The following is a 139,388-nucleotide window of genomic DNA, read 5'->3' as shown; positions in this document are numbered from 1 at the left end:
CTAAGGTAAACCGTACGGACGTTTGTTAGGGAGTTAGATTTCCAGGTAGCTCCGGGTGGACTTGGCAGCCCCAGGATGCAATCGAGAATTCGCCGTTACTAGGCTGGTGTTTTATCCTTGGGCTTATTGCCTCGTGGTTAGAATATGGCTGCTGTGGCTCCTGGGATCATGTACTCACATGATGAGATGCAAAGGTTGGGAAGAGGGCACAGGTCCCAGGTGATAAAAGAACTTGTTTTGTGACTTCTCTCCTTTCTTCAGGCAGGGGAAAATCTTTCCCAGAATCCCTGCAACAGCTGTCTGCTTGGTGCTCTTTGAACAAAGGTCACCCTAGCTGCAGGGGAGTGGGAAAATGAGAGTTTCAGTTTTTCTTTGTAGTAGTTGGGAGTAGAACACGGAGAAGAGGGTTCGAAAGGACTACTAGGGATCCAGCAAGTGGAGCAGCAGGGTTAGCTCCTGCGTGCCCGGCCAGCGTTCCCTCTCGGAGCGCCAATCGCAGCTGCTCCACTTGCGATCCAGTTTCCTGCTAATGTGCCTGGGAGACAGCAGAAAATGAGTCCAAGTCCTTGGGACCCTGCACCCACGCGGGAGTCCCTGATGGAGCTCCAGGTTCCTGGCTTCCGCCTGGACCTCCCACAACCATCGAGGCCATTTGGGGAGTGAACTAGAGGATGAAGGATCTCTTTCTTGTTCTGTCTCAACCTCTCACTCTGTCCCTCCAGCCTTTCAAATAAATATATGAAGTGCCTAATCATCAGAGTGTGCCATAGAATGCACACATGAGATAGAAATGCACAGGTAGCAAATTCATAAATCCAATTAGCAAGTAATTAGTTAACTAATTATTTAATAAAAAAGAAAGATTAGGATCATCTATTAATTTTCTGTTATTTGATTTGTTGTTATTTGATTTGATCAATCATTTGATTGTTTGATTTGATCAATTATTTTTTCCTTGTTTGATTGATTTGTTTTATGTTTGCTCAGAAAAAAAAATTCAAAAGATCTTTCTTTTTATTTTAAATACAAGCTCTGTTGAAGTCAGGAGATGCAGTTGAATGTAAATTTTGTGTATTCTTCATGGCTCAGTGTCACAACTTTCAGTAAAAACGCAGGTGAAGAGGTAGCAGATCACACTGATTAATGCTCTTCAAGCTGAGAAAGTGTTGTCCAAAGCAGCTGCTACGAAAGCTCTCAGAATTCAACAGTGTTTAACACAGAAGTTCCGCTTCTGGAAACTAGTCCCAAGGAAATAATCAGGCACACATTTCAGAGACAGCCATTGCCATGCTGATTACAAAAATTGGGAATAACCTAAGTGTCCTGTGAGAGGGGATTGGCTGGGTGAAGCAGCCATGCAGTGGAATAGACAACATAGCGTTGCATTCAATGGCATGAGGAAATGCAGTTTGTAAGGTGGTGTACAATGCAATCACATTTATGCTGAGGGAAAAACACTACAGGGAGACATTATACAATCATTACCTGTCTGGATAATAATAAGATTATGTAGGGTTTTGATTACTTGTTTAATTTTTAAATTTATTTGGAAGGCAGAAAGAAACAGACTTGGTACTATCTCACTCCCCAAATACCTGCAACAGCCGGGGCTGGGCCAGCCTGAAGCCAGGATCCAAGAATGCAATCCAGTCTCCCATACAGGTGGCAGGGACCCAAGTCCTTGAGCCATCGCCTGCTTCCTCCCAGGGTTTGCATTAGGAAGCTGGACGCAGGAGTGGAGCCAGGACTTGAACCAGGCTCTCTGATGTGTGATGCTTAACTGCTGCACCAAATGCCTGCCTCCAGTTTTCCTTTTGACTCACCTATGGTAACGTGTTTTATCTTGTGGGAAAAAGGAGAGGGGTGGGCATTGCGGCACAGTGGGTCCAGCTGCCACTTGGGACACCCGCATGGCGTATCACAGTGCTTGCTTTGAGTCCCGGTACTCTGAGCTCCCCATCCAGCTTCCTGCTAGTGCACCTGGGAGACAGTGCATCATGGACCAAGTACGTGGGTTCCTGCTCCACGTGTAGGAGACCCTGATGGAGTTCCTGACTCTTGGTTTCGGCCTGGCCCAGCCCTGGCTCTTGGGGGCATTTGGAGAGTGAACCAGCAGATGGAAGTTTCTCTCTCTCTCCCTTTCTCTCTCCCTCTCCCTCCCTCCCTCCCTCTCTCTCTCTGTTACTCTGCCTTTCAAATCAATCAATCAATGTTTAAACAAAGAAGGAGACTCACTCAGCCCCAGCAGCCCAACATGTGTTTGTGGAAATCAGATTTGGACTCAGGCTTCCCTTTCTCCCACCCAAGCCCCACCCACACTGCCTCCTCCCCGCCGCTGAGAATGTCCCTGGAGACTTCTGTGGACTTGGCCAAGGTGGTGTTTTGGCGGAAACTCTTGATGTTTCCACTGTCTGGCCGAGAGTCTTTAAATTATTCATCTGCGTCCCGAGCGGCCTGCCTGTTGGAGTTTCTTTACCTCTGCTTTGTTTTAGGAGCCAAGAATGAAAGCGTTTACAGTTTTATTTACTGTTTATTTTTATTTCAAAGTCAGCTCTCCCACCCATCGTTTACCTCCCAAATGCCTGTAACAGCAGAGGCTGGGCCAGCCCCAACCTGGGACTCAATCCAGGGCCCCCATGTGGAAGGCAGGGCCCCAGCCGCTTGAGCCGCCTGGCTGCTTCCCGCGGTGTGCATCAGCAAACAGCCAGGACAAAACCTAGGCACTCTGCTATGGGATGTAGGGTCCCGAGCTCGTCTCCACTGCTGCACCCAACACCCACGCGGAGGGTGGAGGGATTTAGAGGGCAGGCATCGGGCCTGGCCGTGTCCTTCCGATGCGCAGCCATTCTGCTGGGAGAAGTGGCACGGTGGCCCCCGGGCCCGGCTGACTTCCCACAAGAACCATTTCTTTGCAGAAAGAAGTGACCACCTGGCTTTCCAGGTCAAACAACAGCTCTTACCCAAGTGCCAGGTGGTGGCTTCGCCAGTGGACACTCACTCTCCCCAGCGACTGTGTGCCAGGTGCCCGGGGGCCGCAGCAGGCCACAGGGCAGGCGGCAAACCCCTCTCTCCAGGGAGGTGGGCGAGAGATGGACACACCAGTGAGCCAGCGATGAGGGAAGTTGATACGGGTAGTGGCAGGACAAAGGGGAACCCAGGCAGGGTACCCTGAGTGGCAGTGTGGTGGGGGCAGGGCGGTGGCGGGCCCTGAGAGGTGGTGCTATCTGAAATGAGATTGGACATCTGGATGTAAGCAAATCTGGGGAAGTGGGGTTTCACATGGAAAGGGGGCAGGGACAGACGTGGGAATGAACTGGGCTGTTTCTAGAAGAGGGAAGGCTGGGAGGTCTTTTCCTAGGATAAATTCCCAGGGTGGGGTGAGAGGACCAAGAGTTACAGGCAGATTGATGACTCTCTCTCTATATATATATATATCTCATATATATATATATCATATGTATAAACATATATATGTGTGTGTAGTTACCCGATTGCTTTCCCACGTGAACACTTGTCACATGGCCACTTGTTTCCAGTTGCTATTCCTGGGGAGAGGGATGCAGGGGTCAACGGGAGGGAAAAAGAGACTTTTCAAAAAAGATTAATTTATGTGTTTGAAAGGCGGAGTTATAGAGAGAGAGAAAGAAAGAGGGAGAGAGAGATCTTTCGTCTACAGGCTCACTCCCCAAATGGCAAACCATGACTGAGGCTGGGTGAGGCCAAAACCAAGAGCTCCATCATGGTCTCCCACATGGGTGCAGGGGCCCAAGCTCTTGGGCCATCCTCCACTGCTTTCCCAGGAGCATTAGCAGGGAGCTGGATGGGAAGTGGAGCAGCCGGGACTCGACCCAGTGCTTGAGTGGGATGTCCGTGCTGCAGGTGGTGGCTTAACTTGCTGTGCCACAACACCAGCCCTAAAAAGGGAATTTAAAGTTTCCATCTTCTGCATAATTTGAAGTGTTTTTTTTGTTTTTTACCAATAGCATATATCACTTTTATAGCTTAAAGAGACATAATGTTTGAGAACATCGGTAATAAGCAGAGTGGCTAACATAGTATTTTTATCCTAAATATTCTATCTATATTGTCATTATGTAAATTCTGTTGTGTATATGAAATATTTTCCAATAAATTCCGGGTTTATATAAAATACATTAATTCATACCCCAGCAGATAGGTATAAATGTGGCAATTTCATCCCATACTCAGAAGGATTGATGATTATTACTTCTTAACATTTTTTGCTTCTTTGTTCAAATTCATCACTGGTTTGCTCTGATGGGAGGTCAGTCCCTTTGGCCCCTGCGGGTCTAAGTTTCTATCACAGGGGAAGAAAGAGCCTTCCAGTCTTGGCAGTTCCCTGCAAGAGCTGTCCAGGGAATTGGAAAAGCAAATGACAGGGACTCAGCACACTTTTCATAGGCACGAGGAGAGAAGGAAATCCAGAGGCCTTTTCCTGTGGAGTGGAGCCCCGGCCCATAGCCCTCCAAGGCCGGCTGCTCCCGGGGACGCCCACTTTCCATCTCTCCATTCACTGGATTCTGTCTTCAATGCTCCTGGGCCTAAGGCTGCGTGATTTGAGACTCGAGGTGTTCACTATGCATTAGTCCCCCCAACACACACCATTTCCCGCAGAGGAGGGGCCTGTGAGGGCCTGAGGCTTCAGTGGCGGAATGTTAGGCCTGAGTGAAAGGTCAAGGAGGTTGTTCTGGGGGAAGAGCAAAGCCGGAGTCTAAAACCGCAGGGAGCTGGGTGTGTGGGGCAGGGCTTCCAATTTGCCTTGGAAGAGCCAGCGCCCGGGCTGGGGACCCCAGTTTGCAGTCCTATGCAGGTCAAGCCTGTTTCAGCTTCCTGAGCAGTAAAATGCTCGGTGCTGTCCACCTGCTTGTGCTGTGATGGGGACTTGGTGAACAAATGGACATGAAAAAGCTTTGAAATCAGTGAGGTTTTGCGGATGTGCCATGGCCCAGCGCTGCCACCCGACAGCTTCAAGTGTGCCCAGCAGGCCAGCGCCGAGGCTCACTAGGCTAATCCTCCACCTGCGGCGCCGGCACACCGGGTTCTAGTCCCGGTCGGGGCGCCGGATTCTGTCCCGGTTGCCCCTCTTCCAGGCCAGCTCTCTGCTGTGGCCAGGGAGTGCAGTGGAGGATGGCCCAGGTGCTTGGGCCCTGCACCCCATGGGAGACCAGGAGAAGCACCTGGCTCCTGGCTTCAGATCGGTGCAGTGCGCCAGCCGTAGCAGCCATTGTGGGAGTGAACCAACGGAAGGAAGACCTTTCTCTCTCTCTCTCTCTCTCACTGTCTAACTCTGCCTGTCAAAAAAAAAAAAAAAAAAAAAAAAAAAAAGTGCCTAACAGAGGCTGACAGGGATGCACTCCCATGATGCTTGCTGGCTGGCTGTGACTCCTGGGAAGGGACTCCTCCCACCGGCCCCAAGGATCCCTGTACCCAGTACGCTGGGTTCCCTTGTGGGGTGGGCGGGGCTGTGCGACTGGTGCTCTCCAATGAAGTTCACAGGCAGGCTGCGTGGAACACTCCTGCGTGGCTTCCCGCCACAGCAACTGTAGAAGGGGCCCCATGTTGTCATGGGGGTGGGGATCTAAAGATCCAAGCAGCCAGGGTCTCTGCGTCGGTGCTGGGACAGCACCGGGGGGAGCCCTGCGATTCTCGGTGCAGTTTGTTACTGTGGTGTGACCTAGCCAATGCTGCCTTCTACTCGCTCCGAGTCACGGTCCCTGCCCTGGGATGGTGATATCTGTTTTATGTGACTGTGGTGAGGATCTGTCGAGAGGATGTGTGTCAGGCTCTCAGCTTGACATTGGCTCATGGAAGGAGCTCTCTCAATGTTATTTTTTTTTTTTTTGAAGGTTTATTTGAAAGGCAAAGTGACAGAGAGGCAAAAAGAGAGAGAGGGGGAGAGTACTGATTTACTCCCCAAATGGCTATAATAGCCAGGGCTAGGCCAGGTCAAAGCCAGGAACCTGGAATTTCATCCGGGTCTTCCCTGTGGGTGGCAAGGAACATAAACAATTGGGCCATCTTCTGTACACTCCCAGTTCATTACCAGTGCAAGTCCTGGGGCAGTCATTTGGGGCTGTTGAGAGATATGGAGCTGGCAGTCTCCGACATCCACCTTGAATTTGCATTCTGCACCAACATCCTCCCACCCACACCCACTCACACCTGCACATCCATACCCAGCTGCACACACACCCCATCCAGCCGTGCACTCACACCTGCACACACACACACCCCATCCAGCCATGCACTCACACCTGCATATATACACCCCATCCAGCTGTGCACCACACCTGCACACACACACCCCATCCAGCTGTGCACCACACCTGCACACCCACACCCCATCCAGCTGTGCACCACACCTGCACACACACACCCCATCCAGCCATGCACTCACACCTGCACACACACCCCATCCAGCCTCAGGGGAGAGGATGGGATCAACAGGAAAGGCTTCCAGCCAGATCTTTGCCAGTTCAGGAGAAATGAAGGTCCATTTCCTTTTTCATTTTATAAAATGTGCAATCTTTTATAAATGATTTATTTATTTGAAAGAGTGACAGAGGGAGAGAGGGAGATCTTCCATGTGCTGCTTCAATCCGCAAATGGCCACGACACCCAGGACTGGGTTAGGCCAAAACCAAGAACCTGGAACTCCATCTGGGTCTCCCACGTGGGTGGCAGGGGCCCAAGCACAGGGGCCCACTGCATCTTTCCCAGGCACAGGGGAAGGGAGGGGAAGTGGAGCAGCCAGGACTGAACTAGAACTCCAGTACGGGATGCCAGCCTCACGAGAGGTGGCTGAACCCACTGTGCTCTGACGCTGTCTCCTGACCTTCGTTTTCAAAGCATAGGCCGGGCTGTGGAGGGACCTGGGCCCGACTGGCAAGGCACTGCCCCAGACAGCTCTGGAGCGCGAATCCCACGCCCCACACACCATCTCGTGAGAGACAGACGACTCCTTCCTTTAAAATGGCTGGCGCCTCCAGAAAAGATTGCTGGTGCCTTCTCTGTTCCAAAGTAAACACTGCCCTTGGCTTCTGTTCTCACGCCTGAACGCGGTTGGCAGGGGGGACCTGGGACCTGGACTTGAACGGAAGCAGCAGGCCTGCGGGGGGTGCTGGCCAGAGTGGTGGGACTGGTTTCATGACGAATGTTCCAGACCTACAAGCCCAGATAAGCAGTGTTCCCTTCAATACCGTCACTCCGAAGGCTGCGGGCTGACTTCAGGGTTCATACCAACAGCAAGGGCTCCGCGTCTGTGGAGCATTTGCCGGCTGGGAGGCTGGGCGCCACGGCTTTCAGGGTGGTACTCCACGGCCCTGGCCACAGACAGGGACACTGAGGTGCAGAGTCCCGTCCCCACTGCGCGAACCCGGGCATCTGAGTGGACAGCCCTCCCTGCGGGGTGAGTGCATGGTGTGACAGTTCCTCTCCACTTGGGTTGCCCGTATCCCATATTGGAGTGCCTGCTTCTGCTCCTAGCTACTCCACTTCCAGTCCGGCCTCCTGCTAATGTGCACCCTGCGAGGCAGCCGGCAATGGCTTGCTCAAGGACTTGGGTCCCTGCCGTCAGCGTGGGAGACCTGGGTCCTGGCTCTGGCCTTGGCCAGCCCTGGCTGTTGCAGGCACTGGGGGAATGAACCAGTAGATGGAAGATCATTCTGTCTGTCTGCCTCTTTCTTTCTCTTTGTTTTTCTGCTTTTCAAATAAATAAAAATAAATAAAATGCAGCTTACTATATTAAAAGGGGGTGGGTATTTAGACTGAGAGAGGCTGAGGAGCTGAAGTATCACAGAAGAAAGTACCCAAGCTGGTTTTGGGCCGTAGTCCACCTGGCCAAGTGCTCGGTGTAGGGTTGCTGGCTTAGTGTGCACCCCAGCTTCCTCGTGACATGCCCCCCGTCCCCGACTCAGCACGAGTCCCAACAGGGACGTGAGCTGTCTGAACAGTCTGCCCAGCTCTGATGAGGCTGCTCCTCACCCCAACAACGTGGGAACCTTTGGATAGGGTGCCCCAAGGGGTGTGCTCCCTGGAAAGCTGGATCAGAGACTGTTCAGGGACTCCTGGGCCCCGACTCTGCTTGGCACCACTGTGCGGCCCTGGGGATGTGGAATCCGGCCCAGAACAAGGAGAGGCCCATGCAGGTGAACACTCGCTCAACTTGCGCCTAGACTGTCAGAGGAGAAAGCTTCTGGGACCATGATGAAACCCTCCTGTAAAAGGCCGGTGGCATAAAAGGAAACTCAACTTTCTGATGAGATCCTAAATGCTATGGATAGATGCAGGCGTCCCCGCCATGTCTGCTTTGGGATTCTCAGAGCCAGAGGGGGGCTCCTCAGTGCAGAGCCCACCCTCTCCCCAGGTCTTGCTGTGTTCTCTCTTCCGGTCGCTCTGTACGTCACCTCTTCAGTTGACTTCTCAAGTGCAAAGATCCCTCGATACCTGGTCCTAGCTCTGCTCGTGGCCATGAGCCGATGTCAGAAGTTTGTGCAAGACTGCCAGGGTGTCTGGCCCAGCAGTTCGGATGCCATGAAGACGCCTGCATCCCGTATCAGAGTACCTGGGTTCAAATGCTGGCTCTGGGGGCCAGCGCTGTGGCGCAGTGGGTTAATGCCCTGGCCTGAAACGCCGGCATCCCATATGGGTGCGGTTTGAGTCCTGCTGCTCCACTTCCCATGCAGCTCTCTGCTTTGTCCTGGGAAAGCAGTAGAAGATGGCCCAAGTCCTTGGGCCCCAGCACCTGCATGGGAGACCTGGAAGAAGCTCCTGGCTCCTGGCTTCGGATTGGCACAGCTCCGACCTTTGCGGCCAATTGGGGAGTGAACCAGCAGATGGAAGACCTCTCTCTCTCTCTCTCTCTCTGCCTCTCCTCTCTCTGTGTAACTCTGTCTTTCAAATAAATAAATAAATCTTTTAAAAAAAAATGGTGGCTCTGGCTCCCAGTTTCAGCTTCCTGCTAATGCAGACCTGGGAGGCAGCAGGTGATGGCTCGGGTGGTTGGGTTCCTGCCACTCATGTGGGAGACCTGGATTGCATTCCTGGCTCCCAGCACTGTGGGCATTTGGGGAGTGAACCAGTAGGTGAGCATTCTCTCTCTTCATCCTTTCTCTCATCCTCTCTGTCTCTTTGCTGCACTTTTTTTTTTTTTTTAATAGTTAATGGAAGATGAAATTAAACGACAAGGGGCAGGTGTTTAGTGCAGCAGTCTGGTTGCTGCTTGGAGTGTCTGGGGCCAACTCCTACCATTGCTTTGGATCCAACTTCCTGCTCAGACCCCTGGCACCCTTATTAAAGACCCAGATTCAGTGCTGGGCTCCTGGCTTTGGCCTGGCTCAATCTGGATTTTGTAGTCATTTGGGAAGTAAACCAGTATTATGAAAGATATCTCCCCTGCACCGTGTCTCTGCCTTTCAAATAAAATTAAAGAAATAAACTATTTTTAAGAGGTAAGTTTACTTTGTTTCCAAAAAATATTTGATATCCATGGATAATTTTTTCATAGGGTGGATTTTCCGCCTGCTCGCAGGCCCTCTGTTTATCTGGTTGCCACGCCCCTTCCATTTCCCCCGACAGCTGCCCTGACCCCCTTCCCTCTGCTCGAGGTGCCCAGATGTTCAGTCAGGCATCATTCCAGATGTTTCCGGAGGAGCGCTTGCAGATGAGACTGACATGTCAGTCGGGCCCTGAGTCAAGTCAATGCCTGGGCAGTCTCATCTGACCGCATGAAGGCTGAGCCACCCCCAACCAAGACAGGCTTCTTCCTGCCCAGTGGCCTGAGATCTGGGCTTTGGTGCTTTCTCTGCTTTGGACCCCAGTGGAAACATCGTCTCCTTCTGAGTCTCAAGCCTGCCGGCCTGGGACTGGAGCAAACACCGTCAGCTCTCTTGCTTCTCAGGCCTTTGGACTTGACTGGGACTAAACTACTGGCTCCCCTGGGTCGCAGTGTGGACTCCTCCTGCAGGTCGTGGGACGGTTGGTTCCTCACGATGCGTCTCACACACACACACACACACACACACACCCTGCGTTGATTCTCCTTCCCTGGAGAACACCGACCAACACATCACGCTCCACAGACATTGCTAACACTCCCGATTTACGGATTCAAAGCAGCCACATACGAGCAGGGCAAAAGTTCATGGAAAACAGAATTGAAAGATAAGTTTATTTTGGTGTAAAAAGTTTTGAGATCCACACACATGAGAGGTCTTTAAAAGGGTCATTGAAAATGCATGTTATGACCGGCGCCGCGGCTCACTAGGCTAATCCTCCGCCTTGCGGCGCCGGCACACCGGGTTCTAGTCCTGGTTGGGGCGCCGGATTCTGTCCCTGTTGCCCCTCTTCCAGGCCAGCTCTCTGCTGTGGCCCGGGAAGGCAGTGGAGGATGGCCCAAGTGCTTGGGCCCTGCACCCCATGGGAGACCAGGAGAAGCACCTGGCTCCTGCCTTCGGAACAGCACGGTGTGCCGGCCGCAGCGCACCAGCTGTTCGGCCATTGGAGGGTGAACCAACGGCAAAAGGAAGACCTTTCTCTCTGTCTCTCTGTCTCTCACTGTCCACTCTGCCTGTCAAAAAAAAAAAAAAAAAAAAAAGAAAAAAAAAGAAAGAAAGAAAGAAAAGAAAATGTATGTTGTGACAACGACTATGCCAGGACATGGCTGGCCCCTGAACGTGTTCTACAAGGGCAGGCTTTGTGGTACAGCAGGTTAGGCCACTGCTTGAGATGTCCACATCCCATAGCACAGTGCTGGTTCAAGTCCCAGCTCCTCTGCTTCCAGTCCAGCTTCCTGATAATGTGCCTGGGAAGCAGCAGATGGTGGCTCAAGTACTTGAGCCCCTGCCACCCATGTAGGAGACCTGGATGGAGTTCCTAGCTCCTGGCTTCAGCTTGGCCCAGCCTCGGCTATTGCTGGCATTTGGACAGTGAACCAATGGGTGTAAGATTTCTCCCCTGCCCCCACCCTGGTCACTCTGCCTTTCAAATAAATACATCTTTTTTTAAAAAAAAGTTCTAGAACTTGTTCAAGGTCACTGCCAGTGTCACTGGTGGAGAAAGGATTTGAAGGCAGGTTTAATCACGTTACATTACACGGTCTTCTTGATGTAGGCAGGGAGGTAGCTGGTGAAGAGGAACTGAGGCTTGCCAGCCTCCAAGCATCCCCACCCTGTGCGCCACCCAAACCCACCTCCTTCTGTGCAAACCACAGCTGCCCAAGAACTGGTGCCAGCTAGAAATACCCAACATGGCTGCAGACTGGATGCCTGCATGACCAAAGGTCATTCTAATAAAATCACCATGGTCGGCAGACCCACTCCCATCATGCACCTGATGCCATGGCACTTCTGAGGTTTCCAGAATGGAGCACTGCAATGGGTAGTCCTCGAGCCCTGCCTCTAATCCCACCTCCACTGGGTATTCAATTAAGCCCCACCCTAGACTCCACCCCCCTAATATGAAAGACAGCTCCACAGATTGGAAAGGACAGCGCGCTCTCCCTCTCTCTCATACACACACACACACATACACACACATTCAGCTGCCTGCACTCCCTCCTGTGTGCTTTGTCTTTAAGTAGATCTTGCTCTCTGCTCACCTTAACTGTATCTCCTCCTTGAATTCTTTCTCACGTGGAGACAAGGACCAGGACCAAGCCCAGCCAGAGGCCACGTCCAGCCGTGACATCTTCTGAAAACCCCCATTATCGTTCCTCTTCTTGAGCAGGGGACCTTCTCTGAGACCCCAAACCTCAGGGAGCTCCTCTTAGGCTGAGGTCAGCCCTCGCTAGCCCTGAGCAGCCTGAGAAGACTGGAGAGCTTTCTGCTGGGCTCCAGGTCCTGGATTGAACTTGGCTCTCTTTATCTGGGTTTCAGTCCTGGCTTTGGCTCCTGAGTCCAACTTCCTGTTAATGCAGACCCTGGGAGGCAGTGACAATGGCTCAAGTAGTTGGTTCCTACCAGGACTGAGTCTCTGGCTCCTGGCAACAGTATTTAGGAAGTTAACCACCAGGGTCAAAGTGCATGAGATTCTCTCTGTCTCCCTCCCTCCCTCCTTTTCAAATAAATAAATACAAATGTTTAAAAAACCGCTCTTCTGTTCAGGTGCACGCTGCCCTGCCCTTGGTAGCAGCACCACCTGGATTTTGCCCACTCCAGTTCTGCTCTTGTCTCTCCTGCCCTTCCCCCCACGTCTTCACGCATTCCCCAGCTCACTGTGTCCAGGTGGAAAGCCGCATCGCCAGCCCCTTCCCCCATCTGCATTAGCTTCTGCCTCAGTCTAGGAGCTGTGATTTCCCCTGGTGCTTTCATAGGGAGCTGGAGTCGACAGGTGTTTCCGGATGAGTGAGACACAGTCACTGGCCTTCCCTCTTTCTGCAGCCACTTTCTCTTTTTACTATTTTATTTTATTTTTTTTTAAGATTTATTTTATTTATTTGAAAAACAGAGTTACAGAGAGAGGCAGAGCCAGAGAGAGAGGTCTTCCATCCACTGGTTCACTCCCCAGATGGCCGCAATGACTGAAGCTGTGCTGATCCAAAGTCAGGAGCCAGGAGCTTCTTCCGGGTCTCCCACACGGGTGCAGGGGCCCAAGCACTTGGGCCATCTTCTACTGCTTTCCCAGGCCAGAGCAGAGAGCTGGATCAGAAGAGGAGCAGCTGAGACTAGAACTGGCGCCCATATGGGATGCCGGTGCTGCAGGCCAGGGCTATTTAACCCGCTGAACCACAGCGCTGGCCCTTACTATTTTATTTCAACTTGAGAGACAAAGAGAAAAAGACAAAGAGAGACAGAGACACACAGAGAGAGTTCCCATCTGCCAATTCACTCCACAAATGTTTGCAACAGCCAGGGCTGGGCCAGGTCACAGCTGGGAGCCAGGAACTCAATCCAGGGCTTTCGTGTGACTGGCAGTGATCGGATTCCTAGAGCCATCATGGGCTGCTTCCTAGGGTCCGCATTAGCAGGGAGCTGGGGTCAAATCCCAGCACTCAGTGTGGGATGTGGGCGTGTTCACTGCTAGGGCAAACGCCCACTCCCAGGCACTTCCTTTTTGAAAATGTCCCAGAACGCACGTTCTTCCATTTTGTTGTCAAGCCGCAAGCAATTGTTTTGGAGAAAAAAAACTATCTCATCGCCCCAGCCCTTTGTACATTCCTCTCACTTTAGCTAATCTGCTCCTGCCTGCAGGTTTATTTCCAAAACAAGTCGGGAAAAGGTGTTTGACCTGCCTGCACATTTTGATCTGCTGTGGTTCCCAAAATGTTTTGGAAATTCCTGGGAGGGATGGGGGAGGGAGCTTTTTCTTGGCCAGAAACTGGGTAGTTCCACATGATAGCCGAAGCGGTCTGATTCTAGGTGGAGGGAAGAAGGAAGGAGAGGAAAAGAGCGAGAAAGCGAGCAAGAGCAAGCATCCAAAAGCCAGACTTCTGTGTCCATTAACTGTGATGATTTTGTAAGAACAGCGTGTATGAGGGAACTTCAAAAAGCTCAGGGAAAATGGAACTGAAAAACACAGTTATTTTTGTGCAAAAATATGTTTGAAACCTGCACATACCTAGGCTTCAGAAAGGTGATAAAAAATGCCTGATATGAAAGAAATTGCTCAGATTTCAAAGATCTTTTGTAACAAAATAGACTTGTCTTTTAATTCTGTTCCCAGGAACATTTTGAAGGCCTCTCATGTGTGTGGACAAAATGCTACAAATTGCACCTCCATTCAGCCGGAAATAGGGGCAAGCCACATGTCAATTACAAGATGGTATTTATCCAATTTTTTCCCATCCTTAATATTTGAAAACATTTGTGCACATCCACAGTTAACAATTCTTGCTTCTTCATTTTTAGAAAGATATATGATTTATTTTACTCATTTGAAAGGTAGGGTGACAGATGAGAGAGAGAGGGATCTTCCATCCACTGGTTCATTCCCCAGATGGCCACAACAGCTGGAGCTGGGCCAGGTTGAATCCAGGAGCTGAGTTCCATCCGGGTCTCCAACATGGATGGCAGTGGGGCAAGTACTCCAGCCATCTCCTGCTGCTTTCCTGGGCACGTTAGCAGGAAGCTAGATAGGAAGAGGAGCAGCTGGGACTGGAACAAGCGTTCACATGGGATGCCGGGGTCGCAGGTGGCAGCTTCACCTGCTGTACCCACGTTGCCGGCCCTCAAATTATTATTATTATTTTTTTTTGACAGGCAGAGTGGACAGTGAGAGAGAGAGACAGAAAGAAAGGTCTTCCTTTGCCGTTGGTTCACCCTCCAATGGCCGCCGCAGCCAGTGCACTGTGGCTGGCGCACCGCGTTGATCCGAAGGCAGGAGCCAGGTACTTCTCCTGGTCTCCCATGGGGTGCAGGGCCCAAGCACTTGGGCCATCCTCCACTTCACTCCCAAGCCACAGCAGAGAGCTGGCCTGGAAGAGGGGCAACGGGGACAGAATCCGGCACCCCAACCGGGACTAGAACCCGGTGTGCAGGCACCGCAAGGTGGAGGATTAGCCTAGTGAGCCACGGCGCCGGCTGCCGGCCCTCAATTTTTGCTTCTGAGCATAACGTGATGAAGGTCAGTGAAGGGACTTGCTTGGGATGAGAGGTCGTGAAGGGAAGTAGACCTTTGAACGTGAGGACAACCTCAGGGAAGCTCCCAGGTAGGAGCTGGGGACGTGGTCTGGGGCTGTGCCGAGACGGAGTCAGAGGGAGCATGGAGGAGGGGGTGTCAGGCGAGCCCTTGGGTAAGCTCCCAAGCCTGGAACCCACTGGGCAAAGGACCACACCATGTGAACCGTGATGCCGGCTCTTCTGTGTGTCTAATCACAGCCCAACCAAGGAGGCTGCAAAGGCCTGGCCCAGGGCTCCCATAGCCCAATGCCTTCAGTCAAGGCTGGAGGCAGACAGGACCTGCTGAAGCTGTGCCTGAGCCAAACACGTTCCAGCTGGCCCAGGCTGGGGAGGCCTGTGAGAAACCCCAGGTGGGGCTGTGTGGCAGGGGCCCAGGCACAAAGGGCAGCCAGAATTCAACTTGAACACAGGCAAGGCAGGGAACATGGGCCAAGAGCTCATCTCAGCAGCTCCGACGAGATACAGGACTAGGGTGGAGCAGGTGCTGGCCCAGCTCAGGGCAGAGGGTCACTCGGGTCACCAGAGCAGGCAGTGCACCAGCTGCACAAGGGTCCTGGCCTCGGGGTCCTGAACCGCGGGGCTCCATGGAGGTCTGGGCTGCCTTTTTCTGCAGGGAGTCATTGCAAATCTCACCTGGCACAACTGTAGCAATTCTGCATCCAGTGTGAGAGAGGGGGCCTTGGAGGCAGCCAGACCTGCCCAGGGTGGCCCCGTTTGGTGGAGGATGAGCCAGGACCAGAAGCTGGGGCTGGTAGCTTGCAGTTTGAGGATCTCCACCCTCATTGTCTGCAGAACCCCCCAACTCCCCACCCAAGGCAGGTGAGTGGCAGCCTCCCAGCCCCTAGCTGGACAGGGTGGGGGCTGGGAAGCCTGGGGACCACCCAGTCCTCAGGCACACATGCACAGCAGTCTTCCAACAAATGGTTTTGAAGCATTTGCTGCATGGCATGCACTGCCACACTGGGGCTGGGGTTTGGCGTCAGACCTTGGCCGCTGAATTGTTCCAGTCTGGAAAGTGAGCAGCGGTCATCCCTGAGCCCAACACATGCCGTGACTGCCTGTGCAAGGCGGGGCTGGGCCCTCAGCATGGTCTCCGGTTCTCGGGGAGCCTGACTCAGCAGCAACCCTTGGTGTGTGCGTGAACACAGCGGCTCAGGAGCAGAGAGGGGAGTGACTAATCCCACTCAGGGGTACCGACACTGCTCTCCACTTACCCAGCTGGATGGCTCCAGCAAGTTCCTCGCCCTCTCCAGAGGAGCCTGAGTGTCCGTCCTTGTGAAATGGGGTGATGTAAGGCCGGCGCCGCGGCTCACTAGGCTAATCCTCTGCCTAGCGGCGCCGGCACACCGGGTTCTAGTCCCGGTCGGGGCACCAGATTCTGTCCCGGTTGCCCCTCTTCCAGGCCAGCTCTCTGCTGTGGCCAGGGAGTGCAGTGGAGGATGGTCCAAGTGCTTGGGCCCTGCACCCCATAGGAGACCAGGAGAAGTATCTGGCTCCTGCCATCGGATCAGCACAGTGCGCCGGCCACAGTGGCCATTGGGGGTGAAGCAACGGCAAAGGAAGACCTTTCTCTCTGTCTCTCTCTCTCTCACTGACCACTCTGCCTGTCAAAAAAAAAAAAAAAAAAAAAAAAAAGAAAGAAAGAAATGGGGTGATGTAAGTAGCATGCAAATGCAGAGTTATGGATTTCAGGCCATCGAGGGTACTTAAAAACATTTGAGGAAAAATGGAATTCACAGATAAGTTTAATTTGGTGCAAAAAAAATGGAATCCATGCACCATTTTTTTCATAATACATATATTCCATGAACTTTTTGAAGACCTCGTGTAAATAGGAAGCACCTGACGCTCAGTAGGCACCAATAAAGTAAAGCCGACATTTTCAGGGTGAAGTCAAGGAAACCTTCATGGAAGAGACAATATTCTGGTGGGGTTTTGAGGGATCGGCAGAGCTTTAAAGGGAGAAGACAGAATGCACGGACAGGGCGCAGAGATGTGACAAGATGGCCCATTCAGGGGGTTCTGGATTCTGGAGCAGGGGTGTGTAGGAGAGGGGTGCAGAGATCAGCACCAGTTGTCATGGAGCTGGAACCCAGTGTCAGGGAATCTGGGGGCAGGGGTTTGGCCCGGTGGTTAAGATGCTGCTTGGGATGCTTGTATCCATCGCAGTGCCTGGGTTTGAGCCCCAGCTCTGCTTGCTTTTTTTTTTTTTTTTTTTTTTTTTTTTTTGACAGGCAGAGTGGACAGTGAGAGAGAGAGAGACAGAGAGAAAGGGCCTCCTTTGCCGTTGGTTCACCCTCCAATGGCCGCCGTGGCCGGTGCACTGCGGCCGGCGCACCGCGCTGATCCGATGGCAGGAGCCAGGTACTTCTCCTGGTCTCCCATGGGGTGCAGGGCCCAAGCACTTGGGCCATCCTCCACTTCACTCCCAGGCCACAGCAGAGAGCTGGCCTGGAAGAGGGGCAACCGGGACAGAATCCGGCGCCCTGACCGGGACTAGAACCCGGTGTGCTGGCGCCGCAAGCCGGAGGATTAGCCTAGTGAGCCGTGGTGCCGGCCTCAGCTCTGCTTTTGATTCCGGTTTCCTGCTAATGTGCACTCTGGGGCAGCAGATGATGGCTCAAGCACTTGGGTCTCTGCTACCCGCATGGAAGACTGGATTGAGTTCTTTTTTAAAAAAATTATTTATTTATTTGAAAGGCAGAGTTACAGAGAGGCAGTGGCAGAGAGAGAGAGAGCGAGAGAGAGAGAATCGTCCATTTGCTGGTTCACTCCCACAGATGGCTGCAATGGCCAGAGCTGCGCCGATCCAAAGCCAGGAGCCAGGAGCTTCTTCCAGGTCTCCCACGTGGGTGCAGGGGCCCAAGGACTTGGGCCATCTTCTACTACTTTCCCAGGCCACAGCAGAGAGCTGGATCAGAAGTGGAGCAGCTGGGACTAGAACCTGCGCCCATATGGGATGCCAGCACTGCAGGCAGCACTTTACCCACTATGCCACAGCACCGGCCCCCTGGACTGAGTTCTGAGCTCCTGGCTGTGGCCTGGCCCAGCCATAGCTGTTGCTGGCAGCTGGGGATTGAACCAGCAGGTGAAAGATCTCGCTCCTGCTCTCTACCTTTCAAATAAATACATTTAAAAAAAAAAAATCGGAACCTTTACACACTGGGAGCTTTAGGGGTTTCTGAGCTTAGGTAGGCCAGGAGCAAACTGCTGTTTGTAAGAGCCTTTGCTACCATTTTCTCAGTGATGGTTTCCTGTTTGTTTTCCCAAGAGCCCTGTTATAACAGCCATAACACAATAAACTCCTAAATATCTACCAGAACTCTGCTGATTACAAGTGACAGAAAAGCAAACTCAAATTAGCTTGTACTGATTTTAAAATATGTCCACATGGGCTGGGCGTTTTGGTGCAGCAGGTGAAGCTACCACTTGGGACACAAGCACCCCCATATCAGAGGGCCTGGGTTCAAGTCCCGCCTCTGCTTCCAACCCGACTTCCTGTTAGTGCACCTGGGAGGCAGCAGATGGTGGCCCAGGAACTTGAGTGCCTGCCACCTGCGTGGGAGACCTGGACGGAGTTCCTGGCTCCTGGTTTCAGCCTGGCTCTGACCCAGCTGTTGCAAGCATTTGGGGAATGAGCAAAGTAGATGGAAAATCTCTCTTTCTCTCTCTCTTTCTCTCTCTCTCTCCCCCCCTTCCCTTTGCTCCCTCCCTCTCCCTCTCTGCCTAGCATCCTGCCTTTTATATAAATAAACTCTTTTTTTTTTTTATTTGACAGGCAGAGTTAGACAGTGAGAGAGAGACAGAGAGAAAGGTCTTCCTTCCATTGGTTCACTCCCCTAATGGCTGCTATGGCCAGCACTGTGCCGATCCGAAGCCAGGAGTCAGGTGCTTCCTCCCTGTCTCCCATGCGAGTGCAGGGACCCAAGCACTGGGGCCATCCTCCACTGCCCTCCCGGGCCACAGCAGAGAACTGGACTGGGAGAGCAGCAACCAGGACAGAATCCAGCGTCCCGACCGGGACTAGAACCTGGGGTGCCAGCGCCACGGGTGGAGGATTAGCCAAGTGAGCCATGGCGCCGGTCAATAAATAAACTCTTAAAAAATATGACCACAAATTCCAGTGTAGAAGACTCAGTAGCTCACTTCCAAAGATCAGAATAAGTGTATGTGACACTGTGGTTTCAGGGGCTGGTTAGAATAGCCACTGAGTCTTCCTGGTCACTTTCTCTCCTGGATGGCTCATCTGGGGGAAGTTGACACCATGACATGGGGACACTCAGCCTATGGAGAGTCCATGTTGCAAGGAGCTGAGGCCTCCTGCTAAGAGCCACTGGGGCGGATTGTTGCGGCATCCCCTCCCACCCCGCCCCAGGCTGGTCAGGACTTCAGATTCTTTGCTAATATCTGGTCTGAAACCTGAGCCAGAGCTATTCAGCCTAGGCTGATCCCAATCCTTTTTCTACAGAAACTGAGAAAATATTTTTTTTAAAGATTTTTTAAAAATTTATTTAAAAGGAAGAATTGCAGAGAGAGAAAGGGAAAGAGAGAGAGAACGAGAAAGAGAGAGAGATCTTGCATGCACTGGTTCATTCCCCAAATGGCTATAATGACCAGAGCTGGGCCAGGCCGAAGCTGGGAGCTCCTGTGTCTCCCACAAGGGTGCGGGGGCCCAAGGACCAGGATCATCCTCCACTGCTTTCCCCAGGCACGTTATGAAGAAGCTGAATCGGAAGCAGAGCAACCAGGACTCAACCAGGGAGCTGCAAGCTGCTTGCAGCTCCCCAGAGGAAGCTCAAGGGAGACTCATCAGGACCTGGAACGGTTGCTGGGGAAACAAGGGTTGGGTTATTCTCAGGTTTGTGCGCCTCCTGTTCTGCCGGAGTCTCCCGGAGTCTCCCGGCTACTCCTGAAAAGCGCTCATGTCCTCATCCCATTTAGCTCTAAAACGTTACCTTCTCAGCAAGACCTACCCTGAGCACCTCATTTTAAAAACACACGCTATTGTAATATCACCCTCTATCCCATGAATAGCTATAATTATTAGGTATTAATAAAATTATTTTAATTATTTGAGGAGGTGGAAATGCCAGCTAGCCTGATTTGCTCATTATACATTGAATCAAATGATCGCAGTGTACCTGATAAAGATGTACAATGACAATTTTAATTAAAAATATTTTTGGGCCGGTGCTGTGGCGCAGTGGGTTAACGCCCTGGCCTGAAGTGCTGGCATCCCATATGGGCTCCGGTTCTAGTCCTGGCTGCTCCTATTCCGATCCAGCTCTCTGCTATGGCCTGGGGAGGCAATAGAAGGTGCCCCAAGTGCTTGGGCCCCTGCACCCGCATGGGAGACATGGAGGAAGCTCCTGGCTCCTGGCTTCAGCCATTGCAGCCATTTGGGAAGTGAACCATCAGATAGAAGACCTCTCTCTCTCTCTCTCTCTCTCTTTCTCTCTGCCTGTGCCTCTTCTGCTCTCTCTATGTTATTCTGTCAAATAAATATTTTTTTAATTAAAAATATTTTAAACATAATCTCCCTCTACTTTCTCCCATACATTCTATTCCACTTCCCTTCATTTTAAGAAAGATTTACTTATTTGAAAGGCAGAGTGGAGGGACAGAGAGAGAGAAAGAGAGAGATCTTCCACCTGCTACCTGCACTCTGAATGGGACGCAGGCGAAGTGGGGGCTTATCGTGCTGCGACACAACACCTGCCCCATCTTCCCTTTGCATTTTTTCCCTTTGAGCTTGAGTCTATCGTATTTTTTACTTACCTGTTTTAAATTCCATCTCTTTCGGCCGGCACCGCAGCTCAACAGGCTAATCCTCCACCTGCGGCGCCGGCACACTAGGTTCTAAGTCCAGGTCAGGGTGCCGGATTCTGTCCCGGTTGCTCCTCTTCCAGGCCAGCTCTCTGCTGTGGCCAGGGAGTGCAGTGGAGGATGGCCCAAGTGCTTGGGCCCTGCACCCCATGGGAGACCAGGAGAAGCACCTGGCTCCTGCCATCGGATCAGCGCGGTGCGCCGGCCTCAGCGCGCTGGCCACGGCGGCCATTGGAGGGTGAACCAACGGCAAAAGGAAGACCTTTCTCCCTGTCTCTCTCTCTCACTGTCCACTCTGCTTGTCCAAAAAAAAAAAAAAAATTCCATCTCTTTCATGGAAATACAAGCTCCACAGACCAGACACTTTTGTCCATGCTGGTCACTGCTACGTCCTTCATGCCTAGAACAGGGCTTGGCACATGCTGGGAGCTCAATAATAAATGGGTGGATGAATGACTGCACAGCCTTCCTGTGGAGTAGGTGGGAGGGAGATGATTTTCCCTGTGTTACAGACCAAGACATTGAAACCTTTTAAAAAAAAAATATGTACTTTATTTATTTGAAAGGCAGAGTTACACAGAGAGCGTGACACACACACACACACACACACACACACACAGATCTTCCATCTGCTGGTTCACTCCCCAAATGGTTACAAAAACCAGGGCTGTGCCACGCCAATGCCAGGAGTTTAGAACTCCATCCGGGTCTCCCACATGGGTGCAGGGGCCCAGGGACCATCTTCTGCTGCTTTCCCAGGCACATTAGCAGGGAGGTGAATCAGAAGTGGAGCAGCTGGGACTTGAACCAGCACACGTATGGGATGCCAGCATCACAGGCACGGGCTTAACCTGCTGTCTCACGGTGCCAGCCCCAAGGACATTGCAACTTGAGAGAAAGACCCTGTTGACACCAAGATTTAAAAAAAAAAACTTTTTAAAAATTTTAATTGTTAAATAAAACTTTAATTGTTGAGTGCTAATGAGAAAACAGCAGAGGGGAACTCAACGCATTACACTGTGTTCCCCCGAGTGCAGATTAAGTGGTGCCTTGGTGCAGTGGCTCAGAGAAAAGTGGTGGGAGCATTGAGTCATCGTGGGCACGTGACAGCTCCAGCATTGCAAACCCGGGGAGATCCACCTGCTGGATCACTCCCAGGATGAAATCATGCTGGGAGTAGCAATTTAGCTCTACCAAATAGCAACAGTCACTTTTCAATGAATGTGGCCCATTTGAATCTTACTGTTTTATAGTTTCTTTTAAGTAGAATTTGTAAGCTTGTTTCTAGTTTTATTGTTGATTGTAAACCTAAAACCTTATGAAGCTGGTGTCTAGTTTTAGGTTCCGATATGTTTAGGGACTGTTAGAACTCAATTGAAGTAATGCTGTAGGGATTCGCATCAATTATGAAGCACCTTGCTTAGTGTTCAAGGCTGAGAAACACTGTTTCAGAAGAGCCCAGGCCTCTTGTCATTTTGCCATTGGAGATCCGAATGAGAAGTCTGGGAAAGATTTGTTTTGAATGCTTATGTTTATGTTTGAAATGTGGAGGTGGGGGGAAAGAGAGCGATAGTGCTAGCCCAGGGCTGGGCCAGGCATAAGAATTAGGAGACTGATGGCCGTGTGGTGAGTCCAGCCCCTCTCCCTGGCCGCAAGCCCCCTGACTCCAGGGCCCCTCACCTTGTTGCCTCCCGATCAGGACATCTGCGCACCTGCTCACACCCGCTATCCCATTGTTTGGGAGGAAGGGCCCTGGGCAGGCTGAGCTCCTGTGGAGGACCAGGGAGGTCCAGCTGCTAAGAGGTCCCTTGCAATCCACTGTGCCTGGCCTGGAAACCCCTGCTACATGGGCTGGGGGGGGGGGGCGCATGGGGATTACTCAGCAGGAATTCCCCTCACTGTGGCTGGTGTTTGGGGTATCTGCTGGCAACTGGAGATGGGGGCATGGCAAGAGCTCCCAGCCTCCTTGGAGGATTCTGGCCGGGCAGTTTTTGAGTGTGATGATCTCTGCTCAGAGCTGACTCAGGGTGCTGCCCCCTGAGGGTCCTGCTTGGATTTCATTACCAGAATTGCGGTGCAGGAGTTGGGAGAGTATTTCAAACACTTCATGGGGAAAAAGAGAGTGAGTGGGCCTTAATTTGTTCATTTTTTTAAGATTTTATTTACTTGTTTGAAAGGCCAAGTGACAGAGAGAGAGAGCAAGAGTGAGTGCACACGAGAGATAGAGATAGAGATAGAGAGATAGAGAGAGAGAGAGAAAGAGAGAAAGAGAGAGTGCTTATCTGCTGGTTCACTCCCCAAATGGTCACAACAACTGGGGCTGAGGCAGGAGCCCGGAACTCTGTTGAGGTTTCCCACGTGGATGTCAGGGCCTCAAGCACCCGAGCCATTATCTGCTGCATCTCAGGTGCGTTAGCGGGGAGCTGGAACAGAAGCCGATCAGCCGGGACTTGAACTAGCACTCCAGTATGGAATGCAGGCGTCCCAAACAGTGGCTTAACCTGTTAAACCACAACACCTGCCTCCAAAGGTCATTTTATATGACATTTGTAGTGTACCTGAGTTTTGTTTTTTGAAAGGAGAAACACAGGGAGAGAGAGAGAGAGGAAAAGAGAGAGAGGGAGGGAGAGAGAGAGATGTCTCCCATCGGATGATTCACTTCCCACATGCTCACAACAGCTGCAGCTGGGCCAAGTTGAAACCAGGGCCTAGGAACTCAATCTGGGTATCTGAGGAGGGTGGCAGGGACCCAAGTCCTTGAGCCATCACCTGCTGCCTCCCAGGGTGCACAGTAGCAGGAAGCTGGAGTCGGGAGCAGAGCTGGGACCCAAACCGAGGCACTCTGGTAGGGGATATAGGCATCCCAAATGCTGGCTTAACTGCTGTGCCAAACGCTTGCCCCTTGCCTGTGTTTTGACTGTGACACATCACATGAGGTCACACGTGGAATTTTCCACTCGTGGCATCACGTCAGTGGTCACAAAGTTTCAGATTCCGGAGCATTTTGGATGTGAGTTTTGGGTTAGGGATGCTCAGCCTTACTCATGACTGTGCTCTTAGCTCTTAGGAAGCACCCGTAAAGGGCTCTGTCACATCAGGCTGGGAGCTTAGAGAAGAACTCAAGACACAAGGAAGGAACCCCCAGATCTCCGGGCTGCTTTTGGTCTCCAGATCCTTGCAGATCCTGCTTGTCTGTAGGGCAGAGAGGACCAGCGAGAGCTGAATTGGCCTGCTACATGCCGGTGCTGGGCTGGCACGGCCTCATGTGTCACCTCCCCTGTCAGCCCAGTTCATTTTCATCCTCTCCGTGCCGTATGTGGGATGGAGAGATTCTCAGGAAGGAAGCCATGGTTTGGGAGGCCCAGGGCTCTCGGGTCCTGCAGCACTCTGGGTGCTGGCACAGATGGGTGCTCCCAGAGCTCCCAGAGCTCCCAGGCAGAGTGACTCCTCCCTCTATCCAGGGAACGTGGGCCCTCTGCGCTAGAACAAAGCACCTGGTACTTTCGGAGCAGCTCAGTGCCGGCTGTGATGGGCAGAAGCCACTGCTTGGAGTCCTGGCCACCACCTAGGCTGGTCTTGCCTGCTGCTGCCGAGCTGGGAGAAAGGCCTGACGGGCAGCAGGATCTCCTGTGTCCTCTTCCTTGCCACTGTCCTCAGAAACTTCTTCAGTTGAGGTCATAGCCACTGGAGTGGATGACACCAGAACTCTGTCCACAAACTCTGCCTTTGTTGCTGCCCCCAGAGAAATACAAGGGATGGATGAAAAAAAGGACAACGAAGCCTGAGCCCCAGGAAGAATGGCATCAGTGTTGTGTTCCGGTGAGTGCTGTTTTGTTCTGCGAGCCCTCCCGCTGTACCCACTGTCCTTGTCTAACCCCTTTGTGCTTTGGCTGCACATAAAATCCCAGAGACTTAAAGATATTTGTAAATATTATTTGAGAGGGAGAATGGGTGGGGAGGGGAGAGAGAGAAAGAGAGACAGAGAGAGAGAGAGAGAAAAATGGGAGTTCCCATCTGCTGGTTCACTCTCCAAATGCCTGCAGTGGCTCCCCCTGAAGCCAGGAGCCAGGAACCTAATCCAGATCTCTCACATGGGTAACAGGGACCCAATCGCTTGAGCCGTTACCTGCTGCCTCCCAGGGTCTGCTCTGACAGGAAGCTGGAGTCTGGAGCTGGAGCTGTGACTTCAACCCAGGCACTCAGATGTGGGATACAGGCATCTTGACACCTTAATCACTAGATCAGATGCCCACCTCTACGCCACCTCCCATGGATTTTTTTTTTTTTGGAGTGGCTTTTAAAAAAACCTTTTTTTATTGGAAAATAATATAAAATACACAGTTTGCCAGCTTTCCATCAAAGCAAACCAAAACAAAACAGCCCACCTAGGACCAGTCTCCCTAGACAACTATTCACTGAATATTTGTTGATCACCTGTCTGTTCTAAGATGGACAGATCCACATCTGCTGGGTCCCCTCTGTATCTTTAGTCTTAGCACATGCTAGGCACAGAATAGTTGCTTAGTGAATCCTTCTTGAATAAATGAATGAATGAATGAATGAATAAATAAATAAATAGGGGGAATGAATAAAATGACATGTCATTGTCCCTTACCTTGAGTAGCTAATAAATTGAGAATTAATCACTATTAGAATCAATGGCATCATGAAATACATGAAATTTCTATACCTTAAATACATTTAAAAAATCAATTAATTCTAAAGAAGAATCAGTGGCATCAAGAATGAGTGTTATGGGGCCGGCATTGTGGTGCGGTGGGTTAAAACCCCAGCCAGACATGCTCAATCAGACTTACCCCTAATGGTAGAGTTAGAAACATGCCAGGGGATTCCAATTCAATCCCATCAAGGTGGCATGTACCAATGCCATCTCACCAGTCAAAGTGATCAGCTTCAGTTCGTAATTGATCATAATGATAGGATTAAGAGTCAAGGGGATCACATAAACAAGACAAGTGTCTGCTAATACTAACTGATGGAATTAAAAAGGAGAGAACGATCCAACATGGGAAGTGGGATACATAGCAGACTCATAGAATGGCAGATGTCCTAAACAGCACTCTGGCCTCAGATTCAGCCCTTAAGGCATTTGGATCCAGCTAAAAAGCCCATGAGAGTATTTTAGGCATGGAAAGCCAAGAAGACACTGTTGCAAAAAAAAAAAAAAAAAAAAAAAAAAAAGACTTAAATGAAAGATCTCTGTGAGATCCCAGCGGAAAGAACGGGCCATTAAAGAATGAGGTACCTTTCTCTGAAGGGAGGAGAGAACGTCCACTTTGACTATGGCCTTGTCTAAATAAGATCGGAGTTGGTGAACTCAAGAGGCTTCCATAGCCTTGGCAGCACATGACAAGAGCCTCGGGTGATTACTGATGTCATAAATAAGAGTGTCAATTGTTAAATCAACAATTGTTAAATTCACATAGTGTTGTACTATGTGAATTAACAGCATAACTAGTACTCAAACAGTACTTTATGCTTTGTGTTTCTGTGTGGGTGCATACTGTTGAAATCTTTACTTAGTATATACTAAATTGATCTTCTGTATATAAAGATAATTGAAAATGAATCTTGATGTGAATGGGATGGGAGAGGGAGTGGGAGATGGGATGGTTGCTGGTGGGAGGGAGGTTATGGGGGGAAAAAGCTGCTATAATCCAAAAGTTGTACTTTGGAAATTTATATTTATAAATAAAAGATAAAAAAAAAAAGCCGGTTTGAGTCCTGGCTTTTCCACTTCCGATCCAGCTCTCTGCTATGGTCTGGGAAAGCTGTGGAAGATAGTGCAAGTCCTTGGGCCCCTGCACCCACGTGGGAGACCCGGAAGAAGCTCCTGGCTCCTGGCTTTGGATCAGCTCAGCTCTGGCCATTGCGGGTCATTTGGGGAGTGAATCAACAGAATGGAAGACTCTCTCTTTGGCTCTACTTCTCTCTGTAACTCTTTCAAATGAATAAAATAATTCTTTAAAAAAAAAAAAAGAATGAGTGTTATTTATTTAGATGGTCGAGAAGCATGTGAACAGATTTAAGCCCATAAAAAGAGACCACTAGGGTTGGTGCTGTGGCATAGCAGGTAAAGTCACCGCCTGCAGTGCCAACATCCCATATGGGTGCAGTTTGAGACCTGGCCGCTCTACTTCTGATCCAGGTCTCTGCTGTGGCCTAGGAAAACAGTAGAAGATGGCCCAAGTCTTTGGGGGCCCTGCACCTGTGTGGGAGACCTGGAGGAGGCCCCTGGCTCCTGGCTTTGGATCGGCTCAGCTCCGGCCATTGCAGCCATCTAGAGAGTGAATCAGCAGATGGAAAACCTCTCTCTCTCTCTCTCTCTCTCTGCCTCTCTGTAACTCTGCCTTCCAAATAAATAAATATATCTTAAAAAAAAAAAGAGAGACCACTATTCATTCACCCAACATGATGGCTAATTTGCTTTGTTTTGTTTTCATTTGGCAATGCCAGGTAGTAGAAGGATGTGAAGCAATTGAATTCTCACATCCTGCTACTTGGAGAGAAAATTGTTACAGCCATTTGAAAAACTGTACTAAAGTAAAGCATATGCCTGTATTACGACCCAACACCATTCTTAGCTATATACCCATGAGAAATGGATACAATCGTTCATGAAGTACATGCTTAAAAATGTTCAGAAGCCCAAGTGCTTGGGTTCCTGCCCTCCCCCCATGGAAGACCCAGTTGGAATTCCTGACTCCTGGCTTCAGCCTGTCCAAGACCTGGCTGCTGCAGGTATCTGGGGAGTGAACCAGTAAGTTGAAGATATCTCTTTCTCTCTTTTCCTCCTCTTGCTCTCTGTCACTCTGCCTTTCAAATAAAAACAAATCTTTTATAAAAGGAGAAAGAGAGAACATGAATGAGAAATTGCATCCATAATACCTACAATCTTTCAACCAATTAGCTTTACCCAGTCAAAAGATATGCGCCAATGATTATCATCCTATCTATGTAATTTGATTTTCCTCCATAGACAAGAATTAGAAGTGGAGCAAAATATCAGAAGTAATTTTGCAATGTGTGTCTTTCTCTATAGCAAATTGAGAAGAGTAAAGACATTACTTAACAAAGAATAATATGTCATCAACTAGGTGTGATATATAATGTCTATGTATAATGTTTTTCTAAAGCTGAGTTGCCAACATTGAGTATATTCATGGAAAGTTGTATAATCTATAGTATTCATACATTTTAGGTCAGTTGTTATTGGTTTAATTATTGTTGGTTTGGGCATATATTTGCCATTGATGAACTGTCATTAAAAAATGTTCACAGTAGCTCCAAACTGGAAAGAGTACAAATGCCCACCAAAAGGAGACTGGATAAGTTACTTAGATATGCTCATATGATGAAATTCTGCATGGCAATAAATAAATAAACTGCCTCAAACACATTAAAGAGTGAAAAATCCAGAAACCAAAATATGTATATGGTTTATTTTTAAAGTTTTATTTATTTGTTTTTAATTGAAGCGGGATAGAGAAAGCGATATCTTCCATCCACTGGTTCACTCCTTAAATGCCCACAACACCTGGGATTGGGCCAGATGAAGCTGGGAGCCCAGAACTCCATCTGGGTCTTCTGCGTAGGTGGGTGGCAGGGACTCAAGTACTTGAGCCATCATCTGCTGCCTCACAGGGTGTGTGTGAGTAGGAAGTCAGATCAGAAGTAGAGGAGACAGGACTCAAACTCAGGCACTCCAATATATGATGCAGGGTGAGTGGCTGCTTGCCCACTGTGTGTGTTTCCATGAAGTTCAAAAACAAGCAGAAATAATTCTTGGCGGCAGAAGTCAGAAGGATGTGTATGTAGGTGGATTTGGAGAATAAATTGGAAGGGATATGAGAAAACCTGAGGTGCTTTGCGTTTTATGTCTTGACCTTGGTAGAAACTGCATGGGTATAGACACATGAAAGTTCACTGAGCTGCACCCTTAACAACAGTGCACTTTACTGATGCACTCCATGTTACGGCCCATTACAAAGTGGATGTCACCAACATGCATGCATATATCTTAGCAGCCTGTGTTGCAAGTATGCTCAGTATCACATGACCAGTGTGAGGGTCATCACCTGGGGTCCATCCCTCAGGGCCTCCTCCCTTAGTGTCAAGACCAAGGTCACCCATTGTTCCAACCTTCTGACCTCTTTCCACACAGCCTCACCTGGCATTGCTCCTCCTCCTCCTCTCTCAGAAGATGGGGGTCTCATTCTATTCATGGCCCATCCTGTAGCTGTGTCCTCCCTCCCCAAGAATTTCATATCATTTTCCACTTTCTTCTGCTTACATTTTCAGCTCTTTCGGACTCAGACGACAGACAACTCAAGGTACTCCTGTTTCAAAAGAATTCTTCCTTTGGCCCCAGGACTCCTGCCTCTGGCCACCCCCATTATTCCTCTTCCTGTAGATTTGCTGTCACTTATTCACCTCCTTGTGTCTTTTTTTTAAAGATTTATTTTATTTATTTGAAAGTTAGAGTTACACAGAGAGAAGAGAGGCAGAGAGAGAGAGAGAGAAAGAGAGAGAGGTCTTCCATCCGATGGTTCACTTCCCAATTGGCCAAAATGGCCTGGAGCTGTGCCGATCTGAAGCCAGGAGCCAGGAACTTCTTCTGGGTCTCCCACGCAGGTGCAGGGGCCCAAGGACTTGGGCCATCTTCTTCTTTCCCAGGCCATAGCAGAGAGCTGGATTGGAAGTAGAGCAGCTGGGACTAGAACTGGCGCCCATATGGGATTTGGCGCTTCAGGCCAGGGCATTAACCCACTGCGCCACAGCGCCGGCCACTCCTCCTTGTATTTTAAACTCATGATGTTGCCTGCATTGTGGCACCACAAGTTAAGTCTCTGCTGTGATGCTGACATCACCAGTTCAAAAGTCCCAGCTCGCTGATCCAGCTCCCTGCTGGTGCGCCTGGGAAAGCAGTGGAAGGTGACCCAATTGTTTGGGGCCCTGCAGCCACGTGGGAGACCCAGATGGAATCACACAGGCTTCTGGCTTTGGCTGTTGCAGGTTATTTGGGGAGTAAACCAGCAGATGGAAGATAACTCTTATCTCTCTCCCCCACCCCACCCGCTCCTGCCTTTCAAATAAATAACATTTCCAAAACATTAGATTCTGTGGTTGAGAATCACTAGTTAAAGGCGGGGGCCTGAGAGTCACATACACGTGTGACTCTGGACTGGCTGCTAGCTCCTGGAGCCCGAGTCTGATTATTCTGTAGGATGCGGACAGTTCTCGTCTCCTGGGTGGAGCCTACTCCAATTACACAGTAGAGGTGAAGTCCCACGGTGGGGCTCTCAGTAGACCCTGGCGCCTGCCAGGTGCATCTCATGAGTACCCCCTGCCCGTCCTTTCTTCCCCATTCCCGCTGGCTGATGGTCGCAGCTTTGCACTTGCTGTCCTAGCTTCCAGTCGCCCTTGCTCCCTTCAGGGTCACCTTCACACAGCACACAGCCTCTGTGATCTGGCTGCTGCCCGCCTCGTGGCCCCGTCTCCCCCCGGGCCTCCCGTCCAGCCACATGGAGACGCCAGTGTTCCTCTGCACCATGCAGTGTCTTGCCCTTGTGTGCTGGCTCATGTATTCCTTCTGCCTGGACGAACCTCCGAGCTCTTTATCTGGCTGACTTGCTGCCTTTAGGCTTATTCAAGTTTCACTTCCAAAAAGTTAAACCTGGAGCTTCCTTTCCCACGCAGCTCAGGGCTCCTCCTCTGGGTTCCTGCAGCACCTAGACCAGATCTTGCTCCCTGCTTCTGTCTCATTGCATAGTGGGTTTTGTTTTTAAAGATTTATTTTATTTATTTGAAAGCAGAGTTACAGAGAGAGGTAGAGCCATAGAGAGAGGGCTTCCATCCACTGGTTCACTCCCCAGATGCCGCAACGGCCAGAGCTGCACAGATACAAAGCCAGGAGCCAGGAGCTTCTTCTGGGTGTCCCACATGGGTGCAAGGGACCAAAGACTTGGGCCATCTTCTGCTGCTTTCTCAGGCCATAGCAGAGAGCTGGATTGGAAGTGGAGCAGCCGGGACTCAAACTGGCGCCCATATGGGATGTGGACACTGCAGGCGGCAGCTCTATCCACTGGCAGCAGCTTTACGGGCTACACCAGCCCCTGCATAGTGTTTTTGTGTCTGGGTTTGTCTCTCCTGAGCTGTGTGGGTGCAAGGATTGTAGCTTTTTCCTGTCTATATACGTAACATCTAGCACTTTGCCTGACACACAAGAAGGTGCTTAGCAAATATTTATTGAGGGACTGAATGGATGCGGTGCCATCATTGCCCTTTATGCTGGGTTTAGAGCCATAGTTTAGAAATGGTTATAAAATAGTCCATAAATCTGCTGTCTCTGGCTCGGAAGCAGCACTCTCTGCCAGGGAAAGGCACGGAGCTGACGGGTGACACTTGCATGAACGTGCGTGGCTGACTAACGATGCAGGGAGTGAAAACATCACCCCATCTGCTTACAGCAGCATCCGCCGGCTCTTCTGAGAACAGAGGCACCTGTAGCCTTCTGGGCATCCTCCTCAGGGCCCTTCCTGCGGGTGAACCTCTTTCCCTAATTCCTCCCCTCACTTGTGGATTGACATATTTGCGGGATTCCCTTAGGTACCTGTTTACTTTTGCCGCTGACTCACCATTCATCCTACAGATACAGTCGGGCCTGACTGAACCCACAGCAGACGCACCGTGTTGCGGAGCAAAGATGAGGGATATCTACCTACTCTTCTACTCGCTGCCATTATCCCCTGGACAGTACAGTCTAATAACTATTCCCGTTGCACTGGTATTCTACGTCATCTAGGGGTGACTTAAAGCACCCAGGAGGACTGTGGATGTGCAAACACTGTCATTTCAATAAGAGCCTTGCGCATCCTAGGATTTTCATATCCTCGGGGTCCTGGAACCAAGCCCCGCCCCCATCCCCCAGGACCCTGAGAGCCGCCTGCGGAAACCCAGCGCTCCTGCCGTGCGCAGCAGTGTGCATTAACCTCTGGGCAGCTGGCTCGCTGCTCTTCTTCGGACCTCGATGCCCGCCCTCCCCCCCCATCGCCCCCTCCCCGTGATGCTCCCTGCTTCCCCGGGTCTCTCACGGCCGCTGCCGCAGGGTTGAGACCTTCCGCTTCCTAAGTCCAAAGAAGGAAGTGCAAGCCAGGTACGAAGCAGAAGTTGGAGGTGCTGAGTCCATCTTGACCTCTTTCCTCCTCCAGTAACAATGAGGCTTTGTTGGTCAGGCGTTAGGTTACAGGACCGGCTTGCGGAGTCCGAGCCTGCTAAAGCATTCTCTCTGGGAGCTTAGCTCTCGCAGCCTCGGGTTCTCCATCCGCGAGGTGTGTGCTGGTGGGAGGGGGCGTGGACAAGGGAGATCCCTGCGGGCCCTCGCTCCCAGTTTTCAGGACGGTGCTGGGGTCTGCGGGAGGGCGAGGGAGGACGCTGGCCACACGCTGGTAGCCCCTCGCCAGGCCAGCCTGCGGGGCGTGCCCGGGGGGGATTCCGGGAAGCGGCGACCTGGGAAGAGGCCCGGGGCAGAGGAGCTGCAGCGAAGCCGCTCGCTGGCCTCTAAGAGCCGCTGGCCGGCGAGAAACCTGGTCCCGCAGGGCGGGGACCAGCCGGGGCGGGGCTGGGGGGGCCGGAATCAGGAAATTCCTTTCCGTGGCAGCCCCTCCCCGCCCCCCTTCTTAGGGGCCCGACCTGCCGGGACCCAGGTGCCCTGGGAAAGAGAAAGTGAAATGCTCGCGGTGGTGGTGGGGGGTGGTTCCCTCGCACCTCGGGGCCCCCGCCTCGCCTGGGCTCGGGGCTCACAGCACGCGTGGGAGCGCACGAACGCCGTTTCGCTCCAGCCTGGGGCCTCCCCGAGGGCGGCTCAGGGGGCTCCCCGCGGGCGGCTCAGGGGGCTCCCGAGCTCCGAGAGGCGTCCCCAGGCAGCGGTCCCGTTCAGCTTAAGCTGGTGTCACATGAGCCGCGGGGGAGTGGGAACCGGGGAGTGGGCGGGGCCTTGCGCGCCGAGAGGGGGCTGCCAGGTCCACCTATGTGCGCCGCGGCCCTGCTGACGGATGCCAGGAATTCCCAATGAGAGGCGATGGGGGGAAGTTTGGGCAACTCGGCCTGGCCAATGGGGAACCTCGGGAGGGCTCTGCCCCTGCCCCCGCCCCCGCCCTCCTCGGCTCCCGCAGCGCGAGTGTGTCCGCCTTGCTCAGTGTGCGTGGGGATTTGGTCCGAGCGCCCGCGCCCAGGCAGGCAGGCAGGCAGCCCGCGGGCTCCGGAGATCCAGCCGCCGCCGTCGCCGCCAGCAGCAGCACCCTCCGTGAGCAGCGCCGCGGGAGATCCGGGCGCAGGGGAGCCAGCCCAGCCCAGAGCCCGGCCAGACGTCCTCTCCACGCCGGGGCAGCCGCCGCCGCCTGGGTCCCCCGGGGAAGAAGGTGGAGGAAGAACTCCAGCCCCTAGCACGCGCGCACCATCACCATGGACCACTATGATTCCCAGCAGACCAACGACTACATGCAGCCGGAGGAAGACTGGGACCGGGACCTGCTATTGGACCCGGCCTGGGAGAAGCAGCAGAGAAAGGTGAGCAGCCGCCCCCACTCGCCGCAGCCCCCAGCCTAGCCGTGCTGCGCCCGCCGCGCTCCCGGCTCCCGGCTCCCGGCTCGGAGCGGGTTCCGGGCGCGCAGTGGCGGGGGCGGCGCGGCGGCGGCGGGCTTGGGTGTTGGGTTACAGGCGCGGGGCGGAAGGGGGAGCGCCCAAGCCCCAGAGCCCGCGAACGCCGAGCCCGAGCACGGGGAGCTGGCGTAGCCGGCGGGCAGGTCGCCGTGGGGCCCGCGATCCAGGCCGCCCCGCCGCAGTCGCCGCCACCATCCCTGCGTGGGCAGGGCGCGGGGGCGCAGCTCTGGAGCCTGGGGCCGGGACCCCGGCTCGAAGGCTGCTCGCTCGGGATCGATTTTCCATTCTCTCCCCCGCCCCCTGGCCGGCTCTCCATATGGCGTGCGGTGGCTGCGCGCTTCCTGGGCAGCGGTGGGTTCAGTACCTGCGGGGCCAGCCAGCTGCCTGGGACTCTGTGTCCCCAGCTCGCCGGCCAGAGGGGTTGGGGGTCACCTCGAGACCCGCCCGGAGGTGAATCCGCTGGAGAGCGGTCGTGGTGGAGACACCCGGGGGGCGGCCGCGGGCTCCGCTGAGGGCCCTGTGGGGGCGGGGTCAGGACTGCGAACGGTTTGGTTGCCTCACTCCGGAGGCTGGTGGTTGCGAGCCGCACATGGCTTGCGTCGGCGTCCTGCTCCCCCGGCCCCCGCTCTTTTCCCGGCTGGATTCGAGCGGAGGGGCTGCGGGGCGAGGGTCTGTCCCCGGGGGATGTTCGGGGTCTGTCAGTGGTTATCCGCGCTTAGCCGCGTGCGGGTTGCTCGCTCCTCCATGGGGCTGGCAAGGGGACCCCCGCAGAGTGTCCAGGGGCAGGAAGAGGTCGGAACCCACTCTTGTTGCGGGGGGCGGGGGGCGAGGAGCGGAGAGGGCGCCCCAACCCTGCTGCGGTTTCCTGTCCGCGCGGTGAGCCCTAGCCTCGGGCAGCCACGTACCCTGCACACCCCCCGCCCGCTGCCCGCTCCCATCCGGTCCTCCCCCCACTTCACGCCGCCGACCCGGGGATGGGGGGGCAGGATGGCGCGTCCCTTTGGATAGCGCGGTTAGGGCTGGGCTTGTGGGAGAACGCTCATGTCCAAAAATGGTAACATTCATTCCCTTTTTTAAACTTAAAAGGGGGGGAGTTTAGAGAGCCGACTGAAGTTTTTTTTTTTTTTTTTTTTCCGGCCAAAGGCATCCTGTATTAGCTCACTCAGGAATCCTAAACCCTGAAACGGCGCCCTTTTACTCCCTTCATCAGACAAGCAGAGGTAATTTAAAACACACCCACGGTGGGCTTCCTCACCGGAGACTACCTGCGGCCGCGGGGCCAGTCCTCTGCAGCAACAGCGCAGGGTCCCCTGGCCTTGAACTGCCTGATTCCTAAGGTGGCAGTTGCTTAAACACTCCCTCCCCGTCTTCCTGTGGCCCCTGCAGGAGAGCTGGGCTCTGGGGGTCTGGGCACAGCCTCCCAGCTAAGTCACCTTGTTTCCCGGGACTACTGAGTTGAAACTTGAATGTTGATATGAGATCCCTTTGGGGGACAAACCAGAGGGCTCCTCCCCCCCAAAAAAATCAAGGGTGACACTTTTTGCAATGATCTTCAATTGGATGGGAAAAGTGAGATGAGCATGGTGATGTCTTGGGGGTCTTCCATGGAAGGAGAAGAGAAAGAAAAGTCCCAGCTTAGGAATAGCCTGCCTGTGCCCGGAAGGGGCCTGAGTGACAGCTGCCCAGGAACCAGGCCCCCGTGAGCACTGTGCGGTTGAGTTCCCCTCCTGGACACAGTCTTGGGCTTGCACACAGGTGCACCCTGGAATGAATGAATGGGCATAATAAGTGTGGTTGGGGGTAAAATATAGATTTCCAGAACTCTGCCCACGTGGTCATAGATATGAGGGGCTCTGCACAGCCAGGTGGTCACAGACCACTTGGGGAACTGGGTTCTTTGGGGAGCAGACCCATGGAGCCGGCACCTGCTGGTGAGTGACAGTTCCAGTCGCTACTGCCCACAGCTCTGTGAGTCAGGCACACATGAGGATGCAGTAACCAGGGCCAGAGAGGGGAAGTAGCCTGCCCAGCGTCCTGTGCTGCTGAGCCATGGACATGTGCAGAGCAGGCAGCTTCCCCTCACTCAGCCCTGTTTGCTGAGGGAGGCAGGAAGGGCTGGCTGGGCCTGGCACCCAGAGCCAGAGGCTCTCCAGACCAGGCTGAGCTGGCACCTGCTCCGTGGGGTTGCTGGAGGCAGATCTGGCAGAAGGAGCCATGGGTCTGTTTGGAAAATCGGCTCCATGTTTTCTTCCCTACCATGGATTCCCTGTGTTACCTTTCGTGGGGCTCATTTTCCCTGTCCGTGGCATTTCTGCTTTGCCTGGTTCTCATCAGGGTGGTGATGTTATGTGCGGGGGCGGGGGGGGGGGTTGGTTAAGACTTAAAGAAACTTGTGGATTTCCATTCCCTCCTTCCTGACCGTGGGAGGCTGGGGTTAAGTGGGACCAGGGCTGACAAGTGTGAGAGGAGGAGACAGGGGGATACTGGGTGGAAGGAGAAAGAGCCTTTAATTTTTTTAAAAAATTTATATAGGAGGCAGAGACAGAAAGAGCTGCCATCCACTGGTTTGCTTCCTACCTGCCTAGAACAGTTTTGACTGGGCCAGGTGGTCATGGGGGAAGCCAGGGACTCAATTGGGTTGGCAGAAACCCAAACACTTGAGCCACCATTGCTACCTCCCCGGGTGCACGTAAGCAGGATCATAGAATTGGGAGTGGAGCGACTTAAACCTAGGCACTCTGACATGGGTTGTGGGCATCCCAACCTGGCTGTTAATCACTCAAACAGCTACTCCGAGACCCTGTTTTTTTTGCCCTGGCAAAAACCACAGTTATTTGTGAGACTTGGGGCAAGTCATTTCCCTCTCTTAAGCTTGTATTAGATCCTTCAACAAACACAAGGAGCGTCCTGTGCTGCCTGCCCTGGGGACTGCAGAAATGCTTGGGAAATGCACATTAAGAAAAAAGGAAGCATGGGTTTCCGATTTCTGTGTGAAAAAAAGAAGCCTATCTTTCTATTCCATTTTTCTGTGAACTCTTTGAAGTGCCCTTGTACTTGTGAGCTGCTGTGCTGTGCCGGGCAGGGTTCAGGGTGTTGATCTGAGGGCAGTGAACCAGGCAGGCCAGGCCTTGGAGCTTCCATTGTGTTTCCTGTCTGTAAAAGGACACATTCCTGCCGCTCCCACCCTTCAGGGCTCCTAGGGCATCTGATGAAATGACACAGGAGGAAGGGCCTCCTGGGGGAAGGCAGGGCTGATGCAGATGAAGGTAGAAGAAGTCTGAGCAGGCAGGAGGCACGCATGAGTCAGGGTGTTGTGGCAGGTGAGCTGGTCCTGCTTCCAGATGTGAGATGCAGTTATCTTAGGGACCGAGCCTGTGAAGGAGCTGTGCTCCACGCATTCTTCAGCCTTTGCTGTCTTTCTGATCTTCTGGACTGAGCCTCTGGGCCACCTCTGGCAGGGTCAGCGCTGCGCTTCCAGGATGACCATGGCTTCCAGTATGTCCCCTCCCCTGGGTCTTGCCCAGACTCCTGGGCATTTGTGTGTGCAGGTGTTGGGCAGGTTGGAGAGAGTGTTGACTTGGGGTAGGATCGTCGCTCTGTACCTTTAGCCTGTGACCTTGGGCAGGTTCCTCTAAGCCCTGATTCCTTGTTTGTAAGAAGGAACTGAGACCCACCTTGCAGGCTGGCGTGAGAATCTGCTGTTTCTTTTTTCTTTTTATTTATTTATTTATTTATGGAAGGCAGAGTTACAGAAGGAAAGGAAAGGAGAGAGAGAGAGAGAGAGAGAGAGAGAGAGAGAGGATTTTCCATCCACTGGTTCACTTCCCAGATGGCTGCAATGACCCGGGCTGGGCCAGGCGGAAGCCAGGAGCCATGAGCTTCTTCTGGGTCTCCCACGTGGGTGCAGGGACCCAAGCATTTGGGTGCTGCTTTCTCAGACCATTAGCAGGGAGCTGGATCCAAAGTAGAGCAGCCAGCACTTGAACCCATGGCCATATGGGATGCTGGCGCAGCAGGTACCTTTAACCCACTGTGCACAGAGCCAGCCCCTGCTGTTAACTTCTGTTCTCTGCTTCCCTTTCAGACCTGGGGATTCTGGTTGAATGTGTATTCCCACAGGTGCCAGCCCTCGGGCTTTTTACATGTAGGAGCTTCGTCAGTATTTGTTGGGTGGCTGAATGTTGAAACAGAGAGGCGGCCTCAGCACGTGACTAAGGGTGGCTGTGAATAAGGCCCAGATCCTACACTCACGTCAGGCCGGGTCACAGGAGGACAGGTTGCCCTGTGCACACTCGCTTCTGGACAGTGAGACCCTCACAGGGCTGGAGGACTACCAAGAAGCGGGGGTGGGGTGGGGGGAGGCATGGTCTGCCGGGGACAGGTTTACTTGGGGAGGTGCAGGGCGTCCAAAGCCAGGGCGGTGCCTGCTGGGAATTTAGCTGGGGGGCGGGGGGAGAGGTTACCAGGCTCTTGTCTCTACTCCCAGACGCCTCACTGGTCTGCACTCTTGCCTGTTTCACTCCATGCTAGTGCCATGGAGCAGTGGCCCAGCCTGTCCTGTTTGCGACTGAATTCCTGTTGTGCGTGGCTCCCATCCCCAGGGTGGGGGTGGGAATGAAATGATGAATCCCCATCCTGCCCTGTGCTGCCCCTGTGTCCTGGCTCCAGCCAGGACTTGCTCTGGGCACACTGGGGCCTGGATCTTGGCCCCTCCGCTGACTAACTGTGTGATCCTGGACAAGTCACTTGCCCTCTGTGGCTGGTGATAGCAGGGGGGACACGGGGATAACAATACTTCCTGCCCGATGTAGTTGTGTGGAGGTTTAGATGAAGTAATGTATGTCGGGTACTACATTATTAGCACCTAGTATACAGTGAGTGCTCAATAACTGTTTATTCTTTGGGGAATCGGCCTGCCTGTGACCTTATCACAGGCTTTGAGACAAGCTGCAGTGTATGAACCGTCTTCCAAGGAGCCACGGTTGGCTTGGGGTACACAGGAGACTTGTTTTCCTTCTGACTTCTGACCTCTGACCCTGAGCTCAACGCTGGTTCCTTCTAAGTCACTTTACCTCCGACTGCCGAGTTCCTTCTGCTGGGGAACGCTAGTGCCTGCCTTGCCTACCCCCTTCCCGCTGCCTGGGCATCTGGGATGAAGGCGTGTCAGCTGGATGTGTGCAGGGAAAATGACTGCACGGTATGAACGTGCTTGAAAAGCGATTTAGCCCCGCAGTGTCTGCAGACCCCATCATTAAACAGCTCAGGGCGTGTTGGGCCCTGCCCACCCCTCCCGGCAGCTTAGCCAGCCCTGCTGTACCCCAGGACCCGATGTAGCTCCTTCCTGTCCAAACCCTGCCCCACGTGGGTGAGCTGTGAACAGATGCCCCGCTGGCTGGGGAAGCCGTTGATACAACCTGAAGGAGAGATGGACCGGGGTGGGGTGGCAGTGGGGGAGCAGAGGCTGGGCTGCTGGGCCCAGAGGCCAGCGGGCCCTGGTCCGGGTAGGTAAGGGCTGCTTGTGGCTGCTGCCTGGACTGCCCTTGGGCAGGAGCGCATGGGTTTTTCGGTCTGAGTAGGAGCTCAGGCTGCATGCTGGCGATGGGTCTGTAGGACTGAGAGACTAGGAGGCTCCTGTGGGGTGCGTGCTAGCGGCCTTCTGAGAGCAACACGGGGACCCTGCTTCCTCACGGCTGACTTGTGGGGAGGTGCTGCCAGCTGTGTTGCCTCCCCTTCCATCTTCTCTAGGAAGGCCTGGGGCTGGGCGCCCGGCCAGTGGCCACAAACCATGACTCTGGCTTGAGGACTTGTCATATACAAGACCTGGTGCTCCTTGTGGGTCTGGAGCCAGGGCAGGCGGCTCGAGTCACTGAGCTGACCCAGTCAGTGGGCGTGCTATTGGGCATCTCTGGGGCAGAGCCTAGCCCCTTACTGGAGCGAGATTTGCCCTTGAGGAGCCTGGGGCTCTCTGTGGGGTCATGGAAAGCAATTTAGGTGGAAAGCGGAGACACAGGGTCGCCCCAGGCTGTGCCGGTGCTGGCCAGGGGTGTGGCTATGACAAACACGGGGGCCCCTGGAGGGCAGCGGCCACCCCTTGGCCTATGGTGGGGAGAAGGTGGACAGCTGTGTCCCAGGGGATTTGTGGGATTTGAAGCCAGTTCCGCTGGGATGCTCAGTTTTCCCTGACATTTAAGCTGTGTGTGCGCGTGTGTAATGGACAGCAGGACAGGGTAGGTGGCTGGAGGCCTGAGCAAAGCGACAGTGCGTCACACCCCTCCTGTGGTTCTCTCCCCTTCTGCTTTCCCTTTCTTCTGGGCCTTGTCGCCTGTCCAGGAGGATGGCCAGGCCGGGCTGGCTGTGCAGGTGGCTGGCGGGCTCTCAAGGCCCACACCTCTGCATGGGTGGTGTTGGGATATCTTCACCAGCTAACCCTGTTTGAGCTGTTGCCAGCGTGTAGCCCAAGACCTGGAGGGGTGGAGGGGCTCCTTGCTCACCAGCCCTGCTGATGTCCCCCTTGGGAGTGGTGAGTGGGCCGCATCTCTACGGGAGTGGCCCATCCTGGGACTCCCCAGCGGGCAGCGGTTTGGACAGTGCCAGTCTGTGGCTCCCCAGTGAGGTCATGGCTGAGGCCGCAGGCAGAGGAAACCCCCTGAGGCCTGGTTCCTCAGTTGTGGTCAGAAGGGTGAGCCTCCTTCAGACTCCTGCTCCAGCCCAGGCTTTCCCCTTCGTGTGCTAAGTCTGTTCCCCCAGGCCCGGCCCTGACGGAGCCTTGGAGGTGGCTGGGGCAGGAGACCCAGCCTGCCAAGGTCTCGGCCAGCCTGGAAACCCCCTGCCTTCTCTCCCTACACAACACAGTTTCCCACCTGTTCGCAGGCTGGGCATCCCAGCAGGTGGAGGAGCCCAGGGCCTGCTTGGATTTTGGTGGCCAGGGCACTGTGTGTCCTGTCTAGGGAGGCTCCCAGACCACATGTGGCAACATTCGTGACCCCAGCCTGCCCCTCTGCGTGCCCCCTTCAGTCACCCTGAAGTGGCAGCGCCGTTGGTTGTAGTGGGATGGGCAGATTCAGCCCCCTTCCAGACCAGTGAGTGAAAGCTGAGGGTGTCCCCAGCACCATGGGCAGGAGCATCTTCACAGACCAGAGATGGCAGTGGGGCTGAGTTTTTATAGAAGTTGAAAAAGGTTTCTCAGAATAATTATAGCGGCTCCCCTTTCCTGAGTGTGTGCTAAGTACCGGCGGCTGTCTATGCACGAACACAACTGACCCCAGGAGGTGGGTACCACCATTAACCCATTTTACAGATGGGAAAACTGGCTCCGAGTGGCTACAGAGGACTTCCAGGATCGCATGGCCAGCAAGTGGTGGTGCTGGGCTCCAAAGCTGGACTGTCTGGCTCCAGCATTTTCACTCCTCACCGCTTTGCTCTGCTGCTTAGGAAACAAATGCATGTGTGTGTAGGAACGTTTAACCAAAGACAAACGTATGCAAACAAAACCCCAGTGATGGAAGGGGTCTGGAATTCGGTAGTGGTGACGGTTGCACAACCTTGTGAGTGTATGCAAAGCCACTGGGTTGTGTACTTTAAAACCGGGGCCTTTGTGCTGCAAGAGTTACATTTTGTAAAAAGCTTAAGAAAATACTAAGTAACATAAAGAAGGAAATGGCAGTCGCCCGTCAGTCCATCTCGAGAGTGGCTGTCACTCCCAGCAGTCCTGATGGTGTCACACTGTGTGTGCATGTGTGTGTGCAATGCGTGTGCACATGCCCGTGCACGCACACACATATGTGTGTCTTGCTCATCTCTCCTGCTCACTGCTTGGGCCAGGGATCTCTTCCTGGGGAGTGAGCAGAGCCTAGAAGAGGAAAATGGTTCAGAAGAGTGGCTTTTGTGCAAGGCGTGATTCTGAGTGGCCCATTCCTTGGAAACTGCCTGGGCGTAGATGACAGAGCAGCCCAGCCCAGAGAGCAGCCTGGGGAGGGGGGGTCTTCCTCATTTCTCCAAGTCCCAGTCATCGGGGAGCGTCCCAGCAGCCCTGGCTGTGCAAACGCTGGTGGCTAGCATCGCTTCTCTCCATCTGCCAGCCCCAGGGCTCCTGGGGGAGGGCCCGAGGCGTGGGCAGGGTCCCCCGCCCCAGGAGGCAGCCGCAGGTTGCCTAGCAATGGTGGAATGGTGGGGGAAAGGTGACTTAGCCCACTCTCAAGCAGCCGAGATGCTGAGATGCAGAGGATACTGTTCCCCTGGAAACTGCCTGCTTGGTCCTTGACTACAGCCGTCTGCCTCTGGGACTGGGGTCCGTCCTCCGTGGAGAGGGAGCGGGGTCCTCTCTAGGCCTGTCCCCAACAGGGTCGGGGGTGGGGGACGTAGAGACAGCCCTGCGTGTGGACTGTGTGTTAGGTGTGTCCTGCCGGTGACTCCATTTGACATTCACAGCAGCCTCGTAAGGTCTGTGGGATGCTCATACTACAGACGAAGCCCTGGGCTTGGAGAGGGAGGGCAACACGCTCATGGCCGCACAGCGAGAAGGGACTGAGAATGAGGGTGCTGGTTCCTGGGACCCTGAAAGGGAGCCATCGCTCTTGGTTCCAAGCGTCTCACATGCGCAAGACACTGGGGCATGAATGTAAATGGTGTCCATGCCTGGGAAGGCCAGGGAGGACGGAGGGGAGATTGACAGGAGGCTTTTCTGTTTTATATCAGCCAAGCAACCAGCCAGGACTTACTCACAATGTCCTGGTTCTCCAAGTCAGTATGAAGACTAATCCTTCCTGCTGGTTGGAGGCCAAAGGACTTGTGGTGTTTTGTTTTTTTTTTTTTTAATTTTTGACAGGCAGAGTGGACAGTGAGAGAGAGACAGAGAGAAAGGTCTTCCTTGTTCCATTGGTTCACCCCCCAGTGGCTGCTGCAGCCGGCGTGCTGCGGCCTACACACCGTGCTGATCCGAAGCCAGGAGCCAGGTGCTTCTCCTGGTCTCCCATGTGGTGCAGGGCCCAAGCACTTGGGCCATCCTCCACTGCACTCCCGGGCCACAGCAGAGAGCTGGCCTGGAAGAGGGGCAACCGGGACAGAATCCGGCCCCCCGACCGGGACTAGAACCTGGGGTGCTGGCGCTGCAGGCAGAGGATTAGCCTATTGAGCCGTGGTGCCGCCCAAGGACTTGTTTTACCTTAGTCAGTCACGTGATGCTTCTTACGGATGGGAATTGAGGCTCAGAGAAGGTGAGTGACTTCCCTGAGACTGACCAGCTCATTAAACAGGGTCATGAATGAGCCCAGGCAAATGCCCTCAGAACCCTGCTGTTTACCTTCCAAAAGCTCACAGAATGTGTGTATTATGAAAAAATTATGCACAGATTTCAAAGTTGGGTTCCTGCCCCCCTCCATGGGAGTAGGCATTTATTTAGCATGTGGGTTAAGAAGCTGCTTGGTGGGGGGGGGGGGGGCGGAGGAGGCGCTGTGGTGTAGCAGGTAAAGCAGCTGTCTGCAGTGCCTGCATCCCATATGGGTACTGATTCGAGTCCCGGCTGTTCCACTTCAATCCAGCTCTCTGCTGTGGCCTGGGAAAGCAGTAGAAGATGGCCCAGGTGCTTGGGCCCCTGTACCCGTGTAGGAGACTCCAGGGAAGCTCCTGGCTTCAGATCAGTGCAGCTCCGGCTGTTGTGGCCAACTGGGAAGTGAACCAGCGGATGGAAGACCTCTCTCTCTCTCTCTCTCTCTCTCTCTGCCTCTCCTCTCTCTGTGTAACTCTGACTTTCAAATAGACAAATAAGTCTTAAAAAAAATAATAAAATAAAGAAGCTGCTTGGGACACCTGCGTCCCATACTGGAGTGCATGGGTTCGAATCCTGGCTCTGCTCTTGGGAATCCTGGGAGGCAGCAGGTAAAGGTCAAGTGGTTGGGTCCCTGGAAGACCAGAATTAATTCCTGGTTGTTGTGGGTATTTGGGGAGTGAGCAAGGGAAACATGTCTGTCTCTGTGCCTGTCCAATAAATAAATAATATTTACTCCCAAGTAAATTTATTGATGAACTTTTTGAAGTACTCGTGTCCATATACACTCTTGTTAAAGCAGTCTATGGTTTATTTGGGAGACAAGGCTTATATATAAATGAAATAAGAACACCCCCAGGCAGTGTGTAATCAAGTGCTCATGACATGATTCATGGTTTTTTACATTTATACATTCACATGTGGTTTTCTGCCCATTAATCATGATGAGCAAACTTGTGGGGTCTTATCCCCATTATGTAGATGGGGAAAGCTGGACTCAGAAAGATGGTTTGACTGTACTGGGCTCTGTCTGTTGCAAGCCGGAATGGGATGGTATGGGATTTGAATCTGGGTCTTTGCAGGGTCTGGAGGCTAAGAGGGTGGGCATTGGCCTTTCTGAAGAGGCTTTCCTTGGTTGAGAAGGTAGCGGGGATACTAGTTGTGTTCCTACCCATTGTTCAGTAGAAGTGGGGGTAACTGTGGGGAGTGGACACAGAGCTGCTGAGCCAGGAGGGCCCCGGGTCCCTGTTGGCTTCTCCTAGCACTGACTCCAGCTTTTGGGTCTTGAAGCTCTTTGGCTTTGAGATTCAGCAGCACCCCACTTCTCTGCTGTTTGGGTTCCTTCAGTAACACCTGCTCTGGCCTTCCCCTTGGCGTCACCGGGGAACCAAGCCGACTTTGAACCGGGTGGCCCAGGGCCAGCTTTGTTTTGATCGTTAAAAACCTGTGCAAGAGAAGCCCTTGGAGTTCCTTAAGCCTCGAGACTGTTCAGAGAGTTGGCGAGGGTCAGTCTGGGTGCAGGGCTGGGGCTTTCCGGCAACCTGCACCTGGCAGTGCCATTTCCTGGGCCCCAACTTTGAACGTTAGGGGGAGGGGTGGTGCCAAGAGTCTAAATCAAAGGCCCCAAGTGGCTGGGCCCAGGTAGGAAAGCAAGGGCGGGTGGGCGGGGGGGGGTGGGCATGGGGGCAGGGCGCCCCTCCGCTCCTCCTTCTCCCTGTGTCTTGGTGGTGGGTGCCGTGGAGCTGCCTGGAGCGTGGTCACAGCACTGTGATTTGAGGCCAGGCCGGGGCTTGTAGAGAAGCATTTTTATGGGCCTGGAGATTTATTTTTTTCAACGCCCTCTGCAGAGCTGATTATAACTGACGGGAGTGAGACAGAGCGGTGCCCGGCTCTATTTTCAAATCATCTGTAGGTGCAGTGACATGAGGGGAGGGAGCCTCGAGGTGGGTGGCCTCCTTCAGGCTGGGATGGAAGAGAGGCACCAAGGCGCGCACGCATGTGGGTGGGAAGGGGCTGTTAAAACCAAGCTCGCTCTTTCCGCCTCCCGATGGCCCATGGCGGGCTGTCCACGTGGTTCAGGGGAGGAGAGAGAAGGGGGAGTTCTCCCTTCTTCTACGTCAAGTGCAAACCAGGGTTAGGATCCTTGGCCCCTCCCAGTGTGCCGAGGGCCTGCCGTCTGCAGCCGGTCCGGTGTCTGTCCTGGTCTGCCTGTGCGTGGGGGTGTCTGTCGGTGTGTCTGGCTGCGTGTGTCTCTCCGGCTCCCAGAAGCCCCTCTGTTGTTTTTGGCCCCTGCCTTGACCTTGGCCAGGGAGCTGCTGCCTTTTGAACGCCTCAGACATCCTCCAGATAACACACGGGCGCGCGCCAGGGCAGTTCCCGATATTTCAGAAGGGCCTTTTTTTCCAGGAACCCAAAGTGCTTTTCCAGACTCAGCCCTGGGAGCTGGGCCGTGGAGGCGGCGGCCCGTGGAGCATGTTTTCCTGCAGGGGAGGAAGTGGGGCCAGGCCCCTGGTTTCCTGCCCCTTCCTCCTGGATGCTGGTGGCCAGCACAGTTTGGGTGTCTTTGCGAGCACGAAGTCCTGAGGCCTCTCTGTAGAAATTCAGGTATTTTCCCAACTGCGGCCCAAAGAAATCCTATCATTTTTTTTCCTCCCCTTCCCTTCTTTCTTAAAGGTTCACTGTCCCTTTGTTAATTTTTGTAAAGATTTATTTTTATTTATTTGAGAGAGTTAGAGAGAGAGGTAGAGACAGAGAGAGAGAGGTCTTCCATCCACTGGTTCACTCCCCAGGTGACTGCAATGACTGTAGCTGAGCTGATCCAAAGTTGGTGCAGGGGCCCAAGGGCTTGGGCCACCCTCCACTGCTTTCCCAGGTTCATTAGCAGAGAACGGGATCAGAAATGCAGCCGCCTGGACTCGAACCGGTGCCTGTATGGGAAGCGGGCGCTGCAGGCCAAGGTTTAACCTGCTGCACCACAGTGCTGCCCCCCACCCTCTGTTAATTTTTAGAAGCATTAAGGAATGGCACGTTGTGGCCTCAGTTTGGTGTGTCTGGCACCTTTGGGTGCTTGGCATGGACAGTGATGCCACACTGGCACCCAAGGGAAGGTGCTGCCCCTTTCCTCGGAAGCCACTGGGTAGAAGGCCCAGGTCAAAGGTCGGGCCCACCTTGCCAGCCTGGGGACCGAGCCTCATCACGCCCTCTCCTCGTCCCCTCCCCTGCCGAGGCAGCTCGGTGCTGAGCTTCACGTTCAGTGACTTATTGCATCCTTACAACCCCTGTAGCTGGGCAGGAGGCAAGGGACAGTTGAGGGTCTTTGGAGAGACCTGAAAGAGTCAGGTGCCTAAGCAAGTATCTTTGGATCGTCTGATCTTGAAGCCAGTGCACAAAGCCCAGGCTGCCTTCTGGTTTTTATTCTAAGGAAATCGTGCATTGCAGAGGTGAGGACTAGGTGTTCCCCTCCCCGGTTCTACTGCCTTCCCTACCTGGAGACCCCGAATTTGGTGTTCTCCATCCAGGGTGAGTGTTGATAGCGCTCCTGCCTCTGTAGCAGGCTGTGATTCTGTGCCTGTTTTAAAACCTCATATAGGGCCCAGTGCTGTGGTGCAAGGGGTTAAAGCCCTGGCCTGCAGCACCGGCATTCCATATGGGCACCGGTTCAAGTCCCGGCTGCTCCACTTCCGATCCAGCTCTCTGCTGTGGCCTGGGAAAGCAGTAGAAGATGGCCCAAGTGCTTGGGCCCCTGCACCCATGTGGGAGACCTGGAAGAAGCTCCTGGCTCCTGGCTTTGGATCAGCTCAGCTCTGACCGTTGTGGCCATCTGGGGAGTGAACCATCAGATGGAAGACCTCTCTCTCTGTCTCTACCTCTCTCTGTAACTCTGTCTTTCAAATAAATAAAATAAATCTTAAAAAAACCCAAAAACCTCATATAAACGGTGTCACAGCCAGTTCCTCTACTCCATCACTCTTCTCGCTCACACCCTCCTGAGCCCTGGCTTGTCCCCATGCACTTGGCGGGAGCGCTGATTGGTGGTCTCTGATTTCACGCAGAGACCACTGAGGCCTGGGGGGCCTGCCCGGGAGGACACAGCTCCTTACAGGTGGCAGGGGGGGCTAGAAGAGCCAGCTTCCTGCCTCTGCACCGGTTGCACCCGCTGCCCTGCGCCCCGCCCTGTCGGAGCTCAGAGACCCGCCGGCCTTTGATGAGCGAGGCAGAAGTTCGTTGCAGTGTTATTTTCTTTCTTCCCACGTGAGTTCTTGGCATGTGGCTCCTGTCGCCTGTGAGTGTCTGCCCCCTGGCCTGCTTTTCCTGGGGTTATGAGAGCCAGGTTCTTAGGGACACACCCTACCTTTTCCATTTTTTTTTTCTTCCGAGGGTAGCAGTTGTGCTTTTATTACCTTATTTGTTTATCTGAAAGAGGGAGACCAAGGGAGAGCTTTCGTTCACTGGTTCACTCCCCAAATGCCTGCCAACAGCGGGGGCTGGGCCAGCCTGAAACCAGGAACCTAGACCTCCATCTGACTCTCCCACAGGGGTGGCAGGGACCCAGGTCCTTGAGCCACCACCTGCTGCCTTCCAGGGTGCACATTAGCAGGAAGCTGGATGGCCGGCGCCGCGGCTCAATAGGCTAATCCTCCACCTAGCGGTGCCAGCAGACCGGGTTCTAGTCCCGGTTGGGGCGCCGGATTCTGTCCCGGTTGCCCCTCTTCCAGGCCAGCTCTCTGCTGTGGCCCGGGAGTGCAGTGGAGGATGGCCCAAGTGCTTGGGCCCTGCACCCCATGGGAGACCAGGAGAAGCACCTGGCTCCTGCCTTCGGAACAGCACGGTGCGCCGGCCGCAGCGCGCCAGCTGTGGCGGCCATTGGAGGGTGAACCAACGGCAAAAGGAAGACCTTTCTCTCTGTCTCTTTCTCTCACTATCCACTCTGCCTGTCAAAGAAAAAAAAAAAAAAAAGAAAAAAAAAAAAAGGCAGGAAGCTGGAGTTGGAAGCCTGGCCGGGACTCGAACCCTGGCACTCTGATATGGAATGCTGGCATCGTCAGCAGCTTCTTCACTGTGTGCTGAATGCCTGTCCCTCTTCCTACTTCTTGTGGAAGCAAATACGTAATGACAGAGCTGCTGGGGGCTGGGGGTGCTTCCTCTACGTGAATTTATATTTTCTGTCTCACAGTAGCATCTTGCAACACTCGGCAGCTAGTGTGGCATGCCGGACAGAAGCTGTGCTTTTTGGATGTGGGACTTGGGCTGCATGTTGAATTTTGGAAGAGGCCAGAGGCGGGGTGTGTGTGTGTGGGTGTGTGTGTGTGTGTGCTGTCGGGGTTTGGGGGAGCTCTTTCAGCCAGGCCCATTCCCAGGCCCTGAGGGCAGCAGGTGGGGTCATGGTCATGCTGCCCTTGTCGCTGCCTTGTCCTGCCGGGATGCCTCCTCTTGTCTTCTCCCCTGGCTCTCAGCCCTCAGTGAGTGCCTGGGCAGGATGATGGGCTGGTGAGAGCTGCAAAGGACAGATGTGCTGGCAGCTGGCTGGCAGCCCTCACTTCCCTCTCGCTGGGCACTGTTGCAAAACTCTTGGCTCCAAAGACATTTGGAGGCTCAGGGATGTCCCCGATCTGTGAATGACAAGAGGCTTCTTGGCTGATCCAAGGTGGGCTTGCGGGGTATTCTGGGGTCCCTAGGAAGTATGCCCCGAGCTGCGGCTCATCCTAGCTCCTTGCAGAGCAGGCAGGCAAGCTTGCGCATAGTAGGAGCTTCTTGGATAGCCGGGGAGGGGGATGGCACTGGAGGAGGGACAGGGGCATGGGCAGCCACAGTCCAGCAGGAGATGTCTGGCAGGCAGCCACTAAGGGGCTGCGTGGCAAGGCCCTGAGTCACTAGGGGATGCTCCAGCAATGGGGCTGCTTCCGGGGCCTGGAGCAGAGGCCTGGCTGGCTCCTGCTGGAGACAGGGGCAGTCAGGTGGCCTTGTCAGAATAGGGTATGGTCCGAGCCTGGGGTGGCCTCCGTCCTTGCCATGCCACTCTGCGCCACTCCGCGCCCCTCCCCTGGCGGGCTGGCGGCTGCGAGGTGCTGTGGAGCCAGCGTGGGCCTCCAGCCCTGCTGGGCAGGCCAGCTGTGAGTGTCCCTCCTTGGGCTGGCTGCCCGCCTCGCATTCCTGTCCCGAGGTGCTGGCCGCGCTGACTCCTCCCTCCATACTCTGTTCCTGCCCCCGAAGGTGGGGTTGTTACACTTGGCCTGGGGCTCCTGCTTCAGCAAGACTTAGAGAGCTTCTGGTTCTCTTGTGTGGGTTTGGGGACCTCAAAGGAACTAAAACTTGGGCCTGGGTTTTCCTTCTCCTTCCTGTCAAGGCCGGGGGGCCTCTCTCTCTTTAGGGCTGGGCGTCAGCAGCTTCGGGGAGCCAGCTCTCCAGCATGTGGGGTCCAGCAGGGCTGTGGTTCACCTGCCTCCTGCTCCCTTTCTGTTGGGACTTTGGGGGTGTCCTTTGGGACAGGGGATGGGTATGGAAAGACTGTCCTGTCTTAGTCCTTAGGACCAGAGACTTGTCTGGTTGGAGCAGGAAGGATGATGGAGTGTTACACACCAGGGTCTCGAGAGACGTGTGGTCTTGTCACAGAGCTGCCTGTGGCCACCAGGTGATGATGGACCAGTCTCACCTGTGCCTCCCCTGGAAGCCCAGTGGGGGCTGGGACCACTGGGAGACCACCACTAAGGTTGAGGCTGCCGCCTGGGGCTGCAGGCCCCCTGGAAGCTAACCATTCTGGGAACACTGGCTCTTATCTTCCCGAGGCTTTGTGTCCTCAGCTTTCAGGAATTTGCTGCTGCCTGCTAGGGCGGGCGTGGGTGGGGTTAGGTGAATGTACTTCCCTTTCAGGCAGACTCGGAGCCAGGGCTGTGTGCATCCCCGGGGCCCTGCCTCTGTGGGCTCTGGAAATGCCTCCCCAGGGTGTGGCCCTGAGCGGGAAGCCTGTGGCTGAGGAGGAGGGAGAGTGGAGCGGGTGGCCACCTCCTCTGCCTTCCAGCCCCTGCCCTCCAGGGAGGAGTAGGTCAGTGGCCTGGGCCGGTGCTTTGGGTTGGCTCTGCTGATCCGCAGACCTGGAGGGAGGGAGCTCAGAGAAACTCTGACCAGAGTTGGGGAGCGAGGCTGCCAGCCTGGACTCTGCCCCGGGACCTGCTCAGCGGGCAGCCTGGTCTTTCATCTGTTTTCTTCCAGGGCCCAGCCTCAGCCCCTTCTGCCCCTCGCCGTGGTTTGAAGATGTCAGATCAGCATGCCCAAAGCAGAAGGGAGCCACACCGTCCTAACTCTCGCCACTTAGATGAAGACGCTGGGGTCCATAGTGCTGGTCTGATTTGTTCCGGGAACTCACTCCTGTGGGGCCGGACTTGCTAAGGGTTGTTTATTCTGTCTGCTGACGTCACCCTTGCAGGAGGGCTGCAGAACCGCTGCTGGTGGGCGCACGTGGGTTGGCGTCTGCTCCACAGGCAGATGGAGCCGCTGGGGTTCTGGCTTCCGCGTAGGTGGTCAATCTCACGTGAATTCCACACTTGGAGACAGCTGTGCCCTGACAGGTTGGAGGTGGTGATGGACAGGTGGGCCCTCCTGGGATTGGCTCCTGAGCTGGCATTTTTTTTTTTTTTAAGATTTATTTATTTGAAAGGCAGAGTTAGAGAGAGAGAGAGATCTTCCATCTGCTGATTCACTCCCCAATGACTGGGACTAGGCCATGATGAAGCCAGGAGCCAGGAGCTTCTTCCAGGTCTCCCACGTTGGTGCAGGGACCCAAGCACTTTGGCCATCTTCCACTGCTTTCTCAGGTGCATTAGCAGGGAGCTGGATCGGAAGCAGAGCAGCTGGGAGTAGAACCAGTGCCCATATGAGATGCCAGTGTCGCAGGTAATGGGTTAACCCGCTGTGCCACAGTGCCGGCCCCCTGAGTCTGTCTTTGAGGGCGGCCATGAGGAAGGATCCTGAGGGTCCGTGGCAGCCCTCCAGTGGTGGTGGTGGTCCTAGTATGAACGCCTCACACTCACTTCCCCGTGACCAGCCCTGGGGTGCGTGCGTCCCTTGCGTGCTCTGCGTCAGTGAACAACCACAAGCCGCCTGTGAAGAGCAGGTGCTTTGACATTTCACAGAAGGAACTGATGTCTAGAGTAGGTCATTTGCCCCAGCTCACACAGCTCTTAGTGGGAAGCTGGGCTTTGACCCAGGCTGCCTGTTTGGAGCCTGCTTTCCTAAAGCCTGCTCCAGCCACTTCCTCTCTGCTGGGTCATCCCAGCTGGCTGGGGGAACCATCGGCTGGCCCCGGTTAGAGATGGAGCTGCTTCTGCACCCTCCCAGGGCCCTATATGCTTCTCTCCTGACTCCACGTTCCATTGCATTCCTGAGGAACCAGGAAGCGGCCCCTCTCTGGTCCTGGTCATGGAGGCTGAAGTCCCAGTGCTATGTTAGTTAGCAGAGGTGGGAGCATCTCAGGGCCAGGTGGAGGCGTTTAAAAAAAATGATTTAAGGGGCCAGCGCTGTGGCGTAACGGGTAAAACTGCCTGCAGTGCTGGCATCCCATAGTGGCGCCGGTTCGAGTCCTGGCTGCTCCACTTCCAATTCAGCTCTCTGCTATGGCCTGGGAAAGCAGTAGAAGATGGCCCAAGTCCTTGGGCCCCTGCACCCGCGTGGGAGGCCTGGAAGAAGCTCCTGGCCCCTGGCTTTGGATTGGCACAGCTCTGGCTGCTGTGGCCATCTGGGGAGTGAACCAGTGGATGGAAGACCTTTCTCTCTGCCTCTGCTTCTCTTACTGTGTAACTCTGACTTTCAAAAAAAAAAAAATCTTTAAAAAAATGATTTAAATACATTTTTCTTTATTAAATGTATTTATTGGATAGGGAGAGAGAGAGAGAGAGGCAGAGATCTTCCATCTTCTGGTTCACTTCCCAAATGCCTGCATTAGCCAGGGCTGGGCCAGGCCAAGGCCAGGATCCCAAAACTCAGTCTGAGTCTCTCATGTGGGTGGCAGAAACCCAAGTACTTGAGCCGTCACCTGTTGCCTTCCAGGGTGCACAGTATCAGGAAGCTGGAATCAGGAGCAGAACCAGGACTCAAACTCTGATTAGGGAACCCAGGTACCCCAAGTGATGTCTTAATTGTTGTGCCAAATGCCTGTCCCTTAAAGTTTTATTGATTTATTTGAGAGACGGAGAGTCAGGGGGCTGCAGCTGGGAGCTGGGAATGCCATCCAGGTCTCCCAGATAGGTGACTGGAGCCCAGATACTTGAACTGTAGTTCAAGTTCACTGCTGCCTCCCATGGTCTGCATTAGCAGGAAGCTGGACTCAGGAACGGAGCTGGGACTTGAACTCAGGTGCTCCGGTGTGGGATGCTGGAGTCTGAACTGCTAGACCAAACTCCCAGCCCAGCTCGGGGCTTTTGGCCACCCTGCGTCTTTCTCTTCGCCCTTCTCCCGTCTGCCCTGGTCTGTTGTTCTCTTGTCCCCCATTGACATCCCAGGCACTGGTCACCCCCAAGGATGGCCTTGGGAATGAGACTCTGCCGGGCCTTGCCTCTGGGCCTCCCTGGGATCCTGGGGTTCTGGCCCTGCCTTTGTTGGCTGCTGCTAGTAGGGCACCTTCCCGGTCATGTCAAGGTCAGGTTCAAGGTTGACTGTGGCAGTGCCCCAGGCTTGCATTGCCTTCTTTCCCGCTATTTGTCACACGTCTTGTGTTATCCCCACAGCGAGGCAGGATTACTGACTGGTGGGAGAAATGAAGTAGCTCGCTGAGGCTCATGTATGGCAGACTGGGAGCCACACGCTGCTCTGTGGGACTAGTGTGTCACCCACCTGATGCCTGGAGTGAGCACAAGGCCCCAGACAACCACAACACGCCAGCCTGGCTACAGCCTCCAGAGCCTGGGAGGGCTGGGGCTGTCTCCCCAGGGAAGGGGCGCTGCTGGCCTCCGTGGACAGAGGAAACCTGGGCCACCTCCTGCTGTAGTGACAGTAATGACACTGGGAGCGTCCCAGTGTTTGCTGTTCTGATGCCATGTGCCACCGTCCCCAGCTCGTTATGGGTGAGCCCTGGGACGAGTGCCTTCATGAGGTAGCCCGTATGATCCCCACGGCAACACCGGGAAGTGGGCGCCAGCACCCCCCACTTCACAGATGGGCCCTCGAGGCCCAGAGAGGTTAAGCAACCTGCCCAAGGTCCTGCAGCCAGTCAGTGGCTCACCTATGATTTGAACCCAAGGATTTCTGGGCCGTAGGATCAGGCGTGTTTCAGATTTTAAAGTATTTGTGTGTAAATAATGAGATATCTTGGGGATGAGTCCCAAGTCTAAACACGAAATTCCTTTGTACCTTATATATGCATTACACACAGAGCCTGAATGTAATTTTATATTGTTTTTGGTGTACTTTTTTTTAAATTAAATTAGCTTATTTGAGAGGCAGAGAGAAAGAGCTTCCATCTGGGTTCACTCCCCAAGTGCCCATTTGGGTCATTCCAGCCTAGGCTGGGAGCTGAAGTTGGCAGCGGTGAACTCAATCCCGGTCTCCCGCGTGGGTGGCAGGAACTGGGTACTTGAGCCATCAGTGCTGCCTCCCAGGATCTGCCTTTCAGGAAGCTGGAGCCAGGAGTGGAGCCAGGTATCCAACCCAGGCACCCAGAGGTGGGGTGTGGGCAGCTTAACGAGCGTCTCCGTCACTAGGCCAGACGTCAGCTCCTGCACCTGCATTTGACTGTGATCTGTCACTGGAGGTCCAATGTGGCATTTTCCACCTATGGCATCCTGTAGGGCTCAAAAAGTTGCCGATTTTGGATTTTCGGGTTAGGATGCTGAGTTTGCACCTGGTACCCAGTGGGCTCTTGGAAAGACCGTAATTCTGGAATAGAGAGCCCTCGGACTCTACCTTTAAGTCTTGTGGACCCTGGCATGGCTTCTGTGGGAGTGTGAGGCCAGCAGCATCCCCTAGGACTCCCAGGCCACTTCCTGTCGGGGGCCAAAGCCCCCTGTGCATGGCGTGGCAGGGCTGAGAAGGCTCCTGCACCCCACAGTGTGGGAGGGGCAGGGCCAGAAGCCCCTCCTTCGTGGTTTGTCCCTCTGGGGAGGTCAGTGTTGAATTCGTGTCACCAACGCCAACGCTGTCAGATATTTAATTCCTGGGGAGGGATAAGAGAGCAAATAACTTTGAATTTATTCAAGTTGTCAGCTCATGAAGCGAAGTTGATTCTTATTTCTGTATTTATTCACAGTGCATTTTAGTTGCATGCGTGAACGGATTTTTAAAAAGTTGTGGCATTTGTGCATGGGAGTAGAGAGAGCAGTATAGTGGAGTCTCATGTACCTGTTACTGGGCTCCAGTCGTTAGCAGCCGATCCTGCCTGGATGTACAGGTGCTCATCTGAGGTTTGAACTAACTCCCTGGAAAACTAGCCAGGTGATGTTGGGCGCCAGGCCCAGCCGGGAAGGCCGTGTCTGTAGCGTGAGTTCAGGTAGAAACTGGAGATTGTTGACATACACGTAGGGCTGAAGGCACTCGGCCTGTGTTTACTGTAGATTATGGTTCTCTCTCTTTTTTTTTTTAAATGACATTTCAAACAGAAGAAAATGTTCAGAGAATAGTGTAACAAAATCCTTGGTCTCAGTGGCTGGATTTCACGGGTCCACGTGTCACTGAGCGATGGGATGCTCTCCAAGAAACGCATCGCAAGGCGATTTTGTCACTGTGTGAGCTTCATGGAGGTGGACTTAGACAAACTAAGAGGGCTGCAAGGTCACAAAGTGGAGGGAGGATTTTAGCTCCATGATAATCTTAAGGCGCCACGGTTGACTGCACAGTCTTTTTTTTTTTTTTTTTTTTTTTTTTTTTTAGATTTATTTATTTATTTGAAAGTCAGAGTAACACAGAGAGGAGAGGCAGAGAGAGAGAGGTCTTCCATCCACTGGTTCACTCCCCAGATGGCTGCAATGGCCAGAGCTGAGCTGATCCAAAGCCAGGAGCCAGGAGCTTCTTCTGGGTCTCCCATGTGGGTGCAGGGGCCCAAGGACTTGGGCCATCTTCTACTGCTATCCCGGGCCATAGCAGAGAGCTGGACAGGAAGTGGAGCAGGCGGGTCTCGAACCGGCGCCCATATGGGATGCCGGCACTTCAGGCCAGGGTGTTAACGCACTGCGCCACAGCGCCGGCCCCAACAGTCTGTTGTTGACAGAAATGTTGCTGTGTGGCTGGGGACTGTATTAAACACTTACAGGTCCAGGTCAGGGTCAGCTGCATGACCTTGGCCTTGGAGCAGGCCAGTGCACGAGAGACCCACGGCTGACCTGTTGTGTGCAGAGGTGTTGGGCCCAGTGTATAGTGAAGGAAGCCCAGAGGAAGGCTGCAGCCCTGCTAGGAGGAGCCAGGTGAGGCTTCCTGGAGGAGGTGACAACGTGAGCCAAGAATCAGACCTAGACTTCGTCAGAATGACCAGAGGCAGGGACACAGGAGTGCAGTGTGGAGATGAGTGAAGGAGACAGTGGGCCGGTGCAGCTGCGTGTGGGATGCCTGGGGGTGGGTAGCGGTGGGTACTGGGCGTATCAGTGGAGGCACAAGCTCTGGCCATCTGTGCGGCGGTACAGGCACCAGGCTTGCCCTGAGAGCTGCTCAGCGGGTGTGTGGCTGTCTGCGTCGGACACCACACGTGGAGAGGCCCGTGTGCAGGGCCCATGTGGCAGGTGGGGAAGGTGGAAGCCAGAAGAGTATGTGAAGGTGCAGAGAGAGGGCCCAGGGTTGTGATATGGAAGAGGGACTGGGTTGACTTGCCCCAGGGCCAGAAGTAGGACTCGGTGGCAGCCGCGTGGCCAGGAGTCCCGTTCAGTCCTACCCCAGAAGGACGGGCCCGGGGGGCATGCGTGGTTCCGCCTCGCCCAGCCTGCCCTGGCCCCTCCTTCCTCTGTTCTACACGCCGAGGCTGGGGAGGGTGGCTTAGTGACCGTGGGCACAGGCACAGGCGCTCCGAGGAAGGCGGCTGTGGAGGAGGTGCTGGCTCGTTGCCATGGGAACCATCTCGGCTGTGGGTTTCCAGTTCCAAGGATGCCCTGGAAGGGATGAGCTCACTCCACCTGCACCTGAGTCAGCGCTGCCTGCCTCTGCTGCTCGCTTTCCTAGGCCGGGCGGAAACCCAGCCCCAGCCCCTGCCTCTGTAGACCCTTCGCCCTGCCTGCTGTGCTGCCCTGCCCTGGTGGGGCTGTCGGCCTCAGGGAGGAGGCCCAGCTGGCCGTCCTCGCAGTCAGCCGCTTGGCCGATGTGGCCGGGGCACCAGCACCTCCTGGTGTGTGTGTGTGTGTCTACCGGTCTGGTGGGAGCAGTTCCTGGCAGTGGCTGTGGACTTCCTGGCAGGTGTGGCACCGGCGTCACCTCCGTGGGCCTGCACTGTCGTTGGGGGACGATAACTTCAGTGTGGGATTGGGGGGCCCTGGACACAACGGTGTGTGTTTTCAGAAACCCGTTTTTTTTTTTGTTTTTATCCTCACACACCCATTATTTTGATAGTGGCGTCATAGTGCCTATACAGTTTCGTTCTGTTTTTCTGTTTCCCTACTTGGCATTTTATCAAACTGATTTTTGCTCATGTAGCCACACAGCCTTAATGGCCCTTCCCTGGAGACAGACCTTCAGGGACAGGCATGGTTTCATGAATGCACATTGATTTGCACACTTCCCTGCCTCTTGGCACAAAGCAAGTACAGTGGACATGTTAAAAGCCTCCTCTAGGGTGGCCCAAGTCCTTGGGCCCCTGCACCCACATGGGAGACCCAGAAGAAGCTCCTGGCTCCCGGCTCCCAGCTCTGCCTGGCCCAGCCCAGGCCATTGCGGCCATTTGGGGAGTAAACCAGAGGATGGAAGATCTGTCTCTCCTTCTCTCACTGTATCTGCCTTTCAAATAAGTTAAAAATAGTAATAAAAAAAGCCTCCTCTACAGCAGAGTTTTAGATTGAAGCTAGAAGATCTAGACCTTTTTTTTTTTTTTTAATTTATTTAGTTAGTTGAAGGTTAGAGTTAGAGAGACACTCACAGAGAGGTCTTCCATCTGCTGGTTCACTGCCCAAGTGGCTGCAATGGCCAGGGCTGGGCCAGGCTGAAGCCAGGAGCCAGGAGCTTCTTCTGGGTCTCCTACATAGGTACAGGGGCCTAAGCACTTGGGTCATCTTCCGCTGCTTTCCCAGGCGCATTAGCAGGGAGCTGGATCGGAAGTGGAGCAGCTGGGACTCAAACCTGCACCCACATGGGATGCCGGCACTGCAGGTGGAGGATTAACCAAGTGAGCCATGGCGCTGGCCCCCAAAATATTTCATTTTCTATGAACTTTCTGAAGTACGCTTGTATGTATTTAAGGTATAGAGTGTGATGATTTGATACATTATAAAATGATGATCACAATTAAATTGATTAACACATACATGATCTTGCATAGTTACCGTGTGTGTGTGTGTGTGTGTGTGTGTGTGTGTAAGGGGGGGGTAGGAGAGATGAGAGCGCTGAGCTCTGTTCTGTTAGCAAAGCTCAAGTTAGCAGCTGTGAGCAGCTGTAGTCGGGCACCACACTGTCCATTTCCCTCAGGACTGAACGTTTGTGCCCCCTGCCTTCGTGCCTCATAGCCACTGTTCTCCCAGCTTCTACGCATCCAGCTTTTTCAACTTCCTCATACAAGCGAGGTCCTGCACCATTTGTGTTGCAGAAGAGGTTAGTTTTTGTAAGTCAGCACTGACCCTTGTTCTGAGCTTCCTGGCCACCAAAGCAAAAAGGGAAATTGGAAACAGCACAGTGTTTTTGTCCTGGTAAAAAGAAGTAAACTAGCTCACGGGAAAGAGATGCTTTTTGTCAGCACTGAACACTGAGGGCTTTGCCACGTAGGAGGAGCAGTGTGGTGCATGGTGCTGCCGGTGCTGGTTTCACAGAACACACAGACCTTTCTTGTCTACTCGGTTCTTAACGCGTGTGAAAGCCGGAGGCTGGGTGTTACACCACACTTGTACGAGGGCGTTCAGTGGGGTGCTGGAGGAACGAAATCCAGCCTTTCTCTTTCTGGAGGTCTCAGAGAGAGCCCAGTCCTTGGGGAAGGTCTGTAGCCTGACCCGCAGCCTCCGGCACTGCCCGGCTTCGACAGGCCCTGGTGAGCAGGCTGTGTGGACTGGCGGCTCGCGGCTCCCAGGTTGCCTCGGGCCTTGGCTTACTATGAAGAGCACTGGTCACTGCGGGTGCTGGGCATGTGTGGGGCGAAGCTGCAGTTTTGCTGTGAAAACGCGAGCTGGGCCCCCACCCCTTTGCAGAGGCCAAAGCTGTCTTCTAGAAGCGGTTTCGGGTCTGCCGTGGTGTCGGCCAGGTGCGGCGGTGTGCCCGGACCCGGCTGCTCCAGGTGGGATGCAGGCAGCCTGCCCTGGCCAGGCCTGGCACCTACCCCGCCCGGCATTTGCACTTTGGGGAGGAAATCGTGCAGCTGTGCGCCAGGACACGCCACGCTGGAGGAGCGTGTGCGGGGAAGCGGTCAGCAGGTGCATGGGGGTCTGAGGCCGTTTTGCTCGGCTCTGGCTCCTGGCCACTTGCCCAGGTTCCTGCCTGCGCGAGGCGCCTCTGAAGAGCTCGCAGCAGAAGGGAAGTGGGAGAAGTCGCAGCGGAGGACCTGAGGCTGCCGGCTCTGCGCCCTGTTCTCACTTCCTCATCTGCACCTCTCACCGAGTCCTCCATGGCGCAGGTAGCCGCTCTCGTCCACTCCCCATCTCGGCCTCTAGGGCAGGACAGGGAGAAGCCCCTTCCTGCCTTGCTGGACTCTTGACCTCCCCAGCCCAGAGTGTGGCGCCTCCGGGACTGAGCATGCACGGTTGTTGGCCATCTGAGTTCTCAGCTCTGCCAATTACCTGGCCTCAGACAGGGAGTGAGGGCTCAGGGGCCCTAAGAACCTACAGGAGATTTCTCAGGAGGTCCCCGGATGCTGAGATGGGCGAAGACGTTGGGTGGGTTGGTGCTGTGCGCACGGCAGCGGTGCCCCTGGGTGGCTGAGTCACTGGTTAGCATGCAGAGCTGACGCACACGTGGCCCTGTCTCCTGTGGCTCTGCCCGTGTCACCGCCACTGTGGGTCTGCAGGTGTCTCTGGGGAAGGAGATGAGCACTTCAATGATGGTACCGTGGAGTCAGCCGCCCCCCACCCCCACCCCCACCCCCACCCCGCACACCATGGCAGAAACCTCAGGCTCTCTTTCCTGGAGGTTGCTGGGCCCCGCCCATCTGATGCACAGCTGGGAGCAGCTGTCCCCTTGCCAGAGGCTGCGGGCAATCAGTCCACCAGAACGTCTCAGCTGCTGTTGGCATAGTCTGGGTGGAGAGTTCCCTGCTGGGGCTCATGAGGGCCCCGGCCTGTGGTCTTGTGGCGGGGCTGGGGATGGTTCGTTCCCTCTGGTTTGGGAGCCTCTCTCCCCTCGCTGCCCCTCACACCCGCAGAGCCGCAGCGAACGCGGGCCCAGCTCCAATGACCGCCTCTCAAGGGGAGGTTCCGGTGCTCAGAGTAGACACTCCCGCACTCCCGGGGCCCCTGGGCGCCCGTGGGTGTCCTCGTGCCCCTGCGCATGTCCAGTTGCTGTGCCACGCAAGTGCTGTGTTCCTGAAAGGTGGGTCACGTAAACTGTAGCCTTCTGGGCCTGGCCCAGACCCACCAGACAAATGCTCGAGGCAGAGCCCGGGGATCTGCATTCCAGCCAGCACCTCCTTTAACTTTTAGATGCATCTGGAGAACTCGGTGGAAGACCCTCTATAGGAGTAAGACCCCTGGAGGAATGCATTGCTTAAGCCTGAGTAGGAGGAGCTTAATTCGTGTTCCGGAACCTTCTAAAGAAGTGTCGTCCCCTTGAGACTGAAACCAGCCACCCCCAAGAGGGACACAGGATCTCTCTTAGACCCTAATGCGGGCATGCGCGCACAGACACACACACACACACACACACACACACACACAATCACTTACAAGGAAGTAAAGAAAGGCTGGCAAGTCTGGTACTGCTTTGCTGGTTGTGGGCTGCTTTTCACCTTGGAGCGGGTGGGCTGGTTGACTACCGTCAAAGCTGCTTTAAAGCAATACGAGGGTACTTCTAAAGGCCCACGGGAGGGGCCAGCACTGTGGTGCTGCAAGTTAAGCCCCTGCCCGCAGGGCCGGCATCCTGTGTGAGCACCAGTTTAAGTCCCGCCTGCTCCACTGTCGAGCCAGCTCCCTGCTAATGCGCCTGGGAAAGAAGCAGAGGATGGCGCAAAACTTGGGCCCCTGCCACCCAAGTGGGAGACCCAGACGGAGTTCCTGGCTCCTGGCTCCTGGCTCCAGCCTGGCCCCAGCTCCTGCCGTTGAGGCCATTTGGGGAATGAACCAGTGGATGGAAAATTTCTCTTTCTTTCAAATAAAATAAATCTTAAAAAAAAAAAAGAAAAAAAGCCCCTGGAAAATGCCTGTTGTGATGCCCCAGCAACAAGGGTTCAGTGACTGTCCGTGTAGCACCTTCCACCTTCACCATAAGGTTAAGTGAGCCTTCCTCTTCATGCACTACAAGGGAAAAAACTCTCATCTTTCAGTATTGCTATTTTTAAATTTTCAGAATCTATTTTCATTTTATTTAAAAGAGAGAGAGAGAAAGAGACAGATGGAGAGAGATCTTCTAGCCACTGTTCCACTCAAATGCCCACAGCAGCCCAGGCTGGACCAGGCTGAAGAGCTGAGTGTGGGTCTCCCACGTGGCGGCAGGATCCAGGCATTTGAGCGAGCCATCATCTGCTGCCTTGTCCAGTGTGCATTAGCAGGAAGCTGGTTTGGAAGCAGAGCCAGGACTTGAACCCAGGGACTCCAGTGTGGGTTGTGGGTGTCCCAAGAGGTGACTTAACTGCAGCGCCAAATGTACACCTCTAGTTTTTTATTTTTAAGATTGCTTTGTGTCTTGTTTTTTTTTTTTTTTTTTTTTTTTTTTAAGATTTATTTATTTATTTATTTGAAAGTCAGAGTTACACAGAGAGGAGAGGCAGAAAGAGAGAAGTCCTCCATCCGATGGGTCACTCCCCAATTGGCTGCAACTGCCAGAGCTGCACCGATCTGAAGCCAGGAGCCAGGAGCTTCTTCCGGGTCTCCCATGCGGATGTAGGGGCCCAAGGACTTGGGCCATCCTCCACTGCTTTTCCAGGCCATAGCAGAGAGCTGGATCAGAAGTGGAGCATCCAAGACTAGAACTGGCGCCCATATGGTATGCCGGCGCTTCAGGCCAGGGTGTTAACCCACTGTGCCACAGCGCCGGCCCCTTGTGCCTTGTTTTAAAAATGATTACCAATGCACAGTGTAAAGCAGTCAAACCAGGCAAGTAGCCTATTTCCCAGTCCTTTCTTTGTGTGTGGAGGCTACCAGCTACCTTTTAATTCCTTTTTCCACAAACTCTTTGAAGAGCCTGTACAGTGCACCGATAGCGGTCAGGGTCATCCTGGTGGGGATTCTGAGGGCCCAACCTTCCCCTCGGTGATCCCCCAGCCTGTTTGATTTCCTGCGGAGGAAGGGATTTCAGCTTCGCCCGGGCGGGCTGCCTCGTCGGAGCTCCTCCCTGGCCCTCTTTAGGGGCTCTGGGCCTCCTGGGGTTTAGCTTCCATGGGGCAGCGCCATGGATCTGTGCACACCTCCTCATTGTCTTGAGACAGAGCCGTATCAGCCTGGGGGTCTGCCTGCAGCCGTGCTTCCTTGGGACAGGACCCCCCCCCCCTCCCAAGGCCTGTAATGACCCATACCACCCAGAGTTCAGTTTGGGAGTTTTAGTTCAAGAAAACTTCTGGTTGCTTCTCAGTGTGGCAGGAGCTTTGAGGGAGAGATGTGGCACGCAGTGCAGATGGGGTCTGGGAGCTAAGACATGCACTGAGACTGCGGATGGGGAGAGGGGATTAAGGGGCACCAGGAGTCCACTGACAGAGTGGACTAGAGTTTTTGGTAAAGGTGAGGTAGGGCTTGGAGCCAGGATTTCAGAAAAAGCATCTCCCGGGCTTAGTCTGGAGGCCCAGAGAAGGTGAAATCTTTCTTTCAAAGCAACTTAGCTGAGAAACAATTTCTAAAAAGAAAGTGATTGGGGCCGGCGCTGTGGCATCGCGGGTAAAGCCTTGGCCTGTCGTGCCAGCATCCCATATGGGTGCCAGTTTAAGTCTCAGCTGCTCCACTTCCGATCCAGCTCTGGGAAAGCAGCAGAAGGTGGCCCAAGTCTTTGGGTCCCTGCACCTTTGTGGGAGACCCCGAAGAAGCTCCCGGCTCCTGGTTTCAGATTGGCACAGCTCCGGCTGTTGCAGCCAGCTGGGTAGTGAACCAGCAGATGGAAGCCCTCTCTCTCTCTCTCTCTCTCTCTCTCTCTCTCTCTGCCTTTCCTTCTCTCTGTGTAACTTTGACTTTCACATAAATAAATAAATCTTCAAAAAAGAAAGAAAAGTGATTGAGGGTGGGCACGTAGCTGTAGCAGCCAAGGTGCCAGCTGGAGGCCTGTGTCCCGTGTCAGAGTGCCTCGTCCAGAGTCCTGGCTCCGCTCCCGATTCCAGCTGCCTGCCGGGGTGCACCCTGGGAGGCAGCAGGTGATGGCTCACGTACTTGGGTCCCTGCCACCCATGTGGGAGACACGGATGGAGTTTGCCCAGCCTCAGCTGTTAAGGCCATTTGGAAAGTGAACCTGCAAATGGGAGCTCTCTGTCTCTTTCTTTCCTTTTCTTTTTTTTCCTTTTAAATAAAGGAATAAGTAAACAAATAAATGTATGTTTTTAAAACAGTGATCCAAGGAAGTTTCTAATGGAACCAGTAAATGCCCTTATTTCTAAAGGTGTGGCAGATTGGGGGGCTAGTGTCATGGCTCTTGATGTAGCAAAGCCTTGAAAATGTTCGTATCCTTGTTTAAGTGATTCTACCCCCACCCCATTATCACGTTCTAAGGAAACTTCCAGCAAAATAAAGACGCACTTACAAATGCTCTCCGGGCCCTTTCCACGGGGCCAGCGCTGGGGGAGGAACGCGCTCCTCATCGAACTGTAGGGGAGGAATTTAACCAGCCATCATGATTCATCCTGGTGGAATAATTCTACAGTCTAATTTAACAAGGATGATCAGGAAGACTGTGCAGGAGCAGAATATCCAGTAGGCTGTTGGAAGTAGGAAAATTACTAATTAGAGTGGTCCCTCCACCCAGGCTTTCCCCATTCCCTGATTTCAGTTAGCATGGCCAACCACCGTCTAATAATATGAACGGAAAATTCCAGAAAGAAACAATTCAATTCAATTTTATTTTATTTTTAAAGATTTATTTAGTTATTTGAAAGGCAGAATTAGAGAGAGAGAGAGAGAGAGAGAGAGAGAGAGAGAGAGAGAGAATTCTCCATCTGCTGCTTCACTCCCCAAACGGTCACAACAGTAGGGGCTGGGCCAGGCCGAAGCCAGGAGCCTGGAACTCCATCTGGGTCTCCCACGTGGGTGCCAGGGGCCCAAGCACTTGGGCCAGCCTCAGCCTCCGCTGTTTTCCCAGGAGTATTAACAGGGAGATGGATAGGAAGTGAACCAGGGGGTGGACGATCTTTCCTTCTCTCCCTATCTGTCTGTAACTCTGACTTCCAAGTAAATAAATAAGTAAATTTTTTTTAAGATGGGGTAGCATTACGTTTGGTATATGCATGTAGGAGAAGCAGCATATGTGGGCTTGGTACTCTCTGGTTTCAGGTGTCCACTGGGGGATCTTGGGAAATGTCCCCTGTGAGTAGGCAAATGATGGTGGTATGGACATGACTATTAGTTACAGCTGTGAAAGTAGTGTAAATGAGCCAGGTAATATGCAGAACTGAACATGGCTATGTTACAGTTACAGGATTAAATACTTCTTAAGGCCGGCGCCACGGCTCACTAGGTTAATCCTCCACCTAGCGGCGCCAGTACCCTGGGTTATAGTCCCAGTTGAGGCGCCAGATTCTGTCCTGGTTGCTCCTCTTCCAGGCCAGCTCTCTGCTGTGGCCTGGGAGTGCAGTGGAGGATGGCCCAGGTCCTTGGGCCCTGCACCTGCATGGGAGACCAGGAGGAAGCACCTGGCTCCTGGCTTTGGATCGGCACAGTGTGCCGGCCGTAGCAGTCATTTGGGGGGGTGAACCAACAGAAGGAAGACCTTTCTCTCTGTCTCTCTCTCTCACTGTCTAACTCTGCCTGTCAAATAAATAAATAAATAAATACTTCTTAAAGAGTATTGGAATTTCATAGCAGGGAGCTGGCGTTGTAGCATCCCATATTGCAGCGCTGGTTTGAGCCCTGACTGCTCTGCTTGTCATCCCTGCTCCTGGCACCTGAAGAGGTGGTAGGTGATGGCCCATGTACCTCACCCCTGCCACCCATGTGGGAGACCCAGATGCAGTTCCTGGCTCCTGGCTTCAGCCTGGTCCAGCCATGGTTGTTGCGGCCCTTTGGGGAGTAAACCAGCCAGTGAAAGATCTCTCTCTCTTTTGCTCTTTCAAATAAATCAACAGAAATAAATACATCCTTTCAAAAAGTCATAGCAACATGGAAGATGTCTATCTGCAACATCATCTTGGTGAGATTTAAGCATCGGATCTCAGCACTTCCAGGGTGTGCTGTGTTGGCCGCTGGGCTGTGCGGAGCACACTTGGGGTCTAAGACGTGGGCCCCTGAGCCTGAGTCCAGGTGTGTCTTTAAGCTGGGTGCACAGTGAGGTGAGGGGTGGTAGGCGGGGTGGGAGGTGGGTGGCGGGACACGGGCCTTGGGCCTCTGGGGTTGGAAGGAGCTGTGGGACAGGGAGAGCTGTCAGGACGACACAGCAGCCAGTGCGGCATGGGGGTCTGGGTCCTGTAAGGTGGATCCTGTTCAGATCATCACAGCCATGAGAGGCCAGAGGATAGAGAGGTGCCTGCCCCTCACCCTGGAAGTCCAGGCCTCTCCTGAGTCCCCTGGGACACGAGCAGGGCGTGGGTCCAGCTCCCTGCAGACAAGCTGTGGTCCAGGGGGCAGCCGTGTGCATGCCAGCCCCAGGGACACTGTATCCCTGAGCCCCCCACCCCTGCTGTCTTGGTCCCTGTGGGCTGATGGGGATGCTGCTGGTGGAAGATGGGCCTTCGTTCTTCCTCTTCCTCCGTGGCTTCTCCTTTCAAGTGTGTCCCCGCCCTGCACGGGTGCCAGGCGCTCCTGGGGTGGGGGGAGGGGGAGGCCAGCCACACTTTCCCTTTGGGGCACTTTGACACTTTGTTTAAGCAGGGACGTGATTGAGAGTGTGAGAGGGTGAGAACCGGAGGCTCTGGCTCTTTAAGGCCCGGCCTTCCAGTGGCTTTTGGCAGAGGAAATACTGAACGTTTAATTTTAGGGCCAAGAAGAGGGGTGGGGGGAGAGTCTCCATTGCATCTGGTTTGTGTTAAGCCCTTGCCTTCAGAGAAAGGCTGTGTTTATGGTTAAAATCCGGCGGAGCTGGGGAGGGGGCGCGTGTTGGGGGGGTGGAGGTCACTGATGTCCCGCCTCTGGGCAGTTGCGGCACAGGGACGGCGCGCGAGCTGCCCTCTTGTCCCTGCAGCCCGGGACCCTGGGAGCCTGGTGCTCCCAGCTTAAGGAAGACAGCCACGTTCATTTTATCCCCGAAGTCAGAGCGAGACGTCCGCCTTTAGACAGCCCCCAGCAGCTGGCCTTGGGCAGACAAGAGCTACGACGTCCCTGGCGTCTCCGAGCTCCCCGGAGTTGGCCATCGGTCAGCTGGGCCTGGCTGTAGTCTGCAGGGTCCGGGCTGGGGCCCTCCCTCACTGATCCTGGACGGAGAGGTTGAGTCTAGACGGTCAGAGCTGCAGGTCCCCAGTCCCTGCTGCCAGACACAGAGCGGGAGCTCCTCCAGGGCCGGGACAGACTCTGGTTCTCTGCTCTTCCCCTAGCGCCATGTGGCTCCCCTCTCTATGCCCCTGTCCCTCGCAGGGCCGGCCTGGGGACAGCGGCGAGGGTGGTCTCCCTCACAGGGCCGGCCTGGGGACAGTGGCGAGGGTGGGAGACCCTGAAGCTCAGCGGAGGTGTTCGTAAGGCTGCCGGTACAGCGAAGGCTGGCCTTGCCCACTGTTCCCATTGCTAGCGAGGTGCCTGGCGCACCCGCAAAAGTGGGGCGTTTCTGAGATGAAAGGGGACTTAGCAAATGTCCCAGCCCCTCGCTGAGCCTGCTACACTGCGGAGCCTCCAGGCGTCCTGTAGACTTCTGCTGGGGGTGGAGGTAGGAAGGAAGGCCTGTCCCTCCCGCCCCACCCGGTGCCTCTCTCCTCCTCCTGAGTGAGCCCCTTGCCTCTGGCATCTTCTCCCCCTGTTGCAGAGGGTGATGGGAGGCGTAGCCAGTGCAGTCTGTGTGAGAAACCCGGGCCTCTGGGGTTGGGCCAAGTCATGCCTTGTGCTTTCCTAGAAAGGGAAAAGCCAGCAGGCCGGCCTGCTTCCTTCCGGGGACACCAAAGCTGAGTCACCTTGGAGTCAGGGCCTGGGAGGGGCCCCCAGCCAGCTGTCGCCTGTGGCCATGAGGATCACTTCCCTCCTGTGTTTCCTGGAGGGCCAGGGCCCCACCCAGAGTCTGCCTTGGGTGGGGTGGGGTCTCATCCTCTGCAAGGCAGGCTGGCAGGGGGGCAGGGGAGGCGCGTGCACTCAGCACCCGTGGGAGGCAGGATTTGCAGTGCGTGTGGTTTACAAGCCTTCAGTGTCTGTTTTGTTTTGCCTTAAAAATGAGACCTGTTTATGGCAAAATGAAAACAGCTGTCCATAGAGAATTCTTTGATGCCACAGATAGGATTTTAATGTCTGACTTTAATATATATGTATATATAATGTGTATATATGTAGTATATACATGTATGTGTATGTATGATGTATATGATATAATTAACAATTTTTATGTATTATTTATTAGAGAGAGAGAGAGAGAGAGAGATCTCCTACACTCTGGTTCACTCCCTAAATGCCTACAATAGCCAGGGTTGGGCTAAGCTGACACCAGGGGCCTAGAACCTCATCTGGGTTTCCCACACGCGTGGCAGGGACCCGACTACTTGAGCTGTCATCCGCTGCTCCCAGGGCGGGAAGCTGCAATTGAAGAGGAACTGGGACTCAAACCCAGGCCCTCTGGTGTGGGGTGTGGCCCTGAACAACTGTCCCGAGCGCCCAGCACACGTTAAGCGTTAGTGAGTTCAGGGGCAGTAAGCACAGTGATGGGCTGTGCAGCCATCACCACCGTCCACCTCCAGAACACCTCCTCTTGCAAAGCTGGCTCTCTGTACCCACCAAACGCTTTTCCGTTTCCCCAGCCCTGGCGGCCACCAGGCCTCCCTCCTGGCTGTCTGATCTTGGCTGCTGTCATGTGAGTGGAAGCAACCCTGGCTTGTTTCTGTGAGTGACTGCTTGCACGTGGCCTGTCTTCATCATGATCCGTGTGGCGGCATGTGTCGGATCGCCTGCCTTTTTGAGGCTGGGTAATATTCCATCGTCCGTCTCACCACGCTGGGTGTATCTGCTCCTCTCTTGGTAGACACTTGGTTGGCCTGTGTCCTTTGGCTACTGTGAAAAGGGATGTGCCAGTACCTGTTGTAGGCCTGCATTCCATTCTTTTGTGTCTGCACGCAGAAGTGGGCTTGCTGGATTTTATGTTGTGCTGATGGTGCCGCGCCCTGCAGGCACTTTGAGCCCCCTGAGGCGGGAGTGGCAGGAAAGCTATGCCTTGCGTGCTACCCCCCATCCCCTCACCCTCCTGCTCCCCTGGCCAGGGCTGCCTCAGCAGCTGTCTGCAGAGGCCAGCTGTGTCCCCAAGAAGGCACCGTGTCCCATGCTGGCACGGCTCTGGGTGGGTGGGGGGAGTGTCTGGGACCACAGAGCTAATCAGAAATTCTTCCCAGAATCTTCTGGTGGTAAAGGACCTCTTTGGTCCGGGTCCCCATTCTCCCTCTTGATCTGCTTCAGCTTCCTGGGTGTCTTGGGGAGGGGTAGGGACCCCAGAGCTTGCTGGTTCCCCCCTCCCCAGCCTCCACACCCCTACTTCTCCCTGCCCGAGGTCGTTCCTCACCCCGAGGCTGCCCCAGAGGGCTAGTATATGATCCATTTCTGACCAGTGAGTTACAGAGCTTCATGCGAAACTTACTAGCTTCCTTTGGGGAACAGTTCTGGCTATTTCTTGCTAAGGGAACAGGACGCCTGCCATGGCCATGATTTTTGCTTTTGGTAAGTCTGCTAGCCAGCAGTCGGCCACTGTGCCTAGTGGGTATGGCACACGGATCTCTGCTCACGGATGCGGGCTGCACTCTGAGCCACGGTCCCGTGGCCGGCCGAGATCCACAAGTGGTGGCTGTGTGGGGGCTCGGTGCCACCAGGAGCGCCTACCTCTTGGGTGGTGTGTATTCTGCCAGAGGAGTTGCGTTCTTTCTTGGGGCCTGGTAGTGGCTGGTCTTGTCCTCTGTGCTCCTCCTGTTGAGCTAGTGAGAGCCGGAAAGCAGAAGGAAGCATTTGGGATCTGGGGTTAGGGAACTCCTGGCTTTGGGTCTGGGGCCTGCTCTTTGCAAGCTGTGGCACCTAACAGTCCTGTCCCCTCAGTTTTGCCATCTCTAAAATGGAGATCCCAACATCTGCCTCTTCATCCACTTGCTGTGAAGAGAGCGTGATCAGTGTGAGCTGTGTGGTAGGGAGCTGGCATTTAGCTTAGCAGTTATGAGCCCACGTCCTGTGTCAGAGTGCCTGGGTTTGAGTCCTAGCTCCGGCTCCTGACGCCAGCTTCCTGCCAATGTGCACCCTATGAAGGAGCAGCTGATGACTCAAGTCCTTGGGGTCTTGCTACCTGCGTGGGAGACTTTGATTGAGTTGCTGGCTCCTGGCTTTGGCACTGGCCTAGCCCCTGTCTTTGTAGGCATTTGGGCAATGAAACAACAGATAGGAGCTCTCTCTGGTTGTTTGGTCTGTATGTGTGTATGTGTCTCTCTCTACTTCTCAAATAAGTAAAATTTAAAACTAATAGAGTACCTCGTAAACAAGTATTCCTGGTGTCAGCTGTTGTGGCTGTGCCTTGCTCCTGAGCGGGCAAGGCCTGGGAGGGCCTCTAAATCCTTTCTCTGTCCCCCATAGGTCTGTGCAGGCCCAGCTCTCCCTAGAGAGGCCGAATGCCAGGAGGGAGGGGCTGGAGGCTGTCTGGGTGGTGGCGGCTTCCTCCCAAGGGAGATGGGAGCTGCTGGACTCTGGCGTGGGGCCAGCTGTGTGCCCTGAGCAGGGGTGACGGAGGGGAGAGGGGCTCCCGGGTACCTTGGACTTCCTTCCAGATGCGCTGCGTTCTCTGATCTCGGGCCCCTCTCCCTGCCAGACCATCATGGAGCCCCTCACTCTCACTGCAACATCAGGGTTTTTTTTTTCTTTTTCCTTTTTTTAAACTCAAAAGGCAGACAGAGATCTTCTATCTGTTGGGTTCCTCCTCAAATGCCCACAACAGCTGGGGTTGGGCCAGGCTGAAGCCAGGAGCCTGGAACTCCATCCAGGCCTCCCATATGGGTGGCAGGGGCCCAGTGAGTTGAGCCCTCACCGCTGCTTCCCAAGGTGAGGGAAGCTGGAGTCGGGAGCAGAGCCAGGACTGAAACCCAGGCGCTGTGGTATGGGAGGCGGTGTCCCAAGCGGCTCCTTAACCCCTGCACCCGGTGCCTGCCAGGACCTCATCTGAACCACAGTGTCTGCACCTGTAGGCACTCTGTGTGCAGGGCTGTTGGCACGATGGATATAAGGGGCCAGGTTGGTGACCCGGCCCTGGGGGCCACTCCTAGGCATGGAGCCGATGTTGTTACTTTGTATGTGAGGAGCCCTGCTTGCCTTCTCCAGGCGGAAGGTGAGGTGATACAGACTGTCTCTCTGCCTTTCTTGAGCCCTACGTTGCCCTGACTTGCCTGATGATAGGATTCAGCTGCAATGCTTGTTACTTGTTAAAATACCAGTGTGTGGGCCCCACCCCAGAACTCCCAAATCACAATGGCAGCTGTTGGGCTGGGGTCTCTATTGTCAACCATCAGGCCGGTTTGGGAAGTGCTGCTTCCTTAGACGGCTATCCCGGTGGCTCTATCATTTCCTTTTAACTGAACCCCCTGAAATGAGGCTGGTGTGACCCCACGTAAGGTACTGCCCCGAGGCCCGCAGCTGCCCGGCAGTAAGTGGAGCTAGAATTAGAACTCGGATCTCCCAGTGCTGGGCACCCATTGTGGCGGCAGACATTCCACTGGAGCATGGACATGGTGGGGGATGGAGAGAGATGGACCGATAGGAAGGAGGTCAGTTGCACAGGCTGATGGGAGACACAGAGACTGGCTAGGGGCCACAGGGTGGGTGTAGCACTGCCCTCCGCCCCCCACTGGGAAGCCTCCCCATGTGTGACTTCTGAAAACCAGAGCCACATGGGCCATGGGCTTCTTCCCACAACCACTGGCAATCAGTAGGTGTTACAGGTAGCCAGGCTGGGAAGGTATGGTTTTAGGTGGTGTGGGCCGGGTGGGCAGGGCCGGGACACCTTCCCCGGGCTGTTGGTGAAGTCCTGGGGGCCTGTGGGTAGGTAGTGTCTGCTTCTCCCTTGCCCTCTTTCTGGTTGGCCTGGGGCACCTTCTAGAAATAGGACTGGGGCAGAGGACTTTGGCCCGTCTTGTAGCCGAGAGGAGCTGCTGCAGGTGTCTGGGCGGGGTGGGCGTGTGGGCTGGACAGCTGCGATGGCATCTCCACCTGTTTGTTCATCTTGTTGGCTCAGGCCTGAAACCTGGGTGTGGCCTCCGACCCCTCCCTCCCGCCGCTTGCCTGAGTCTCTCTCATACCCGCCTACTCGGCTCCAGCGCTGCCTGGTCTGAGCCGACTTTGTCTGGGGCCTGGAGCTTCTTTGCACAGGCTCCCCCCTGGGCTCTTGGCGCCTTCCTTGTCCGCCTCTGATCCATTCTTCCGGCTGCCCTCCAAGTCTCTCTCCAAGATGCAGGTGTCATGATGGGTTCACCCACACCCGATCCCACGCCCACCTCTCCATCCCTCATGAATTTATCTTAGCTGAAATCCAACCAGATGTCCTAAGTGGCGTTCACGGTGCTCAGGAGAAATTAACCTAACAGCCGGCAGGCACTGAGATGGCCAGTGGCCTGCTGACTCCTGCCCCAGCCCCACCCAGGGCCATTCTCCAGGTGTTTTGCGCAAGCCTTCTTCCCTTCTCTCTGGGACCATTGCTGATTGGTTCCCTCTGCTGGAGGGCAGGGGGCTCCACCCTCCTAGGTGCATCCAACCCCGCTGTAGGGCACACGCGGCCACCAGTTTGCACCTGTGTCCCGGTATAATTGTTCCTGGCGCCTCCTTGTATGTTTCAGTCGCCTGGTTTGGGTGGTAGATTCTATGGCTCCCCTCTGGCCCATTGGCAAGTTTTCATCCTCAGCCTGTGAGATTGACTTTCTTAGAGCAGTGATCAGACAGGACCAGGTCAGCACCCACTGGGGCCTTACGCCTCCCCGGGCTTTTGCTCTGTGCCTTGGAACTCACTGGTGGGATCTTGGCTCCCCGTTTGCCTCCCCCATCTCGACTTAGGGAGCGTGCCTTTGTGTGCCCCGCTGCCTCCAGTGCCTGACACCGAATCCGTGCTCCGTGAGAATTCGCTGGGTGAATGGGCCTGGCCGGCTGCAGCTGGTTGGCAAGGGGGCATCTGTGGGCTGCACGGAGGGCTGCTGCCAGGGGCCGGCCTGCGCCCCGACACGCCAGTGCCGCACACGCTGGCACCTGCACCAGCAGCTTGGCCGCCCCTTGCATTATTCATGTTCCCTCTCAACGGGCTTTGTGTTCTGCCTGCCGCCCTCAAGCTGAGACGCAGAGGAAAATAACCTGTCCTGCCCATTCTGCCTCCCTGGGGAGCAGGGAGGGGTCTCCTGTGGGGGTAGGGTGGTGCTCTCCCCATTCCAGGCCCGGGGACTGCCTGGGGACAACAGGCTCCCTATGGCCTTCCGGGGACTGGTACCCAACAGTTGGTAGAGCTGGGTGGTTGGTGCTGAACCCCTGATCTGAACAGAGGCCGAGAGGCTTGCCTAGAGAGGGACCCAGTTTGGACCCCAGTTCAAATCTCTATTCTGCCTTTTGCTGTGTGACCATGGGGAGGTTGCTTGCCATCTCTGACCCTCAATGTCAAGCTCCTTTAACAGGATTGTTGAGTGGGTTTGTTGAGGTGGTGCACGCCTCACTGAGTGTTGGTGATGGTGACAGTGAGAGTGCTCAGGGGTGGGGCTAACCGTGGGGCTGTAGTTCGTGGCCCACTCTCACCAGGTCCACGCAAGGCCACTATCTCAGAGCAGCGTGGGATCTGGTTCATCCCAGGAAGGGTGGGTTTGATTTCCGATTTTGCATGAGGGGGGCTCATGCCTCCAGTATGTGAGGGGTCAAGTTAGGGGCTGCAGCCTGCTGGACCCCGGGGCCCCCCTGGTCAAATCCTGGTCCTCTGAGGGAGTTCTCTGTGGCATCGGGTGGCCTGTAACTGTTAGCCTCTGTGCCAGAGAAGCCAAATGACCTCACTTTCAGGTGGCTTTTCCTTCTTTGGGGAAGGAATGTGTGGGCCACCCCTGTGAGTTGTGGCCCGCCGAGGCCTGTGTGCTGTCAGACCTCCCAGGGCCAGAGCTGGGGGGACCCAAGGGTGCTGAGGGGCAGGCCCTCGCTGGCCTCCTGGCCGAGGTGCCCCTGGGGAAGACCGGCCCCTTGTCATCTCAGCTAGGTTCTGGGCCACTGTTTGGTAGCTGAGCCAGCTCAGGGTAGCGCAGTTCCCTAAGGGTGTCAGGCGCCACAGCATGCCTGCCGTTGAGACTGGTTTCTTGCCACGGGCTAAATGGATTGGAATAACAAAAGGACGACAAATCTTTCTTTGTTGTTTTATTAATTTTTGTTTATTTGAAAGAGGGACAGGTAGAGAGAGAGAGAGAGAGGTAGAGAGAGAGAGGGAGAGAGAGATTCCATCCAAATGCCTGCATCAGCTGAGGCTGGGCCAAGCTGCAGCCAAGAGCCCGGAGCCTGTAGCTGCATCTCTCCCACATGAGTGACAGGGACCCGAGTACTTGAACTACTGCCGGCTGCACATTAGCAGGAAGCTGGAGCCGGAAGTGAGCCAGGACTCGAACCCCAGGCATCCTTATGTGGGATGTATGTGTGTGTCCCAAGCAGTGTCTTAAGCGCTCATCATCATGTCCAGGACAACACATCTTGCTATAAGGGGCTTGGTGGGGATCTGGAACACTTTATTGTTTTTTTGTTTTTTTGTTTTGTTTTTGTTTTTTTTTTTTTCTCTGAACAGCAGCTTTCTAGAGATGTAACTCACATACAGCGTACAATTCACCCTCTTAAAGTGTACAACTTACTGGCTTTTAGGTGTCTCTGAACATTTTTATTAACTCCAAAAACGTCCTGTGCCCTTGGCCATTGCCCTTCTGCCCCGTCCCCTGCCCTCCCCCCAGCCCTAAGTAAGCCCTCCTCGGCTTTCTGGCTCTGTAGCTGTGTCTGTGTTTTTGTTTTTGTTTTTGTTTTTTGACAGGCAGAGTTAGACAGTGAGAGAGAGAGACAGAGAGAAAGGTCTTCCTTTACCGTTGGTTCACCCCCCAATGGCCACTGCGGCCGGTGCACCGCGCTGATCTGATGGCAGGAGCCAGGTGCTTCTCCTGGTCTCCCATGGGGTGCAGGACCCAAGCACTTGGGCCATCCTCCACTGCACTCCCTGGCCACAGCAGAGAGCTGGACTGGAAGAGGAGCGACCGGGACAGAATCCGGCGCCCCGACCGGGTCTAGAACCCGGGGTGCCAGCGCCGCAGACGGAGGATTAGCCTAGTGAGCCGCGGCGCCGGCCTGTGTCTGGTTTTTTAACATGTGGAGAGCGTCATCTCTGCACGTGTGGCCCTGGACTGGGCCTCTTGCACGAGCTTGCTAACCCGCCTTGCAGCAACCCTAAGGAACAGAAACTCGATTCTGACTTCATTGTGCTGACGCGGGTGCCGAGGGATGGTGAGGCCAAGCCACGGGCCGGGGCGAGGAGGCCGACACTGGCAGTACCTGCTGGTGGCCAGGCAGCGGCGGCGGGCTCTGGGGTCCGGGGAGCAGTGAGGCTGTGAATGGTGGCAGATTGGTGGGGGCAGTGGACTTTCAGGGGCCTGTCTCAGGCATGACCTAGAGCAAGCTGGTAGCACAGGACAGAGAGATGCACTGAGCTCACAGCTTGCAGGCCGAAAGTCCCAGCGGCACAGGGCGGGCTCTGGCTGAGGGTGGGTGGCAGAGTGTGTGCAGGAGGACACCCCCGCACCCCTCAACCAAGTCCCTGGCAGGCCAGGAAACAGAAGAATGACACAGGCCTTCTTGGGGGTTTCTCACAACCTTCTCCTAAGAACCACCTTTAGAGGGTGTGTCCCTAAGCCCCGCCCCCCGCAAGGCCCCGCCTCCTGTACATCAACATCCCATTGTGTTTCCACCCCTCTTAGTACCATTCACGGTGACTGTGGGGTTTGAAATCCTGCTTAAGTCCTGGGGCCAAATCGTAGTCAACCCATAGCAAGGACAGATCTTGCTTCTACGTTGGGGTCATGAAGTTTTGTCTTAGTTCAAACTTTTATTTACTTATTTGGGGATCAGGCAGACAGACAGATCTCCCATCCACTAGTTCACTCCCTAAATGCCCTCAGTGGCTGGGAGTGGGTGGCAGGAACCCAGCTGTTTGAACCCTCGCCTGCTCTCTCCCAGGGTCTGCATTAGTGGGAAGCTGCAGCCAGGAGTCAGAGCCAGGAACTGAACTGAGATTCTCTGATGTGGGATGTGGGTGTCTTAGCAACAAGGATAGATGCTCTCCTAGGAGCCCCCTGGGCCAGGCTGGAAGACACCGATCCCTCAGGCCGTGATCTGCCTACCCAGAGCCTTGGTAGGGAGGCCACCCCAGGGCCTCATGGTGGGTGGGCCTCGGAGCCGCTCCCAGTGGGGTGTGCTCATCAGGCCAGTCTCCCCAGATGAGCCGTTGGCCCCTCACTCCTTGGCCCTGGCGACCCTCTGGGTGTGTCTGGGCTGTGAGTCCCGAAATGGGTTGTGGGTGGGCAGGCAATGCAGTGCCCGCTCTCCCTGCCCGCTTCTTGGGCCCGGCCAGAGGCTGGTCCACAGCACTCTGCATCACCGGGCCTTTCTCGCCAGCGCCAGAGCTCGGTGGACCGTCCACTCGGCTGAAACTGCAGGCCTGGGAGGGAGCAGGTGCGCGGCGGATTCTGCCGGGCCTCTTGCCGGCTCACGTGCTGCCGTTGTCCTGATCCTGACTGCAGCCCCCCAGAGTGGCGATGGTTCTCCCCATTCATCAGGTGAAGCTCGTGAGGTCACACAGCCAGAGCGAGGCCGGCTGGGTTCCCGGGTCTCAGGCGTCGGCTGTGGACACTGCATGGGCCTAAGCCTTCCAGGATGGAAGGTCTCATCGGGTCCTCTCTTGCCGCTCGGAATTCTCGTCATCCCCATATTATAGATGGGGGTGTTGAGGATTTGAACCCTGTCCAGGGGGAGGGGTCTGATTCGAGATGTGTGGAATCTGAGCTAAAGCCCGGCTCCCGGAGGCTGAAGCCCCTCTGCTTGCACTCGGAGTCCCGGGGTCCCCAGCACCCTCGTGTGCCCAGGTAGCTGTCAGCATTGTCAGCAGCCACACGCGGGTGGGTGGAAAGTCAGTCGATCTGGGGGGAGAGGTTCTGGAAGATTCTGCCTTTTTGTGCGCGAAGTAGACCAGCTGACGGCTGGCTCTGGGAGGCTGGCACCAGCCGCTGATAAGTTAACCAGATACTCCTGTTTACGTGACCAGAACACCGGACGGCTGAGATCACTTGTGGGCAGGTCTTTGCTTAGACAAACCAGCCAGGGCTCACGCCCCGGCCAGGCTGGCCCGAGGGAGCGAGCACGCTCCTGGCTTGCTCCACAGTGACCTCCCTGTCGTCAGCGGATGTGGCTGAGCGCTCAGCCTGGCTCACCCGTGCCGGCCCTGCATGGCCAACCCAGCAAGGAAGTGGGAGTGCGCTGGGTCTGTCCTAGTTGCTGTGGTCCAGGGAAGGGGACACCCCTGAAAGAGACGGTGCCTTGGGGCGGGGGTTTTCTGGGGCCACACGGCCCTCTGTCATTCCCCACAGGGAGGCGCTTGCGGGCTCAGCGTGGGGATTGTGTGTCCAGTTGCTGGTTTAGCCTCTTGTCCCTGATTATGACTTTCTTTATAGTATGTTTCACGGATAAAGCTCTTTAAAGTCCTTTGGAGTTCTTTCTCTAGGTGTTTCAATGGATGGGCTAAGGTTTTCCATCTTCATCTGTTTCTTGTCTTTTATTTTGGGAACATCTTTCCACCCACCCCAACATACAAGCACTGCCCCACCAGCCCCACCCTCATTAATAGTCCCAGAGATACGGAAGTGCTCTGTGTCGCATCCCAGAGGCCTGAGCTAACAGTGACGCTTACCACCGCCAGACACACCTTCTTTATGTTTGCATAGAACACAAAATGCAAAAGAAGCAGCAGGGGGTTCTGTGACAGACACGTGCCCCTCCCTGCCGGAGGCACCTCTGTCCCCGGATCCCGTGTGTCCTCCTGGGATGTGCTGGCACCAAGCTTTTAGGGCCGGTCTAGCAAACTGATCCCCAGGACGTGCTGGTGGGAGGCTCAGGAGCCAGCACACTTGACGCTGAAACCCTGACCGTGCTCTGAGTCCCCGGGCTGAGGCTGTCCCTGTGACATTTATCCACTGCCTTTGCAGCAACTGGAATAAACACCACCCAGGGACAAAGGCTGTTGCCGGCTGTTCTTTCTGGGGAGTTGTTTAATTAGGCACGTCACAAGGGGTCTTGAGAAAGTTCTTGGAAAGTGCAAAATTTCAAAACAAAAAAAATCAACAGTGGACTTCAACCTTTTTTGCATCTTTTCATTCCACTTTCCATGCACTTGTAGAAGTACCCACATAGACCAGAAAAGTTGCTGGGGGCAGGTGTTTGGTGCTGTGGTTAAGCCGCTACTGGGGATGTTTGCATTCGATATCAGAGTGCCTGGGTTCGAGCCCCAGCTCTGCTTCTGATCCAGCTTCCTGCTAGTGTGCACGCTGGGAGGCAGCAGGCCATGGCCCAAATGCCACCCATGTCGGGGAGTTCCCGGCTCTCAGCACTGGCCTGGTCCAGCCCTGGCTGTTGTGGAGTGAACCAAAAGATGGGAGATCTCTCTGCCTTTCAAGTAAATTTTAAAATAAATAAATGTTTAAAAAAATAGAAAAAAAAAAAACACAAAGGTGCTAGGTGCCAGCCTCGAAAGTATGAAGGACTGTTGATTTTACAGAGCTGGGAGGGGCGGAGGTGGCTGGCTGGAGGCGACCCGCTGGGCTCTGGGCACAGCCAGGGCAGGGCCCAGCCTTCCTGGCCCCTGGTGTCCTCAGCCCCAGGAGAGGGCGGATGTGCCGGCAGAGGCGTGGTCGCCATGTGAGACAGGGACCTGGTGGCCTCCCTGTGCCGCCACCCGTTTGGCTGCAGGCGGTGTTCTTGTTTAGCCCACTGTGTGCTGGAGAGAGAAGCACCTTTGTCTGTGGAGGCTTCTCTGGTGAGTTCAGCCAGGAGTGACACTGGAGTGCTCAGAAGGCGGCCAGCACCACAAAGGGGAGCCGGAGAAGGGGGCAACGGTGTGGCGCAGGCGCCCCGTACTGCAGAGCTGGTTCCAGTCCCAGCTGCTCTGCTTCCCACCCAGCTCCCGGCTAATGAACCTGGGAGGCAGCAGAGGACGGCCCAAGTGCTTGGGCCCCTGCCACCCGCATGGCAGTCCAGGATAGATGGAGTTCCTGGCTCTTGGTTTTGACCTGGATCCGCCCTGGCTGTTACGGTCATTTGGGGGCTCAACCAGCGGATGGGAGGTACTTTCTCCCTCTCTGTCATTCTGCCTTTCATAGAAATCTTAAAAAAAAAAAAAAAAAAAAAAAAAAAGCCAAACAAAAAGCATTTATAGACAACTGGGCAAGGAGAGCCGCGAGAGGTCAGGCCCTGTTCAGTGACCGGAACTCACAGCCCCCTCTTGACGCATTTTGCTTTGAGTCATTTTGTTGTGCTCACCTAGCTTGAAACCTGCGGTACATGCCAGTGTGTTTCCTGTTTTTTTTTTTTTTTTTTTTCTTTTTTGGTTAATTAAATGTATACTTTTCCCAGTTTCAGAACCCAGAATTTTGGCCATGTAATTTTCCGTATAAAGTGGACAAACCATAATTAACTTATACTGTATTAATCCGATTTGGGGATTTTGCAAACAATGCTGGCCAGAATGCTTCCGCGCTCACAGCCTTTCCTTGATCTGGCGTGCTGTTTACCCAGGTCAGAGTCCCGGGGTCGGGCAGCAGGTGTGTGCCGTGTTAGTTCACTCCCGCTCTTGTGCAGAACTGGACGGAGGCAGCCCGCTTTGTCATCGAGCCCCACTAGCAGCGGGAATTAGCAGAAGCTTACTTTGCAATGGAACAAGCTCCTTTGTTTTAATCCACAGGCCGTGGTGGTGTGTGCCCGCAGCCCGTCTAACTGTAGTCCCTTGTGATCCGTATGAGAGACTTGCAAAAGTGTGTGAAAAATGGAGTTAAAAGATGAGCTTCATTTGTTGCCAAAAAAAAAAAAAATTGAAATTCATGCCTATAAGGGATCTTCAAAAAGTTCACAAAAGGGCCAGGCACTGGGGTTAAGCCACCTCTTCCAATCCAGCTCCCTGCTGATGCACCTGGGAGGCAGCAGGTGATGGCTCATGTTCTTGGGCCCCTGCACCTGCATGGGAGACCCAGAGGAGGCTCCTGGCTCCTGACTTTCGCCTGGCCCAGCCCCAGCTGTCGTGGGCGCTTGGGGCAATGAACCCGAGGATGGAAGAACTCCCCCTCCTCTCGCTCTTGCTCTGCCTTTCAAATAAACAGCAACATTTTTTAAAGTTCATGCAGAATATGTATTCTGAGAACACGATGCATGGATTTCACAATGTTTTGCACCAAAATAAACTTCTCCCTTAATCTGTTCATGAACTCTTCGAAGTGCCCTCCCAGTGGGTATCTGGCAGGCCCAGCGGAGAGCAGCTCCTGTCACTCCTCCCAGGAAGCCCCTTTGGCTCTTGTGACCGATTCCAGATGGCTGCTGCTGCTGCTGCCGGCCTGGCGGGAGTGTTAGTGTGGTAGGCACGAGGGTCTGAGTCCTGGGTATGTGTTTAACCCCCCATGCGTTACTGTGCCTGCTTTTTTTTTTTTTTTCTAAGATTTACTTATTTATTTGAAAGTCATAGTTACACAGAGAGAAAAGGAGAGACAGATATATAGAGAGAGAGAGAGAGAGAGAGGTTTTCCATCTGCTGGTTCACTCCCAAATTGGCTGTAACAGCCGGAGCTGTGCCCATCTGAAGCCAGGAGCCAGGAGTCTCTTTCCATTTTACCACGCGGGTACAGGGGCCCAAAGATTTGGGCCATCTTCCACTGCTTTCCCAGGCCCTAGTATGGATCGGAAATGGAGCAGCAGGGTCTTGAACCGGCGCCCAGTACTTTAGGTGAGGGCGTTAACCCACCGTGCTACAGCGCCAGCCCCTGTGCCTGCCTTCTTTCGTGAAGAGTCTTAGAGAAAGATGTCAAGGTTGCCACTGTAGATTCAGAGCCCCGATGAGTCTTATTGCAGACTTAGCCTCCAACATCTTGTTGGGGTACCTGTGGGTGTCTTGCTTTTTACATTGTAGCAACCTTTAAACCTGGGTGATTTCACAGAGAGGTTGGGATTTCTGGCCTCTCTTCATTGGCTCTCTGGCAGTGAGGACCCATGTCCCCAGCTGGAGGAGAGGAGAGGTGGCGTCTGGCACTTGCCACCTCCTGCCCAGATGCTGAGCTGTCTTCCAGCTGCCCTTCATCAGCTCATTTGTACACTTGCATGTAGGAGGGTACTTCAGAAACTTTGTAGGAAAATGGAATTCAAAAATGAACTTATTTTGGTGCTAAAAATTTTTGAGATCTGTGCATAGTTTTTTCATAATAGACATTTTCCATGAACATTTTGAAAACTGTATATGTGTGGATTTCCAAATTTTTGAGCAACAAAATAAACTTGCCTTTTAATCCTATTTTTCATGAACCTCTTGAAGTGTGCTTGTTTCTCTAGCATTGTGGTCTCCTGGGTGGAAACACAAAGGCTATTCCAGGAGGGCTACTGCTTTGAGAAAAATGCTAACTTGCCCTGCCTTTTTCTACTTGGTTTCTTTTGCTTGTTATGTAACCTGTTTGTGCTTTGGTTTCCACATCAGTAAAATGAGGTGAATAATGGTAGAACCTGTCTCATGGTGTCATTGTGAAGATGGAATGAGTTGAAGGAGGCTAAAGAGAGAGGGCCTAGCACACAGAAAGTGCCCAGTGAATGCCAGCTACTGTTCTTATCATCAATTATGGCATATGTGTTTATTGTTGTTAGTTATGGCGTATGTGTTTGTCTCCTGTAGACCAGGTTCTGCACTTGGTAATGACTTTTCATTGTCACATATTGGGGTGGGGATTGTTAGTAGCATCTAGTGGGTCAGACCCAGGGAGGCTGCTAAACATCCTATGATGCTGCAGCATCCCTACCAAGGAACTTTCTTTTTTTTCTTTTCTTTTCTTTTCTCTTCTCTTCTTTTCTTTTTTTTTTTACAGGCAGAGTGGACAGTGAGAGAGAGACAGAGAGAAAGGTCTTCCTTTGCCGTTGGTTCACCCTCCAATGGCTGCTGCGGCAGGTGCACCAGGCTGATCCGAAGCTGGGAGCCAGGTGCTTATCCTGGTCTCCCATGTGGGTACAGGGCCCAAGCACTTGGGCCATCCTCCACTGCCCTCCCGGGCCATAGCAGAGAGCTGGCCTGGAAGAGGGGCAACCGGGACAGAATCCGGTGCCCTGACCAGGACTAGAACCCAGTGTGCCAGTGCCTCAGGTGGAGGATTAGCCTATTGAGCTGCGGCGCCGGCCTGAACTTTCTGACCCAAGCTGTCAAAAGTACTAAAGTCGAGAAACTGCTGCTTAGACATTGAACTTTGTGTCTCTTGGTCTGACGTATCAAACAGGTCTTGAGCAGCATTTTCAAGGACTGCCTTGGGGTCTCTCGGATCAGTCCGCAGGAGGTACCCTGAGTCCCCTCCCCAGCACCCGTGCCACACTCTACCTTTCCTGGCAGGTAACTCCAGTGCATCTAGCGTCGGGTCTGCACCTTGTCACGTGAACTCTGCCTCTTCCCTGTACTCCATGCTAACAGTGGGAGCTGCTGTTTGTTGAGCCTTACGAGAGGGAGAGGGTGCTTGGCGCTTTCCACGTGTTGCTCTATTGATTGGAGCCACTTTGCAAGTGGGCTTTGTCATTACGCACCTGTGTTACAGATGTGGCGGTGGGGAAGTGAAGTCACCTGTGCAGTCTCGGGGCAGGGCTGGGGCTGGAGCCAGGTGCGTCTTGCTCTAGAATCCAGCGTTCCTCACCTCTGGCCTCTTCTGCCTGGGTCTGCTCCCTGGTGGAAAGGTCTCCTTGCTCATCTAGATGTGGGAGGGTCTTTCAGATGTTGGAGGTGAACCCCTCAGGCGTCTCTTCTTTCTTCCTGGTCCAAAAGTTGCCGTTCCCAAAGTTCTCTTCCAAGGTGTGTTTCTGGGCTGCTTCCATCCAGAATAATCTCTCCCACCTCCTGACATCCACCTGCTTGCCTCTCTCTGCCGTACTGCCCCAGAGAGGCTACCCGCCTCCTGCCAACTCTACAGTTGTTCCATCAACCCAGACCCTCTATGCCAGTGCCGGCCGGGCTCTCCCAGATCCTGCGTGGTTGTTGTTTTCAGTTCACGGTGACCCATTCGTGAGATTCAGCTCAGCTGCGTGACTCTTTGGAATTTCAGCCTTGGGTGTGCTATTCCCTTTCGCATCCTCCCTGTTCCCGCATCGGCACTCCATGCCACCCAGGTACAGAGTAAAGCATGAAGACCTAGAATCAGAAGGCCTGCTGTGTGGGCTGGGGAAAACACCGCGCCCTCTCTGGTCTGTATGAACACAGTGGTAAAGTAAGAGTTCCACTTGGGTGGTGTCTAAATCTCATCCGATGCAGCGTGTGATGACTCCACCCCGGACTGTTACGGAAATACTGGTGGAAGATGCCCGTTGGGCAGTCACCCTGTTCTAAGCCCTCTTCAGTGTTTTAAGGGGACTGTCCTGTTGACTCCTGCACACCCCGCATCAGTGCCATCGCCACCCTGTTTACCAGAGAGTGCTTTGAGGCAGAGCCGTGTCAGGTCACTCACCCAGCCTGCAAGACCTGGGATCCGCGCCGTCTTCTTTAGAGGGAGTGGACCCTTCCGTTCCTGTGGATTCCTGCTCTGCAGAGCGATCCGGGCACAGCCTGGCACCTCCCAGTGCCCCAGCCTCTTGCCTTTCCCGCCCCCGCCTCCCACGCAGATCGAGGCTGGGAGTGACACTTGATTTTAACGGCTCAGCCTCTGACTCCTGCTTGTGGGGGAGTCCTTGTTCCCCAGATACCAGCTGGGTCTGACTGTACGGCTGTCGTTTTAGAATCTTAAAATTTAGATGGCGGGGGTGACGGTAAGAACCACTCTGTGCATAGAACCGCGTTTCAGAAAGTCAATGTGATATCACCATTCTTAATCTGAAGTAACATCATTGCTGTATGGCATGTATTTATTTATTTGAGAGGAGACTTCTGGTGCACTGGTTTACTTCCCACATGTCCACAACAGCCAGGGCTGGGCTGGGCTGGGCCAAGAGCCAGGAACCCAATCTGTGGTCCCACCTGGGTGATAGCAGTTCAAGCCCTTGAGCCATCACGGCTGCCTCCCAGGGTGTGCATTAGCAGGGAGCTGGAGCCAGGAGCGGGAGCTGGGACTAGAACCCAGGTACTCTGATGTGGGACCAAACGCCCAGCCCAGTATTATGGATTCTTTTCAGTTGTACCCAGTAGACGCTATTGTAGCCCAGTTCACAGATGTGAAAACTGAGGCTCGGAGAGGCCTGTGTGGCTGAAGTCATGTTGTAGAATATCTGAGCTGGGACATGGGTTTGGGGAGTGCTCTCCAAAGCCCTGGACTCTTTCAACCCAGTTTCAAAGAAATGTATCGACGTGATAGTTGTGAAAGAGACACCGGTAAGATCCGGGAGGAGCCTGTCGGACCAGGGTGAGACCCGGGGAGAAGACGGACGGACAAAGGTGCTTCTCTGTCTCTCTCTGGCCAGCTCCGTTCCCCGCCCTGGCCCTGCTGGAGCCTGGCCAGGTCCTTTAGCAACCCCCAGCTCGAGTGTGGCCACTTGCTCTTTCCTTCCGCAAACACCTGTAGAGCAGATGATGGGGTGGACACTTCAGGGTCAGGAAGACATTGAGCAGGGGGCCAGGTTCTCTCTCAGCTCCTCCCTCTCTGTCCAAGCCCCTCCAGGCTGTGCAGGACGAAGCTGAGCAGGCTGCTGGGAACAGAGCTAGCCCCAGCCAAACTCTCTGAGCCCGTCCCAGCCTGGTGGAAGAGGGGACCCTAGAAGCTCCATCCTTTCCTAGTGTGGCTCCGGGAGGCAGAGGGCTCCTGGGGCTGGAGGGAGTTCAGCTAGGACAGGGCCTGGCTGGGCTGCAGGCAGGCAACCCCTTGGCCTTAACGTGGATGGAGCTGTACCATCAACCCGCTGGGGTCGTGCTGCCCACCACACAGGGCACCAGGCTGGAGGCTGAGGGGCCGTGGGCGTCCCTGAGCCTTGCTGGCTTTTCCTCCTTGCCTGACCCTGGGGCCTCTGCTTCTGATCCCAGCTTCCTGCTAACGGGCACCCTGGGAAGCAGCAGGTGATGGGTGGCTCAAGTATTTGGGTTCCTGCCACCCACGTGGGAGGTCCAGATTGAATTCTGGGCTCCTGGCTTTTTGGCTTGGCCCAGACCCGGCTACAGCAGGCATTTGGGAGGTGAACCAAGGGACAGGATATCTCTCTCTGTCTCTGCCTTTCCAACTAAAAAGAGCTAATCCTGTTGACTTTAATGAAGTGCTGTGAGCAGCCCCATTTTATGGCTAAGGGAACTGAAGTTCCAGGGGGTTAATCTGAAGGTCACACAGCCAGTAAATAGTGCGTGTGGACCTCCCGCGCATGCCTGAGTGTTGTGGGGCTGCTGCCCAGGCCGGGGGGGACTTGCCTACTTTGGAGGTGCTGGGGGGCATCGGCAGGACCCAGGACCCAGTGGGGCACAAGGATTAGGGAAGGGGGGTTGAGAATCTTAGCAAAACCTCAGAGCCAGGGCTCAGAGCCGGGGCTTTGTCCCGGGAGAGCTGAGCAAACACAGGTGTGTTTTTGTCTCCTGGGGCCCAGCTTCCCCCGGAAATGGGGCTGGCTGCTGTCAACAGCACGGTTCCTCTTGCAAAAGCAGTGTCTTTTTACAAAAGTGGCCTCTTCCTCCTTCCTCCCACTCCCAGTCCCCTCCACCCTCCACCCCTCACCCCCCCCAGGGGGGGCAGCTAACCTGGAGACTCCTCAGCCCCCCGCCGGGACCCCAACCACCTCGGACCTGACCCTGTCGCTTTGAGTTGCTTAGGCTGACCAGTTCCCCTCCCGGGGCAGGAGGAAGCCGTAGGTCATGGGCCCATGGAAACAGCGCCCCCGCCCCAATGTAAATGGACAGTGCGGTGACACTGGGCCAGCTGACATGGACGGGCGACAGCTGGGAGAGAAGGTGCAAGGCCAAAATAAAATGTATGAGGGATCTTCAGAAAAAGTTAGAATGCAATGGAAATGGAAGCCAGGGACCCTCCTCCCCCCGCCCCCCGCCTGCCAGGGCTGGAGAAGGGACGCCAGGTGCACCTCTCTCCTGCCCTGCTGCACCTGTCCATCTGCACCGTCTTCCGCCATCCCACGGGCCCTAGGTGCATTGTTGCCTCTTTACTCCTGGCCCCAGTACAACACAGCCTCGCCCACGAGGTGCGCCTGGATCTCCAGGGGCTGTCACGGGAGCTTCAGCTGCTCCCCCAGTTGCCCAGTTTTTCTGCTCTTGCCTAGAAGGCCTGCTGAGCAAGGCAGGGACCTGCTGTTCTGTTCACTGCTGTAGCCTGAACTCTGTCCTGTGACTCAGGGATGCAGCGGTGAGCACCAGGGGCTCCCAGTCCGGGGGTGAGGGGCAGACAGGTGCAGGCAGTGACGGAATGAACGGAGGGTGCCATGGGTCCTGTGCCCAACCCAGGCAGGCCTCCTGGAGGAAGTGATGTCTTTGCGCAATCTTGAAAGATGAGCGTAAGTTACCCAACAAGACCTATGAGGGGACTTCCAAAAGTTCATGGCAAGTGCAATTGAAAAATACACATTTTTCAGTGCTTACGTAGGGTCTCCAGAAGGTTTACAGACAATCATATTATGGAAAAACTATGCACGGATCTCAAAATTTTGTAGCAAAGCAAACATCTTTTAAATCACATCTTGAAGCTGTCTTGGGAGGACGTTGCAGGCTGAAGGTTCTGGATACGCCCCTCCCGCCCACACCCCATGATCTGTGCGCTGGTCCTCCTGGAGCCTGGGGTGGCATCTGCGCCCCCAGCCTCTGCGTCCTGGCGGTGGGCTGGCCTCCAGCAGAGAGAGGTGGCTGTAGCTGGGAGAGATGGCTCCCAAGCTGGGTCAGTTGCTTGTGAGACATGATTTAGAGACAGGGCCCAGGCTGGGCATTCGCTGCAGGGGTTAGAATGCCCTTTGGGGTGCTTGCATCTCATATCCGGGTGCCCGGATTTGAGGGCTCCTGATTCCAGCTTCCTGCTGACGCACACCCTGGGTGGCAGCAGGGGATGGCTCAAGGACGTGGGTTGTTGCCACCCGCATGGGAGACCTGGACGGAGTTCTCCTGGCTTCGGCCTGGCCCAAGCCCCAGCTGGTGCAGGCATCTGTGGAGGGAGCCAGCAGATGAGTGATCTCAGTCCGGCTCTCAGCCTTCCAAATACATAAATAATAAATAAATAAATAGGTAAGTGAATGAATTTGAAGACAGGGCCCAAAGTTGGGGGTGTGTGTGTGTCATGCTGTTGGTACTTCCTGTCTGCACGGAGTGACGTCGCCCCTCCCTGTTCCCCAGCAGCCATTTCTTTCCTCCTGATACTCGCTGGGGCTGTCTCCAGCCCCCGTCCACTTGTGGACACTTCACCTCGGAGTTCCCCAGGGAAGGAGGAAGGGCGGGGGAGGGGCACGGGTCTGGTGGCCTTCCCTCGGGGGAGGAACACTGCTGTCCTGGTTGCTACCATGGGGAATGGAGAATGTGCTGTCCACCTTGGACTTGGAAGGGCAGCTAGGAAGAAAACCGATGCCCTGTTGTTGGGTGAGCCGAACACTGGCTCGTGGCTTCACGGGGTGCAGAGAGGTCTGACGTTGCTCAAGAATGGTTTGGATCTAAAGCAAAAGGGCTTTTTTCTCTGGCTGGTGCAGACGGAGACGGGTGGGGAGAGACTCTGGGCCAGGTTTCAGATGGACATGTGACATTGCTGCGTCACCCTGTTCCTTGTTTGAGCCACTAGGTGGCGCTATTGGCAGTTGACAGCTTGGTGGTTGTCCTGTTCCGTCGTTGTTGGCCTTCCTAGAGAAAAGAAGCTGCGAAGTTGATGCCTTTGCATCTAACTTCCTTAGGTTCCCTTTCTTCAGCGTGAAGTGTCCCTGCCCTGCCCCAACACAGACACACACACACACACACACACACACACGGATTCTTACCCTGCCTATCCCAACACTGTGCCTCTGAACTGTGCCCGCAACAATCCTTTGTCTCGGCTGGCCACCAAGTGGGACAGGCTCTCATAAGCTGGTTTATCCAGGGGTGTCGGTGAGGCTCAGCATGTTACCTCTCGGTTACTCTGTCTTAAAACTGCAGAACAGTGAAACAAAGCCGCCTAAGCTAAGAGGTGACTTGTTCAGAATGGAATCTCGGTGCTTGGGAATGTGGCGGGGAGGGGGCTGGGAGGGCGGTGTTAAGGGTGGTGCCCCTTCACCCATCACGCTGGTGCCCTCTGCGTGGGCCGCCTCAGCTGCTGCCCACCACCTGGCTGATGGGGTGCAGCGAGACTCTCGGAACGGCCATGCTCGGAGGTTGTGTGGGCTCTACCGAGCGCGTGCCTGCCCCCCCCGGCCACCGCTGGCCCGTCCAGCCTCTTCTACAGAACCGCACCAGGCAGGCGGGTCTTGTCGAGGGTCTCGGGGCCCGTGTGACTCGAGGCAGAGACTGACCCTTGCTGTCCTTGCCTTTGCCCAGACGTTCACGGCATGGTGCAACTCCCACCTCCGGAAGGCGGGCACGCAGATCGAGAACATCGAGGAGGACTTTCGGGACGGCCTGAAGCTCATGCTGCTGCTGGAGGTCATCTCAGGTGAGGCCCCCGTGCTGAGCCCCCGGCCCCCGTGCTGAGCCCTCGGCCCCGGGCCCCCGTCCTGAGCCCCCGGCCCCCGTGCTGAGCCCTCGGCCCCCGTGCTGAGCCCTCGGCCCCGGGCCCCCGTGCTGAGCCCTCGGCCCCCGTCCTGAGCCCTCGGCCCCTGTGCTGAGCCCCCGGCCCCCGTGCTGAGCCCTCGGCCCCGGGCCCCCGTCCTGAGCCCCCGGCCACCGTGCTGAGCCCTCGGCCCCCGTCCTGAGCCCTCGGCCCCGGGCCCCCGTCCTGAGCCCCCGGCCCCCGTGCTGAGCCCCCGGCCCCCGTGCTGAGCCCTCGGCCCCCGTCCTGAGCCCTCGGCCCCCATGCTGAGCCCTCGGCCCTGGCCCCCGTCCTGAGCCCCCGGCCCCCGTGCTGAGCCCTCGGCCCCCGTCCTGAGCCCCCGGCCCCCGTGCTGAGCCCTCGGCCCCGGGCTCCCGTCCTGAGCCCTTGGCTCCGGGCCCCTGCAGACACGCTGGGGATGATGTCCGTGAATTCCAGGAGAATGGGTCTTGCTTCTGGTTGGCTCTGCTACCGGCTCTCCACGTGGCTTGCATGAGTGCTTTGCCTTTCTTTCTCATAAAGAGATTTTCAAGCACGGCCTAGGAGGTCCTTTTTCCTCTAAAATGCCAGGATGTCACCGGGGGTGACCAGCTCCAAATCATGGCTCCATGCTGCCCAGCAGCCACTCCGCTTCCCCAGAGGTCTGCAGGACCGGCTCCAGCCTTCTGGTGGACACTTGCCTCTCCCGTCCCTCGAAGGCCGGTGGTCCCGGAGAGCCTGGCCTTGCTTTACCCACTGGGTAGTCTCGGCCACTGTCTTCCCTGAACCTCCCTCCTTGATGCTGGTGAGCCTGAGAACCAGTCTCAGCCTGGGCCTCTCCCTCTAGGTCCCCCCCCCCTTTTTTTTTTTTTGACAGGCAGAGTGGACAGTGAGAGAGACAGAGAGAGAAAGGTCTTCCTTCTGTTGGTTCACCCCCGAAATGGTTGCTATGGCTGGCGCGCTGCGCTGATCCGAAGCCAGGAGCCAGGTGCTTCTCCTGGTCTCCCATGGGGTGCAGGACCCAAGCACTTGGGCCATCCTCCACTGCACTCCCTGGCCATAGCAGAGAGCTGGACTTCGAGGCCCCTCCTAACCACCTCCCTGGGGGGCTCATCCACCCTGATGTCCCACACCAGGCCTGGCCCTCACCACCCTCTTGTCTCCTAACCCTAATCTGGGAACCGCCCACTGCCTTTCTTTGTTCCTCTTTCCAGCTGTCCCCATTCTGTCCTGTTCACAATCCTCCTTTGAACCCCTCTGCCTGGGTCAGCTCCTACCTGGATGACGCCAGCCAGGCCTCCAGTGCCCCCGCTGCTCCTCCCTGTGGCCCCTCCCCTGCCCGCGGCCAGAGGGATCCAGGGATCGCGTGGCAGCCCAAATATGGTCAGGCTGTTCCTCGCTCACAGTCCTTGCCGCCTCCCCAGGGCTTTGAGCCGGCCGGCTGCATTCCTTAGCAGCTTGCAGGATCCTGGGGGAGCTGGCACCTGCTTTGTTTTCCACTAACTCTTCCCAAAAAGGTATCGGAGCTCAGACCCTCTGCCACACTGGGAGACTTGTGGCTCTCCCCAGGTGCGCTTGCTCCCTGGTTCCCCGTGCCTCTGCGCAAGCGCTAACTGCCTTTTACTTTAAAATTCAGGTTGTGTGTGTGTGTGTGTGTGTGTGTGTGCGTTTTACCGTTTGGACCATTTGTGAGTGTGCGGTCCAGTGGCACTGAGCACAGTCACGCTGTCCTGTAACCGTCCAGCTCCAGGTCATTTTCCGCTTCCCAAAGTCAAGGTGTGTCCCCACGGGACACTGACTTCCCGTGCGCCCCGCTCCCCCGCCCCGGCACCCTCCATTCTACTTTCCACCCCCCGCCCACTGCAGGGGCCTCCACAGGTGAGCGCACAGGGCTCGTCCTTTGTGTCTGGCTCATTTCACTGAGTTGAGTGTCCTCCAGGTGCGGCTGTGTCGGAGCATGTGTCAGACTTTCCTCTCTGTTTAATGATGAGTGATGTTCCATTGTAGGCGTTACCACACTCTGTCCATGTATCTGCTGATGAACACTTGGCTTGTTCCCCCTGCCCTGGACCTGGGCGTACAGCTACATGATTTTGAGGCCCTGTGTTGAGTTTTTCGGGGCACGTACCCAGAGGTGCAGTTGTTGGGTCATGTGGGAATTTTGTGTGTCATTTTTTTGAGGCACTGCCACACTGTTTTCCTCTGACCGACCGCCTTTGAGAAAGTCCTTTCCTGTCTCTTCCTCCAAGAGTTCCCAAGTAGAAACCAACGAGCCAGCTGGGCGCTGCTCACTTTCATTCTGTAAAACTCGGCGTGCAGGGGGCCAGCGTTGTGGTGCAGTGGGTTAAGTCGTTGCTTGAGACGCCGGTTCGAGTCCCGGCTGCTGCACTTCTAATTCAGCTCCCTGCTAATGTACCTGGGAAAATAGGGAAGATGGCCCCAAGTGGTTGGGCCCCTTCCACCCACATGGGAGACCACGATGGAGTTCCTGGCTCCTGGCCATTTGGAAAGTGAACCAACAAATGGAAGATGTCTTTCTCTTTCTCTGTCTCTTCCTCTCTCCTGTCAGTCTGCCTTGCAAATGAATAAATCTTAAAACACAACAGCAGGGGCCAGCGCTGTGGCGCAGTGTGTTAAAGCCCTGGCCTGAAGCGCCAGCATCCCATATGGGCACCGGTTCCAGTCCCAGCTGCTCCTCTTCCAATCCAGTTCTCTGCTGTGGCCTGGGAAAGCAGTAGAGGATGGCCCAAGTCCTTGGGCCCCTGCACCCATGTGGGAGACCCAGAAGAAGCTCCTGGCTCCTGGCTTCAGATTAGCGCAGCTCCAGCTGTTGCGGCCATCTGGGGAGTGAACCAGCGGATGGAAGACCTCTCTCTCTGTCTCTACCTCTCTCTGTAACTTTCAAATAAATAAAATAAATAATTTTTAAAAATACACACAACAGCAATAACAAAGAATCAACCCAGAAACCCAGCTTGGGACTTCTTCCAGGAAGACCTCCCTCACCTTCCACTGCCCCGCCCCCCTGGCCTGTCTCTGCACCTGGTGGCCTTCTAGTGTGTCACTCACCATGTGGTCTCATCAGTTTTTAAAATCAACTAATGGGGGCCAGCGCTGTGGCCACGACCTGTAGTATATGGGGTGCTGGTTCCAGACCCGGATGCTCCACTTCTGATCCAGGTCTCTGCTATGGCCTGGGAAAGCAGTGGAGGATGGCCAAGTCCTTGGGCCCCTGCACCCACGTGGGAGACCCAGAGAAGCTCCAGGCTTCTGGCTTCGGATTGGCCCAGCAGCAGCCGTTGTGGCCATTGAACCAGTGGATAGAAGATCTCTCTCTCTCTCTCTTTCTCTTAGCCTCTGCCTTTCTGTAATTCTCTGCCTTTCAAATAAATAAATATTTAAAAATGAAATAAAAATCAACTAATGATCCAGAGAGAGGGAGACCTCCCACTTGCTGCTTCCCTCCCCAGACACCCACAGTGACCAGGGCTGGGCCAGGGAGCCAGAAGCTCAATACAGGCCTCCCGTGTGAATGGCAGGAACCCAATTACTTGAGCCATCGGCACTATCTCCAGGTTTGTGCATTGGTGGGGAGCTGGAGCCAGGCACTCTGATGTGGGATGCAGGTATCCTATCCGCTAGGCCACCCCAAGTGTATTTGCTCTGGGCACAGTTTGTTTTCTTCCCACTCCACACTGAGCCCCTTGGGGTAGGGCTTCGTCTCTGTGACTTGGGTGCTAAGAGCTGTATGTGGCAAGCGAGTGACACTCCAGAGACAGGAGAATGGCTGGCTGTCCAGAGCCCCAGCTGCATGACCCCCAGTGTGTGACCGACCAGGTGCAGCCTCAGCCGAGGGTCAGCCAGCCCTTGTGTGTGTGTCTTCCCGTGGCTGGGGGAGATCTGGCCAGCAAGACACTGCCTTCTGCTCCCAAGCGTCTTTGGAGGCGGGAAGGTGGCCAGGGACAAGGGGAAGGAAGAGGGATGCTACCCGCAGAGGTTCTCCAAGCCTGGCCCCTGGACCACCCACATCAGAATCAGCAGGTCTGCCGGTCAAAATGCAGATTCCTGGTGGTGGTGGTGGGGGCAGCAGTCCAGAGTTGAGCCAGTCCTCCAGGTGATTCTGTGCCCACTAAAGGTTGAGAACCGCTGACCCAGGCCTAGGAATGTTCTCCCTCCCTGTCCACTGTCCTCATGGTGGGGTCCCGCCCAGCCAGCACGCACAGCCAGCCGGCAAGTGCCCACAGAGCTCAGGTTTGGCAGCGCCCGGGGACAGGGGCCGCGGTGAGAGTAGCCTTCCAGTGAGGATCGTGCTTCTGCCCTGTCTCTGCCGCGGGTCTCGCCTGCCCTGGGTCTGGGGGGTGCTTTGCCGGGCAGTGGCCTCAGCTTTGGGAGAGCTCCAAGTGCAAAGTCTTGATTTAATAAAAAGGCAGCTGTGCTTCCCCGGGAGCTGACAGCCAGATCCTATCTGGGGCAGGAAGTCTGCCGGCTTCCAGAAGCTGGCTGGCCGCTGCTCCGACAGGGTGGGCCTGGCCCGGCCTCACAGCTGCTGGACCAACGCCATGCTGTGGGGGTGGCTGGGCCAGGCTGAGACTGGGCGGGCGCGGGGGTCCTGAGGGCCCGGCTCTCAGTGTTCTGGGGTCCTTGCACCCTTAGAGGCTCTGACAGCTCGGTGCACCCTTGCTGGGGTGCGGCCGTGCGAGCTGCATTTAGAGAGTTTTCAGTCCTTTCTAGAGGTCTCTGGTCGCGCTCTGCTGTGGCATAAGCGTGCTCTTCATGGGGACTTGCAGAGCCGCTCCCGCACCCGCCTGCCCACAGTTCCAGAAACTCCTTCGTGGAAGCTGGCGGTGGGGGCGGGGGGCGGTAAGGGCTACAGGAGGGCTGAGGGCTGGTGTTGAGCTGGGCTGTGGGTGCTCCTCGGGGCGGGGGGCAGTGTCCCAGGACAACAGCGCTGTCCTCAAATGAGGAGGGGGGACACTGTAGGCAACTCCATCTAAACCCAGGGAACTTTCCCAGAATGCTCCATGGTGACCTGCGCCCCCCCCCCCCCCAGGACAGAACAGGCTTTGCACATGCTGTTCCTTCTGTGATTCTGTTCCTTGTGGCGGCTGCCCGGCTGCAGAGACGCAGGCCCTTCCTGTTCCTCCTCGGTTCTTCCCTCCTCCTCCTTAGCCTCCTCCTCCTCCTCCTCCTCTTTGGAAGAGCATTGATCCTTCTTGGTGAATGTCACTGTATGTATGTATTTGTGTGTTTCTCTGTTTAAGGTCCTGTCTCTGCTCCTGGGCTATAATTACGTAAAGGCAAAAAGCCGTTGTTCAGCCCCCTCTTCCTAGTACCCAGCCAAATCCCTGGCGTGCGTGGGTTTGGGGGCCTGCTAACACATGAGGAGGGGATGCAGGTGGGTTTAGATCTGGACCCACCCTTGCGTTCCCACCAGGGTGGCTTTCTGCAGTGCCCGAGAGAGAGAGAGAGAGAGAGATGCATGCATGCACGCACCCCTGCACCTGCACCTGCCCAAGGTGTGCCCGGGAGGCAGGCCTGGCAGCAGTAGCCCTGGCTCCTGGGGGAGGGGCTCTCACCTCCCTTCTGCCTTCTCCGTCTACTCAGGCGAACGCTTGGCCAAGCCGGAGAGAGGCAAGATGAGGGTGCACAAGATCTCCAACGTCAACAAGGCCCTGGATTTCATAGCCAGCAAAGGCGTCAAGTTGGTGTCCATCGGCGCCGAAGGTGAGTGCGCGCCGCCCCCAGCCACCTCCGCTCCTGCTCCTTCTTGTTCCCCGGGCCTTTTCTCCACTGAATCCTGGGTCCCCTCATCGCTGGGGGCGTTTGGAAGCGGGTGCCCAGCACCTCCATCTGCTCAGCCTGTGCTTCCTTCACGCGGCCCTTCCAGCCTCCGCCCTGCCCCAGCCAAGGACTCTCGTCCCGCTTCCCACCCTCCACTTCCTCTGCCAACTGCTGGCGCCGTGGAACCCTGCAGGGGCAGAGGCCGCCTCTTGCACAGGCCTGGCTGAACTGTGCTGCCTGAAGCAGACAGCTCTGTGCCCGGGAGGGAGGGTGAGGGAGGGTGTGTGGTGTCATGGCCGGGGGGGGGCGGCTGCGGGGTGCCCGAGGCCCCGGGAGCCCCCGGGAGGCTGCTGGATGCGAGGCCTTAGGGACGTCCTGACATCCTCAGTAGCCTTTCCCTGCAATGCAGCTTCTCGAGGTATTTTTTTTTGGGGGGGGGGGGGGGGAGGTTGGTGGTTTTTTTTTTTTTTTTTGCTTTCACTTAGGAACACTTTTTCTAAAGCTGTTTAAACCATTACAAGAAGTCTTCAAAACATTCATGGAAATTGGATATTGTGAAAAAAAGTATGCTTGGATTTCAAAAAATGTTGTGCACCAAAATAAACATGTCTTTTAGTTCCATTATTCCTTACACTTTTTGAAGTCCCTTCATACTAGCTTTATGATTACAAGGAGGTAGAACAGTTGCCTTTTTTTCAACGGTTATTTATTTATTTGAAGGCAGACAGAAAACACAGAGGGCTCTCTCACCCTTTGGTTCACTCTGCACATGCCTGCAACAGCCCAGGAACACAATCCAGGTCTTTCGTGGGGGCAGTAGGAACCCTTGCACCTGCCGCCTTCCAGGGTGCGCGTTAGCAGGAAGCTGGAATCAGGAGCAGAGCCAGGACGCGGGCACAGGCACCCCAGTATGGGATGCAGGGGTCCCGTGCAGTGTCTTTTTTATTTTTTATAACATTCATTTATTTATCTGAGAAGTAGAGTTACAGAGAGATGGAGAGACAGAGAGAGAGGTCTTCTTCCATCTGTTGGTTCATTCCCCAAATGGCCACAGTGGCTGGAGCTGAGCCGATCTGAAGCCAGGAGCCAGGAGCTTCTTTCAGGTCTCCCATGTGGGTACAGGAGCTCAAAGACTTGGACCATCCTCCACTGCTTTCCCAGGCCAGAAGCAGAGAGCTGGATTGGAGGAGAAGCAGCCGGGACACGAACTGGTGCCCGGGTGGGATGCCGGCACCAAAGGCGGAGGCTCTGCCTACTACGTACACCACAACCCCGGCCTCCCCAAGCAGTGTCTTAACCCCTGCACCAAACACCTGCCCCAGCACAACTGGTTGAGTGCAGGTGTTGGGGGTGGGGGTGAGGGGTTTCAAATACTCCAACCCTTGAGAAACTTGGCTATGGATCCAGCAGACACCTGCTGGCACCTGCTGCGTGATGCCAGGTACCTGACACACAGCCTCACGCACGCATTCATTCAGGGTACAGCCGTGGCTGGGAGTTCTCAACACTCGGGCTGGCGGGTACTTGAACCTTGTCCACCAGCGTTGCCGCCCCTAGGAGGCGGCTCTACGTGTGGTCCTTGTTGGACAAAGAGGCAAACAGCTACTTGCAGACGTCGCGTTCCTTGCTCAGGGTCAGTCACTGGTCAAGCCCGAGCCGAAATGCAGGTGTGTGTGTGGCACCAGAGGAATGCACCAGGAAGTCCGTGGGAGCAGACCTCTCCTCTCCAGGCGATGGGAGTCCCTTTCTTGTAGAAATCGAGGTGCATCAGGTAAAGCCGCCTCCTGCGATGCCAGCATCCCTTATGTTACAGGCACGGGTTCAAATCCTGGCTACTGCACTTCCGATACAGCTCTCTGCCGTGGCCTGGGAAAGCAGCGGAAGATGGCTCGAGTCTTTGGGCCTGCATAGAAGGACACGTTCTGTCCAGTTTAACTCAGACTCAACCCATCCCTGTGGCTCTCCCAGGCCCATGTACCGTATTCACTCCTTCCCTGCCCCAGTGGGCATCTGGGCTGGCACCAGACCACCTGAATGGCGTTTTCTTTGGCTTCTGTGCCTGCTTAGTTACACATTTTTCTGCCAAGTGTTTATTCTTCCTTAATAGAACAAAACGTCCTTTCTTATTAAAAAGCAGAGAATTGCTTTCCAGGCACAAAGCAGAGCACCCCGCCACCTGCAACTCCTTTGAACACTTACTGGAACACCTGCGGTGGACCTCATGCTGTTAGGAACCATGGTGGGCCGCAGGGCGTAGAAGACATAATCTGTACTCTTGAGAGGCTCACGGCTGGGTGGGTGCAGGGACCCAGGCAGAGTTCCCTGTCAGGTGGGGCTCAGCCAACTTTTTTTTGCGTCTGATAGGAAATTTTTAAAAAATGATTTATTTATTAATTTGAAAGGCAAAGTTACAGAGAGAGACAGGAGAGAGCGAGAGAGAGGTCTTCCATTGGCTGGTTCACTCCCCAGATGACCTCAACAGCCAGCACTGGGCCAGGCCAAAGCCAGGAGCAAGGAGCTTCTTCCAGGTCTCCCACGTAGGTGCAGGGGCCCAAGCACTTGGGGTGTCCTCCTCTGCTTTTCCACATTAGCAGGGAGCTGGATGGAAAGTGGAACAGCCGGGACATGAACCAGAGCCCGTACGGGATGTCGGTGTTGCAGGTGGCGGTTTTACCTGCTACTCCACAATGTTGGCCCCCAGTGAAATTCTTTTTTTTTTTTTTTTTTTTTTGACAGGCAGAGTGGACAGTGAGAGAGACAGAGAGAAAGGTCTTCCTTTGCCGTTGGTTCACCCTCCAATGGCTGCCGCGGCCGGCGCGCTGCGGCTGGCACACCGCGCTGATCCGATGCCAGGAGCCAGGAGCCAGGAGCCAGGTGCTTTTCCTGGTCTCCCATGGGGTACAGGGCCCAAGCACCTGGGCCATCCTCCACTGCACTCCCAGGCCACAGCAGAGAGCTGGCCTGGAAGAGGGGCAACCGGGACAGAATCCGGCGCCCCAACCGGGACTAGAACCCGGTGTGCTGGCGCCACTAGGCAGAGGATTAGCCTAGTGAGCTGCGGCGCCGGCCACCCCCAGTGAAATTTTTAAAAAGCAGTTTATTTTTTTTTTTTTAAGATTCTACCAGGAGCAGGTGTTTAGCCTAGCGGTTAAGATGCCCACATCCTACCTTGGAACATCTGGGTTCAGTTCCCAGCTCAGGCCCCTGGCTCCAGCTTCCTGCCAGTGTAGACCCTGTAGACCCTGTAGTCCATGATGGCTCAAGTAGTTGAGTTCTTGCCACCCATGTAGGAGACCTGGTTTGAGTTCCAAGCTCCCGGCTTCGGTCCCAGCTAGTGCCGGCCATTGTAGGCATAGGAGACCTCTGTTTCTCTGTCTCTTCCCAGTTAGATTTTTTTAAAAGACTCTACCAGAGGGGAGGAGGGATGGAAAGAGAAGGTGGGTGGGAACAGCCCCACCTGGCCAGCCAGGAGACTTCACCCAGCTGTCCCCGACCCTCACAGCAGGCTTGTTAGGTGGGTGTGATCAGCCACACTCTACAGTTAAATGAACTGAGCAGTTGCCAGAATGGAGCCCAGGCTCAGCTGCCCCAGGGGCAGAGCCTGCACATCTGGGTTCCCTCCGCCGAGAGGTGGCAGATCTGCCGGGCCCCCCACCTCCACCCAGCCCCTGTAACACGAGCCTGGCTTCTCTGCAGATTTCCAAAGCGCTCCTATAAAAATGCGATTCTTTCCTTTCTCACCCCTGTGGGCAGTCAAGGTTTGTGGACGCTGCCTGCGTTGAATCAGTCTACCCCATTTCAAGCCCCAGCACATGCTTGTGCCCAGCTGAAAAGCCAGTGGAGCTACCAAATGGGTTTTGATTCTTAATGAAATGAAGTTTACTGCCGCAGATTAGAAAATGAACGGCAGCGGCGTGATCCCCAGCAACGAGCCGTCCTGGAAGTGGGGGTGGTTGTCCTGGTGTCAGAGCAGCCGGGCTGCGGAGGGCTGGCCCTGTGCAGGAACCGCGCTGCGGTCCTCCCGGAAGCACAGGTGCAGGCTGGGGAGGGAGACGCTCTAGGCAGCCGAGTTCCGGATGTAGAGCCTTAGGGAACCTGAAGTATCCACATGTCTGGGAGGAGTTCGACTAGAGCCCTACGGTTTCTCCAAATAGATTTGGTTCTAGAATGTTCTAGGCTTCTTGGAGTTGAAACTTGGCCTGGGTGAACGGTTGGGATTTTTCCCCCTCCTTTGGTAATGCAGAGACCCAGAGACACACAGACACAGAGAGATGTTCCATCTGCTAATTCATTCCCCGAATGCCTGCAGTAGCCAGTGTTGGGCTAAGCCAAAGCTGGGAGCCTGGAACTCAATTTGGGTCTCTCACTATTTGAGCTGTGCTGCCTCCTGGGGTGCGTGTTAGCAGGAAGCTGGAATTGGAAGTGGTGTCAGAATGTGAACCCAGGCGCTCTGATATGGGATGCGGGTGTCACAAGGGGGATCTTAACCACCACACCGAACGCACAGCTCAACGGTTGGGATTTAATCCCAGAGGGGACCTGAGAAAGATTTTCCATTTCATTTTGAAGTTTGATGGCTTAGGTGTCAAGGACCTGGGAGTGGTCCTGATGATGTAGTATCTCTCAGCACAGAGAGGGCAAGGGGTGCAGTATTCAAAGTGTTGGACTGGGAGGTGGCCCCTGGGATTCGAGTTTCTGTCACGTGGGACCTGTGCAGCATCGTTCATTCTGTCTGGATAATGGGCAGCTGACTGCCTCCCTGGAGTGGGGGGATGGGAGAAGCAGTAGAGTATTGTCCCAGCGAAAATAGGACACACGCAAAGCGCTTTTATTTTTATTTTTATTTTTTGACAGGCAGAGTGGACAGTGAGAGAGAGAGACAGAGAGAAAGGTCTTCCTTTGCCGTTGGTTCACCCCCCCCCAATGGCTGCTGTGGCCGGTGCGCTGTGGCTGGTGCACCACGCTGATCTGAAGGCAGGAGCCAGGTGCTTTTCCTGGTCTCCCATGGGGTGCAGGGCCCAAGCACTTGGGCCATCCTCCACTGCACTCCCTGGCCACAGCAGAGAGCTGGCCTGGAAGAGGGGCAACCGGGACAGAATCCGGCGCCCCGACTGGGACTAGAACCCAGTGTGCTGGCGCCGCAAGGCAGAGGATCAGCCTAGTGAGCCGCGGCGCCGGCCACGCAAAACGCTTTGCAGCGCCTTGCAGACCAGGAACAGGAAACAGGAGCCACCACTGCCTCCCACACCCAGGGCAGACATCAATAATCTATCATCACGGTTTCTCCCATGGAGCCCACTTGTGGCCTTGGAACCTCTGGGCGCAGCCTTCCCAGCAACCCCCTGCCATGAAGCTGCCTCTTAAGAATGGGGCAGCCCCGGTGCAATGCCTGGTGCAGTGGGGCTGCCTCCCTGGGGCCGGGGCTGTGCCCTAGATGGGGGGTGGAGTCGAGGTGCACAGCCGGTAACTCCCCTCTCCCTGCCAGTCCCTGGTGCCTGGTTTCTGGAATCAAACACTTTGTTTGGTGTGAGTGAGAACTCAGTAGCAAACTCCTTGGGTGAGATTTTGGGGTGTAGGAGGGAGAGGAGTAAGCACAGTAAGACCCCCAAAAGAAGCTGCCTGCTTCCTTTAGAGCTGGGAGCCGCTTCTCCTTATATTTGAAATGCTGCGCATAAACGTGCTTGTGAAGTTTTCCCAAGTCGTGGGAAACTCCCGCATGTCGCCTTTAGCTGCAGCTTTAACTGTCTATTGGTTGAGCATAGCTGCGCACCGTTCTGTACCCGGGCCCTGCCCCGGAACTGCCTGAGCACTGCTTTCCCAGGGAGCAAGGGGCTCTGCCTCCGTGGGCCGGTGTTGCCAGTGTGTATGCATTCATTCAGCCAGTGCACACGGAGGGCTTTCTCACGGGGCCCCGTCTGCCGCTGAGCAGTATAGAAACCGGAGAAGATTCTTGGCCTCGGTGGAGCTTATGTTCTGGAAGAGGGGGAGAAAAGAACCGTGCACAGTTTCTTTTTTCTTTCTTTTTTTTTTTAAGGATTTATTTATTTATTTGAAAGGCAGAGTTACAGAGGCAGGGAAAGAGAGAGAGAGGGAGGTCTTCCATCTGCTGGTTCACTCCCCAAATGGCTCCAACGGCTGGAGCTGAGCTGATCTGAAGCCAGGATCCAGGAGCTTCCTCTGGGTCTCCCATGTGGGTGCAGGGGCCCAAGGACTTGGGCCATCCTCTACTGCTGTCCCAGGCCATAGCAGAGAGCTGGATCAGAAATGGAGCATCCGGGACTAGAACCGGCGCCCATATGGGATGCTGGCACTGCAGGCAGTGGCTTTACCCACTGTGCCATAGCGCTGGCCCCTGAACATTCTTATAAGTTCATTACCTGTTGTGTTTTGGGACAGATCTATGCATGTCTTTTGCTTATGTATCTACTGATCAGTGTGGATATGCTCTTGAATTATTGCAGATGCGAAACTATTACAAGTTGCAAACGAATGTTGTTTTTTTTTTTTTTAAGATTTACTCATCTATTTGAAAGTCAGAGTCGCACAGAGAGAGGAAAGGCAGAGAGAGAGCGAAGGGTCTCCCATTCGATGGTTCACTCCCCAATTGGCCGCAATGGCCAGAACTGTGCTGATCCGAAGCCAGGAGCCAGGAGCTTCTTCCAGGTCTTCCATGCGGGTGCAGGGGCCCACAGACTTGGGCCATCTTCTACTGCTATCCCAGGCTGCAGCAGAGAGCTGGATCAGAAGTGGAGCAGCCGGGTCTCGAACCGGCACCCATAGGGGATGCTGGTGCTTCAGGCCAGGGTGTTTACCCGCTGCGCCACAGTGCCGGCCCCAAATGTGCATCTTCGAATGCCAAGCTTCACGAACTGACTCTGCCTGCCCACAGTGCACCCTGCTGAGTGCCAGCTGTGTCACTGAGCTGTCTGTTTCCACCCCAGACCCTTGGGTGGGGGCCGTGCCTGCCGGTGTCTGGGGCTGTTAGGAGGGAGAGTCGCTTCTTACCCTTTGTGCAGAGTGGATTCTGCTTGGCCTTCGCTCTGCACCCTAGGCAGGCCCAGCGCTGTCGCCTGCCCTCCCCCGGGGGTTTCTGCTCCCTGCTCGGCACTCACCTGGTCAGAGAGCAACAGGCCACTTTCTTCTAAACTGGTTTTTGAAAGTCAACGCCCTAGTTATTTATTTATTTATTTTTATTTATTTATTTGAAAGGCAAAGGAAAACGGGGAGTGAGGGCCAGCCACAGAGAGAGAGAGAGATTTTCTGTCCACTCACTCTCCATGTGTCTGCAGCAGCGGGAGCTGGGCCAGGCTGAAGCCAAGGGCCTGGAACTCAGCCTGGGTCTCATGTGGGTCACAGGGATACAACCACTTGGGCCATTACCTGCTGCCCCTCAGGGTCTACGCTGGCAGGAAGCTGGAGTCAAGCAGAACTGGCACTCAATCCTGGTCACCCCGGGGGGGGGGCAGGCATGACAAGCACTGTCTGCACGGCTGCACCGAAAGCCCATCCTACCACTGAATTTTTGAGCAAGGGGCTGGGGCCCTAGAGTATGCCTGCCTTAATGCAAATCCATTCTTGTCTATGGGGGGTGTGGACGCGAACTCTCATGGGCATGGGCCGAGGGGTCGGGATGCCCTGGAAATCGCCCCTTCCCATGCTTCCATTAGGAACTCCTCCCAAAGTAAGGCTGCAGGTGGAGAAAGATAAGATCACCCTTGGGCACCTTACTCTTTTTTTTTTTTTTTTCTGACAGGCAGAGTTAGACTGTGTGTGTATGTGTGTGTGTGTGTGTGAGAGAGAGAGAGAGAGAGAAAGGTCTTCCTTCCATTGGTTCACCCCCCAAATGGCTGCTATGGCCAGAGCTGCGCCGATCCGAAGGCAGGAGCCAGGTGCTTCCTCCTGGTCTCCCATGGGGTGCAGGGCCCAAGCACTTAGGCCATCCTCCACTGCATTCCCGGGCCACAGCAGAGAGCTGGCCTGGAAGGAGCAAGCCGGACAGAACCGACACCCCGACCGGGACTAGAACCTGGTGTGCCGGCGCCGCAGGCAGAGGATTAGCCTAGTGAGCCACAGTGCCGGCCTGGGCACCTTACTCTAACTTGAGCATACCCTACCCTGAGCCAGGTCACCATCTCCTGGTCTGAGAAGGAGGTGAGGGTGAGGAGTCTACATTTCAGTGTCAGCTGGTGCCTTAGAAAGGAGCTTTGTTCTGTTTGGATTCTCTGCCTTTGGCCGAGGCTTAGAAGAAAATGTACTAGAGTTTATAGCACTTAAAAGTCTAGCAAGTGGGGCCTGCGCTGTGGCGTAGCAGGTAAAGACGCCCCCTGCAGTGCCAGCATCCCATATGGGTGCCCATTTGGATCCCAGTTGCTCCACTTCCAATCCAGCTCCCTGCTAATGTGCCTGGGAAGGCAACAAAAGATGGCCCAAGTCCTTGGGCCCCTGCACCCATGGGGGAGACCCAGAAGAAGCTCCTGGCTCCTGGCTTTGGATAGACTCAGCTCCGGCCATTGTGGCCATCTGGGGAATGAACCAGTGGATGTAAGATCTCTCTCTCTGTCTCTCTCTCTCTCTCTCTCTCTCTCTCTCTGCCTCTGCCTCTCTGTAACTCTGCCTTTCAAATAAATAAATAAATCTTAAAAAAAAAAAAAAACTAGAAAGTGCTGCTTAGGTTAAATGTAACAGTCTCTCTCCACTCATGGACTTGTCTGTTGCTTGATATTTAAAGAAGAGAATCTATTTGAATCTGCAACTGGTAGTGTTACAAGGGTGACTTGGGAGTGGGTGGTTCCTTCACGGTGGCAGGTCACAGAACTGCTGAGTGGATGGCTTTCTGCCACTCGTGCTGGCTTTCCCTGTGTGGTGGCTGTTTGCCCAGAGACCCCCAGCTGCTAGAGTCGCCAGAACATCTGTGTGGCTTAGACAGCCTCCCCCTCTTCTCCGGCAGGCTGGGGAGCCCCGGTCAGGGTTCAAGACGCCCGCTTCTGGGGCCTTTCCCGAGGCTCCCACTGTCCCCACGTGGAATTGACTCCATTTCCTTGTAGAGGTCTCTCCTGGCACCTATCACGGGGTTTTGCACTTCTTCCTAACACCCCGCCTTGCCCCGGAAGCGGCACTCTGCTCTCTGCTTCCTAGCGCGGTGCGTGGCGGGACGGGGCGCCCGAGGTGTGGCCGCGTCCTGACGACCCGCTGCTGTGGCGTGACGGGGCACCCGAGGTGCGGCCGCGTCCTGACACACCCCGCCGCTGTCTCTGCGCGGTGCGTGGTGTTGGCCGCTGTCCATGCGCGGTGCGTGGCGTGTCGGAGCGCCCGAGGTGCGGCCACATCCTGACGCGCCCCGCCGCTGTCTCTGCAGAGATCGTGGACGGGAACGTGAAGATGACCCTGGGCATGATCTGGACCATCATCCTGCGCTTCGCCATCCAGGACATCTCGGTGGAAGGTGGGCTTCCTCCCCCCACCCCCACCCCCGGCCTCCAGCGGCTCATCTTCCTCGCCAGCCTCGGCTCGGTTAGCTCTTCGCCCTGGGCGATGGCCGCTGTGTCATGGGCCCATTTCAGGGCATCTGCCCTGCCTCCTGGTCTGTAAGGACTTTTCTGGGCTGCCAGTTCCCATAGGTGTGCAGGGAAGCCACTTTTGGCAAAGCCCAGAGGCTGTGGTGAGGGAGTGTCCTGTAAACCTGCCGTGGCTTCTGAGCGTGGGGCGGGAGCAGCCCCAGTTGGCGGGAGCTGACCCAGGTCCTCCACGTTGCTCGCATGGCTCCCTCTGGTGGCCTCCTCCCAGACCTGCAAGGGCTACTGTGACGGGGGTAATGACTGAGCGGGCTTTGGAGTCCACCTTGCCGCAGTTTTTGAGCTTATTTCTGATAGGCGTGCACTTATTTCATAACATTTGCACGTTGATATGCACATAGGCACACCCCCCCACACACAAATTTGCAATCCACGCAGTGAAAACAGAGGAGCCTTATTTTTTAGATGACAGTAAGATCCGGGTGGGAGTCCCCACGCTTTCTTCCCACTCAGCTGTGTGCACTCTGCAGGCTGCCGGAGGCCCTGTCTGGAGACTCCTGGCCTGCAGATTCCCTGGCCCCATCAGAGCTTCCTCCCCAGAGGGGCCGCCTGATGCGGTCGCCGACTTACTTCCTATCACTTCCATTTCTCCAAATCCAAAGGAGTAGGGAGAAATAATTCTGAAAACTAGAATCACTGTTAGGTCAGGATTTTAAAAAAACGTTTTATTTACTTATTTGAGAAGTGGAGAGAGAACCCGCATCTGCTAGTTCACTCCCCAAATGCCCAGGACAGTTGGGCCTGAGCCAAGGCCAAAGCCGGGAGCCGGGAACTCGATCCAAGTCTCCCACGTGAGTGGCAGGATCCCAGGTACTTGAGCCGTCACCGGCTGTCCCCATGGTGCGCACTGCTAAGAAGCTGGAGTCAGGAGGAGGGGCCGGGTGTGGAGTCCAGGTGCTTTGATTTGGAACCTTGGCATGTTAACTGGTGCTGCATCACTCGGACCGACGCCCGCCCCCTCTCAGAATTTAAATAAGCCACGCAGCCAGCTCTGAAATGCTTCCTAGGCTCTCGGATAACTTCTCAAACCCTGTCAAGCCGTGAACTTGCTGGCAGGGGCTCCCCCCCCCCCCCCCGGCAGCAGCAGGGCTGGAATCCGGGCTTCACGTGAGCCAGCACCCTCCACCCACGGGCTCGCCTGCTGACCTCTGCCGGTCCCCTTCCCACAGAGACATCAGCCAAGGAAGGGCTGCTCTTGTGGTGTCAGAGGAAGACGGCCCCTTACAAGAATGTCAACATCCAAAACTTCCATATAAGGTGAGTGGCCGGGGGCTGCCGGGCTGCCTCCCCGGGAACTCCTGGCCACCTTGGCGGGGTCAGTGTCGGCTCTGGAGCCGAGTTGGGGCCCCAGGGGAAGAGGCGCCTTGCCTTGAACGGGACGTATCGCTGTCTTGGACACAGCTGCTATGTCTGGGACACTTCGGTCTGTGTTCATACCACCAGGGAAGTCCCCCAGGGGAGCGTCCTGCACATCCCAGCCCGGGCTCCCGGGCAGCCGCAGCCCCCCACAGCGTCTGGGATTGTGGCAGGAAGAAATGTCCCTTTTCAACCTGCCTTCTCCTATCTCCATCTCCAAAAAGTTATAGCTGAGGGGACTTCCCAGAAGTTCATGGAAAAATGCATATTTCAAAAAAAAAAAATGGGCTTGCTTTTCAAAAAAATTTTGCATCAAAATAACTTGTTTTTGAAAAACAGAGTGAGCACGCACCTGCTGTTCACTCTCCAGATGCCCATGAGAGCCAGGACGGGGCTGGGCCGGTCTCTCATGTGGTGGCAGGAACCCAGTGACTTGACAGCACACCTGCTCTTCCCAGGGTCTGCGTTGTCAGGAGTCACAGCTGGGTACATGCTCTGATGCGGGATGCAGGCAGGCGTCCTAACCACCAGGCCAAATGCCTGTCCCTGAACTTTTCTTTTGATGCCAGCTTTCCACGAACTTTTTGAAATCCCCTCCTGTTTATCCCCAGCATAAAGGTGGCCCTCGCCTCCCAGCCCAGCTTTGGTTAGCGCCTGGCCGCCTGGCCGGTGGGCCGCCCTCACCAGCTCGCTCCACTTTCTCTCTCTCTGGGCAGCTGGAAGGACGGCCTCGGCTTCTGTGCCTTGATCCACCGACACCGGCCTGAGCTGATCGACTACGGCAAGCTGCGCAAGGTGCGTGCCCTCACCCGACCCCACCTGCTGGTCCCTGCTGGGTGGGTGGGCAGGGGGACAACGGGCCTGGCCCCCTGCTCCGAGAGGTGTCTGCCTCTTAGGCCGGCCAGGCCTTTGTAGAAGTGAGCAGGAAAACCCCTTGCAGGCTCCTTCATGCCCATGGGCACACAGCAGGTGCGTCCGTGTGCACAGTCCTGGCACACCTAGAGAATGCACCCCTGTGGCCATAGTTGGGGGAGGGAGCGATGAGGTCCTAAGTGACATTCCTGCCTCATGTTCCTGTGGGCTTTGCAAGGTGGCACCATTACCGTGTGACTGACAGTATTGTATCTTCCGAGAGAGGTTTTCTCCCAGCTGCGCGGTCCTGAGCGGGTTCTCCCGCCCCACATGGATTTCATTTCCTTCCCTGCTCCAGCTTGGAGGGCTTTCTTTGAACATTGCTTGGTTTCTCTTACACTTCTGGCATGTGTCGTGCGGCTGGCTGTGTGCATGGCAGGGCAGACGAGCGGCGATGAGGGCTGTCTCCAGCCTCAGGCTGGCTCTCGGCGTCTGAGCTGGTGAGGGGTGCTGACCGAGACCTTGGCAAAGCCTGTCCTGAACCATCCTGACCGTTCGACTGGACTCAGCAACATCTGCTCCACCTGTCCCAGTGCCAAGAGGCCGCATGCATGGGCATCTTGGAAAGGCCCCTGGCTGCAACAGCCAGAAGCCAGGAACTCCCATCTTGGGTGCAGGAGCCCAAGCACTTGGGCCATCTGCTGCTGCTTTCCCAGGCGCATTAGCAGGGAGCTGGATCGGAAGTGGAGCAGCCAGGACTAGAACTGGCGCTTATCTGGGATGCTGGTGTCACAGGCCAGCTCCTGACTCAGCTGTTTATGACAAGTGTGCTGTACCTGTTGTCCCCTGCTTGAGTGTACAAGGTGACAGTGGCCAGGTCGTCCCCAGCTGTTGCCCATCCCCACCTGGAGCTGGACCAGTGCTGACCGCCCCATTGCAGAGGCTCCTAGTGCCTCCGTCATTGGGAGGCAGGAGTGGGGTAGCAGTGGGGGGGCGTTGCCTGATACCACCCCATCCCTCTCTGCAGCTTTTTATCAGCCCCAGCCCATTTCCCCCAGTGTTACTCTGTGTCGTCCCCTCCCCCCGCCCCAGTTCGCTTTAATTCAGTTCTCTTAGTGGATCTCTTAGTGGATCCAGCCCAAACGCTAGCCCGGACCTTGTCTCAAAGAACTTGGGGCTCTTCCCTCCTGAAGAGTCTCGGTGAGAGGGTGGTGGTACGGGAGGTGCCTGCTCCCTGGGGCAGCAGGCGAGTGGGCGTCGGGGTGACGCTGGCAGCTGCCGTGCCAGGCTCTGGTGGAAGTGACTTGTAGCGCTTGGCGGTGTTTTCCCGTCACCCTGGCTCCTGTCAGACTTTCCCAGAAGGGCTCCGCCTTCTCTGTTTTGAGTAATTTCCTCCTGAAAGTGTCCCAAATGGGTGTGTTTACCCCTCAGTTCCCTGGGTATTCTCACTTTAGCAAGTGGAGGAACCGAGGCAAAGTCTGCCTGCAGCAGGTTGCAACTCCTCCCACTCCTGGGCGGGCCTTCTGCACCTTACAGGTTTTTTTTTAAATTTCTGGTAAAATACACATACAGATAAACCTAAAATGAACCGTTGTAACCATGGTCAAGTGTACCATTGAGAGGTGTTAGCTTCATGCACGTTGTTGCGCATCCATCACCATCCATTTCTAGAACTTTCTCAGGACCCATGAACCACCAGCTGCCCGCTCTCTCCCCCTGCCCAGCCCCTGGTCACCACCATTCTGCTTTCTGCCCGCACCAGCTGAAGCTCGGGAAGTGGTGCTCTCCGGCCTCTGTCCTCCTGTGCCTGGCTTATCTCACTTGGCAGAGTGCGCCCATGTTGTGCTGGGGGTCAGAGACTTTTCCTTCCTGAGCGAGGCTGAACCGTGCCCGCTCGCGTGTCTGAACGCATTTGCTTGTCCTGTCGTCCAGGGACGCACACCTGGCCACGTCTATCTTTTGGCCACCGTGAGTAGCCTGCTCTGGCCGTGGGTATGCCACTGCCCTTCCTGTCACAGACCTTCCATGGAGAGCCAGGAATGGAATCGCCGGATGCCACGGCGATCGCCCGTTCTGTGTCCCTTGCGCCGTGTCACACTCCCACTCCGTCTGATGCCCCCCAGTGTCTCCCCATCCTCGCCAGTCCCCGCTGAGCTTCCTGGAGGCCAGCACAGTTCACAGGACGGGGGCCATTTGGGGGAGCCCCAAGGCCTCACCTGTTCCAACTCTTGCTGAGTCTGGAGCTCGGAGCCTCCTAGTCCCAAGTCTTGTGTTACACACGGGGAAACTGAGGCCAGGGTCCTTGCCCTGGAGCTCTGCGGGCGTGAGGCCGGGCTGGAACCAGAAGCCAGGAACCAGGGTGCCGGCCCCAGCATGCATTTCTCAGCAGGCAGGCCTTTCCCACCCCACCCAAGGTCTTCACCCCATTTTTCTGATGAAGAAACCTAACTTTGAGAGGGAAAGAACCCTCTGACCTGCAGCCGGTGAGAGCAGCGTTCTGTGCCCAGAGCTGCGCCCTGGGGATCCAGGCTGGTGACAGTGCCCTGTGTCCCCCATTCTGGTGACCTCTCACACCTCTCAGGGGTGTCCCCGCGGTCCCTGTCCCCACTCTCACCTCTTCCGCCTTCTCCCCTCCCCCCCAGGACGACCCCCTCACGAATCTGAACACGGCCTTTGATGTGGCAGAGAAGTACCTGGACATCCCCAAGATGCTGGATGCCGAAGGTGAAGGGCGTCCCCCATCCGCCGGCTGCAGCTAAGGCGGGGGACAGGGGGCGGGGGCGGGAGCTTGGGGTCTCCTGTCCATCAGGAACGCCGCAGCTCCCTGAGCTTTGAAGGGAGAGGGGACTTTGAGGCTCTTCTTGCCCGGATCGCTTAAGGACTGCTCTCGTGTTTGTCTTGGAGTCACAGTTGCGGGTTGGGACAGGAGGTCCCCCCGGCTGAGATCCATCCTGCAGGGGCCACAGCCCACGGGCAGGGTGCAGCGCCCTGGCCATGTTCCCGCTGTGACCGAGGACTGCGTGTGCTGCTAGCTCTCGTCACCCTCATAGTCCTTGCAATCCTGGGGACCCGCCCTGTGCCCTGCTCCGTGGAGGGGCCCTGGGCTACAGCTCCCTGGCGGTGTAGCTTCCCCATCTGTCCTGCCTGCGCGGCAGACCCAGGCAGTGTGGGGACGGAACCTGGCTAGGGACAGGTTTGGGGTTTGATGCAAAAACATCCTTACCAAAGATGAGGTCTCTGGGCGGGGCGTGTGGGCCACCCGATGGCCACCAAGCCCTGCTGTGCAGAGCAGCTCTCGCAGGTGCACAGAGGTGGGTGGGTGGGTGGGTGGGTTGGTGGGGAGGTCTCTGGGGAGCTGGGCAGGCCCATGGGCCTCAAGACTGAGCCCTGTGCCCACTGCTGCTCTTGCCCCTTCGGGCAGCCTGGCATACCTTAGCCACCTGCCATCTGGGACTCCTTGACCGCAAGGGCTCAGGGGCTGGTGTGAAATGTGCCTGCTCCCTGAGGAGGGCTGGGGGGGCGTCCAGGACCGTTCCCTGCTCCCTGCCCCACCAGTAGCTTCTCACCCATTTTCAAATTGCCAGCAACAGAGAGAGAGAGAGAGAGAGAGAGAGTTCTCACCTGATCAGTCACTCCTCAGAGGCCCGTAATGGCCAGGACTGGGCTGGGCTGGAGCCAGGAGCCAGGGGCTCAGTCCCGGTCTCCCATGTGAGTGGCAGGAACCCGATCACCTGGGCCATCAGCTGCTGCCTCCGAGGCTCTGCAGTAGCAGGAAGCTGGAGTTAGGAGCCGGAGCCTGGAATCGCACTCAGGCACTCAGATGTGAAACGTGGGCATTCTAACTGCTAGGCCAAACGCCCACTCCATCCCTTTGTTTTTAAATTTCACTGTATCATGAGAACATTTTCAAGTACTTTGAAGTACCCAAAAGCAGAGTGAATGCTATAAGGAGCGTTTGTGTATCCGTCATCCAGATGGAATGATGAGTGAGACTTTGTCACACTGTATTTTTTCCTTTTTTTTTGTTTTGTTTTGTTTTCTTTATTGAAATGTTTTTAAAGCAAATCTCAGCTATGTACTTGAAAAAACCTTGCCTTGAAAATACGGGTGTTTTCTTCTGTAACCATGGAACAACCTTTTTTTTTTTTTTTAAGATTAATTTATTTGAAAGAGGGAGAGAGAGAGAGAGAGAGGTGTCTTCCATCCTCTGGTTCGCTCCCCAGTTAGCTGCGGTGGCCGGAGCTGCACTTATCTGAAGCCAGGACCCAGGAGCTTCTTCAGGTCTCCCATGTGGGTGCAGGGGCCCAAGGACCTGGGCCGTCTTCTACTGCTTTCCCAGGCCACAGCAGAGAGCTGGATCACAAGTGGAGCAACTGGGACTGGAACTGGCACCCATATGGGATGCCGGCACTGCAGGCATTGGCTTTACCCACTATGCCACAGAGCCAGCCCCCGGAACAACTTTTACACCTGGCAAATTGACAGAAGTCTTGGTTTATCTACTGCTGAGTTCCAGATCAGATGTCCCTGGTTGTCTAGAAGAGTCTTTGAGAGGTGCACCCGTGGCACTGCCTGTCGTGTGCCACCCCTCTGTTCTCACATCTCTTCTCGCCCTTGGCCCTCCCCTCCTAGTTCTGCCATGAACTTGGGGCGGAAGGACTTTTTTTTTCTTTTTAACGTATTTGAAAAGCAAAGAGAGAAAGACCAAGAAAGCTCTCCTATCCTCTGATTCATTCTCCAAAAGAATGAAGCAGCAGCTAGGGCTGGGCCAGGCCAAAACCAGGAGCCAGGACCTCAATCCAGACCTCCCTCATGGTGGCAGGCGCCCGACGACTTGAGCCATCGCCTGCTGCCTGTCAAGGTGCACATGAGCAGGAAGCCAGACTCAGGCACCTGTGATAGGGAAAGTAGGCGCCCTTAGCGGTGTCTTCACTGCTGTGCCCCCCGCCCTCCCCGCTTAGCGCTTGTGGGGTCCTGCGTGGCCGCGTAGAGCCAGGCTCCCCGTCTCGGCGCTGAGTCGGCAGGAGCTTTCTTGGTTGCTTCGGGAGGTGGTGCCACGTGCGCCCGGCTGCCTTTAACTCCTGGATGTCGTTGACAGACATCGTCGGAACCGCCCGGCCCGATGAGAAGGCTATCATGACTTACGTGTCCAGCTTCTACCACGCCTTCTCTGGAGCCCAGAAGGTACCCGGGGCCCCCTGCTCCTCCCATGCCCAGCACACCTCATGCCGGCCCCCAGCCACGCTCTCCACCCCTCCTGCCCGCCCTGCCCCTCCCCGGGGCAGGTGCCTGGATGGTCTCATCGGTAGAGTTAGCGCCTGGTTCTGCAGTGGCGTGTTGGTCTTGTCTGGCTCCTCTCCCACCCCGCACCCCTGCTCTCTCTCTCTCTCTCATCTTCCTCTCCCGTGACCAAGAAAATCGGGCAAGGGCTCATGAGCTTCTGGGTCGAAGGTGCCTGGCATCAGCAGGAAGGGCTGTGTGTGTGAGATCAGCAGGGCTGGGCTGGGCCCTGCCCCTGCACGCCTCCCTCTGTTGCAGCTCCAGCCCTGGCCAAGCGAAGGGCTTTCCGTTGGGAGGCGGTTCTGGGGGGACAGCGCCTGTCTTCCTGTACCCGTTGTGTGCAGCTGTCATCAAGCCCCTCACCTTCGCCCCACTCATGCACACGTGATTTAGCAGATCTGTGCCCAGCCCCTGTGCGCCTTGGCGCCCTCTGGTCCCTGTCCAGGACCCCCACGAGGTCCCTTTGTACTCTGTTCCCAGAGAGAGACACAACCCCTGGTGGGGGCGGGGAGGGAGCGGGCAGCTGTGAGTCTCTTCAAGTGTCCTGGCCCAGTGTCGCTCGGGGAGTGTCCGAGTCCAGTTGTGCAGGTTCTGCACTACACAAGGGCACCACGCCCACTGCAGACAGAGGTGTAGCTTGGGCAGCAGACACCCTTTCCCCAGAGCCCCCTTCCTGGGCGAACACCCAGAAGCGGCAGCCTTGACCGCGGAACTCCATGGCTTTGGTCTGTGGGCCTGTCCGATGCTCGTGCAAACGTCCCGTTCTGCATGGCCCCCCAGCGACCTGTCTGAAGATGCATGCTGGGAGCCCCTGCCCCCCACCCCCACCCTGCGCCCTCCCTGCCTGTCTCCGGCCCCACCTGGGACTGTGCTCAGCTCCCACCTGTCCCCTGTCCCCACACCGTCCCCTTTTCCTCTCTCTGAGCCTTCCCTCTGTGTCTGTCTATCTGTCTGTCTGCCTGTCCGTCCCGTGTTCTCTCTGCCCACCACAGCTGCTTGGGTTGATTCTGTGCCGCCGCCGCCGCCGCCGCCTACTTTCTCCTCTCAACCTCTTCTTCTCTGCGCAGATGCGTAGGCACGCTAAGGCCGGATGGGAAGGCCATGTGACCTAATGTTTCATGTCACTGCCACGCCTTCTCGGGTGCGCAGAAGGTGAGCTCTCCCTCGGCCTCGCCCACTCTCCCTGCCGCCCTCTCGCCCTCTCTCTCTCCGTCTGCCCTGGACGCTCCGGTGGCAGGCCCTGGAGTGAAACGAGGGGTTAGCAAAGGGGCAAGACGCTCTGTGACCCTTGGCCAGGACACTTGAGGATGCCAGAGAAGCTCAGCCTCTGATGGCCCCTGGGGGCTCCGTCCCTGTGCACTGGGCAGAGTGGACACCAGGACTGGGAAGGAAGTTCCTGGTCTCCACTTCTTTCCTTCCCCACCCGTCCCCCCATTGAGAGCCCTTGTCCCGAGCGCTGTGGCTCTCGGCTCTGCTTCCTGACTGTTCCCTTAAGCGCACTCTCTCCTTGCTTCCTGCTCGAGCAAGGTCACCCACCCTCCAAATACAGCCAGCAGCCAGGGCAGGGAGAAGTCCAGGCCAGAGCCCTGCCTGATGCTTCCCAACCAGGCCTGCCGTGGATGGTTGTGCAGGTTGCATGCAATTCAAGCGCACCCTGTGTGTGCTGTAGACAATAAAGATCTGAATGTTTATTGCTAAATATTCTGCAGATGTCAGTAAAAAAATATCTCCTAACAAAATCAGTTGACATCTTTCCAATGGATGCAACCTGGGGGAGGAGATGGCTTTAAGGAGTTAGACAAAGATACCCCCTGGGCTAGCAGCTACCTTGTTCCCTGCCTGTCACCTCTGAGCCCTGTCCTCACCTTCCTCCCAGGGCCCGTGAGCACTCAGAAGGCAGAGGGACCCCTCTGGAGGCTCCTGTCCCCCAGGTCCCGGCTGCCCAGCCCTCCCCCGTCCTGTGTCCTGCTTCCTCTCTCCCTCTGGCCCACCCCCCTGCCGCTGTGCTCGCCCTCACCCCCACCTTGTAGCTGCGAGGACAGCATCTCTCTGCTTGCCTTGGCTGGCCTGCCACCTCGGAGCCCCGGAGAGCGCACCTGCCCGTGTCCCTGGCTCGGCTGACTGCAGTGGTCTGTCCCTCTTTCCACTCTTCTTCCTCTTCCTCCTCCTCTTCTCCTTCAGGGCTCTGTCCTGGGTTTCACGCCCACTGACTCTGGCCTTACCTGTGTCTGAGGCCTTCTCTGTGTCCTGGCTGATAAGTGCTCGGAAGGGAATGTGGGGTGTGTGTGTGTGTGTGTGGCAGCCTGCTCCTCTTCCACAACCTCCACCCCTCCCCTGTGCCCTGTTCCCCTCCCCTCATCCCTGTTGCAACCATTTCACGCTACTTTTGTCCACATCCGAGGACAAGGTCACCAGCTGGGGTGGGGGTGGTGGCACTCCTCTCCTGTCCTAGGGCGGGGGTCTTAGTTGCTGCCAACCATGAGTTTGGTGGGCCAGATGGAAGGGAGCCCCACCCCTCCTTGGGGGGCAGGGGCTCCGGGAAGGAGGGCTCTCTCTGCCTGGCAGCACCATGGCTGGTGCTGATAGGGGGAATCAGCCTCACCAAACCTTGGACCATGGGACCAGAAAGGCAGGATCTTACACCGTGTGCATGTGTGTGCACACGTGTGTGTTCAGCACGTGTGCCTGCCCACAGCCATGGCGCACACATCCGTGTGACTGTCCACGGTGGAGGCAGGCACACTTCTGTAGGACACACTGGTTCTGGTTCTCACTCTTTCTCCACTTCCCTCTCCCCTCCTGGTCCCCCACAGGGATGTAGGATGGGTGGGTGCACCAAGACTGGGCTAATGTAGTCCGTGCTTTGAAGTTCATGGTCACTTGGGAGCTGTCTCTGAGAAGCAGCCCTTGACAGCATGAACTTGATCCAGGTGCTTTCAGGAGCAGATGCATCCATTGATTTGTCCCTCAGTGTACGTGGGGAGAACAACGGCCCGTTCCTGCCCTCGAGTTCATGGTGTGTCTGGGGGAGCCCTGGGAACAAGAAGCTGGCAGTGGCTGCAGGAAGCAGTGCCTGCTCTGTGCTGGATCTGAACGGGGGCTGGGGTGGAGGGGAGAGCCAGGGGGCTGCAGGACGCACTGGACCTCCAGCAGGGGTGAGTAGGGGTCCACAGCCTGTGTAGAAGCTTTGAGCCATGAGATTGCAGCACGCTAGTTCCACGCAGGCTGCCTGTGGAGGGGAAGATGGCAGGAATCAGAGGCGGTCCAGAGCGGCTGCAGGGGAGAGGACCTGTGTCACACCGGGGCTCAGCTCTTCCCCGGCCCCATGCCCAGCCCGCCCCCCCATCCTGGGGGAAGCCGGACCCTTGGGCTGAGATCCCTGCAGAGTGGGGAACCTTGTTGGCGGAAGCACCAACGCGGGGGGCTGACTTGGGACAAGTGGAAAAAGTCGGCTTCGGGTAGCTGTGGGAGGAAGGAGAGGCCATTCCGGCTAGATCTGGGAAAGCTTTGTCGGAGAATGTCACCCATGAGAACCTCGTGGCAGTCATGTGGATCTGTAGGGACGTGTCACGTGGCCACATTTAGATATCTGACATCACCTTAGTGGAAAATGGTTCCTCTGTAGGTGCAATTTGGCTTGGAACAGCTAAATCCTCCGGGAATAATAGTCTGTAACTTTTGGAAAATTCCTCTTTAATAGAGAGCAAAATGTAGTTGCATGTTCGCTGTATCACAGTACAGCTTAAAGTAGGTCAGGAAACAAATACGCACACGCAAACTGCAGAGCAAACCCAGATTTCTCGTAGCCTTTACCCCTACTGCTCAGAAGTGGACAGGTTGCCTTTTTACAGAATAAATCCGAGGCTGCTTCAAAAAGTTCACGGAAAATGGGATTAAAAGATGAGCTGCTTTGGGTGCAAAAGAAACGTGTGAAAGCCACGTACGATGCTTGCGCACTCCACAGCTTGGGTTTTCTCAGCCGGTTGAAGATCGCACATCGTGTGCTCGCCTGCATTACCTTGTGCGAGTCCCATCAACTCCAGCAAGCTTGGGCTTTCTCGTGCTGCTTGCTTGGGTCCAGGGCAGGGCAACCCCTCTCGCACACAAACCCGAGGTCAGGCCCCTCCCAGTGTGGGCTTCTGACACTGCTTCAGTTTCCAAGTCCCTCCCAGGGCCCGCATCTTTCTCCTGCGGGAGGAAATATCCCCTTGGAGTTTCTACCTCGTCTCCCACATCCCCCGCAGTGCATGAGGTTCTTAGAGCCGTGGCGGGGCCAAGCGTTAGAAAGCCAGAAAGCTGGCATCCGCAGGGTAGGCCCTGCACCTGCCATCGTCAGCGTTCTCCACTCCGGGCTGGTGTCCTGGAGGCCCTGCTGGGCTCGTGCCTGCCAAGCTGATCTCATCTGAGCTCCGTGGCTGAGGCCGGTGGAGGCCGACCCGTCTTCATCAAAGAGCCGCTGTGGAAGCAGGTGCATCCCAGCCTGCAGCAGGCTTCCTGGGGGTGCTGCCTGCCTGCGAGAGGAAGCTGGACAGTGAGAGTAGGGGAGGGGTCAGAATTCAGTTTGTTTTGCTTCTCCCCCCCCACCCCAAATCCAATCTGGATTCCAGGGACCTGCTCCTGAAGGTGGTGATGGGAGCTGGGCTGTTCTCCGAGGCAGCCCCGGTAGAGTTGGCCGGTGGGCCTTTTACAAAGAAAAGTGTTCCTCTGCCCCATGATGTCCAGGTCCCTCCCAAGGGCAGGGCTGCTGTTATAGACCTCACTGTTCTCAGCCTGTTGCTGAGGCCAGCTGGGCAGGGGCAGGCTGAGGTGCAAGGGATTGGCTCTTTATGGAAAATCCCCAGAGGCCCTCCTGAGAATGCCCCCCTTTGTCCCTGGAGTGCTCGGCAGGCTCTAGGTGCTGGGCGAGGGTCCAGAGGCCCACAGGCCACATCCCTTGCAGTCCTGTGAGCTCAGATCCCAGGCCACCCAAGTGGATAGATGGACACATCCGTTTGCGATCACTGGGCCCAGGGTTTTCCAGATGAATTGGGGCTGTAAGGAGAGCAAGGTGGGCCTTCTCCATTTGCCATGGCAACAGCAGCTGTACCAGCCTGCAGTGGTGGGGGGCGCCCTGCGATTCTCATCTGCTGGCAGGCAGGTTTGGGGCAGGATCTGCAGCCACCCCACCTCCACACATGATTGTCAACTTGGAGGGGACACCCCTTGGCTCTCCCCTGCCCTGGCCCAGCCTCCAGGGGTGTAGCTGGGTGCTGCAGGCAGCTGATGGGAATGGGGGGTACATAGCGGCCTGGTTCCCGGGACCCTGCCCTCTCGAGCCCCTGACTTCTGGGACAGGCTCCAGGCCAGGAATTTCCCTTGGAATTCCCCCGAGTGACCTCTCACTTGAGGGGTGAGGACCGACCTGGAGTTCTGTGTGAGACGAGGCCTGGCCCCTCCAGGACAGCGATGGTTGGGAGCAGGGGCTGAGGCCTGAGGATGCAGCTCCTTGTCTCCATTTCTTGAGACCCAATGCTCCGGGTTCTACCTAGAGGACTTGGATCAGCCTGTGCCATTCCTGTGTCACCCCCTTACTGAGCCCCAGCCCACCCCGACCCCTACAGTCATCAGCCCCGCCCCCAGCACAGTCACCCCCAGAGCACACGATCCAGTGGCGTGCGTCCTGTTTGGAAAGTTCTTCAAGGAGCAAGCGTGGCTGCTGTGGCCTGCATCAGCTTCCTGCTCTGGGCGCCCACAGCCTCAGGAAGTTCGTGGTGCTGCCCCCGAGACCCGCCGTGGCTTGCTCACCCACCAGCTGGGAGGCCCCGCCTCTCTCCGCTTGCCCCGGGCATCTTTTTTTCTTCCCCAGTTGTGCGCTTGTCTTCTCACGGGCATCCTCTCCTCCCAGCCCGCTCTTTTCTTTCCACCCCGTGGCTCCCGGGAGGCTCTGAGCCCGCCTCCCTTTGGTGTAGGGTTAGAGCAGGCACAGAGCACGGCTGCAGAGTGGACCTAGGAATGCTCCCCTCCACGGCCCACGGTCACGGGCAGCGCTGTCCCCTGCGGGATCCAAGCCCTTGCGTCTGAGCACAGTTCCATCTCTGCTTCCTCGCAGCCGAGGCCCCCTCGGGTCTCTGCTTGTCCAGCGCTCCATGCGTGATGAGCGTTGTCTTCCCAGGGGCGTGCACGCTGGGCGTCCTCCCCTCGCCGGGCTGATCTGCAGGGTTTGCCTTTGGTGCAGCTGAGGGTCCCTTGGTTTTCGCCGATGTGATCTCATCCCCGGGAGAGTCAGCAGGGATCCTGAGGCCCCGAGGCCTCTCTATCAGCACCTGCTTCCAGGACTCCCACATTGCATCTCCAACATCCTGGCTGATCCAGGCCTGAGGCCCTGAGCCTTGGGGTGCCAGTGCCGCCCCTGGGAATTCTGGGACAATTTTCTCCACCTGACCTGAGAATTCTGATCCTGTCGGTCATTGGGTTAGTTTCTTCCCAACATGCGGTGTTGGGCCTCAAACTCAGGCCCTTTGGCAGGGATCCAGGTCAGTCACCAAGGCCTCCATCCAGGCTCACTGACCTACAGGACCTGGGCTGACAAAGTGGGGGTAGGGGGGAGGACTGAGGAGGACCTAGGAGAGGAGGTGGCTTCAGAGCCATGGCAGCTCCCTCCAGGCACTTTGGAGTGCAGGAGTCGGGGAGGGGCTTTGCCGGCACAGGTGTGTGCCCCGTTCCCCTGCCACCGGCACCGGCTGGCCCTGACACTCTGCGTCTTGTCACCAGGCGGAGACAGCAGCCAACCGCATCTGCAAGGTGTTGGCCGTCAACCAGGAGAACGAGCAGCTGATGGAAGATTACGAGAAGCTGGCCAGCGATGTGGGTACCCCCGGGTTCTGCTGCCGTGGCCCCAGCAGCGCCCTGCACAACCCACCCTCCGAGAACAGGAGTCCTCACTTTTGTCGTGGGAGCCAGGCTGGGTGTGGTCCACGGGCCCGGCTCAGTTAACTCTCAGGGCAGTCGGGCCGTGCTGCAGATCTCCCAGGGAGGAGAGGTAGGCGCAGTGAGCACAGGAGGTCCTTGCAGCTCCTGAGAGTTGAATAGGAGGTCTCCAAGCCCTGGTACACTGGTGGTCTGTGTGTGAGTTCCACGTAAACTGGGAAAGTGGTGTGCCTGGGGCTGGCCACAGACCGGGCAGGTGTCAGGGCTGGCTGGGGCTGGTTGGTGCTGGGCCCAACAGGGGACAGGATGGGCCAGTGCTGGGTGTGCCGTTGGCCACACAGGGGTCAGGGCTTCCCTGAGAACAGCCAGCCTTGTGAGCTGCCCAGCCCAGCCTCTCGGTGTCTCTGCTGGCCCACAGGGGCAGACAGAACCCCAGTTCGGTAGCCAGAGGGCCTGGCTGTAAATCCTCGCTCTGTGATCTCCATGATCCTGCTCCCTAGCCTGGGGCAGTTACAGCACGTACTCAGGGCTCCTGCAGGGGAAGTGGGCACCCGGCACCTTGCAGCCATTGGGTAGGTTTCCATTCCGCCCAATCTTCTCCATCGCCTTGGCTACTGGAAAACAATGCAGGCTGGTCCCTGCCTGGGCTCCAGGCCAGCGCTCTGCCCCAGAAGCAGCCCCTCCCCTTTTGGGACAGGGACCCACGTTCTAGAAGCCTAGCAGGTCAGGGGACAGGAACCTCAGGGAGCAGCTGTTAGTTGCTTGCTGTGGTGTGGACGGGGCAGAGAGGGGCAGGGAGGTGGAGCCGTGCCGGCTGGAAGTCCTGCGGAGGGAACGCCCTGGACCCAGGGAAGGCCCTGGTGCGGGTCTTGGGAGCAGAGCCCTCGCCCGCTCCGTGCCAGCGCCAGTGTCCGCTCCCTGCCCCGCAGCTGCTGGAGTGGATCCGCCGCACCATCCCGTGGCTGGAGAACCGGCTGCCCGAGAACACCATGCACGCCATGCAGCAGAAGCTGGAGGACTTCCGGGACTACCGGCGGCTGCACAAGCCGCCCAAGGTGCAGGAGAAGTGCCAGCTGGAGATCAACTTCAACACGCTGCAGACCAAGCTGCGCCTCAGCAACCGGCCCGCCTTCATGCCCTCCGAGGGCAGGATGGTGTCGGTGAGCACTGTCGCAGCCGGGGCGCCTCCCGCCCAGAGCGGCTCGAGATCCGGCGCCGCGCCGGGGTGGGCACTTCTCTTCGGGTGCATGCGCCTCTCTGGGATTCGATTCTCCGCCCGCAGCCCTGCCTAGGCCCCAGCTCCGCTGCACCCCATGGGTGCCCAGTCTACTGTGATCACACGGGGCCATGCTCGCCCTTCCACCACAGCACCAGCCTCCTTAGAAATGTCTTTAAAAACACAGTGCCTCCTGGCTTACTGAACCAAACAGATCACAATTCAGCAGCGGTAAAGTTCGGTTTACTTCCATGGAATTTTTTTTTTTTTTTTTTTTTGACAGGCAGAGTGGACAGTGAGAGAGACAGAGAGAAAGGTCTTCCTTTGCCGTTGGTTCATCCCCCAATGGCCACTGTGGCTAGTGCGCTGCAGCCGGCGCACAGTGCTGATGCAAAGCCAGGAGCCAGGTGCTTCTCCTGGTCTCCCATGGGGTGCAGGGCCCAAGCACTTGGGCCATCCTCCACTGCACTCCCGGGCCATAGCAGAGAGCTGGCCTGGAAGAGGGGCAACCGGGACAGAATCTGGCGCCCTGACTGGGACTAGAACCTGGTGTGCCGGCGCCACAGGTGGAGGATTAGCCTATTGAGCCACGGCACTGACCCCATGGAATCTTAAGTAGTTAAAAAGCAAGCACATTTATTACCTAATCAAAATCTTTTTTTTTTTTTGGTGTGGGGGGTAGGATATTTGAAAACTACAAATACACAAAATACAGAAAACAAATTACTTAACACTTATCACCTAGTTTCAACTTTAAAAAAAGGTTTTTGAGAAGATCTTTTTAGTCTTTTCCATAATTTTTATTTATTTTAAATTTTTAAAAAATGTTTATTTGAAAGGTAGAGTTACAGAGAGGCAGAGACAGAGAGTTTGTCCATCTACTGGTTCATGCCCCAAATGGCCACAACAGCTGGGGCTGGGCCAGGTGGAAGCCAGGGGCCAGGAGCTCTTCCAGGTCTCCCATGAGGGTGGAAGAGTCCAAGCACTTGGAACATCTTCCACTGCTTTCCCAGGCACATTAGCAGGGAGCTGGATCAGAAGTGGGACTCAAACTGGCACCCATATGGGATTCCGGGGCTGCAGGCCGTGGCTTTATCTGCTACGCCACAGCGCTGGCCCCCCCTTACATACTTTTTTAAAGGAAGCATATTTTATATAGTAACGACTGCTTTAAAACAGCTGAGGCAGGTGTTTAGCTTAGTGATTAAGTGGTTAAGACCTTCGTGTTCCACATCAGAGGAACTGGGTTCACATCCCAGCTCTACCTCCTGACTGCAGCTTCCTGCTAATGGGGACCCTGGGAGGAGCAGATGATGCCTCAAGTACTTGGGTCCCTCAGCCCTCTTAGCAGACCTGGATTGAGTTCCTGGCTCCTGGCTTCTGCCCAGCTTAGCCTGTTGCAAGCATTTGGGGAGTGAACCAGTGGACAGGAGCTTGCTCTGTCCCCGGACAAAATAAGACAATTTTTTTTTAAAGATTTATTTTATTTATTTATTTGAAAGAGTTACACAGAGAGAGGAGAGGCAGAGAAAGGTCCTCCATCTGCTGGTTCACTCCCCAGATGGCTGCAAAGGCCGGAGCTGTACCAATCTGAAGCCAGGAGCCAGGAGCTTCCACTGGGTCTCCCACGTGGGTGCAGGGGCCCAAGAACTTGGGCCATCTTCTACTGCTTTCCCAGTCCATAGCAGAGAGCTGGATCAGAAGAGGAGCAGGGACTAGAACCGGCGCCCATATGGGATGCCTGTGCTTCAGGCCAGGGCTTTAACCTGCTGCGCCACAGCACCGGCCCCCAAATTTTTTTTTTAAAAAGTCCCCAAACCCCACAGAGCTGACGTAACCAATGTGACCAGCCTCCTGTTTCGGGAAATACTCCTCTTTCATGTCATTTTTATGCCACTGGTGCCCCTTCACTCTGTCTCCAGGACTTGGTGAAGCCAGAGAAATATCAGAAAATGTAGCAGGGTCACCACGGCAGAGCTTGTCAGCCTTTAAAATGAGCGGTGGCAAGCACAGGCGGGCGTGCTGAGCGGGACTGGCAGGGATGAGCAAATGCGGATGGCACTGGGGGTGGCGGCCTCGGGGGTCTTGAAGGGCGAAAGAAGACCTTGACCTTGTGCGTGCCATTTGGAAGACTGATGCTTTTACAGGTCCCAGGCTGCATGGGGAGCTCCTAGGTGGTCAGAGTGCTCTGTGAGAAATAGAGCCAGTGCCCACCCCGGGGTGCACGGTAGGGTGGGTGACGCCCAGGCTGGCCTCAGTCCCGTCACTGCTCAGCCAGGGACCCTCGTGCTCACTGAAGGGGGTGGCCTTGTCTCAAAGGGTAGGTGGGTTTGTGCTTAGCACCTGCCTCTCAGAAGCGTGGCCAGCTCACGCAGGCCAGGGTCCCGGCTGCCTGAGCCGGCTGAGCAGACCCAGGAATGCGGGGAGGCAGGGCAGCTCGCTGCCTGCTGCCCTCCTGCGTCGTAGCTGCTTCCCCGGATGCCCTGTGGCCCTTGTGATTGACCAGTCTTGGGCAGGGAGAGCCTTGGGCTCTTTCCTCGCTCCCCCGTGACCAGGAAACCGATGAGGAACAGAGGTCGATTTCGCTGCAGGTTCAGGTCCTGAGGCTGGGAAGTGCAAGTGCACAGCGCTAGCGTTCACGCAGCCATGTTTGTGCACACTGATGCGGCTGAGCAAGCCCGCCAGAGCGCACCTGGCCCGTGTAACAGGAGCGCTCGCACAATTACCCGTGAGCCCTTGAATCCCTGAGCGCATTCACCCACTCACGCGGGCAGAGCCCTTGTGACCCAGCCCGCTCTCGGAGGTGCTCCCTGCAATACCCTGATGTCTGAGTTGGGGGTTTAGTTTCCAGCACGGGAGTTTAGGAAGACACATCCAAGCCCTAGTGCCCACCAGGCTCACTCTGAAAGGCCCAGAGCTGGCACCCGCGTGGACTCTGGCCCCACTCCCGGGAGCCGGGGCTGGGGAGGGATAGCTTGGGTGGTAGGGTGGAGCTGGGGACGAGGCCGTGCCTGGAAGGTCTGGAGCCAGCTGCAGGGATCTCCAGCCAGAGGCGCTGGGGCCCGGGGTCCCAGGCAGGCCCTGACCTTGCGCTTCGCATCCCCACAGGACATCAACAACGCCTGGGGCTGCCTGGAGCAGGCCGAGAAGGGCTATGAGGAGTGGCTGCTGAACGAGATCCGCAGGCTGGAGCGGCTGGACCACCTGGCGGAGAAGTTCCGGCAGAAGGCCTCCATCCACGAGGCCTGGACCGACGGTGAGACCCCCGGCCCGCCCCGGCCACGGCCCCTCCCCTTGTCTCCTGCCAGCTCTCCTAGGCAGTTTTATGAGCCTCTGGTTGCTTCAGTCTCCTTAGCTGGCCTGTGGGGAGGGTTTTGGGGACCCCGTTAGTGAATTTGGAAGTGTTCTTGCCACAGATGGCGTCTCTCCCTCGCCGAGCCAGTCAGCCCGGCATTGAATCCCGACTCGGCCGCTTCAAAGCCCGGTAAATCCGGCCCGCAATGCCTTTACCTACAGGCCTCTGTTTCCTGCTGCTTTAGTTTCCTGGGCTTCAGGCCGGAGAGGTTGGCTCCGTCCTGGGGCAGAGGCTGCAGGTGCCGCCTACAGTGTCAGTAGGAGGTGACAAGGCAAGGCCCTCTGCGCTGTAGCTCTGGTGGCCTCCGGTGGTGCCAGGGCTCCTCCACCTGCCGCGTCCCTGCCTGCGTCCCCACGGGGCTTCTCGCTGCCTCTGTGTCTGTGACTGGCTCTTCCTTCCTCTCCTTGATAGAGGCCAGTCGTTGGGTTTAGGCCGCATCCCAGTCTGGGATAACCTCATCCTAGCCAGTGACGTCCATGCTAGGATTCCAGGTTGACCTGCGTGTGGGGATGGGGAGCCTATTCCGGCCTGCACAGCCCCTTCGCAGGGTTGGAGAGCGGCTATTTCTGCACAGTTCAACGCCCGGCAGGTGGAATGCATTCAGGCACGGTGGCTCTGGGTGTTTTCCGGCAATGACCGTGAACCAGGGCCCCTCCCCTCGCACTGATTGGAGGTGTTTGGGGGCCGTGTTTAGTACCTGTTTATTAGCACCTAAGGTGGCTGCAGAGAGACAGACCTGGGGTGGTCTTTTCCTTTAGAACCTGGGCAGAGCCGGAGGCGGGATTGGGCTGCCCATCTGCTGGGGCGCCGGGGGCAGACCCCTTAGCCATGGAGCTCGGAGCCTTAGAGTCCCCCTTTCAGTCCTGAGCTGTGCTCCTCAGACCTTAGACTGGAGATGAGCAGAAAGGGCGGGCCCCAGGGCCATGTGGGGTGGCCTGAGGTGGGCAAAGGCATGCACTTGACTCATCTAAGGGGGAGTGGGCTTCACTTCCTGCTGCGTGTGCAGCTGGAGCATCCCTCATCCAAAAATCTGATCCGAGTGCTGACGTGACTCTCAGAAAGTCTCAAATTCCCGAGCTTGTTAGGTTTTGGATTTTCGGATTAAGGATGCTGCGACAGCCAAGTCTACCCAAATCTGAGAAACTCCAAAATCAGGAGCGTGCGCATTTCGGAGAAGGGGCGTTCACCCTGGGCGGGATGTGTGCTGCAGAGTGGAAGGGGATGGCTGCTTCTGGGGTATCCTCTCCTGGCCACGGATAGGTCATGGCCAGGGTACAGAGGAAAAAGGCCCCAGCAGCTTGCCGGCCACCAGCCAGGCCTTGCGAGTGCCGGCATGCCGGCACACCCTCTGTGGACGTGGTTTGGCTCTCTATCACCTGAGCCTTTAGTTACACTCTAACCTAGCAGTTGCATTTCTTCAGGCTGTCTGGAGGGAATCGCGTGTTGGGTTGGAGACATTTGTGGGGAGACATCTATCGTAGTGAAATCCAAGGGGCCTGCACCCCCACAGCAGGGCAGTGAGTGGCTACAGAACATGGTGTAGCCGGAAGAGTACACCACAGGAGGACCACAGAGGAGAGACTGGCCATGATGGTGTACCCCTAAGTATTTTAAAAGCAAGATGGGGGCCAATGTGGTGATGCAGCGGGGTAAGCTGCCACTTGCAATGCCAGCATCCCACATGGGTGCTAGTTCGAGACCTGCTGTTCCACTTCCCATCCAGCTTCCTGCTGATGTGCCTGGGAAGGCAGTGGAAGATGGCTAAAGGGCTCGGCCCCTGCTACCCTGTGGGAGACCAAGATGGAGTTCTAAGTCCCTGGCTTCACCCTGGCCTAGCCTGGGCTGTTGTGTTGTGGACATTTGGGGAGTGAGCTGGTGAATGGAAGACCTCTCTCTCTCTCTTTCCTGGTCTCTCTCTCTCTCTCCTGATGCCGCTCTGTCACCCTGCCTTTCAAATAAATAGATCTTCAAAAGAAAAGGGAGAAACATAATTGACATACACCCAGTGATTTTTTAAAATATTTATTTATTTATTTGAGAGACAGAATTACAGACAGAAAGAGGGAGAGACAGAGAGAAAGAGAGGTCTTCCATCTGCTGGTTCACTCCCCAAGTGGCTGCAATGGCCGGAGCTGGGCCGATCTGGAGCCAGGAGCCAGGAGCTTCTTCCAGGTCACCCGCATGGGTGCAGGGGCCCAAGCACTTGAGCCATCTTCCACTGCTTTCCCAGGCCATTAGCAGGGAGCTGGATTGGAAATGGAGCAGCCGGGACTCAAACCAGAGCCCATGTGGGATGCCAGCACTGCAAGCAGAGGCTTAGCCCACTGCACCACAGCGCCGGCCCCTACACCCAGTGTTTTAACAACATGTCCATATAAGGAAAGAGTGAACAGGAGGAGATCGGTAGGCTTATCTGTAATGCCTTTTCCAAAGGTGTCATATTATTCTATTATACTAATTTAAAGAAAAAAGAAGGGTGGGCCTTGTGGCACAATGGGTTTGGCCACTGCTTTGGATGCCCACTTCCCATACTGGAGTGCAGGGGATCGAGTCCCAACTCCGCTTCTGATCTGGCTTCCTGCTAACATACCTGGGAGGCAGCAGATGATGGCCCAAGCACATGGGCTCCTGTCATCCACACCAGGAGTCTTCGTGGAGCTCCTGGCTCCTGGCTATGGCCTGGCCCAGCCCCAGCTGTTGTGGGCATTTGGGGAATGAACCAGTGGTTGGAAACTCTCTCTCTCTCAGTGTCTCTCTACCTCCCTCTCTCTGTGCTACTCTGCCTTTCAAATAAATGAATGAAAACTAAAAAAAATATATATATATATATACACACATTTTCATGAATTTTTTTTGATAGATAGAGTTAGAGAGAGACAGAGAGAAAGGTCTTCTTTCCGTTGGTTCACCCCCCAAATGGCCGCCACGGCCAGAGCTACACCGATCCTAAGCCAGGAGCCAGGTGCTTCTCCTGGTCTCCCATGTGGGTGCAGGGCCTAAGCACTTGGGCCATCCTCCACTGCCTTCCCGGGCCACAGCAGAGAGCTGGACTGGAAGAGGAGCAACCGGGACTAGAACCTGGTGCCCATATGGGGTGCCAGCACTGCAGGTGGAGAATTAACCAAGTGAGCCACGGTACCGGCCCCTTTCATGAATTTTTAAAAAAAACCTTCATACGCATGGATTTCAAATCTTTTCACACTCAAATAAGCTTATCTTTTAATTCCAGTTTCCACGAACTTTTTGAAGTGCACTTGTACTTCTGCAGAACTAGTTTTTGGAGGAATGTACAGAGCTACATCCACTGGCTCATGCCCCAGATGCCCAGAATGGCCAGACTGGGCCAGGGCCAAAGTAGGGAGCAAGGAACCCAGTCCAGGTCTCCCATGTGAGTAGCAGGAAGCCAGTTACTGGGACCACCACTGCTGTTGACCAGGGTCTGTGTTAGCAGGAAGCTGGAGTCGGGAGGCAGCAGGGAGCCAGCGGGTGGAACCCAGGCACTGCCCTGTGGGATGCCGGCATCCTCACTGCGGTCCCAACCGCCAGACCAAACTCCTGCCCCTGTGCCCCAGAAATGCTCCACGGCGAGCAGCGACTTTGCCGAGCCATAACATAGTGCTCTGGCCACACATCTGCTTTCTTGCCCTGCAGATCCCTGGGTGGGAGACACTTCTGCAGGAAGGACCCCCCCCCCCCAGAAGCGGGGCTCTTAGGGCCCTGAGAGGTGCATGCTGGGGCCGGGAAGGCGGCCCCTGCCCCCCACTCCTGCTCAGCCCCGGGCCCCTCTCTCTCAACCAGGCAAAGAGGCCATGCTGCGGCAGAAGGACTACGAGACGGCCACGCTGTCGGAGATCAAGGCCCTGCTCAAGAAGCACGAGGCCTTCGAGAGCGACCTGGCTGCCCACCAGGACCGTGTGGAGCAGATCGCCGCCATCGCGCAGGAGCTCAAGTAGGCCTGCGCCCGGCATGCCCGCCCTTCCGTGGCCTCGTGCAGGGGCCCTGCTGCCTTGGGAGATGGGGCTGTGCCGTGGGAGGGCAGAAGGGTGTGGCTGCGGGAGACAAAGGACAGCCCTCGTGGTGGGGAAGGAGGCCGTGCCCCGCCCCCCCGCCCCCGCTTCCTGTTGGGTCTTTGGTCCTCGCCTGTGAGCAGTGCGGGACCAGACGATGACCACGCACGCCTTGACTCTGAGCTCTGAGCTTCCTCTGGGCCGCTGGGTGTCGGGGGCACGGCTGGCATCACCTTCAGCCTCGGTTGGGGCAGGGGGGCCTGTTGGAGAGGAGGATGGGCCTTCTGTGGTCTCCTGGAAGCCGAGGAGCAGGGGTGTGCAGGGTGCCTGGAACGTCCAAAGGGAACTGCGCTCGCTCTTCCACCACCACCAATGCCCCTGCACGCCAGCCCCGGAAGTCACCTGGTTTCTTGTCTCTTTCTTCTCCAGTGAGCTGGACTATTACGACTCACCCAGTGTCAATTCCCGTTGCCAAAAGATCTGTGACCAGTGGGACAATCTGGGGGCCCTAACCCAGAAGCGGAGGGAAGCTCTGGAGGTGAGGGCCCGGGAAGGAGGGCGAGGCCTGCGCCCACAGCTCTGTGCGTGCCGCTGCCTGCATCGTGGCCCCCTTGGCTTGGGCTGAAGGGCTCCTTACATTTCCTGCACATCCCCCACCCTGGCCTGGTTAGGGGAGCTTCCCTCTGGCCCAGGACTTGGACTCTGCCCTGGCAGGGGTGCCTCCTACCCTAACCACATGTCACTCACCCAGTTCAGTGCGCTCGCCCTCCCCACTCCGGCCATTGAGAACTCCCCTGACCCACAGAGGCCAGACTGTCTGGTGGCCAGGCCAGGGGAAGACATCCCTATTCCAGACCCGGAGAGCCGGCGCCCTTCTAGCCCTGGGTGTTAGCCCTGGGGGGGGGGGGGGGTGGTCAGCAGGAGGCTCTCAGGGGGCGGGCGTGATTCTGGATGTCCTACGCTGATCACCCTGTCGGGCGCCCCCAGCGCACGGAGAAGCTGCTGGAGACCATTGACCAGCTGTACCTGGAGTATGCCAAGCGGGCCGCCCCCTTCAACAACTGGATGGAGGGCGCCATGGAGGACCTGCAGGACACCTTCATCGTGCACACCATCGAGGAGATCCAGGTGTGCCGTCCCTGGGCCCTAGAGCACCCCAAGGCCTTCACAGATCTGAGACCTTTGCCTCGTACACTAAGCTCTCCCCACCACTTACCCCACCCCCACCGCGCAACCTGCATAACCAGCAGATGCTCAGATTTACCCCTTCTCTGCACTCTTTCTTCTGCACAAAAACTATGCCGTATGCATCCTGAGCCCTGGCTTCTGAGTCAGCGTTTATCTTGGCGCTCATTTCACACCCGTCGATGGCTTCCTTGATCTTCCATATGGCTGCAGGGTGGGATATTGAAACGTTCTGGCCAGCGCCGCGGCTCACTAGGCTAATCCTCCGCCTTGCAGCGCCGGCACACTGGGTTCTAGTCCCGGTCGGGGCGCCGGATTCTGTCCCGGTTGCCCCTCTTCCAGGACAGCTCTCTGCTGTGGCCTGGGAGTGCAGTGGAGGATGGCCCAAGTGCTTGGGCCCTGCACCCCATGGGAGACCAGGATAAGTACCTGGCTCCTGGCTTCGGATCAGCGTGGTGTGCTGGCTGCAGCGCACTGGCTGCGGCGGCCATTGGAGGGTGAACCAACGGCAAAAGGAAGACCTTTCTCTCTGTCTCTCTCTCTCACTGTCCACTCTGCCTGTCAAAAAAAAAGAAAAAAAAAAGTTCTGGCAAAGAGCTGAGGAAGCAGTGTTGGGGTGGTCACCCAGGAGCACACCTAACACGGGCACCCCTTGTCTGTGATCTGACTATGGGGGCGGAACATCCTGGGGCGGTTGCTGTCAGCTTTGCCTCAGTCTCCCAGCTGGGGTGGGACCTGGCCTCCTGTGGCCCTTCCACCGCCCTGGCCCCTCTGGGCCTCCCTTTGCTCATCTCCCTTGGGGCTTCCCCATCTCTGTCCAGGGACTGACCACAGCCCACGAGCAGTTCAAGGCCACCCTCCCCGATGCCGACAAGGAGCGCCTGGCCATCCTGGGCATCCACAACGAGGTGTCCAAGATTGTCCAGACCTACCACGTCAACATGGCCGGCACCAACCCCTACACAACCATCACGCCTCAGGAGATCAATGGCAAATGGGACCATGTGAGTTGAAGGGCCCTGCTGGCCAGTGGGAGGGGGTGGGCAGGGATTATTTGTTGTTCATTGATTTCCGTCTGCTTCATTTTCTCAACTGTGACGCAGTGGACACTGAATATTTGTTCAGAGAGGGAATTTCTGAACAGGTCGACATCTTCAGTCTTACTCTGTTACTCACCAGCCCCTCCCACTCCTGGGCCCTTGGTTTTCTCGGAGCAGGGTCCATGGGGCAGACGGCCGGCCCCTCCCCAAAATCTGGTGGTTGTTCCCGCCCCCCAGGTGCGGCAGCTGGTGCCACGGCGGGACCAGGCTCTGACAGAGGAGCACGCACGCCAGCAGCACAATGAGAGGCTACGCAAGCAGTTTGGGGCGCAGGCCAACGTCATCGGGCCCTGGATCCAGACCAAGATGGAGGTGGGTCCCGTCCCAGGAAGCCGAGAGCAGCTGGCCGGGTTGCAGGACGCGTGGAGGACTGAGGTGCAGAGCCTGTGGCCCGCGGGCTGCCGGCCAGGGAGTGCAGAGGCCTGTGTGGGGAAGGCCTGGCACCTTCGTCCCACTTTCTCACGCGGCAGCCAAGCCCGACACAAGGGCGAGACTAAGGAGTGCCTAGGACAGTTCCGTGGAAGGCTCCACTCCCCGAAGGCTGCTTCGGCTCGAGCGCCTGGGCTTATCTCATTGACCAGGCCTCCCCTTCTGTCCTCAGCCAGGAGCTTGGCCAAAGAGGACCATCTGCTTAGAAAGAGAGCTGAACCCTGGCTGAACATAGTTTCTTGCTGAATGTGTGGGCTGGATATTGGGGTGCTGTAGAGGAGTGGAGCAGGGCAGGAGTGTGGCCTCTGAGCCCCTTGAGGGGAGAGACCACGTCAGACTCACACTGGTGTGCCCCCACCCACCCCCAAGCCCCGTTGGCATATCGTGCCTAATAGAGACTCAGGAGATGTTAGTGAGGTTGAGTTGAATGGATGGACAGTGCTTTCACAGCACGAGGTTGTCCACCTAGTTAAGTGGCAGGCAGAAATGCAGCGGACTCCAGGCCTGGCACTCCGGGGTGGCTGGGATTCGGGTGGGCCAAGGCAGACATCCTAGGGGGAGAACCTGGCCACTGGCCGCTAAGCAGGGTGTGCTGAGGCTGTGGGGATCCCGGCTCAGAGGGCACAGCAAGGGGCCCTGACATGCACCAGGGTTGGGAACGGTGTTTGGGAAGGGCAATTGGATGGCAAGCAAGGGAGTGACCTTGGGAGTTAGCGGCCGACCCTGCCTCCTCTTACCGAGGCTAACTGCTAAGAGACAGGAGGTGTTGCGTGCCGTGATAACACTGCTACACACCTGTTTCCGTACCAAGGGTGCCTTATTAATGACCAGTCACGGTCTCCCTAGGGCTGGCATAGGAAGGGAGAATGCTCTAGGGGGTTAGCCGTGACCGTGGGGGCCCGTGGTGCCCCCCGCGGGTGCAGAGTGCGGGGGTCTGACAAGGCGCCTCCGCCCGCCGAGCAGGAGATCGGAAGGATCTCCATCGAGATGCACGGGACCCTGGAGGACCAGCTCAGCCACCTGCGGCAGTACGAGAAGAGCATCGTCAACTACAAGCCCAAGATCGACCAGCTGGAGGGCGACCACCAGCTCATCCAGGAGGCGCTCATCTTCGACAACAAGCACACCAACTACACCATGGAGGTGGGCGGCCAGCCTCGCTTCTCCGGGAGGGATCCTGTGCCCCCACCCCCTGTCTGTTCTCCCCTCCTGAGCTGAGGCGGGGGGCTGAGGAGGGAGGCGAGCCATCTCCCAGGGAAACGGGGCACAGGCGGAGGAGAGACTCAGTCCTTTTTCACCCCCAGAGCTCAGTCTTCAGTGCCTTCCAGGTACCCCAGGGAGCGGGTTGACAGAGGTGTCCTGGCGCAGACCCGGGCGGCGGCGTGGTCGCTCGGTGATGGGCCGCTGTCTCATAGGTGGTGCCCCGCTGTGCGTGCTGTGAACGTGCAGTTGTGCGTGGCCACGTGTGGTTGTGGAGTAAGGGACTCACCCACTTTTTTGTCCCTTCCTGACCTCGGCAAGTCCTGGTCTCTGCCGTCCCTTTCATCATCTAGTGTCCTCTGTCCTGCCTTGGTCTCCTCCCTCTGGTGGCCCCGAAAATCCAGCCTGAGTTTGACCGCTTTGGCCATTTCTGTGGCCAGGGACAGAAAGAGCTGGGGGCAGCCGGGAGCCCAGGCCCGGGAGCCCTCGGCTGACCGGCCCCCTCGCCCGCCCCCCAGCACATCCGTGTGGGCTGGGAGCAGCTGCTCACCACCATTGCCAGAACCATCAATGAGGTGGAGAACCAGATCCTGACCCGCGACGCCAAAGGCATCAGCCAGGAGCAGATGAACGAGTTCCGGGCCTCCTTCAACCACTTCGATCGGGTGAGAGCCCACCCTGTGCTGGCCGACAGCAGCCCCAGCCCTGGCCCCTGCCCCTGCCCCAGGGTCCTGGAGGGCACAGCCCTGGACATGGGCCACCATGCAGGGCCCAGTTCTTGGGCAAGGAAGAGAGGGGGCAGTGGGAGGAAGTACCCAGCGTGTACCACGAGGCAGCCTGTCCTGATGCCCTGGTCCTCTCTGGAGAGAGCAGGTGGAGGAAGGGCCTTTGACCCTCACCTTTGAACCTCACGCTTGCTCTCCCACCTGGACCACTCAGCCCTCAGGAGTGAGGGCCTGCTGCCCCCTAGCTGTGGGGACTGTCCCTCACCTCTGCCCTCGGGAGACACAGGGGCAGAGGAGAGGTCCCTGGGCTGTCACTGTCCTCCGTTCTGGGTCCCCATCCCAGCACCAGGACAGGTCCCATGTTCAGTTGGCCACCCCTTCCCAGGGCCCTGGGGCTTGGTGGGGAGGGGGTGCATGGGGTCAGGTGCTGCCCACCACCCTCGCCTGCTTCACCGCCCTCCAGGCACCTGGGTGGGGGAAGCCCTCAAGGGGACACCAGGGTGTGGCCTGGGCACTTGTGGGCGGAGCTTCTCACCTGCGTGGCTCATCTTGCTCCCGCCGGCCCTGCTTCCCCGGAGCAGGGCTGCGAGTGCGGGGCAGGGCACCCTGAGAGCCCGGCCCGTGTGTCTAACCGTGTGCGTTTTATTTCCCCTCCCCCTCGCCCTCCACCCCCCCACCCCTCCATCCGCATGCCTCCTCCCATGTTTCCCACACACGCCTCCCTCCACCGGGCATGGCCCACCCCCGCCCCCTCACGGCCTCACCTCCCTGGCACCGCATGGCTCACTGCCTGGCGCACCGCGGCCCCAGGATCACTCCGGCACGCTGGGTCCCGAGGAGTTCAAAGCCTGCCTCATCAGCTTGGGCTATGATATTGGCAACGACCCCCAGGTACTCACCTCCTGCATGGAGCACGCTCAGGGGTGGCCTCGGGGGCGAGAAATAACGCGTTTCTCCTTTTTCTCTTCTCTGTCTGTCCACATCTCGCTGTCCCCCTTCCTGTGGGCCGTGGGGCTCTCGTCCTCTCCTCCTGTCCCTGCCCGCCCCGTGTTGGGCTCCTCCTCCCTCGGTCGTCTTCCGTGGGAACCTGCTGGGTGCCCACCGTCCTTCTCCCTGTGGATGGCCGTGTGCCTCCCCCGTGTCTTCCTCCTGCCTGGGGACGTCTCCCCGGCCCTGTCTGTGTGTCTCCTCCTCCTGTGGTCCTGTCTGTGCCCTGTCCTCCTGGCCCGCGCCGGTCCCCCCCTCTGACCCCACAGAAGAAGACAGGCATGATGGACACGGATGATTTCCGCGCCTGCCTGATCTCCATGGGTTACAACATGGTAATGTAAACCCCGCCCTGTGTCCGCCAGGCCTCGCCCTGCGCTGGCTGGCTGGCTGAAGAGGCCACGGCCTGGCAGGGCCAGGCCCGTGTCCCACAGGCTGGGGGCTGCCCTCCTGGGAGGAGCCTCGAGCCTCTGGGCCTGGGGGAGGATGGCACCTAAAGCCAGGCCTGGCCCTGGCCCCGAGTCGCCTCCGGCTCTGCCTGCTCAGCCTCTGGCACTGAGTGTGAAGGCGGCACATCTTTGCTTCCACTGCGGGTGCTGGGCTGACCCAGGTTGGTGGTTTGGATATGCCGGGTGCGGGCTCAGCTGTTCCTCCCATAAGAGGCACAGACATTGCCATTCTGCCTCCACTCTGGGATGGCCCTGTCCTGGGCCCCACCCACCCACCCAACCGCCGTGAGCAGGGCAGGGGCTTCACTGCACAGTCAGGGACTGCAAACCACAGCCCGGGAAGGGCTGGGCTGGACGCAGTGACCCTGGGAGCAAATCCCAGCTCTGCGCCCCAGCCTGCAGCCTGGTTGTCAGGGTTCAGTGAAGGGGCTTGGGGGAACTCTGTGCATGGCTGGCACATAGGAAACACTGCATGGAGGGGAGGGAGCAGACTGTGGAGACCCCAGCTCCGCTTCTGGCTGGGCAGCCGTGGGTGAGGCACCTGCCCCATCGATACCATGCAGATCATGTAGTTGTGAGGACGGAATGAATGAGTGTATATAAGGCAGTGAAGTCATGCCTGGCATGCAGCATTAACATCTGCATTGTCTGTCCAGCAGGGGCTCAGGCCTCTGTAGGGCTGGGGGTCCCCACTCTGGAGTGCTGTGTCCCTGTCATGCCCTCGGGACAGTCTAGGTTAGGTCAAGGGGCTGCTGGGCCTCATTCCGTCACAGCCTACTCTGAGGCCTCTGAGGCTCGAGTCTGTCAGAGCTAACTCAGGCAGGCCGGGGCTCACAGGGCCGGGGGCTGGCTGTTCCCTCCAGGGAGAGGCAGAATTTGCCCGCATCATGAGCATCGTGGACCCCAACCGCCTCGGGGTAGTGACCTTCCAGGCCTTCATCGACTTCATGTCCCGGGAGACGGCAGACACCGATACGGCGGACCAAGTCATGGCTTCTTTCAAGATTCTGGCTGGGGACAAGGTGGGTCCCTGCGGCTTGGTGCTGAGCTTCCCGGCTCCCAGAGGGCCTCTGGTGGTCGTCCATGTTTCCGCAGTGCCTCAGGCTCAGGTCAGGTGTCAGGCTGAAGGGGTCTCTGCCAGGACACCACCTCCGGGGAAGGGCTCCTCCTGGTGGTGATGTGGCAGGGGCGCAGCTGTGGGGTCTGTGGGGTCTGAGGTTGGACGCTGGAAAGTCCATCTGAGAAGCCCTGAAATCCTCCTGGGCTCAGGCATGGATTACAGCTGGGGAGCAGGAGACACCCAGGGCTCTCTCATTTTTATACCCTGAGCAGTGGGCCACTGCCAGTTTCCAGATCTCCTGGGTACTCTGCAGTCTCCTACCTGGCGGGGAGGAGTGGGAGGGGAGGATGCAGATGGCGCCGTCTCGGGAAGCCGGGGCCCAGGCTGGGAGCCGACGGGTGCACCTGGTTGTCACTCAGATCCACAGCCATCTCTGGCACAGGCACCTGAGGGATTCGTAGGAGGCCCAGTTCCCTGTAGTGTTAAGAAAGGACTCAAGTAGGATCCAGAATAAACTGGGGGAGGGGAGGATGGGGTGTTGGGGGGCAGATTGCCTTTCTGTAAAAAACACAGAATATCCTACGCTGCCCTTTATTCAGAGCTGCAAAGACTTAGTAAGAAGCCAAAACCAATAGGGAGTGTCGTTTATGAGACTGATCTCAATCTGTAAGGGAATTAGGGCGGAAACTGCCGAGGTCCCTAAAGCTCAGGGACACCCCAATTAGCTGCAGTCTCTTGGAGCTGGGAGGACCCTCAGAAGTGACTGGCTTTGTAGAGGAGGAAGACAGCTCCAGAAAGGGGCCTGGTCCCTCCCACCTGTTCCCAGGGACTCTGGTAGAGGCGGGACATGGGGCTGGGGGATAGCCCGGGGGTCAGAGCCCCTGCGTGAGCTCCCCTGGACCTTCCAGCTCCTAAAAGAAGCAGCTTTCAGTACACCTGTCATGAGTGAGCCCCAGGGGGAGGGGCAGGCGGAGACCTGGCATGGGAACTGGCTGGGGTGGGACAGGGTCCACACGGGCTGGGACAACACAGCCAGAATTTGGATGCTGTTTGTGGCAGTGATGCCCAAACCAGGATGCTCGGTGTCACCTCCTGAGGGTCCACAGAACTAGATTCTCTGGCCTTAGCCTCCGGAGGGCCCAGCTGAGTGAGTGTCGCACCAGATACTGCCGAGCGCGTGGCGGGATGGTGGGACACGGGACACCTGTGGGTGTGATGAGCACGTGGAAGCAGCTCGGGAAGAGGCTAAAAGTGGCAGTGAAGTGGAAACATGAGATGATTTTTACATGTAGATCACTTAGAAATAACGGGGCTCCGGAAGTTCACAGGAAGTGGAATTGAAAGACAATGCCAAATTTTCACCAAGTTTGAGGTGCTCCCTCATATATGTGCATTTTCACATGCGTGTGGATGCGTCTGTCTGTACATAAGTGCATGCTTCCAACAGGTTGTGGAAAACAGAATTAAAAGTAGCAGTTATTTTGGTGTGAAAATTTTTGAAATCATGCAATTTTTTTTCATAATATACACTTTGCATGTATTATGATTTAAAAAAATTCTTGCACCAAAATGAACTCATGCTTTTAATTCCATCTTTCCCCAAGAACTGCTCAAAGAATCCTCTTAAGCTCAGGAGGACGACGTGGGAGCCCAAAAGGGGGTGGGCGGGGCTTCTTGCAGGACAAGCCGGGTTCTTGCTACCGCCTTGACCGCTCTGTCTCCACAGAACTACATCACGGTGGATGAGCTGCGCCGCGAGCTGCCGCCCGACCAGGCCGAGTACTGCATCGCACGCATGGCCCCCTACACGGGCCCTGATGCCGTGCCCGGTGCCCTGGACTACATGTCCTTCTCCACGGCGCTGTATGGGGAGAGCGACCTCTGATCCGCCCTCTCCCGCCCGCCCCGCCGCCCTCGCCCCGCCCTCGCCCGCGCCGCCGCTGCCCCCCATCCCCTGCCCAGGGCATGGTGTCGCCTCCCAGCCTCCGACCGACCGTGTGAGCCGGGACCCACGTGGCACCAAGCCTCCCAGCCCACAAAGTGACAGTTTACAAAATTATTTTCTGCAAAAAAGAAAAAAAAAAGAAAAAAAAGAAAAAAAATTATGTTAAAAAAAGTAAAAAAAAAAGCCAAAAAACAAAAAAACTACATATTTTATTATAGAAAAAGTATTTTTTCTCCACCAGACTTCAATGGAAAAGAGGAAAAATTAACTATTTGCACCGAAATGTTTTGTTTTGTTGTGACATAGGAAAATAACCAAGCACAAAGTTATGTTTCATCCTTTTTACTGATTTGTTCTCTTCTCTCTGTTCCATCTGCTGTATTCATTTCTCCGCTCTCACACCAGCCTTGGTGTGGGAGGGGGTAGGGGTCGGGGGAACTCCTGTCAAGAGGCACATTGGTGCATGTGTTGCTAGATCACTTGTCCATGGAAATATTTTATGATATTAAAGGAAATCTTTGGAAGTGGCTTGTTTTTTAAGGAAGAGAATTTATGTGGCTTCTCATTTTGAAGTCCACTCGGAGGTGTGAGGAGGCGCTTTTTCAACATGGGCTCTGACCAGGGAACTCGTCGTTATTGCCCGCTACGACACAGGACGCCAGACAGAAGAAGACAGAAGACAGAGGTCTTCCGTCTGCTGATTCATTTCCCAAATGTGTGTAACAGCTGAGGCTGGGCCAGGCCGAAGCTAGGACCCAGGAGCTCCACTGTGTCTCCCGCAGGGTAGTGGGAAGTCAAGGACTGGGGCCTGCAGCTGGTGCCTCCCACGTCCATTAGCAGGGACTGCGGGATGTCCTTGGCACGGGCTCTGCTGGATGATGCCCCTGACACTTCGCTGTTTGCAGAGCGGAGGGGTCCGGGGTGGCGTGGGGCGCCTGGACCCGCCCCTGCTACATTTTTGACCCTGGTGTGTTCAGTCTCCGTACACTTTAGTTTCTTCCTTTAGACGGATGCGTGGTGATGGGCCCTGCCCCTCCGTGCCCTCCACAGCATCATGGCTCTCTGACATCTGTGTGGCCGCTACTCTGTTTGCTGCAGAGACCAGCCTGAGCTGTCTCTAAGAATCATCCGGCTATAGCAGAGCGTTCCACTGGGGGTGGGCACTGAGCCCAGCAGTTACGTTGCTGGTTAAGGTGCCCAGGTCCCACGGTGGCGTTTGCGTTTCCATCCCTGGCTCCAGCCCCCGAGTCCAGCTCCCTGCTCACAGACCCTGGGCGGCAGCTGGCGACGGCTCAGGTAGTTGGGTCCCTGCCAACCCCCTGGAAGGCCTGAGTTGAGCTCCTGGCTCCCAGCTTTGGCGCAGCCCAGCACTGGCCATGGCAGGTGCGCTTGGGCGAGTGAACCAACCCATGGGAGCGCCTTTTGTGTCTGTCTCTTTTTCTGTCTGTCTGCCTCTCAAATCAATAAATTATTTTTAAAGTTCCACAAAGAAGAGCTGCCCAGCATCTCCTGGGGGCACGCTGGCCACGCAGACTCCCAGCTGGTGATGTGCGTGTATTGCTGTAGCCTTTTCCCTTTTTTTTTTCTTCCCTGAAGCTATCTTTCATGCACATGGACTCTTCATGAACAGCACAGTGGGTTATGGAAATGATGTAATTTAGCAACTGAAGCCAGAGGTCTGTGTTCGTGTTATGGCTCTGTTAGAACTGGTGTAGTAGTTTCAGGGGGCCTGGGTCTATGGAGTGAAATTGCCCAGGGTTCATATCCAGGACTGCCCTTCCCCGGTATGGGCAGGACTTCTGCACCAGCCTTCCCTGTGAGTGAGGATACTTGTGCCGTTGTAACACTGATGCGACAGCACGAAGCTCCTAGAACTCTCAGGAGACGGAAGTGTGACAAGTCTTCAGTTGCAGGGGCTTCCTTCCGTTGAGGGATCTCAAAACAGGAGGACCCGTCACATGGTGTGTCCCCCCCATTAAGAGGACAAAGACCAGGTCAGAACGCGGCACCTGGCACCAGGGTTGAGGCCTTCTTGTTTAGAGATGAGTTCAGGAAGTTTCTGGAACACCTATAGACCTGGGAAAGAGGGTCCGGATGAGAGGGCTTCTGGGGAAGGGGTATGGAGAGAGAGCTTGGCGTCTGTCTTGGGAAACTGCTGTGGATTTGACCCCCGGCAGGTGAGCTGAGTTTCATGGAAAAAAGCCCCGGGACAAAGGCCAGGTCCTGGTCTTCCCAGGATCAGAGGTTATTTTCATGCAAATCTAAGGGCAAAATTGTTTGGAAGTTGGGGTGGAAGGGAACTTTTTTGCAGCCAGAAAGTTTTCTAAACAAACCCAGAGCAAATACAGAGGCCTGTGGTTAGTGGCTTCTGTCCCTGCCAGCTTTTTGTTACAGGTGAATACTTTAGCTGTGAAGGAAGGAAGTGTATTGCAACTCACAGTTTGGGAGGTTCACAGCCCAAGACTGGGCCATCGCTTGGTTCAGCCATCTGGGTTTAAATTCCTGAATCAAGGAGCCAGATCCTTTGAAAACTATAGCAGCGTCCTTGTCTGCTCACTTTTTGTAAAAGTGGAAGCCATTTGAACTAAGGTGTGTCTACCAAGTTACTGCATAAAATTAATTTCCTATCTAGGGAGTAAATTGTATGTTTGTTTCATTTATTTAAAAGCGACAGAGGTCTTCCGTCTGCTGATTCATTTCCCAAATGTGTGTAACAGCTGAGGCTGGGCCAGGCCGAAGCTAGGACCCAGGAGCTCCACTGTGTCTCCCGCAGGGTAGTGGGAAGTCAAGGACTGGGGCCTGCAGCTGGTGCCTCCCACGTCCACTAGCAAAAGGCTGGATTGGAAGTAGAGGTAGGACGCGGCCTCAGGCGCTGTCATGAGGGCTGTGAGCATCCCAGGCTGTGGCTTAGCCTGCACCACGGCACCTGGCCAAGGGAGGAAATTTCAAAAACCTAGATTCTTAAGCTTTTAAGGTCTTGTGCACCTCTTGTGTTGATAACGTGTTTTTTTTCCTGTAAAGTTAACACTCTGGCTTTTCCTTTCATCATTCATACATGTAGCAGATTAAATTCCCCAGGCACAGTTAACCCTGTTTGCAAACTTCATTGAATGTCTTTAAGCCTATTTACATCATATTGACAAGTTTTAATAAGTCTTCCCAGGACATCGAACTCCTGACTCAGGCATAATCAAATCCAATCAGTGAAGTCTTGCCCAGCATGACTCGACTGAAGATAATTCCTTGAGTAATCTAATGTAATTCACTAACAATCGGTTTCCTTACACCTCCAAAATTAAAATCACATGTCTAATTTCAGTTACATTTCAGACTGAATGAAATGGAAGCTAATACATGACAGATTGTCTTACTGCCCCTGGGAGGCAGCAGTGGTGGCTCAAGTCACTGGATCTTCCCACCCACGTGGGAGACCCAGATCCAGTTCCTGGCTCCCAGCTTTGGCTCTGGCTCAGCCCTGGACCACGGCAGGCATTTGGGGTGTGAACCAGCAGATGGAAACTCTGTCACGCAAATGCATTTTTCAAACAATAAGCAGACAATGGCTTGCGAACACCGGTTCCGTGAGGGCTTGGCTCTGCTTGCGTAGCTGTCTCCGGGGTTGGATGCCAGGCTCTATGGAAGGAGCTACATAAAGCTGTCTCGGAGGCAGGCATGGTACACACCACTGGTTGGGAAACCTGCATCCCACATTGGAGTGTGGGCACTGCTGCTTCCTGCCAACGCACATACAAGGAGACGCGAGATGATGGCTCAGGGCTTGCTCTGCTACCCAGGAGGGAGACCCGGATGGAGTTCAAAGGCTCCTGGCTTTGGCCTGGCCCAGCCCTGGCTGTTGCATTTAGGGAATGAACCTGCGGGTGGGAGGTCTCCGCTCTATCTTTCAAAAGATGAAAATAAACATGGAGTTCAGACAAGTGGCATCTCTTTGAATGCTGGTGGGAATGAATGATGGGAAAAATGGGTAGGATGGCGAGTCCCGCAGTTGAGGTGGCCTGTGCCCAGAGTCCCTGCTGGCTTTGAATGACAACGCACAGGTGTTTCCTTCTCCCCCAACTCCCCCCTTCCTGCTCCGCCCCACCACAAGCAGTGACTGTGTTAATGGTGCTGAGAGGGTGCAGACTGTATCTTTCTGGTGAGTACCAAGGTGGTGGTGGTGGGGCGGGAGAGGAAGTGTGCTGGAGGTTGCCTTGGGCTCTGGGACTGGCTAACCGAGGGCCAGGGGGAGGAGACTCGGAAACTGTTGGTGCCCACGTTGTCTTCGTAAGGTTGACGTCTCACAGGATTGAATGTGAGACCCTGAAACCGGGTCTGAAACTCAGCTCCAAGGTGGGACCGTGTGGGAGCAGCCCATGGAAAGAGACCAAGAAGATTCCAAGCTCAGTGTGGGGGTGAGCATCGGGCCTAGCAATTGGGGTGCTGCTCGGGCTGCCTGCATCGCATGCCAGGGTGCCTGGGTGTGAGGCCCAGCTCCGCTCCCAATTCCAGCTTCCTACAGATGTGCATCCTGGGAGGCGGCAGGTGATGGCTCAAGTACTTGGGTCCCTGCCACCCTCATGGGACACCCAGATTGAGTTCCCAGCCTCTGGTTCCATTCCAACTGTTGCAAACATCTGGGGAGTGAACCAGTGGATGGGAGAGTCTCTCCCTCCCCACCCCATCCCCTGTCTTTAAAATAAATTAAAAAAAAAAAAAAAGAAAACAATATGAGTCAGCATTGAAGAAACAGCTTAAAAGTCAGTTTGTGGGCTGGACAGCAACTCAGGGACTTAGTGCCTACATCTGCTAGTGCGGACGGCAAAGCCAGCAAGCTGGGCGTTGAGAAGGCGGCAGTGATGCCCACCGTGGAGACGAACCCCAGCCACAAAGTGCCAGCCTGGGCGTGAGATGAATTGTCTCCCTGCTCCCCGTGACACTTTTCCCTCCTCCAGCTCAACTTAGGATTTAGGACACTTGTAACCCAAACCCCTATGCCAGGGGAAAGGACACCACCAGGGACTCCAAGTTGTTTGATGAAATCGGGGGCCTGGGACTTGGTCTGGGGGTCACAATTCAGGGAGCTCTCCCCTTGTCCTTCCAGAATTTTAAAGGGGTGGGGGAGTGGGTGGGGGGCGCTTCCAGGCTCTACTCTCTGCAAGCTCCTGTCT

General features: G+C 55.8%; 1 protein-coding gene across 3 annotated transcripts; it reads left to right on the top strand.

Annotated features, from left to right (window-relative positions):
- The first annotated feature begins 32,678 nt into the window (after positions 1-32,678).
- Positions 32,679-134,747, top strand: ACTN1 (actinin alpha 1). Of its 3 annotated transcripts, XM_002719521.6 has the most exons (22): positions 32,679-33,050; positions 86,629-86,743; positions 92,423-92,542; positions 101,955-102,041; positions 103,341-103,428; positions 104,244-104,322; positions 107,022-107,103; positions 109,478-109,563; positions 116,410-116,502; positions 117,495-117,725; positions 120,890-121,037; positions 124,935-125,085; positions 125,573-125,681; positions 126,131-126,271; positions 127,150-127,332; positions 127,606-127,740; positions 128,821-129,000; positions 129,576-129,722; positions 130,593-130,673; positions 131,039-131,104; positions 132,082-132,240; positions 134,005-134,747. In XM_002719521.6, the coding sequence occupies exons 1-22, from the start codon at positions 32,946-32,948 to the stop codon at positions 134,161-134,163; spliced, it is 2,745 nt and encodes a 914-aa protein (XP_002719567.1). In that variant the 5' UTR covers positions 32,679-32,945; the 3' UTR covers positions 134,164-134,747. The 3 variants fall into 3 exon arrangements, with proteins under 3 accessions (XP_002719567.1, XP_017204854.1, XP_017204853.1); XM_017349365.4 differs by lacking the exon at positions 130,593-130,673; XM_017349364.4 differs by lacking the exon at positions 131,039-131,104.
- Positions 134,748-139,388: the final 4,641 nt, after the last annotated feature.

Source organism: Oryctolagus cuniculus, chromosome 20 (assembly GCF_051225735.1).
Source record: "Oryctolagus cuniculus isolate XC-2025 breed Fujian yellow rabbit chromosome 20, ASM5122573v1, whole genome shotgun sequence".
Taxonomy (NCBI): Eukaryota; Metazoa; Chordata; class Mammalia; order Lagomorpha; family Leporidae; genus Oryctolagus; species Oryctolagus cuniculus.
Note: the sequence above shows the minus strand (reverse complement) of the source record. Positions and strands in the feature narration are given on the sequence as shown.

What these genes read in the sequence shown, in the direction of transcription:
- ACTN1 (XM_002719521.6), top strand. Translation starts at nt 32,946, where the DNA reads ATGGACCACTATGATTCCCAGCAGACCAACGACTACATGCAGCCGGAG. An exon ending in AGCGGAGGGAAGCTCTGGAG is followed by an intron (nt 125,682 to 126,130) that starts GTGAGGGCCCGG and finishes GGGCGCCCCCAG; the next exon opens with CGCACGGAGAAGCTGCTGGA. An exon ending in TCTCCATGGGTTACAACATG is followed by an intron (nt 131,105 to 132,081) that starts GTAATGTAAACC and finishes TGTTCCCTCCAG; the next exon opens with GGAGAGGCAGAATTTGCCCG.